The sequence below is a fragment of the Carya illinoinensis genome, chromosome 7 (assembly GCF_018687715.1).
Source record: "Carya illinoinensis cultivar Pawnee chromosome 7, C.illinoinensisPawnee_v1, whole genome shotgun sequence".
NCBI classification, from domain to species: Eukaryota; Viridiplantae; Streptophyta; class Magnoliopsida; order Fagales; family Juglandaceae; genus Carya; species Carya illinoinensis.
Window position 1 is genome coordinate 38,143,437 of NC_056758.1, and position 123,780 is coordinate 38,267,216.

Consider the following 123,780-nt stretch of genomic DNA (forward strand, 5'->3'; position numbering starts at 1 on the left):
ATTACCAGTTATATTATATATATATTGCTGGTAGCTAAGAATAATAACGAATCCGATCAATGTGCTTAGTATTCTCCGACCCCACTAGCGCGACAATTATTTTGGTTGGAGGTATCATTTTAAATGTTTTTCAATCCAATTGCATATAATTATATAAATGACCAATCAATTGAATAAAAATTATAAAGGGTTGACACTGTGATTAAAAAGAAGAAGAAGAGGAATATAACTATTAGCCAATTAAGTCGACTCTTGGCCCTTGTTAACGATATCTCTTAAGCAACGTCAATTGCGCAGCAGATTCTTATCAAACTATGGCCTGCCCTTTCCCATTAATAGATCCGATAAAAAGTTTTCTTTTTATTTTTGTTCCTCTCTCAGTTATCTTATATTTTCAACATCTAGCGAGTAAAACTATTCGTTCGGGTTAGAGGTGTAAATTGGTTCGGTCTAATCTAGGGGGTAAGTGATCAAAATTTTCGGTTCATTGTTTTTTTCAGACCAAGTATTCATAGGGACTAGACCAGTAGTTATCAATCCAGTTGGTCCGTTTGGTCATGCCTAATTATTTTTTCTTTTAAAATAAATTTACTAAATTCAAATTAAGTAAATTACTAATATGGATTATGTAACTAATTAATTAAAAAATATTTTATATAGTCAATGATAATAAATTAAATAGAAATTATATCATTAACTTGTATAATTACTATATAAAAATAATATATTAAATTATTAAAAATATTTTTAAAATTTATAGGTCCCGAGGCCGGATAGAATTTTTTCTGTCCACAATATATGGGATTGAGACCTATTGGTCTGGAGTTCGATCTGATCAATTTTTCTAGTCCAGACCAACTCCTTACACACCTAATTTGGACTTCTTCTTTTTTCCCGATTTGGAGCCCATATGAGATTTTCGGCCTAGGTCAAACCTTAGCCAAAACCCGTATTTTAAAATCCAGACCTATCTAGTCTGAGCTAGGTACGAAATTCAGTACACGGATATATATATTTATATAAATCTTCAACCCTTAATAAACAAAAATATTCGGTTTTTAAAAAAAAAAAAAATTTACATGCATTTGATTAAAAAGGTAACTAGTTGTTTATAGTTTTCTTTATTTTTTACATAAAATTTAGTGTTTCATTTTAATATATTTTTATTATACATGATTTAAAAAAAAAAACTTTAATAAAATAAAGGCCTTTATATAAAAAATATAATAATAATAATAATACATGTCAACATGGTTTTTTTCTTAAAAAAAAATTAATTACATATACGACTTTGTTAAAGAAAATATAGTCTAGAACTCGAATTTTTGAAATTTGAAATCCGATTTCATCCAGGACCGGAACGGGCCCAAATTTAAAATCTAGTTTTCAATTTATGTATATTTGAATACTCAAATCGAAACCAAATGAACAATCCTATTACTCGCCAAACCATTTCATCTTGAATTGTATTTGGTTGTGCTACAACTCAAAATGAAATACTAATAAAATTAGTAATACTTCAAAACCATGTAATCAAATTTAAAACTCTTTTTTTTATTTTATTAGCGTTAAAAACTCTCTTACCAATATGAAATTTTCCAGGCAGTCGGGACATGGAGTGGTACGAGTTTCTCACCCTTATATCTAATGGATCAACTGATTTCTCGATAACCGGGGGGGACCAGAAGAAAGTGTGGTCGTCAGATGCACGTGTGAATACCTCGACAGTACGAATGCTTCCTGTAAATTTCTAGAGAACAGCAGCCGGAGAAGAAATCTAACTAGAAACTTGGGGCCGAAGGAAAGGGGGAAGAAGCGCATAAAAAAACAGAGGTGTTCCAGAATCCAGCCAGCCGCCTTTCTTGAAGCGTCTTATTGGTGTCAAGGGTTACTGAGCTCCTAGAAGGCATCCAAGTCACTGCCACTTGTCATGTAAGTATTCTTCCCCCGTCTTCTTTGGTTTGAGCAGTGATGTCATCCTGTATAGATCTGGAGGGAGATGCTGTTTTTTGTCTTTTTGGAGAAATTTTTTTTGATATGGGTCTAAAATCCTCAATTAATAACGTGAAGAATATGTAGCAATGCAAAAGATATTTCTCTGTCTGGTTACTTTGAACTGTCAAATGAAATGCACTAATTCAAAGACGAAAAACGTTCAACTATTTATGATATATTATATGATTTAATTTTACGTGACTACAATTTAAACAGTGAATATTCGCAACTATTTAAAATGTAATATATTAATAAATAAATAAAATTAGATATAAGATAAAAGTTACCATTAATCTTAGAAAAATCTTATTTATAAACTTGTGTGGGTAATTGATATAGTAAAATATTTATATGACATAATTTGATTTGAAAGATAAATTTTACAAATTAAATTTTATTTTTTAATACAAAAATATACAATATCGACTTGAGAATAAAATAATTTAAAATTTAAATAAAGAATTCTTCTACTCAACAGACTTGTACACATATTTGTTAAGAAAAAAAAAATGAAAATAAATACGTGATGAAGGGCTGTTGAATATAATTTTTCTAAAATAAATATCATCGACCTCGTAACTAACAGATTATCCACCACGCCAAGAAAATAAAATAAAAAAATCCACCAACAATGTCGTTAGGCATTTGATCACCTAACTTAAAAGTAATGCGGTGCTCTAATACATTGCACCGCTACCATCCAATGTATCAAAGAAACATATTACTTGGGTGTGAAGGTCGCCCAAAACTGAAAAGTCGCTGTGCCATTACCCCATGGCTGCCGGTGGCTACTTGGAAAGTTTAGACCGCGTTTTATATGAGAATAAAGTGTTTTGTCATATGTTTTTGACTTTTGAATTTGGAAGCAGTCCTCGGCCTTCAGTCTTTCACACTCCACAGTTTGGAGTACTCGCGATCCACTTGACTCTCACTCGCTTGGAACACTTCTTTCCCTTTTATCTTTGACCGACTTCAGTCGTCCTTAGCCACCAAGAAAACTCTTGCACTAAACGTGTTCCACTCTCTTTACACTCTTATTATGATATTATATTAATTTTATAATAATAATAAAAAATGAAATGCGCACCCAGCATAATTTCCCACCACTTGTCACGCAACTTCCTTCTCTCTCTCATTCGCCTTCCTTTATAAGTCCAGCGCATCTTCCTTACTCTCTACTCATAAGCCATTCTTCCAAAAAAAAAAAAGGGTTCTCTCTTCTCCTCTGGATCTCAAGAGTGTTTTGGCTCTTAGTTCAGACTTCAGAGTTTCAGTTCCTCTAGTTCTTAGTGCTCAGTTCATTTGGTTTCAATTTAGATCAGAAGCAAACGGTGAAAGAGATGGCTCTGGAAGCTCTCAACTCTCCGACCACAGCCACCCCTTCGTTCAACTTCGAGGACGCTGCCAGCCTCCAGTGGCTTGAGCCATGGGCCAAGAGGAAGCGTTCGAAGCGTGGACGGTTTGATCACCCACCCACCGAGGAAGAGTACCTCGCTCTCTGCCTCATCATGCTCGCTCGTGGCGGTGGCGGCGCAACTTCCAGAAACATTAACTCCACCGCCACCGCCACCTCACAGAGCCACCAATCTCCCAGTCCTGCAGCACCAGAGGTGGCGACGGCACCTGCACCGAAGCTTGTGTACAAGTGTTCTGTTTGCAACAAGGCCTTCTCCTCTTACCAGGCCCTCGGTGGACACAAGGCCAGCCACAGAAAACTCGCCGCTGGACTCGAAGACCAATCCACCTCCTCCACCACCTCTGCCACCGTCACCGCCAGCACCGTCACGGCCTCCAACAACAGCAGTGGTAGGGCCCACGTGTGCACCATCTGCCACAAGTCCTTCCCCACAGGACAGGCCTTGGGTGGACACAAGCGTTGTCACTACGAAGGCGGTGGCGGCAGCGGAAGCAGCGCCGTCACCACTTCGGAAGGTGTAGGATCTACACACAGCCACAGCCACAGCCACAACAACCTTCACCCCCGTAACTTCGACCTCAACCTCCCCGCTTTGCCGGAGTTCTCACCTAATTTCTTCATGTCAGGGGAAGACGAGGTGGAAAGCCCTCATCCAGCGAAGAAGCTCCGCATCTTGATGCCACCAAAGATTGAAATTTCTCATTAGTTAAAGTTAGGATTTCTAGTAAAATTAGGACTTCAGGGATTTTTTAATCAGACTAATTTTATTTTTTTTCTTGGAATTTGTATCAGACTAATTACTTTTCGTTTTTAATTTTTGTGTTTCTTAGTTGTGAGAGATTTTTTTTTTTTTTTCTCTGTAGATAGAACTTGGAAGTCTCCCTTGTGTTGCTCAGCCCAGTTTGTGATAGTGATAATTCAATTAATTCTTTCCCATTTCAAAGTTCGACTATTTTTCTCTATCTTCTATCGAATTATCATATAATCAGTCTAATTCTAAAATGGCCAGTATCAAAAGCTCTACACTCTGTCCTCCGCACAGAACCATGATCATTAGACTGCAATCATAGCATCATCAGCGGGACTGGTGCCAGACTCTGTTTTGTTCAGTTGATGCCTCTTGCGCATGTTAGACAGAGAGAGTACGCGACGGTTTTTAACTGTTAAAGAGTACAGTAGGCGGTGTCCCCTGTCCAGCTCCATGTCCAGGAGGTTCACGCGCAACAGCATGTTAGCCTAATAATTACTGCATAAAGAAGGTGATGGGGAATGCTGATGAGAACGAGAGGGGGATGTCTGGTATGTGGATAAGAAGGTGGCATTTTGGGTTTTCGGAACGCTGTTTCCATCTGCAAACTGATTAGGATGACAGGTGGGCTTTGTTTGAGCTGGTGTCTCTCTTAATTTTAAAATCTCCTTTTTTGAGATGTTGACTCTGCTTTCCAATTCGCAGTGTCAAAATCCTCTCTTGCCACGACACTGTTTACATGTCAAAATAAAGTTGGGCATGTTTTAAATGCAGTAAAAATTGATTTCCTTCGGCCCTGCCTGACTGTGTGTACCCACTAATGTGGCCGTGGTCCTGTGGGGATCTAAATGGACTCTGCTTTTTCAAGTATTCCCATCAGGGTCCAAATTGGCTTCCGAAATGTATAGGTGTGGCTTGAATCAGAACCACCGCCCAAGAAAATGCACAGCCTAAAGTAATATTTTAAGCAAAGCCTACTCCACCAAACTTGGCGACATTTCTCCCCAATGCGAAATTAATGCTCCTTCCAATAAGGGGGATCTGGCGCACTCACTAAGATTTGGTTGATCTACGCACACTGTTCTTTCAATGAAAACCCAGATGTAAGGCAGACTGTATTAGGCATATTGGTGGCTTAGATTTGAGCAAGAAAAAATTCATTAGAGAGGCTTGAAATCACTGATTTCAATAACTTGTCTTTTCCTATGGTGTGGGAGTACTTGCTCTCTCACTTTGCCCATTGGTTTTTTTCCCTCTCCAAGCGAGAGTTTCTTTAATAAAAAGGGATCAAGATTGGTAAAAAGGATGAAGTTCCTCAACAAACACTCAACGCAACTAATACAATACTTAGAATAGAAAAAAAGGAAAAAAAATGGGGGGTGTCCTGAGACTAAGCATTTGGCCTTTTGCATGACCATTTCAACAACCACCTTACGAATGTATAATGGTTTCATTGTAAGTGGTCATTGGAGGTTGTACAGAAAGTAATCTACTCCGATGGAGAGATTAAATTATCGTGTTAATAAGACTAAAAATGCCACTAACCTTCTACAAATTAACCAAGCTTTAATCATACTGCACCTAATCAAGTGGTTCACCCTCTACATTCCTCCAGCTACCAAATGAGGCTCTTGACAAAAATATCGATAAGGATGAAGTAGGCTTTGCGTGTCGAATAGAAATTTGAAAGTTGACATCACTCTAATTTGGAATTCACATAAACTATTACAAGTCATGAGAAGGTTAATGCGATATTTTAGACTAGTGGTTCGGGTTGGGTTATGGAGGCTCGATCTCGAGGCATCCTTTATCAGAGAAAATATATCTTATCAAAGAAAACAATTTTTATCTAAAGTGGTTTAATCAATATATAAGTTGCTATTTTTATTCTTTTATTTAAACACACATTTAAGCGTTAAGATAGAATGATAAAAGTGACAAGTCACGTTATTAAATGTATATATATAATAGTATAAGACTTCTGTGTAGAATTTTTCGTCCACTTATAATATTGTGTCACGCTCACGTTAGCAAGTATGTAAATCTAGGATGAAGAATAGCACTCTATTCTATCTATCAACTACCTCAACCAGCTCTATCTTAAATAGCTCTACTTATAATTTGTTCTCCCCATCGACTGTTGGTTCAGCTAATATTAACTCGAAAATTATTGCACGTTTGATTTCCAGTCATGGTCTGCTCAATACGGGAAAACTATTTCAATTAATTAAGCTCTCCATGTGTATGATTTAATAGTTGGTCGGCTAACCAACTTGAGGAAAAAAAGATAATACGGGTTGCAATTGGATGGCCTACATCAACGTCATGGCTTCCTTGATCTGGATAAACACTGAAAGAATACCCATATATACAATGAAGACAACAACTATATTTGAAGAGCCTATATTTAAATTTTTAGCAAATTAAAGGGGAAAAACACTGAATTTAAGTATATATGTTGCTTTAAAACTATAAAATTTAGATAGGGAAATATGCAATAATTTCTAGAGTACTAATATTTTAAGGTCTTACACTATATACGGTTTACGTGGTATAATTTGATTTAAAAGATAAATTTTAATTATCTTATAAATCAAATCTTATCATTAAAGTGATGAAAATTTAATAAAAATTAGATGTGCAATTATTTTTACATGCTCCTTGCGCACTCAACTCAAAACCTCTTTATTTATGAGATCCACGTACAATCTTTTTCAATTAAATACTTCTTTACACGGAAGACTCACAACTTTTTTTTTAACTTTTCATAAATGCATTTAAACTCATCTTAATATTCAAATATATTTAAACTCATTTTACTTAGACTATACAAAACTTATTCTATCATATGAACTTATTACTATTCATAAAAAATTAAACTTAATTCAGCTCAACTCAACATCTAAAATCTAATCCTAATATTCTTGCGTTGTTTAACTGTAATTAGAAAGTGCCTGGAAGTTTGCTAGCAAGAAATTTCTTACGAATCTGAAAGCATGATTCTGGCGAACATCAACACGAGTTCTAGACGCGTAAGAAATATCAACGTATATTGTTAATTAAAGCTTGTACTTCATCGAAATTTCTCCATTTCCCGAGCTAATTCTGGTTCGCACGTACAGTCTCCAGCTTCCGGTGGATTCTTCCAAGAAGCTTCTAGTTTTTGTCCAAGTTCTTTGTACCATTTGAGAGTACGGTTAAGACTTTAGGTAATAGGGCGACGGCGTTCTTGTTTGGTAGGCATGCAGGTTGAAAAATATCACGAAGGAAATTCAACAGGAAAAGTAAAAGGGAGAATTAATACAATTAAATAAGGAGGAAGCCCAATTCAATTTCAAAGCATTCACCTCTTTTTTCTTTTTTTAAATGTTAGAGTTTATCCGTCCACCTCATTTTACGTTCGTTAAATAAAAAAGCACATGAATACCTTATCTGTATATTTGTTTGCGTTTGTAAGTACATATACATGAAAGTCAAGGACCATAAATTTGTGGTCCTCTTCGCCCTTACGTAACCATTGTCTCTTGCAATTTGAATTTTAGCAAAACCCCGCAAATCTGCACAGCCTTACGTCTTGCCAACCCCTATGCACATCATATGCAAATCAGCACAGCCTTACGTCTTGCCGACCCCTATGCACAGCAGCATTTTCCTATATATATATATATATATAAAAACAGTATAAAGTGGCAAATCAAGTGCATTCAAAGTGGGTTTTTTGGTCTGCATCATGAGCAAGTTCGAAGTACAATACATAGGATTTACTGAATGCCAATCTCTTCGACCCATGATTGGTTGCTCTTTTTCACAGTGGAAGAACCACTTAATGCTATATCTTTTTAGTGCACACGATGGGCAAATACTACGTAGACTATTTTTCAGTACGTGGATGGTCCACAGCCAGTACTGGGAAATGATGAACCCAGCAGCCGTTAAATGTATAGATGGACGATCGAGGACTTTTGTTTTGGCCATATTGGATGGGATGGGTTGGTCGAGATGTAGACTCCACAATCACCGCCAAATCTGCCACACCACACGCGAAGTTCCAATGGATTTCATTCCTCGTAAAAGGAGGGGTTGAGATCAGAGCTAGACCGAGTTGGAAACAGTTTAAACACATAAGTCTACCGAATATATTATTCTGTAGATCGAAAAAACTGATTTGATTCTGAACTAATTTAACCTAAACTAACTATGTGCTAAATCTAGAAATATTAATTTTCTGAGAGTATATAATAATTATTAAATTATTGTTGGATCTTGAACTGTCAATTCATTTATGAAATTAATTGGCAGGAAAGACACTCAAATTTTTTATGAAATTGAACGAATTGACATCGAATATTGCGGGCCTGCAATAGAGTGTGAACCAAAAAAACTCACTCCCCAAAAACAAAGTTGTTGGTGGCCGGCCCAAGAATACGAAGCCCGTTAAAAGAGTGGGCCCTCCCATCTACAGGGCCCAGAATACTGGCCTTGTGGCCAGCCCAATTGATGTCCCACATTCTCAAACAATAACAAATCCAGTGCTCCGGATTATAGGAACAACCGCACTGAACATTTTGTTTGCTATCTATCAAGAGTTTTGTTATATCAATCTGAGATCATATTTAAAATTTAAATTGATATTATTTTTTAATAAAATTTATTTTATAACTACTCACACTAGATAAATGCACGTATTGATGCACAAATCACTTACAATTAAATTTTTCCATCTTTCAAAGTAGAAACTGCTCTGCCACTGCCAGTCCATCTTAAACTGTTGCATAAGGCGAATAAAATATTCAGTAAATGAAAAAAAAAGTAAAATGGGTATCCACGGCGATCTCTTGTAGATTTTCATCGGATCATCATCCATAATGATAGTGATCAATCTCGTCGTCATGATGAGAGTTTTAAGTCTGTCCTTTTTATCTTTCAGTTTAAAGCTCTCTCGATTTTTCTTAATGGAAATTATGTCATCTTAATTCTTACCGTAGAGTTATGTTCTTTAACCTCTCTCGTTTTTTTTTTTCTTTTTTTGGCATAAATAATAAAATTAAAAAATATACGATATTTTTGTGTCGACAAGTGACGCTAGTGGTAACAAAGAACCAGATTCACACTGAAAAATTATTTCTTCAAGGGGACTCGAGCAGCACTATCCAAGCAATTAATAATTCTAATCATATTTTGGATTAGTTTCTGTATCCAGTCATTAACGATATCAATTATCATCTTCACTTTTTTACAGAATAAAAAATAAAAGATGAGAAAAAATTTTTGATTAAAAAATAGATGCGCACACAATTTAGTACAATAGACAGCGGCGATGCAAGCAATTGGAAACATTTCCTTAATCCAAATTCCACCTTCTTTATTGAATTTTCGGTGGGAAAGACCCGCCCTCTCCATATTATAATCATATTTTCCCAACTTTGTAAGTAAATTTTTTCGTCTTTCAATATCTTATGCAGAACTTGCTAAAAAAAAAAAACCATATTCACACAAAGCAACACGTGTTGTTGGCCGTGAGAAACGAGGAAGGTTTGGTGAAATTGTTTAATTTTGCAAGGATAGAGGGTTAAAAATAAATATAAATTTTTTTTTTTTTAAATTTTTCAAAGAAAGTTTTTAGATTTGCATATCTTAAAATTTTAACTTGGAATACAACACAAAACTTACTGGCATCATCCTTTAAAAAAAAAAAAAAAAAACCATCGTGTACCCCGCAGGGGGATATTGTCGGGTGACCAAGAGATGCACACCAAGTGTTCGAAACAAGACGTTACTGTCCATGCACACCATATGTTTGGATAATGGCCAGTTCCTCATGATATGTGCAAAGAGTGCATGTGGCTTCGTCGATGGCGCAACACAGTCACCGGGCTGCCGAGAGCAACCCAACCAAACCAGGTTAGTGTCGCTGAAAAGGAACCACCGGCAAGTAGTTCTGGCTGCGACCGGGAAGACGCTGATGGGACATGGACAAAGAGCGGGTCCCGGTTCTCTATAAATTTTAGGAAAATCCGAGATTGTGCGGTGCACGTCGGTCAGTTTTTTTTTTTTTTTTTTTTCTCGAGACAGTACAGTCTATATACACTGCCCTCTTTCCGTGGAAGTAGGTTCCACGGCATCCTCCACCCATTTTATTTAAGCAAAGCTTAAAGGCATGATAATAAAATATGAAATAAAGTAAGTTAGCAGGACGATTTGGGGGACAAAGGACTCGCAAGTTCGCAACAAACAAAAACGGCAGCGGGGGTTACAATCCATTCGTTTCGGTTTCGCCGCATCTCTCACTTGTGCATTCAACAGAACCTTCGTTCAATTGATAAAACCAGAAAAGTCCGTCTAAAAAATTAAAAAAAACAGTAATATTTTTTTGTCAATTTTTTTTTTTTATAATTTTTAATCACACTAACTAAAATAACATTGTGAAAAAGTATTTTAACCATATCAAAACACATAAAAGGATTCCTCTTTTTGGACAATAAAATTATAAACCCACGTTTAGGAAGTACAAGTTCGATGGCCACCAAACATGTAAAATTAGAAAGAAAGGAAAAAATGATTCCGCTGTGTACTGAGATAAGGTGGGATATCTCTACGGAGTGGTACAACTGCGCTAGAACCATGATGTTGTTTTACCCCCCCCCCCCCCCCCCCAAAAAAAAAAAGTCTTTTTTTTTAATCTGCTCGTTGGACGGTGGAAAACAAGTAGTTCAAAGTCCACTTTCAAGGCACTTACGAATCCTCACACTCTGCTTCATATCCCCCGCACCAAGTACACTGAATCACGAATGGAGAGCATAGTAAATTAAGAAACAACATCAGATGGTGGGAATTGTTTTAAAAATCCAAACCAAATAGAAAGAGAGATCCAACGATCGACACAATCCTCAGAAAGGAATCTCAAGAACAGAGGGTTTGCGGCAACACGGGGACGCTCGTGCCCAGAGTTTGGAATTGGAAGATAATGTTATGTGTGTTATATGATGTTATTCCAACTCAACCTCGACCTCGACAACCCCACCCCCAGAGTGGGTCCCTCACAGCACACCCCAAAAAAAAACAAAAAGTCCATCCTCTAACAACTACCTTTTAACTCGACCATAGTTATTTTTTAACTCCGTCGACCTCAACCCATTGTGTAATTTCTTTCTACCTTTAGCCTAATTTCTTCACTCTGTTTTGCTTATTTATTTCATGGTTGCTTTAGTTCTTTTACTCTCACAGTCTCACTCTCTTCCCTCGCTTTGCTTCGTCCGCACGATAAAGCGATCCGAGGTAGAAAGGAAGAAAAAATGAGCTGCAACGGTTGCCGGGTGCTGCGAAAGGGCTGCAGCGAGACATGCGTTCTGAGATCGTGCCTGCAGTGGATTGAGTCTCCCACTGCCCAAGGTAACGCTGTTCTTTTGCTCGCCAAGTTCTTTGGCCGCAGCGACCTCCTTTCCTTCGTCTCCGCCGTTCCTGAATCGGACCGACCCGGTACGTTTTCCGATTTACTGTTCCACTTTATCTATCTTTTCTTTCTTTTCTTGGGAAGAAAAAAAGAATTTATTTGAAATGGTAAGCTTGATATTTTGTTTTCCTTTTATCTTCAGCTTTGTTCCAGTCCTTGCTATACGAAGCATGCGGGCGCACAGTGAATCCGGTCGACGGTGCTGTTGGACTTATGTCTCGCGGCATGTGGCACGTGTGCCAGTTGGCCGTGGAGACGGCCCTTGCTGGTGGTACTCTTACGCCAATAACGGATATCACAAGCGCCGGAATTTCCCCTGACGCATTTGGCACCGACGAATCTTCCGTGCAAAGCCTGTTCCGTCCATCGGTACAGCGCATGCAAGAAAATCAGCCGTCCAATCCTCTCACTCTCTCACTGCAACCTAGGTTCTCCAGATCAGAGATAAGTACCGACCCGAGATTGCCCTCCCCATGGAGAATCAAGCGGTCGATGGACATGATGATTTCGTTCAAGTCCGAGGACTCCGAGATGACTAGCCTTGCAAGTTCTGGCAATGATCGGAAGCTTCTAAACTTATTCGACTGAATGGGAGAGGGAGAGAGATCGAGAGAGAGTTTTAATCTTAGTGTGTAGAAGTCACTGTGCAGTGTAAGAGAGACAACAGTACTGATAATATATAAGAACCTTTTAGTTTCATTTGCCGGAGTTATCTCCGGCGAGCTTTTGGACAAAGTTTCCGAGAAAGTATTTGGCGTTATAATGAAGTGGTGGTGTTGTCGTTTTGCAAAGTAAATATAAACGTTGTCTGCTTGCATGGAATTGTGAGGACCGTACATGTCCACTTGGGGGCCATTGGGCAACCTGATGATCAGATGAGATAAGCCGCTGGCTTCTGGCTAAGATTAATGCAATATAAGTGATTCCATTAATTTTAGCCGTGGGATAATTTCCACGCACCTGCTTCGATCGTTAACGTTCATAAATTGGGATTATGAAAAAGAAAGAGAATATATTATCTGCAAACATAGAAAGGAATTCTAATTTAAATTAATTATCGTAGCAAATTATAGCAAATATTCCGCATGATCACGTGTTAATGTTGGTTGAAATCTTGTGCATGTTTGGTTAAGAGATGCAAATCAGACAAGTTTTCTAGGAATTGTAGGTGCAGCTTTATTATCTTGAGCTGGATTGTTGTCTAGATTAGAGATTATTATATCTCTACAACCATGCAGGAATCCTTTTATCTTTAACCATTTATAAGGGATGGCGATATCTGTCAAGATTGTGTAAATAGACTGGGTATATTGAAGGGCTACTCTTGGACCAAAGTCCTAATCCCTTGACCAATTGTGATTTTGGAATAAAATCACTAAGATCAGGTGGGTCCAAAATTATATACAGTAGAAATGTTTTGATCATAAATAGATCTTATAAATATAAATTTATAACTTATTGTGATTTTATATAATATATTATATTTATTTTATAATTAAATTATTTAAATTTATAAATTTATTTTTGTAAATAAAATTTTTTTATACAGTTATTTTTATATATTATCTGTGGCTTTTATTAATATGATTAATTTTGTTATTTTTTAATATAAAATAATTGTTATGACAAATTATATCAGCTAAGTTAAGTGCGTAAAAAGATATATAAATATATATATATATATAACATAGTTCTTTTATAAAACAAGAGTTGACAAAAATATTTATCGACATTTTTTTTTTTTTTAGAAAAAAAAAAGTGAGAAAAGTAGGTGCGTTGAAAAAGATGCAGTACGTACGCTTCCAGTCCACTGGAAGTGGGTTACACGGCATGCACCACCCATTTATGTTTCTGACGAAAGCTAGCATACGATGGATCGAAAACGACACCCATTTAATCCCGGCAAAAGGTCTGTACATTTTTTCGGCTTTCCAATCCCTTCCGAATCGCCGCGTACACTTGGGTTAGAAGTACTTCCGAATCACTCACGATAGAGCATCTTCAAATCTCCTGTCAATAATCTTGGTCGATGGACTCTCAAATAGTGTCGGTACTGTATTTTTTTTCAGCAAATACCGTATGATTTCAAATATTATCGAATTTAATTTTAATAATCCAACATTGGTAAGTGATAAAAGATGCAATATTAGGTGAAACTACTTAAAAAATCTTAATTATAAGTCCTAAATATATAAATATTTTATAAAAGATAAATTATACATTCACTCACCTATAGAGTAAACATTGCGTAAGTGACTGCTGATGTAGATTCACTTAATCGAAACACACCGTTTGAATTTCAAAAATTCTCCTAATCAAAACACACCGTTCTGTTTCAATTCCATAGCCTTCTCTCGAAATTTTTTTCTTTCCTCATTCTCTTCGTCTGCATTTCCTCTCCTCAGTTTAGAACTCCCTCTCTCAATCCTTCAATGATTACCCTTCTGTAAAAAACGGCACCGCCCTCCCTCCCTTAGTGTCGTGATGGTTTTCTATATAGGTACTGTGGGTGTTTATATTTTTTCCTTCGTCGGGTCTAAAGTGTTTTGTGTTTTTTGTAATTTCACTCAATTTCAAGATTAAGCCAATCAAACCTATGGACTTGGGAGTTTATTGTTGTTGTTGTTGGGTTTGGGAATTAATCATTGGTGGAAAAGAAAGGAGTTGAAGTAGTTCAAAAGACCTAGCCCACCGGATCGTGAAGGATTTGAGTGCTAATGTTTGCTTCTTGATCCATAAATGCGAGTATGGGGAAATAGTTAGAGCCAAAGTCAGCAACTTATTTGGAAAAGTAGAACATTTTGCTCTCCTGTGATCAGAACTGATGTTTCAACTCTAAATACAAGTTCTAAGAGCATAGAAGCAAACATTGTTGCAAGAACTCTTTCTAGTGACATCCATCCTCAGTCTGGTTTGAATGAAGGCAACATGGTAATGTGCCGAATATTGAATTCTATGGATCAATATGTCTGCTCTCTGTTGCTTTCTTAACAATAAAGAGTAGAACAAAAAATTACATATCTCAGACAAACCTATTTTGTACATATAAAAAGAATGATATGGGCATAGAAGAATGAACTATAAGAAATTTCTTAGCCAAACCGATTAAGAGAAAAGAAAAAGGAAAAAAAGTGGAGTTTTTCTAGATTATTCTCGGATGCTTGAAAGCAGACTATATTTTCCTTTTAACGACAGAGGGAGTGAGTCTCTTCTACTAGTTATGCTGTAGTTACCGAACGGACATGAAACTAAAGACCAAAGAGAAAGAGAGAGAAAGGAGCGAGCAGTAATGGTGTTCTACTGTTGATGAAGACGAGACCCATGAAGATCACCAAAATGCTCTCTTGAAGTTCATCTACCCACTTCAAGAGACCCCTCCCCTTGAAAACAAAGAGCTCGTGCACTTGTCGTTTGTAACTTGTTTTCTTTTATATGCCTAGCTTTTTTCTTCTGTTTCTCGTTTTCTTTCTTTCTTTCTTTCTTTTTTTTAAGTGGTAGGCTGATGTAGCAAGTAACTCCCTAGCCATTGCAACTCCCAACTGTACGTAGAAGAACTATTTATAAAAATATGAATTTCATAAAAAAAAAAAGAGTGAATTTTTAATACTTATGTATCATATTTATGCATTTAAAACTTCTATATATCATTTTTCTTAATACAAACGGTGTGCGCACAAATCAAATTGATCACCTGTTTTTTTATTCCTTTCTTCCTTTTAATACGAGTTGGGTCGGATATGTAAGTAATTTACAGAATTCTCAAAAACTAAAATCAACAAAAAACGTTTGACATTTATTGATATCAAAAATTATTTTTGAGGCAAATGAAGTTAACACTTGTCCGTCATCGGCCCAGGTGGCACCAATCCCAGTATCTCAAGATCCCGGAATCGAATGCGACAACACATTTGTATGAACAAACTGAAACTACTGTTTTTCGGAATGAAGTGTCAAGGCCACTGCAAAATTAAGAAACCTATATTCATGCATGACTTTACATTGGAAATTATTCTTTTTTTAGGAACACATTTAAAATGGCTTTCAAAGCCCAAACAAGTAAATAAACAATGATCAAAATATATACTGCAACGTCTATTTTATGTGAAAAAGTTATTTATACCCATCTAAAAGATAATAAGACTTGAACGTTTCATTTGAAATAAATAAATAAATCTTAAAACTCAGATTAAAAAAAAAATTAATATTGGGCCTACTTTCTTAAAAAAAATAAAAAATTAAAACAAATAGGTAAATCTTGAACCAACGTAAAAAATAAAAAAAATCATTTTTTAATATTGAACTCTATTTTTTTTTTAAATTAAACGATTTATATATCCTAAAATTATATATAATATTACTTATTTTACGTATCTTTCTCTTTTATCTTATCGTATTAAATATTATCGGTAAGTTAATTAATCAATCCGTGTAGCATTCCTAACACGGTAACACATACGACATTGGCCAACAAATTTGTCATCGAGAATACACTAATATGAGTAATAAAAATTCCATACGCAATCGCTTTTACGTCAGAATTTACCTGGAAATTAATGAACTTTACATCTCCGAAAGCTAATTCAGCTTCGTTTTCCACATGCTAGTGGACGAACAAGCAATTATACACAAATAAATTAATTTTGGGACAGTTGTCCCATATAAAGTAGAGTGCAAACGAACGTTTTCAGGTACATATCGTTTGTTTAAAACGACTTTCATCGGCCACAGAAGGAGAGGCTTTCAACTTCATTCTCCTCAAAGTCTAAAGCCTAAAGCATTAATTAATCCCTTTTGACCCATTGTTTCAAGTTGTTTGAGATGATATGGTTTCAATTTGAATAAAATATTATTTTTTAATAATATTATTGTTTTAATATTTGAAAAAGTTGAATTGTTTATTATATTTTATATAAAATTTTAAAAAAATTGTAATGATGAGATGAAATGGTTTTTGAATTCAAACAGCCCAAAACGCATGTTCATGAATAAACTATATACAAAGGAGACTCACATCAATGTAAGAATAGAAGGGGAAACAAATTTAGCCAAAAACTATTGAATTGAAGAAAACTTAAACCAATCGTTACACATATTTACATACACATTCCTCAGGCCTATAAGAAAATAATACTTTGTATACAATCTAAGAACTTTAATTTCCTGCCATATATCTATTGACAGGGATACAGCTAAGTTTTACCCATCCCAATTGAAGACCAAAATGAGCACTCTTCTTATGACACAACCAAACATAACTCTATTATTACCTTTGGTTTCGAAGATCCAATGAAAAATGGTGTAATGTGATGTTAGCTATTCGGGGTAAGGCAGTCAACTGATATGGAGCTTTACACTTTCATTGTGTCAGATTTGAAGGTTGGCGCTTTAGTTGTTGTACAGCATGTGTTCTCAGGCTACACTCAGTCACCTGGCCATAATTACCATTTTTGCAGATAATGGTTATTCAAAGAAGGGGGAAAAAAAAACAGAAGAAAAAACACGGATACCCACAGCTAATGGACTCCTAATTAGAAATCTATTTCCACTTTGTTTCTTGGTAATGATTACTCGCCCCACCATAATGGCTGGACGTGCCACCTCTCTCACAGCCATTATGGGAATAGCCATCCTAGTCTCAAAACAAACATTGCTTGTAACACCCTTGCAATTTCTGCCAAATACCATTTAGACTTTTTTTATTTATTTGATGAGTTAACTACCACCTAGAAAAATTACCTGCATGGCTGCAATTGTTGACAGGAGATCATTGCCCTGATGAAGTAAAGCACGCTCTTTTACACTTATCTTTGCAAGTTCAGCGACCAAAGAGTTCACATCCCCAACCTATTGATAACAAATTGCTTTTAGGCATAAGGATAAAACACGCTGAGTTTGGACCAAATGATTTCAAACAACGAGATACAGACTTTGTTGTGTAGGTTAATATGTAGCGGGCATCAAAGTGAGAAAAAACCATACTGCATAGACTAGCCGGCAAAAGAAGGAAAAATCCTCGATCGTGAATTAATTAAAAGTACACATGGATTGACATGAAATGAAATCCGCTCCTAACAAATTAAAAGTGAACAAAGATGAGCTTGATAGAATTTTAGATTCTCATTGATTTAAGCTTCAGTTGAGCTGGTATTGAGTAGAAGTAGGATTATATTGCAAGGATGGTTTGTTGTGCACAAAAAAGAGTCCCATGAATGCAGGAAACCTAAATGAGATTGTTACAGACAAAATCTTTTGCCTCCTACAGTAGATAAGATGAATGATAAAAAGAGAAACAACTTCTACAGCAAAATTACATAGCCTACCGAGAGTTAGATAAGGCTAGTTAGAATTGAGCATCGTTGTAGTAGCAGAACAGATTGCCAGATGAGGTAAAAATTCAATTATCGGAAGTCTATGAACGTGGAAAAGAATTTGAAGACTTTACAAGCGTAAAAAACTATTAAGGGAGAGAAAAAGTAAGTCAGTGGAAGTCATTTGCAGTGCCAATGATTCTAGTGAGTGACTCAGGAATGCCAAATGATACAGGGGGCCATTGACAGAGATACAGTGATAAATTTGGACATTAATACCGGGTATCAGGCACACTTCATGCCAAGGCCAAGGGTCAAAACAAGAGATCAATCCACGACCAAAAGACGATAACAAATCAATAATCCCCAACAAATGAGTGCATATCCATGGCCATTGATATCTCACCAATGTCATTACGTGGGAAAGCAACAAATTGTTTTACTACATCTATTTCAAGTAGCAATAAAATATTCTATAGTAATATAGATTTTCATCATGTTGTATATTTTACTTTTTTGTTACGGAACTTCAAACCGTGTACCTACCACAACCACACCCACCACCCATGCAAAACAGGTTATGTTCAATTTATAAATAAACAAGATTCCTATATTTGAAATTCCTGCATTTAAATTTCTCTTGCCTTTTTAAGAAAAAGTTAGATACAACAACCATAGAGAAACTTGGGGGTTAAAAAAGGAAATCACCTTTGATAGCAGTAAACAGATGGAGGATGCCATTGCCTGCATAACATCAACAGCTGAACAAATAGCATCCTTCACATTTTGGACATCAGCCTGCAGCAACAAAAGAACCATATAAAATTTTGTTCAGGCACAGACAAGCCAATTTTGGGCAGGAAGATATTTTGGAGCTTACTTTTGCCCCACCAACAACTGGAAGGCGGAGAGTGCTAGCCTTCAAAGCTTCAGTAGCTCCAGACAAAGAACTGGAGTAATCCCAGTCCATAAGAGCCCACTCTTCCAAATATGTCATCTGCACATAAAGAACAAGTTACAAGTAGAATAAAACGCAACATTCAGGCAAAAAAGCTGTACCAACCAAGTTCCAACCATCCTATTACACAAGCATGCATCTCAAGATGTCAAAAACCCTGAACAGTTATCAGGTGTTACCGGTTTTTTTTTTTTGTCTGTATTTACCAGGTGTTACCAGTTTTAATTCTACAAAAATTATGAATTGGTGTCCAAGCCAATGACCCCCAGGAGAAATTTAGTTGTATCATAGACCATTTGTAATAAGTTGCTTCTCTAGCTCATCTAGCTATTATTCAAATCCAATCCAAGAGTTCAGTTCCCCTCATGGTCCTTTTCGAGAAAACAGTTGAGGAAAAGGGGCGGAGAAGGGGGAGGGGGCATATTCTCGAGTATTAACAATAGAAATAAAATGGAGAAAAATAGTAACATTAAAAAAAAAAACAACTTTCAACTTTCAAGACCATCTGAATATCCATTCACCAACAAAGATGAAAAGCATGAATAAAAGTCAAATTAAAACCTAGAATTGTAACAATTCTCTCAAACAGTGAATGGCCCTTATTAACAAAATGCAGAGTCCACCATAATAAGAAAGGAGTAATCCCAAATCTTACATGCCCTTTTAGGATGGAAGTTAGCTTCAAATTTTTCTTCAACAGTTGTAACTCAGTTCTCTTGGCTCTAACTGATTCACGTAGTTTTGAAGTAGTTATCCATGCATTATAAAGGCTTCTCTGATACCCAAAGAAAAAAACAGTTTATATAAGAAAGTTACTCTTCATAACATGGTAAGTTAAACTGAAGATAGCTGAATAGGTAGAAGTTAAAAATCTGAAACACAAAAAGGTGGCAAGCAAAACACAAAAATAATCATAATGCTGTGTGTGTGAATGCGTGTGCATGCATATTTGCAATAATGTATTGACAAAGGAAGAGCACTCATGAAACCCAGTTTTTAACTTCTCACCAACATAAAATGAAACCCCCCAATACCAGCCTGGAACATGACAAAGGAAGAACGCTCATCAAAGAGCTCACAGCCAAAAGGTGAGCATGAAAAGTCTTCCCATGAGATCTCAAATGAAACCTCAGAGTGACAAACAAAGAGATCTGACACTACTCTGAGGTCCTGCCACACTAACAAATCCACCCTCTTTCTTAACTTTATGTCCGACTCAGGCCGGTTTGGATGCCCAAATGAGATACAAAATATCTCATCTGAGCTGTACAGCATGTTTCATCTGCCTATCCAAATGGCATAATACAAAATTTTATCTCATTTATGATTTTTCAACCACCGCTACAGTAATACTACAGTAATGCTAACGACCACATTTTTAATATATATAATTATTTATTAAAATTTTTTATTTCATTGTAATATATAATTAGAAAAACATATGTCAAATTTTATAAAATATAGAATAATAAATAGGTCATGATTAGAATAATTTTGTTTAATAAATAAATGCTTTCATATTTGGGAATATTGAAATAATCACTGCCGACTACAAAAAATATATTACGGGAAAGTCAAAATATTTATGGGTTTTTAAATTAATAATAGATATTACTTATTTTTAATAAATCCATAATATTTTCCAGTCAATAATTAAATATAATTTTCAATAATTAGTGGGACACCACTTTATCGAATCTCCAAAAAGTTAAAACCATCTCATCTCATCTCATTATCCAAACAAACTATTTTTTACAAAATATCTCATCTCATCTAATCTACATAACCAAACGAGGCCTCAGATACTATAAAACAGAGCAGCATGAAAAACCCAGCTTCTGATGACTATGACAATTTCCATGAAAAAGATGCATTTAAAGCCTCTAAGCAACTAAGAAAATGTTCATAGAAAATGCAAACACGACAGAAACTAACCACAGATCAACAGTTCAAGACAATCAATATTGTGTGAACCATCCACGAACTGAACTGGCTGTTAATATCTTCCCCTCTACATGTGCAGCCTATAATCTCTTCCCTTTTAAGTGTGCAGCTATAAGATTTTGAGGAGAGCTAAAAATATATGTTCAGATCCTTCTTTAACTTGCACTTATACACATTACAAACACCCTAAAATATCTGACGTACTTACCCTAAAAAGGTCTGAAATGGTAAGAGACAAAACAAGCACTTCAAGATTAATATATCAACGAGTTGCTTTTCCGTAGAAGTATATCTCCTCTCAAAACAGACCCCTCCATACACACAAAAAAAATAAAAATACTAAAAAAAACCCACTCCTTTTATACAAGCTCTTAAAACTTCCTTTAAAAGTTTGCTTTTGATATACCAATATCAACTTTTAACCTTTTACTTATTAAAAAAATATCAGCTTTTAACAGAAATGCACAACGATATCTTTATTCACCTTGATACTCTTTTTCTATAAGTAATTCACTTTGACAGTCTTGATTAAAAGCAATAACTATCCAAACTGTAAGACATTCCTCTCCTTTCTGTTATGCATTTCGGCCATTTCCTCCACAGCCATTTGAGTTGGATTTTATTTCTTTTAAGTAATCATGAATACTAGTAATACTTGAGTAGGATATTATAGAATCATTCTCTAATTTCCATCAAATGAAAATCCATACGATCTCCAATTATATTGAATAATTTCATTCTTACTGGTCATTCCCGCATTTACCACCAAACTACCAATGTGATCAACCATTCAACAAACCATAGCAAGTTGTACACAAAATCTTAGGGTCCAGAAATTTCCACTAACTGCATCAATTGAAATCGCCTTTAAAATTCTTCTTCAGAGCATGTTATCCTCATAAATTGTATACACCCTCCTAAACATTCAGGCCCTGTTTGGATACAAGAAATATTTCATTTCATCTTATCTCATCATTACCACTTTTCAAGATTCCAACACAAAATATAATAAACAATTTAACTTTTTCAAACTGCACCTCAACCTTTTGGACCTTTGGCCTTACTGAACTCTGTATTCCCTTTTCTTAGTCGGATGGGTAAACCAACTTTATTGATAATACTGAACTCTTTATTCTACCATGCTCATTACTCTAGTTCAACGAAAAATAATGCATGAGAACACATTCTTGTCTCTCGACACATTTAATTCATCTACTTTCCTGTCACAATCTTTTTATGACATAAACTAGAATCCAAAACATATAGTTAGCATTTGACCTCTTCAAGGAACACACACACATGTACAAGGGAAGAAAGGTTTGTGATGTGACCAACGTCACGCCATCATCTGTTCCATCCATCTTCCATAAGATAATACATATACTATCTATTTCTTTCTTGCCTACATCACACTTGATCCTTTCTCCCCTTCATCATGAGTTTTTGTTTTTAAGTGAGATGGTACCGTGCATAAACACTGCATACTTTCGAGGGTGCCAGAACATAAAAACAATACCAAATTACTCATGAGTGAACTGTAACTTGAATCACCTAAAATAAATATTGCCAGAAAAAGAAATTTAATGATGGACCATACTATAAGAAATCAATTTAGACGAAAAGCATAGCATACAATAGAATAATTATAACATGAATCGACTGATGATGATCACTACAAGAATACGCTATTGCGTGAACAAAGTAGCAAGAAAATAGCAGTAATCAATATAATCGACACCAAGTCAGAATTAAGTACAGGACCTATACCTCTGCGTTCAACCTCTGCACAGAGAGGGCAGCACCTGCCCTAGCATTCACGAAACGCCATTGCAGGAACCGGTTATGCAAGAGCCTCAACAGATGCGCATCAACTATCCGGTTGTCCCCAATCTTCCCGCTCCTAATATCAGCGGCAAAACTCAAAATCGATGGCGTGTTGCTCAAATAGCTATTCGGCGTACCAGCCATGGCATTTCTTATTCGACACGGGCTTGATCCTCTCAATGGGGATGATATCGCTGATGTCCCAAGCTTACTCGGTGACGCAGGCCGAACGGCACCTCGAACAGGAGACAACTGTCCCCGGCTATTCACAACTCCGCGGGGGGACAATACTGGACAATCAATCGATAGCTTCTTTGGTGCAATAAGTTTAGGAGGGGCCATAGTTTTTGTCCCAACATTCTTAGCAGATGGTGAGCAGGGCTCGGGTTGCCGCCGCAACCGGTTATGAGCGTCTTGCAGAAATCTCGCCGGGACCATTATACCACGAGGTACACGCGGCCCTTGTCCGCCATCACCACCACCATTGTCTTGTGCTCCAGAAGTACTACCAGAAGACACGCTTTCAGTATCAGAAGCAACAACTGGATCAGACCACCGTGCCTCCGCCGATCCAATACCCGAATCGCCCACAACAGCAAACTCGACCGTCTTCTCCGATTCTGAACCCAATCTCCCGTCAAACGAAGAGACCCTAACATCCGCCATTGAACTTTGTAACGCCCTCACGACACTGCCGGGTCCACCAACCTTTTTCCTTTCGTCTGTGCAATCCAAGCTCCTACTCATACAATTCGCTTGCCTTAATCGCGCAGGCCATCGCTGCTGATCCGTCCCCAGCCTCGAGTTTTCAGTCTTATCGACAGCTCTGGCCGGCGTCGTCGCCTTCCTCCTCTCCGGAGTACCCTTCCTCACACTCGGCGATGGAGACGGCGCAGGCTTCGCCTTGCTGACTTGGAGCGAGAACGATTCACCCTGAAAAGACACCGACAAGCTCCTCGCCGAAGTGAACAATAGCTTCTGAGCCGCGGACACTTCACCATTGCCGCTCCCAGCTCTCGAGTCCAGAGAACTGGGCCGAGGAGTGGCCGTCCTCCTCCTCTCCACTGACTGTGAACGTTTAGCCAGAGACGATACCGAAGGCATTGGCGTCATCGTAGTAGTCCGAGAAACCAACGGCGATGGACATCGTCGGGAATTGGAAGTCGAAGAAGGCGTAGAAATAGAAGAAGAGGAGGAGGACATGTAGCGAGAGGTGACTTGTCGAGATTTCGACCGGCGGTGGGGAGAGACGGCATTGTCGGGGTCGGAGGGTAGGAGGGGTGGCCTTGTAGGGTTTTGAGGAGGCCCACTTCGAGTCGTAGCTTTGGGGTTTAATGTCGTTGACACAGCAGCTACCATTTTGTAATTTCCAGAATCAATTCGAGTCTCATTCTGGGAAGTTACCACCTGCAAGACCTTAAATCTCCATTTGCCAGCACAGCCAAAACCCGTACGAGCTTTAAGTCGGAAACTGGAGAAAAAAGAGAGACCGATAAAGAGTTACAGAGAGAGAGACAGAGAGAACTCTAGGCTCAAGCTGCCTTTAAGAGGGTGAGCAACTTCCGGATGATGGCTTGAGCACTTTTTATTCTGTTGATGTTTTTCAGAGAGAGAAATTGGACGGATATATGACCGTTACGGATCTCCGGCCGTAAAGAGAGAGGCGTGGGAAGTGTATTAGGCGAGAATTGAGAGCATAACTGTCGTCTACAAAAGGCTCCGCGTTTGGGTTGGAAATTTTAACGAAATTTTATTATTATTTAATTTTAGAAAAGCAAAATATGTATTGTCTACTCGCAAGTTTAATAAACATGGGAGAACTCGCGTGGGCAAAAGGCAACGTGTGCAGGTGAAGGGTGTATTGGTAAACTCGAAACTGGAGTGAGGCGCATTCTTGTAATTTCACCAAGAGGATTTTAAGCATGGAAGCGAGTATGAGGGGCTTTGTTTGCACGCCACACGAGTAATCCCGCAGGAAAAGGTGTTGAGGTGAGGAATGAATCTTCGGAGAGACGTTAGGCAAAACGACACTCGATTTTTAAAATACAAGACTTCATTGTTTGAAAAAAATACACCCTTCAAATATAAAATCTTTTTTTTTCCTTTTTCCACTACAATAAAGTTTAAAATAAATAATAACATCCGTATTATATGTAATAAAATGAATAAATATATATAAAAGACTTTATTTATAAGTTGGTGTAAATTACACATCTAGTATAGTTTTTATATGTTCTATTCTATATAGTTATTTTTACGTATTTTTTGTGTACTCTACTGATATGATTGATCAAAATAATTATTTTATATTAAAAAATTATGATATAACCAATCAGAATAATGGAATACGTAAAAATGACTGTACATAAAACTTTTAAACTTTTATATGATACAATTTTATTTGAAAGAGAAAACTTAAATTTTAAATTTTACAAATCAAATCTTATCTTGTAAGTAATGTGAATAATGTGTTATACATATAAATCATATAAATTTACGAGTTTTGCTAAAAAAAAAAAAAAAAAAAAGGTGTGTTAAATGGGCCCTATTATAACTTAAAAAAAAAATAAAACATCAATTATTTTTTAAGTACAAAGTGCGTAAAAAATAAACTTATATTTTATGTGGGGTAATTACTCCAAAGACAGACATGGTGGAGAAAACTTGGGAACACTGTTGGCATTCGAATTACTTGTATCTACGGCTAATGCCGTTTGTTTACGTACGTAAACAAAAGTGTGAATGATTAAATCTGAAGATAGTCATCATCGTTGGTGTCGTTAACAAACATATATGTGTGTGAAAGAAAGAGATTAATGGTAAAAATCATAATTATATGATAGTTGTCGTCATTAAATCATCAACTTAATAAAGTCACCGACACCGATAACCAATGATCTTCCAAAAGCAAAAAAAGACGAACATCCTCCAAACTTTTGAGTTTCAGTACTAACTCCAATGTCTTTAAAGTTAATCCTAAGTCACACTAATTACTTTTTCTAGCCGTTGGATATCGAACCCAACCCAACAAACTCTTTCCAAACCCCAAACGTCTCAATTCATTATCTTCTCTAGTTTCATTAATAATTGGGTCAAGTTGGAAAGAGAATTTGGGTGTCACCAATAGGAATTAAGTGCATGGTTATATCCATAATATTTATTAACTTAGCCTTCAAATATCATGCATCGTCTAGTTGAAGGGTCTACAAGCACAAATGCCCCAACTTTCCTGCACCAACTATAGTCTTCAAGAGGTCATATATAGAAGTTGTACCTATAAACCTACTTTTTTTCCAGTCCATCCATCAACAAGATTCCGTTTCTTTCAAGATATAACTTTCATAAAACTCTTAATTTTATGATTTGTTGGTTATACAATTCATACGAGATGTTTTATTAAAAATTAAATAAAATATTATTATAATAATATTTTAATAATATTTTATTTTAAAATTTAAAAAAATTGAATTATTTATTATATTTTATATAAAAATTTTAAAAAATTATAATGATTATATAAAATAAGATGAGATAGTTTGATTTTGTGTAACGTTAACAAATATCATTTAACCCTTAATTCTAGCCCTTAATGTCACTTAATTTCTAATCGCATCAAATGATTGAGTGAAAAATAAAAAATAATTTACTAGTTGTTTGATGTAACGTTAACAAATGATAAAATGATGATCCTTCATAAAGATGATGAATGATGTTACTTTGTCTAGAATTGGGTCTTTAAAATTAACTAAAAGACACAAAGAATTTGTAATAAGAAAACTGTAAGCTCAACATGGGCAGTGAGATGATGATGGGAAGCAAAACTTTAGTGCCCATGACAATGAAAATTAATGATATCAGCCAGCCCATTTTGATATTAATATTTTCCTCCATAATTCGGTGTTCCCCCTTCCCTTTGATTTCCAGTTCATGATCCGATAGATTTTGCAGGAAATTATCCCTAATTAATAGAAATTGCTCAACTCTTGTGTACATCTTGAGAGTACTTGAATGCACGAGTGAGGACTCCAAATGGGAAGTCTTTTATATTGTGGACAATAACACATGCATGAGTGCAGGTTTTAACGCGCAAAAGGACCACTCCCCAACCCAAAGTGCTTTGCTTCTTTGGCACTGAATTGTAAAAAAGTTCCTTCTTTTTCCCTTGCGCCCATCTGCAAAAAACGAACCCCATATTCCACATCTAGAAAAAAAGGCATGGTTTTCTCCTCTCTAGCTTTTGTATGTTCGTGTATTATCAAACATTAACGCCCGCTTAGTTCCCATCAACTTTGATGCCGAATAATACTAATCATCAGATCCTGAAAGTTTTAGTTACGGCCATGGCGATATGTATATATATAGATATTAATTATGGTCATTTATTTATTAGTATCATTTAGGAACATACTTTAGTCACATTGAGATTATACAAAAGTAATCTCACAAACTGATATGATTTGTAGTGATTTGTCAGATTGTAAAGTTACATTTATTATAAAGTAGATCTAATAGATCAGATGAAGTCGCGTCAATTTGTAAGATTATTTTGTATAATTCTTTCATGGATGTAGCAATACTTTTAAGGTGTGCAAGTCTTATGCATATCCATTTTTAAAGAAATTGGCAAATTGTGAATGCACATGTAAAAAAAAATTCATATTTTCAAAATGAATGTACGAAACTTGCAAACCTTAAGAATTAAGACTGTATCTAGCATTACTTAAATATGAATCTTTTTATACGAAATAAAATAAATTTTAATGGGATAATGTTTAAAGTATTTATTTTTAAAGATTGTAATATAAATATATGTCAATTATATATGATAATATCCGATAAGAAAAATCAAGCTTGAGTTAGTTAAGAACTTAAGAGTGCATCTATAAGTGGGATAAGACCAAAATGAATAAACAAATAAGGAGCGGGCACGATTCATAATGATGAACAAATAGCTTTCTCCAACTTTCACCAAAAATACTCATGACATGCAATCATATTTTTCAATACTGATAGAAATATTTTATAGGGAATTGAGATATGATTACCTGCCAAAATGGATGCACCTAAGCAAGTTTCCCTTCAATTTTGGCCGCTGAATACAGTACTCGATTAATATTGTTTTATTGCAAAAGCCGCAAGCCTAATTGAGTAGTACCTTAAAGAGCGCCCTGAATTACTGTTATATTGCCAATGCATGAGCCTCCAAAGTCCAGAGCCCCACATAAGCAGGGTGGCTGGACAGCACTATATGGCTATGATTTTGCAAGCTAAACCGAAAGTAATGAAAGCTTTCTAGGATGCCCAGTCCCCTTCCTGTCTATTTCTGTCTAAGCCTCCTCTTCGTTTCCCCTTCCCCTTGCCTAGGAAATGGTCCTTGCTCTCACGTACGGGTCCTACATTCCTCTGTTTTCATAGGCACTGCAGTACTCACCAGATTATTAAACTTTGTACGGTCCAATTTAAGGGTGGTGAACAGAATTTGGACTGTCATAGGTCCTTTATCAGGTCTTTCTTTTTTAGGGAAAAAATAAGAGGGGAAAAGTTGGTGGAATCATTTAGTATTATTGGTGCATTTTTTCCCTTTTTTTTCTGCCAATATTACAATCAGATTAATCAATTTTATAGAAGCATGGAAACTGGTTGATTACCCCTCAGCCTGTTCATTAATAGAAGGAGCAGAGAATGAATGTTTCTTTAAACGAATGAAAAATCATGCACGTACAGCCGGCATCAGTTAAGCCTGATATTATGAACTGTGTCTAGATAGAAAAATGAAAACCATGTTCTTGAATGAATGCTCTCTCATGAGTTCTCTTGGGATAAATTAGTACTGATGCTAATCAATAAGCGTTTTGATTACTATCTTAAGAACCATTCTCTACCAAGATTTGGTCACACACGAACAATCTACAGGGTATGGTCAAATGGTCAAGCAAATCTTGCTGCGCCACTTACCTTGATTGTGGAACGTATATTTCTTGCTTTAATAATGGAAGTCTATAATGCAAAAGTTGACCAAGACAGCACCTGGGCAGGAGTTAAGTTGGCATCTGCTATCAATCAAAAGGCCAATTCGTCATCGGTTAGTTAAAAGATGACATTTAGTTAAACCAAACCTAAACTGAAACATAATGATTTTCAAGGAGTTGGATCGAGAGCATCATCCCTTGAGAAACACTTCATATTGTGATTAGTTGGTTACTTCAAAAGTAAAATGATCTCAAATGATGTGTTTTCTGAACTTTAAGCATGGTACCCACACGGTGAAAATGACAATGGGCTTGGGAGAAATTATTTCCTTGGTCCCATTGCTTTAGTGACTATTTCACTTTTGGGAAGAGTTGTGACGGTAGGGACTATTCCATCTAGCAATTCTTATCGTGGACCTCTTATGTTCTATACAGGAATTGAAGGCTAATGAATCGAGAAAAGCTCTGGGGTGGGAAGTGGATTGATGAGGTTTTCAACTCCCAAAAAAGTCTTCATTTTTGTTGATGATATTTGAGGAAGAACCGAAGTGCGTGGTCATGGCTTTAGCTTGAGGAATAAGATATTTCCTCATATTCTGGGTCCGGTCGGAGGGGTTGGTGCTGTGTTGTTGATCGTATTGAGCTTTCCCTGTCTTTCTATGCACTTAGTTTGGGTTTTGGTCAACCTCTAGAAATATTATAACAGGAATAACTTTTCCTAGTTAGTATTTGTACATAGGAGTCGACAGAGACACCTTAGTTAATTATTATTCTTCCCGAGAATAATCAATAGATTCAGAATGAGACACAATCAATAGATTCAATTTGAATAGCCAACATTGTCAATTTGTCACAAAAGAAGCATTTGTAACGCCCATACGTCACATGTACAAAAGAGTACTGATACATAGGTGATTCAGGACATTTTGGAAGTTGTGATGATGTTAGATGATATGTGAATAGTAATAAAAATGTAATAAACAATAGTGAATAATTTATGAATAATAGTAAATTGTTTGCTAATAATACCAGACACACAGAAATTGCATTTTGGGTTCAGTTGCATATGCGACTAGTGGCGATTCCTTTGTACTGGGGAAGAAGAGCTATGGCCTAAATCGAAATGGAGCTTGACTTGGGGAGACTGTTTGGGAGTTTCCCAAATGGTTACTGTTGTGTTCACGAGGTTGCATTACCAATTAGTACGTATTTATTGAGAAAATATTCTCATTGACGACTGATGTCAAGTTTCTGACAGAAGGAAACAACCTTAATGCTTAAGAAAAAAATATATTTATCTGTATATTAGATTATAAATTTATAAGTTAAATATAATAAATAATTTCTAATAATTTAATACAACATCATAAAATAATAAAAAGATAATAAGAATTGAGATAATGACAAACATTACTCATTATTTTTTATTTTTTCTTAAGAGTTGAGGAAGACTATTAGTGAAGTGTTGTATTTTTTTATTTTTAAAAAAAATATATTTAAAAGAAATAAAAAATACCATTTGCACTAATGGTAAGTTTGAAGGGAAATACTATGGGGTTGGAACCTAATGGTAAGTTTGAAGGGAAATACTATGGGGCTGAGTTCCAACGCCTTAAGTCTCATTTGATTACACAGTTCATCTTTTAGATAAGATAAGATAAAATATTTTATTAAAAATAAAATAAAATATTGTTATAATATAATTAATTAATATTAGTTTTGTTTTGAAATTAAAAAAAAGTTAAATTATTTATTATATTTTGTGTGAAAATTTGTAAAAGTTACAATGATTATATGAGATCAGATAATTTCACATATCACAATTAACAATTTCCATCAACAATGATTTTTAAGGTTAGTCCGAGAGACTTATAAAAAAAAAAATGAGATAGATAAGATGAGATAGCTTGAATTTGGGTATCCAAACCAACCTATTTTACACTTTGGCTGTCAAGCTCTAAAACAATTTGTAAATAATTTCAAACAATGCTACTTTTCATTTTAAATTTTATCCTCTAGTCACACGGGCAAACACGATACATTTTAAGTAACTTCGTATATTTACTACTTAAATTGACGTCTACCAGAAAGGTGTCGTCTCAACGGGTGTAATTGAGGATGAAAATACCTTGGACGAAGAACAGATTGCATCAAAATCCAAGTTTTTCTTAAACCAGCTATGGCTCGGTCAGAAGACAAGAAGTGAAGAGCTTCGGCAGCCAAGACCGGATGAGTACGTTTTTAAAATTGTGTAGTTCTGATTCATAGTAAACCCAACCTGATCCCACAGCGTATCAAGATAAGAAGATATAAAACAGTATATCTGTTTTATAAAAAAATAGTATAAAAACAGTATAAAACAGTATAAAAACAACCTGATCCCAACCTCTCAAGAATTAAAACAGTATAAAAAATAATGATCCAACAACACCGGTCCAAGAGAACAGATATACTCAACATACAAACAAATCTACCAGCCATTCAGAGACTTTATAAGAAATTAATCATAATAAAAGTAAAAATAAGGTAACAGTCATATCTTGAGAGGATGACAGAGACACCCACATTAATAAACATAAAACACATAGAAACTAGGACACCACAAACATAAGTTGGCAGAAAAAGCATAATACAATTTACAAGCTGGTTTGAACAACAAGTACATAGTAAGTTGCAAGTATTTTCATTCTGCTAATACCTTTCCAGCATATTGAAGAACAAATCTTGGGGAGGCTAAGTAGAGCCTCCATTTTTGGGATGATCAGGAGGCGAAGGTCTTGGAATATATGGGTTAAGAGGAGTTCCGTGTTGAATAGGTCCCGGTTTTATGGAAGCCTTTGAACTTGGTACCGGATCAATGGGGTGGTAATCATCCAGATTTACATTACCTGTATGGCGCTTCCTGTTTGAGTGCGAAGTATAGCCATTTTCCTGCATTTGAAAATAACATATTCCAAGAAAAAAAATTTAATATTTGGGTCAAATATTTTTTTGATGTGTAATCTTTGTGTATAAATTGATTTAAGTACATCCAAGTTGATAAATTGTTGAGTTGTGGCCTCTTAACTGCTTAAGTTAAGACAAGTTGCCGAATGGGTCAAACTAATTTCTGAGCCCCCGAGCCCTTGGATTACAGAGAATGTACCTTCAACCTCCTGCTTGTTTTGGTCATTATCATACCATCCTCGCCATGGTGAGCGAAGACCTTACCTGGAATAAAATCCAAGTATACTGTCGGTACCTAAAATAAATCTTGCTTATGCAAAAGAGGTAAATGGTATGAGAGGAGAAAAGGATAAGAGATTCACGTCACGACATAGATGCACTACATTGCCACTTTATAATTGTTTGGATTTTGCCGTTTCGCCCATAAGAATCGGTGCAATACTTAGATGAAGGGTGCAACTCTCATAACCGCTAACATAAATTCATCAGCTCGGCTAACATTCAATGACATCAGTATCCTGTTAAAGATTCGAAGTACAACTCTAAATTTGTAACCATTTACCACAGAGTTCGCATAACGACACAAATCTCAGAGGTCAATTGCACCCAATACAAGTAATGCAGAGGGTGATCCATCCGACTCATTCACTGGCAAATACGAATCATGAAAGTCCTTATATGGGTTTAGAAGCTTAAAGACCAATTAGTTTCCCATCATGCAAAATCCGACATGCAACCATGCAGGATGAAACGGGAGTCTTGCTAGATGTAGCGAAACGCATCAAATTGGTAGGCTGTGAGATGGGAAAAAAGACAATCACATCCGAGATAGTTTTTACCAGCTATGAGAAAATCGTAAAGCATTATGAGTACTGAAGAAATTAACGACGAGAATACAATTGCATTGCATTAAATAGAGGGAATCAAAAAATATATACACGAGAAATAAAAGGCAAGCAAATGCAGAAGCATGAAACAAATGATAAAATTCACCATAATTTCCCACCGAATCCATATATTGCAAACGAGGATCCTTCACTGAAAAAAACAGGACAATGTAGATAGTGTGTACCGGCAATAAAGGAGCCCGTTATGCTGCACGAGAAGTTAATGAACAAGAAAACAGTTCCGACCACCAGGAATAAGACGCATGATCCAGAAGCCTTCATGATGTCTAAATACCAGCAATCCCACCACAACAGAAACTCCCAAATGGGATGAGCTCCGAGAAGTGCGTGTTTGTGCCCCTACGCTTGGAAGGACAGGTAAAAGCACCCCCTTTTAAGCAACTACCAATCAGAGAATAGAATAGTTACTATCAGAGACACAGGCCTTTCGTCAACCCAAAGATTGAGAGAGAACGCCAAAGTACGAAAGAAAGTCCGTGGATATAAGGAGGAAAAGAACCGCCTAAGGACTAAAAACCCATACTTTGAAAATGAAATGCGGTAACATATGATTGTTTTTAAAATAAAATAGGAGGAGAATGGGAGTGGAGGGAAGTGAGAAATAAAGGAGATCACGTGGGTTTCGCTGTCTTTCATTGCCGAGAAGATACGCAGAGGAGTTATTGCCTTTGTTCAGTGTTCGCAGACCAGCAGTGGGGAATGTAGCGGCTTTAATTGCGCAGAGCTGCGGTGGAATGCGAGCCGTTCGGCGCGTCTCTGAGCCCTGAGGTGCTTTTGCTGACATTGAAATAAATTGACACCTCTTCCAGTGATTCGTTACAAATAATTTCCTTACCGATACTACGTCCAAGGCGTGGGGGGTGTAGCTCATATGGTAGAGCGCTCGCTTCGCATGCGAGAGGCACGGGGTTCGATTCCCCGCACCTCCATCTATTTTGCTTGTTTGAGTTTTTCTTGGCTAGAGGGGACAAAACAGGACTTTCTAGTTTTTTCTTGGCTCCATCTATTCTGCTGCTAAGCAAGCGGTATACAATAAACGTTTATCTAAAGCGCACCGCTGTTCAAATGATAGCTGGTTTGAGCATGGACGATCGCATTGATTGATGGGCAACTACCCTCTTTACTTCAGGCCTTTATTGATTCTCACCAAATATGGAAGTGTAGAAGGTATGTGAGGACGAGAACCATGTTCTCGTGTTTGTGTGAGAGAGGCCGCGACAGACTTGGAGTGATTCGGCCATTCAATTATTTGAGCCAAATACCCATTGCTGGCGACCATTTCCCTATAGATTTCCCTTTTTTTTTTTTTTTTAATACAACTCCTCTGTCAAAACAATGTCATCGCGTGACGTAGGAGAAAATGTTGGAATCGAAATTGAACGTCCAGTAATCATTTTTAGATTAGACCAAAACCATAAATATGGATACCGTCAATATTTCAAACTTAAGATAAAAGGCTTCCTAACATAATTGTTATTCATCAAGTTTGAGGCATCCGTGTCATTTTAGGTTGAGGAATCAAGTTTTCAAGACAGGCAGTGCATCATAGTTAATCAAAATCATATGGTTGTTAAGCAGGGAAAGGACCAACAACTCTCAATTTGTTGGCGGCAGAGGAGCCGATACAAACAAATGGCCAAACTACAACCGTTTGCATCGGCATTGGGTTCCACTGCACAACTGGTCATCCTAACCAAGTTGTTGCAGCCTTGTTGCAGACACTGAGGATTATCGTTGCTAAAGCTTTTAATAATAAGAGTCTAAAAAGAATACACCTCAAAGCTAAGAAATTTGGGATTCAACACATATTATCACCATTAAACAAGACTGGTAAGCGAACAAACTAAAGGAAAAACACCACTACTAGTTCAAGCAAATAAGAGTACATTTTTTCATTTTAAAAGAAAAAAAAAAGCAGGGAAGGTTTGGGGGAAGAAGCAGATGCAGACTTCTTCAGACATAAACTTTCTCGGCGTAGCCAGTCTTCAGCGGTACTGTAAATCATAGAAAACAAACATGAATTTCCACTTGCCATTTCTATGGGGCACAGAAAGAGTTAAAGGTGTAATTTTAAAGTAATTACAAGGTAAGTTAGGAGTATAACACGAGGTCTCTCATCCTATTAGAGAATTTCATGTCATTAAAAATTTGTATCTACACGAGTACTTTCAATGGCATGTCATTATATAAATAATTTGAGTTAACCCATCATTCATTCTTCGAAATTATCTAATAATTTTCCATAATCTCAAATACGATGATTGATGATGGTTAATGATAGTGAAGCCAAAAGGGTAGATTTCAAGATATCATATCCGGAATAAATGCAGTACTAAAAATAGATCTATCCATATAAGATAAGAAGAAAAAAGATCAAATAAAATAAAATTGCACCTTGATAAAGCCAATCTCCTTGGCATTGCTGCGGAAGCACTGCCGGCAGCACATCAGCCCATACTTCCGAATTAAACCATGAGGGTTACCGCAGACTCGGCTGCCAAAGTAACAAGAGCACCCACAAATCAATATCACCATTACCGGATCCAGCACACCACCTTAAACATATATAATTTCTCGATATGCTCGAATCAAAACATTTTTCAAACAGAATAGAAGCAATTCAGAATAAAGAACTAAATATCTGCTCTAACATACATGGAGAGAAACAAAAATAAAAGACCGAGTATGCCGCACTCAGCACTCCACGTGTTATCAAAATAACAAGACCACATAATGAATAAAGAGTGGCTCTGCAGCCAGACATGAGGGATCCTGCCAAGTGCAAAAAAGTTTTTTTTTTTCATGTATTTTTTTAATACTTTTAAATTTTTTTATAAAATTAAAAAAATTCACATCATTATTAAAAAACACTACCTTAATCACTTAAGTTAAAAAAATAAAAATAATTTTTTTTTGCAGTCGTTGGGATCCCCAGTTGGGATTCCCGTTTGTGGGACTAGCATTTCTATGAATAAAACCAATGGGAGTTCTGCATAGAATGAGAACAAACTCGCCCCTTCCAAATAAAACTGTCTGCTATATAAACACAAAATCCACACAAACAACTTGAACTTGAGGGTCTTTGATAATTGAGAACAATATGATATATTAACACTATTCCTAAATCTTAACTTACAGTGTGGATGAATGAGGATAATGTTACGTGCCACTAAATTACGTAAATAATATCTGGTACTTCAAGGGACTGGTGCCTCCACAAATACAATGGAGCCAAAATGATTTGATACTTTATTAATCGGATAACTGGACAATAAATACAACCCAATAAATACCTAACTGATGATCATGCTTAACCACGATCTGACCCACTACATCATAACTGAACACCACTAAACCATTACATAACCGAAAATAACAACTGGCCCAATATGGCCCACTAAGCTAAGGACTCGGTAAAAATGAGGAGTTGTTTGGATAGTGAGATGAGATGAGATGGATTTAGATAAAAGTTAAATAAAATGTTATTAGAATATTTTTTTTTTAATGTTTTGAGATTTAAAAATATCAAATTGTTTATTATATTTTGTGTGATAATTTGTAAAAATTATAATGATGAGATGTGATAGTTTCTCAATCCAAACGCCCCTAAGACTAGAAGCAACATGAACATTCTGGAATACTTGGACGTCTGAGGTGAACACGTGATGATACTTGTTGGCCATTGGATCAAGTGGACGGCTCAGATGAGGCAATATGAGAGGGTAACGTGACAGATAAAGCGTGCTATCAGGTCAAGACCTATATATACCATGTTAAATTACCAGGATATAATCATCTTATTTCTGTTCGTATAACATAAACAAAGAATCACTAATCAGGAAACTGAACAGGAAGTCAAAAATAATGGATCGGAGCGATAAACAATGTAAAGATCAGAAAGCGAAGACAAATTGATAAAAGAGAATTTGGAGATCGAATGGATACCAAGCACGAGAACCAGGACCGTAGTTTTTCGGATGCGAATTCCAGACGTTGGAATGACCCATTTCTCTCCGTACAAGCTCCCTGAACGCAATAGCCGCTTCGCTAGCTTCCAACAGAACCAAGGGATCTGCAAAACCCTAACCTCATGGAATCACTTTATAAGGAAGTCTGAGGTCAAAGATTCGAAGTGGCGTGGTAAACTGCACCGTTTTGATTTTTGTCCGCTTAATAAAACGCAACCTCGTGACAAGACGGGTTTTACAGGCCGGGGCTAGGCCTGACTCAAAAAGTTGGGCCTACTCTTTAAACTTGAATAAATATGGGCGTATTACCAAGCCCATGTATAGGAAAGACACCTTAACGATGTCTATGAAGATCATATAAATTTGGGGATGATTTTTAGGATGTTACTCGGAATATTAGGTCATTTTGATTGATAAATACTTTCAACTCAGTTTATTTTATTATTATAATTTTTTAAAATTTTTATATAAAATATAATAAAACATTTAACTTTTTAGAATTACAATTCAACATTTTCAAATCTAAAAATAATATTATTATTAAAAAATAATATTCTAACAATATTTTATTCAACTTTTAACTTTTATATAAAATCATCTCATATCATCTCACTATCCAAACATACTCAAGTAATAAAACAAAAGGCAATATCAATTTTATAATTTATAAATTTAATCATTTAATTTATATTCTATTTTTTTGCTAAACATATTCTGATTCTTTCACTTGTGAGTTATGTGTGGATTGGACTCTTAAGTAAATTTAATGTGTAGGATATTTAATTAAACTAAGAAAAATATTGAGGAAGATTTAAATTCAGTATTTCCCTATCAAAATACGTTACATTATAAATTATTCAAAAATTTTAATTAATTAGTCAAGAAGATTTGAAGATCCTCATCCACGTACACATTAATAATTTTTTTAGTAGTTTAATTTATACAAATGGAAGAATTTTCTTGTTTGATCACACGATTTAAATAAGATAAGATATTTGGTTAAAAATTATTATAAAATATTAGTAAAATATAATTTTTTAATATTTATTTTATTTTAAAAATTTTAAAAATGAATTATTTATTATATTTTATAAAAATTTAAAAATATCTGAACAATTATATAAAATAGTTTAATTATAAGTAACCAAACAATTTGCAGTCGTTCACAGGGTTATCTCTCGCCATCAATCATGCGTAACAGACAGATGATTCATAGGAGTCCTAAGAGCAGTTGACTTGTGATGTCCCACAAATGAAATGATTGCCATTTTTAACTGGAAATTACCGCCGCTATCCAAGTAATAAATTCATCATAACGTTTTATTATATTCACATCACAAACCGCAATTTTAGATTTTTATGGTTAATCTTAATTCGTCGTGTAAATTGAAAAATAAAGGTAATCTGACCTCTCTGGAGAAAATAATGTAAAACTGCCTGAACGGGAGGGGTATGGGCGGCCCTCAGTTTTTAATGTCCGCCAAACTTTTCAGTTTGCAGAAAGCCCCACTGCCATGAATTAGGTGTCAGATTAAAATTTGAGAGGGAGACTTTGTCAAATTATTCATTGACAGCTCTGTTTCCCCTTTTTCACTGGCCATGTGATGTTTTTTATGTTCTTCAAGCTTCCAAACCACTTGATTTCAAGATATATTGTAGAAAACGTTGGCATAATATGATTTCCAACTCAATTATGGGAGATCCACAATGAAATGAAAACTCATTAGTTTAGGAGGTATTGAGGAATCAGGACTCCTATTAGCACAAATAAAAGGCATATCAAAGTGAGATTACGGGCAACAAGAAGCATTATTCTCCCATTCAAGCAGCTTCAAGGAAATCCTTTACCGAATTGAAGTTTTGATGTAATCTTCTCTCTAAAAGAAACACTATTTTTGCACGCAGTCCGTCGTCCCCATAGCTGGGAAACAAAGGAGGATATTCAAAGAAGTGAGGCACAATCCTTAATATCCAGGCACAGCATGAGGCATGGCAAAGAAAATATGAAATATTATTCAAAGAAGCAAAAGGCACATGCATAAGCATGCAGGCCTAACAGGTGGCATCACATAGAAAAATATGAATTCACCATCTCATCTAACACATACTAGTTAATTCCACAGGATAAAAGCATGGATCATGCTGAATTGGTGGGCAGTTTGTATCTACAGATGGCTGACTTGATAAGGAGAAGAGACTACGTCATACATGACTGCATCCACTCTCTTTTATTTTTTCATGGAGTAAAACTACATCATCCATACTTTTCAGACTGAGCAACTGGATCCAGCTTGTGAATTGAGAAGATTTCATTAATGACATGATCAAAAGCTGCGGCAAAGATATGGAGAACACCTAGCCCACTCAAGGAAGTTCCAAAATCCTCTCTTTTTGATCTTTTCAGGGCACTGCTCTGTTTCATTTCTCTTCAGCATCTCCCACATCACACGCACATCCTCATATTCACAAGTCCTCACATCATGCCGTAGCTTCAATAGCCCTGTTCAATTTCCAGACATGATCAGTGAAATTCAGTTTATAAGTTTTAAAGCTAATTTTGGTGGGATAAGTAAACGGCTTACGTATTACAACAACAACATCAAAACATTTAAAAGTAAAATGACAACTCATTAAGAATTCGTTGCCAAAGATCTGTGTTGTTCATGTCTAAGTGAACTGAACTGTCAATTGCTTCCTAAAAGCAGCCACCTAAAAAGAAAGATCCTAACTGGTTGCATGGCATCAATCAATTAAGGAAAACAAACCACTGTTTCATAAAGGGTCAAATTCAAAAGCTCCACAGGTACACCGACTTTGATTTAAGACTGATATACCATAGTTGCATGGTGCCAAGCCAAAGCAACTAGCTATTACTGTTCTGAAAGTCTGTTTAACACGCAGGGACCGGAACAAGAAAAGTTTCCCAATAATTATGAGAACATTTTTCCCCATCTCTCACCGGAACAGCACTCTCACTACATGTGATAAATAATCCGTTAATACGTCTCCGGTGATCTACGGCCGCAAACGTAATAATCTAGCCAATCGATAAAAAAGCAGGATGATCCGACCGCAGCCGTGACTTACCGCTTTTGCGAATACCGAGACGCACGGCGACGCCGTCCCAGACAAGTCGTACGGGAAACGTCACTGTATCCCACAACTCCATTCCGCCAACAATTTTCCGACGCTTCTCAACCGGAACCGAGGAGGTAACTCGGAAGGAGGAAGGCGATATCTCAAATTGCAGCAAAATATCTCAAATCACTGCATTCCAAAATTGCAGCGGAAAATGTGTACGGAATATTAATCAGAATGAAAAGGCGAACGAAGTAATATCAACAAGAAGAAGAGGCCTAAAAAAAAAAAAAATCAACAAGAAGAGGAGGCGTGAGATGATAACACACAGAGCATCTAACCATCTAGGCCGCGGTTCGCTGCTCTCTCTCTCTCATCTCTGTGTCTTAATAAATCGTTGGCTCGTGTTTCTATGATGACGGAATCACATCGACCACATTGCCACGTGTCGGTTCCACACACCGTGACCACCACGTTCGGATCCAACGGCGATGTTCTGTAGCGAAAGGAAGGGCTTCGTCGCCTCTCACGTGGGGCATACCAATTGGAGGTGACCTTCCGAAGTCGTACGTCCATGTGAAGATATTATGCGTAGGGGGCCACGTGTTAATGAAAGAGGTAGTTGATAGTAGGCTAGTAGCGGGCGGAATAGGGATAGTCTCGTGAAACGCAGAAAAAGCAGAGTAAAGTAGAAACTGCTGGGTGGGCCGAGTCAGTGACCGTTTGTGTCATCAAAGCAGACACGCTTCAATCAAAGAGGGGATGGTCGGGATTAAATATATAACCGACGGTTGGATGAGAGCACGCGTGTTCTTGTTGATAGCTACGTCTACGTTGTGGGGCCATCCACTAAAGATGAGGGTCACCCACCCACGTACCGGACCATGCTATTCAAATTCAAAACTTTTTTTGAAATTCAAAATTTACACTGAGATCGAAACGTTAAAATGAGAATAAATGATAATTTAAAAATAAAAATTTTACTCATCATCTTTATATCACATCACAATATAATTTTTTAATTTTTAATTTTTTTCTTATTAAATATGTAATTTATAAATAATAAATAAAAAAACTTAATTAATTTAAGAAAAATAAAACTAAAAATAAAATTTTTAAAAAAATTAAAAAATAATAAAAATAAGTGTGTTTTATAGGATAATAAATAGCAAAATTCTTTGTAAAGCCTACTGTATACTTTTTTCAAAAATATAATTTTTATATAAAATTTTTTTTAATAATAATTTAAATATTAACATTAGAGCAGCGCTACATCTACCCATGTTATAGAACGAGATGGCTTCTTACAAGAATAAAAAATTTATATATATATCTTTTTTATGTTTTTATTTTTTTGATATTTTAAACATTTTTTAAAAAAATTTATAATATCATTAAAAAATATTTTTTTAAACAGTAAATACAAAAAAAAAAAAAAAAATTGTCAGAATCAGATCAGGACTCAGCTTTTAAGTGAGAGTAGCATTTCCGATAACATTACTTTCAATTTAGGTATAAATTTAAATCTTTAAAAGTTACAAACTAACCTCACTTAGTACAATTCGCTAGATTTATATTATAATAAATTTATAATTTTATAGATATATTTTTTTTAGTTATATAATTTAAATGAGATGAGATATATTGTTAAAAATTAAATAAAATATTATTATAATATATTTTTTTATATTAATTTTTTTAATTAAAAAAATTAAATTATTTATTATATTTAATATAAAAATTTAAAAAAATTATAAAAATTATATAAAATAGTTTAATTTATCCTAGATTATAAACTTTCCTAAAAATAAGATTCAAAACTGCTAGACTAGTACCGTTTCTCAGGAAGGCTAGCATAACTGTTTCCCCATTTTCTTTAGATGTGCAGAACTGCTAGACTAGTACCGTTTCTCATGAAGGCTAGCATAACTGTTTCCCCATTTTCTTTAGATGTGCAGAACAGAAGTCAGTAAATATCTTCTAATCCACTGTTGCTCTAATCAAAATAAATGTTATTAAAATTAAGAGTAATATTATATACAGTTATAAAATTATAAATATTACACAATCGTTTTGAAAAAAAGTAAAATTTATAATTAAAAAGTTAATTTTTTTTTATGTGAATCCTATATTAATTTATTTTTTTCAAAGTAACTACATACCATTTGCACAACTATAATTATAAATATCATTTCTCTAAAATTAAAGATTTCCCAATCAACGAAGCCTGAGTAATATGAATTGCAAGTGCTGTTAGAAACTCTGTATAGAAAAGTCTGAACAAGTTACACGTATCAAATGCGATTGTGTACAAGTTTAGAAGTAAGAGCGGTTGAAGATGAAAGCAGGGATGCAATGTTTGTGAATTTTAACCTGAAGAGAGTGTGGTCAACAAGACTTCCTTTGTTTCCTTGGAAGCAGAGAATGGGTGTAACTCTGCATGAGGAGCATTCCAATACTAATTGGTGCCCACCTTTTTTAAGCTCGCCATGTATGTCAAATAAACGGTCCATACATATGAACAAGAACTGTTCATCAGTGGCTACAACATACACGAAACAATTTCTAGTCAAATAGCTTTGAGGTAAGTCTAATCTAATAGCAAAGCTATTTTTGCTATTAATTCAAACACAATAAAGAAAGAATAACTGACACATTATTTCCCTTAAAAGCACTCTTATTGAATTATCCATATCCAAAACTAAAGTTCATTTTTATCTATTAGACATAAAAACCACTTGCAATAGATTATCTATAATCAAATTTATTAACTTTTAGTTACAGTACATGTAAATATAAAATCAAATTTGATAGTTAATGTTCTACAAGCAAATTTTCATTTTATTATTTTTTAAGTCTCTCTCCTTTAATAGTTACTGTTTTTTAAATCTTCATTATTTTTTAATCCATAATTTAATTAGAATATGATTACTAATTAATATATAATAGGTAAAATAGTAAAATATGATAAAATAAAATAAAAAAATAATTAAAAAAATTAAATATTTTTTAATTATTTATTATTGTATAATAAATAAATAGATAATCTAATGTAAAATTTTGATATAAATAATTAAAATCAAATTTATCTTATATTATTTTATTATTATATAATAAAAAATGAATATTTTAATGTGAAGATTTATATAAATATAATAATTAATATCTAAATTTATTTTATATTTATAAAAATATCTTTTACGTATGGATAATTTGATAAGGGTGCTCTAATTAGATCTTAGAAAAAGGCCATTAAACCCCTTTGTCAAAAGTGTGGGATAAGAGAGAGAGAGGGGGGTGAGTTTGGTACCTGTAAATGAACAGGTACAAATTTGAATGTAAAAAAATCACAGATCGGCCAGAATAAAACTCCATTTTTAAATGTTGGCAGCAAATCACGCTTCAATCTTGCAACGATCTCTTGACCGCTTTCACCTAAGTTTGGCACCAAGATGGTAACTCAGTACAAGAACATAACTGTAACCAACATATTTACCACAGAAAAAGCTAAAAACTAGATATTTTGTGTCACGTGGACACAAACACGGAGACCCAGCCATCATTTACAGTTGTCACAAGGCGAGGCTAAAACCTGTGGGCCCCAATGTTGCGAGCTCTGTTATTTCAAAGGTGAGGCTCAATGCGTCCCATTGATTGGCAAGCCATGCCAACGCACAAATTTGCTAACGTTAGGTACAACTCTCAAACCCATAAGCCTCACACAAGTTTTTGTAAAAAATATATTCTATCAATAAAGAATAATTTTATTTACAGTTTTTCTAGATAAAATTTATTATTCCGTATTTACTGGTGTGTTTGAGTGACTTTTCAACATATTTTATTACTATTTATTATTATTATTTATTTATTTTTATTACTATTTAATATTTAATTATTATTTTTATCTATTTTTTTATTACTGTTTATAATATATCTTAATACTTCTTAACACCTAAACTTAATAATGATATGATCCAGGACCATCACGTGGATAAAGTTTCTAGGACAAGGGCGAGCCCAGATGAAACCTATCAGTAGGGGTTTCATGCACTACTAATACATGGTCCAAAAGCCACGTGCAATTGATGAAAAATATCTGATTACCTTGTAGCCCAGCATTATGGGAGAAGAAAATAGTGGTGATAGCGGGTCCATAAATAGTCTGTCCCATAATGATTTTCTTCAGGGTTGTCAGCAGATCCCTCTGGGGTAAAATCTTTGACAAAAAGTTAAGGGAAATGTCTTCTGCAAGCGCAAGGTATAAACGGCGCGCAGTCGACTTATTTAATAATAATTTTTTTAATTTTCTTTCCTCTCTCTTTCATTATCTTTTTATTAACAATAATTTTAGGTACAGTCGGGACATAAAGTCGCCGCATAATCGTACAGTAATTAAAGCCACGTCATCCGGATTAAAAATAAAAATAAAAAGACGGAAATAGAAAGAGAAATGGGGGGAACACCATTTTAGGTCTACGCTATTCCCGCTCGTGGTTGTCATCACTGCTCCTGGCCGTCGAGTGGAAGGAAAATGTGCATTGCCGTCGTAGTAGGCTGAACCGAACGGAGAATAGCTTCTCAAAAGCCGTCAGCTTCCATTGTATGCTGAGAATTCAACAAGTAAAGTGGAAAGGTGGAAGGACGCCGGAATCTTTGACGGAGGTGTAGAGAGTCTTCGTTAAAGGCTGGGCCAACCTGGTGGAGTTGTTATTCGGTGAGTTGTTGCACATTGAGGGGAAAAAACTGTAACGAGCAGATCTGCTGCTCTTCCTCTGTCTGCGTTGGGTAAATACTTACTCATTTGCTTTGCTTTGACGTGGATGTGCGTTGAAGAGTTTAGTTATAATAATGCATTGGTTTCAGATGAGTTTGTTGGTAGATCTGTTGAAGTGATACAGCTATATATGACCCGTTAACAAAATAATCGTAGCTTGATTTGTTCCTCTGCTTTAATCTATCCTTTACATGGTTATTAGTTGAAGACTATAAAAGCAGGCATCTATGACCTGTGAAATGAAAGGAAAATGTGTTCGTGCGGGTTATTGTAACCAGGAAAAAAAATCAGCTTTAACAAATCACAGATACTATAAAACTAGCCATATATGACCTGTTAAAGGAAAGGAAAATGTGTGTAGGATTATTGTAACAAAAAAAAAAAAAAAAACACAAGCTTTAATGGTACAAAGATCTGATGAAAGCTTGTAAGAAAAAAAAAGTCAGCTTTAGAAATATTGTAAAAAAAAAAAAAGAACACAGCTTTAGAACTATTGTAACAAAAAAAAAACACAGCTTTGGAAATATTGTAACAAAAAAGAACTGAGCTTTAAGGGTACAAAGATGAGATGAAATATTGTAACAAAAAAAAAACACAGCTTTAATCTATGAGAACAATTTAGCATGACATACCAAATTACTAGCTTTGTAAGTTGCATTTCTTAGCAGTCTAAAAACATGTGGTTGTTGTGCAACTTCTGTGTGAAGATAAGAGCTTGAAAGTCGATATGCAAGTGTATATAAGTATCCCTACATAGTTTTTTTTTTTAGATCTAGCAAAGCTGAGATATATGTTAATAAATCTTGGTAAAGTTGCAAAACTGATTTTTCATGAAATAATCACTGATGTACTACTCCATTTGAATCCACCTAATTATTAATGGACTTCCTTCCTACACCCCATAAGATAGCAAAACCCACCTAAATATGAACATGTTAATTTCTCATTATTAAATAGGTTATATATGGTGCAATTTAATGACTAGATATATACATAAATTATTTGTTTAATGATTTTGGACAATCTACAAATCTATAATCGAAGTGAAACAAGGCCATAACAATTTAATTCATTACCAGCTGGGAGCTAACCCAATTTGGTGCATTTCTAAAGCTGCAAAATCTACAATTCTGAAACAGAACCACTTGCTTCGATTAGTAGCTTAGAAGCATTTTTATCTTCCTCGAATTTTTCCATGTTAACTTCTTAATGACTAAGTTAGACTTTTTTGAATTATTTTCTGTATCATCGGGGAAGAACACTCCCTTCCATTAACACCATCTACCTCAAATACACCAACCCCGATATGTTATATCGTTTAAAAAACACAATATTTGAGTTCTTAAATATTTTATCAATGAGCTTGTATGCTAAATATCATTGTTGTTTTTATTTTAGGACATACCAATAACTTGTTCGAGCTTTGGAAATTACATGCCTGGTTATTATGGAGCAGTGCCTACATGGTCACCTACTTTTTTGCCATATCCAGATGGCAACCAATATCCATTTCAATATGGGATGAGACCTCCCTTACCTGTCATCAATACCTGTTCCGCTACAAGCACAACAGTTGATAAAGATAAAGAGGATGGAGTAAATTGTGTAGAAACTGAATCTCCATGTACCTCCTCTAGAATTGTTGAAACGAGTAAAGAGGTTAGACCAGCTTCTATGGAAATTGATGACAAAAGTGCTGGGACACCTCAGATAATGCAAATAGATAGTGATGATTTAATTGAGGAGCCAAAGTCGGGTATGCAGTTTAATTCTTTTGAAGAATTAATTGAGTATTATAAAGAATATGCTAAGAAATGTGGATTTGGAGTGATGACACAAAGGAGTGAGAGGGGAGAGGATGGCAGTGTCAGATATGTCACCCTTGGTTGTGCCCGTGGTGGGAAAGCTCGGAATAGGACGTTAAATGTCGCCAAACCCCGTCCGACAGGAAAGACGGATTGTAAGGCAAAGATAAATGCATTAAAAGTAGAGGGAAAGTTGCAGTTGACAACTGTTCAAAATGGCCATAATCACGGCCTCAGTCTGCAGAAATCCCGATTCTTTCGATGTAACCGAGAGGTGAGTGAGTCCGTAAAAAGAGTCCTAGATACAAATGACTTGGCTGGCATTCGAATGAACAAGAGCTTTGGATCTCTTGTTGTTGGCGCCGGTGGATTCGAGAACCTCCCATTTTTAGAGAAAGATTGTCGCAATTATATTGACAAAGCACGGCATCTACGACTTGGGAAAGGTGGTGCCGGAGCACTTCGAGAGTACTTTTGTAGAATGCAGTACAAGAATGACGGGTTTTTTGCTTTGATGGATTTAGATGATGACGGGAGGTTGAAAAATGTATTCTGGGCAGACCCACGTAGTAGGGCAGCTTATCAGTATTTTGGTGATGTGGTAACATTTGACACCACATACCTAACGAATAGATATGGGATGCCCTTTGCACCCTTTGTTGGTGTAAATCACCATGGGCAATCAATTCTTCTGGGGGCATGGTTGATTTCTAGTGAGGATACGGAGACCTTTATATGGTTATTTGAGACTTGGTTGCAATGTATGAATGGTATAGTTCCGAAAGCTATTATCACAGATCAAGACAGGGCAATGAAAAATTCAATTGCTACTGTCTTTCCAGAAACACGACATAGATTTTGCCTATGGCATATTCTGAAAAAAGTTCCCGAGAAGCTTGGGTCTCATAGTGCCTACAAAACTGGTCTGAAAAATCAGTTGATGAAATGTGTATATGACACGCAAAGTATTGAAGAGTTTGAGAGTTGTTGGAAGGGGTTCATTAACACTTTCAACTTGCATGAGAACGCCTGGTTGCAAAGTTTATATGCTGAGCGTGGCCATTGGGTGCCGATTTTTCTAAGAGAATTTTTTTGGACTGGAATGAGTACAACCCAGTGAAGCGAGAGCATGAATGCATTTTTTGATGGTTATGTTCATGCGAAGTCCAACTTGAAGGAGTTTGTTGACCAGTTTGACAATGCATTGAAAAAGAAATTTGAGAATGAAAATAACTTAGACTTCCACTCATTTAATGTCAGTATTCCCTGCATATCTAGATCTCCAATTGAAAAAGAATTCCAAGAGCTGTACACCAATGCGAAGTTTAGGGAAGTTCAACAGCAAGTCATGGGTGTGCTCGATATGGATCCATCAATACTTAAAAGGGATGGTGGAATTAAAACTTATCTGGTTGATGATGAGGTTCATGTTGAAGAGTTCAGTAAGTGCGTTACATATTCTGTGGAATTTAATGAGGAAGATTGTGATGCAAAGTGTTCATGCAGGTTATTTCAGATGAGGAGGATACTGTGTAGGCATATTCTGGCTATATTCAAATGTAATCAGATAAAATCATTGCCGGCTAATTACATTTTAGATCGATGGAGAAAAGATATCAAACGGAGATACACTTTAATCCGCAATAGCTATGACGTAGGGGATCACATTCCAGATGCTAATAGATATTCCCGTCTGTTGAATATCTGTTATCAGATGATAACTTATGTAGCGGGTTCCAATGAGCACACTGAGGATGCAGAGAGAAAGTTATATGGGATGATTGACTTATATCGTCATAATCAACAAGCACCATCTATGACGCGAACAGGTTCCAATGTGCATTGTCCGCAACTGGAGCCAACTACAATTGATAGTTCAAAGGTGGTGATGAGTCCACTAGTTGTGAGAGGGAAGGGCAGGCCCCCATATTTGAGGAGAGCTTCCATGATGGAGAAACGGGTGCTGAAGGTTAAAGCGAAGAAACAAAAACCACCTGTAAAGGCACATGTAAAAGGGAAACGTAAACAGGTGCACCATTTTAAAAATTCAGCATGCTTAATAATAGTTTTTGTAACTTACTTCGGGTTTATTTTTTTCCATTATAAAATATTAATACATACACATTTTGTAATTTATGTGATTATTAGGGAGACGGGGGAGATGCACCAATCCGAGAGACATGCAGGAATTTATTTGGCCCATCACATATAGATAACCCCACTGTTGGAAACTTGCATGAAGAAGTATATTCCCGTATTTTTGTTTACTGAAAGTTGTATATTCCCATCTTGTTATATGCTGAATTGTTATATACTGATTTGAATTGCTACTTATGGGGTTATATTTTTGTGATTTATCACCAGACTGTTCTAGACAGCTCAACTGTTGACATTAGTGGAACGCAGCTACGAGAAGCATTCATGGGGACTCAAGAAAGTGTAATAAAAAATAAATAATTACTATTTAATTTAGCTTTTATGAACTTAACTTGAAAATTGAGAAACTTATCTTAAGTTCATTACAGATGAAACTTGGGTTGTATGGATCACAGCCGGGGGAAGAGAATCAGTAGATCGATGAAAATGTTCTGTTGGAGCTGTTGAAGAGTTCGGTTGATTGAGAAGGAACATTTTCAGACCATAACATGAAAGTTTCAGATTTTATATATTTTTGGTGGAGAAGTGGGAATAATTGACTTGGTTGTGTTCTTTTGATGGAGTTGTAGATTTTTGGATCCTATTGCAATTGTATTGGTTGTGATTAATGGGATGGGTTATGTTATTTCAATATGGTTATGTTACATTTTTATGTGTATGAGAAATCATGGGTGATTTGTGATGATTTCTTGTGGGTTCTGTGGGTTATATGAAGTCTTGCCTGGAATTTAATTGGATAACTCATTTCCGTTTGTATTAACAGTTGATAGTGAAGCCACCTGGTTATATGAACTGCACTTTACGGTTGCCTTTTTTTACATCTTAGATTTGAGTTGGGTTGTTGGACTTAGGTTACCTGGACAATAATTCATTACTAGGAACTTTACCATGGAAGAACTTAAGCAACTGTTGAATGAGAAAGTTTTGTTACCTGAAATGGCAGAATCCCAATATGGAACACCAATTTATTATGAAGATAATGTATAGGTATTAATCCTGATTCAGATAATAGATTTTTCCTCTTGCATTAACAATCAGGTTAGAATATAACATTACAAAATCAGACCAGAATAGCTTTGCAAAGTACAATTCCTCTTGTATTAAACACCAATCCAGAATTCTAAAAACCTTTTCACAATTCCCACAAGAGTTCAAAAGCTATGGCAATTCCGTATCACATAGGTTCAAATTGGTGTCATACAATTACACCAATATCCTGTTCAAATTGACCAAAATACAATTTATGCCATTCTACCATCTACTTCTGACTTACTTAACAGTAAATGCAATTACACATTTTTCTCAATAACCTTAGTACAATCCAACATACAATCCAACATCACTTACATACTAGTATGTAACAAATCAAAAAAATGACTACAGCCCAAAACAACCTGAATAGTGTGCGGGAGCGCCTGATTTCTGCTTGTTGCTGAAGAAGCATCCACTCTTTTTTCATAATCTCCTCATTTAGGCTAGCCAGCAAAATCTCCTTCTTCTCGATCTCATCCGCTTTCTTTCGGAGCTGAATCTCCCTTTTCTCAATATCCTCGAGCATCTTGACCAGGTCTGCCTCTTTCCTTAGCAAATCATTTTTCCTTTTCAGAAGGTCTTGTTCTATGTCTTCACTATCTGCCCACTTGAAAAATTTGCAGTACGGTAGTCCCTAACCATTTTAATGCAAAAGATTAGATATGCAACAATATTGAGTAGTTCTAAAATGAAAAATAAATAACGTAACCAAAAGCAGTGCTGTAATTACCTCAGTGTTGTACTTTCAACATCCTAAAAAAGGCCGGCCAGGATTTCTTCTAGTATTTGAGTATTTCAGTGTGGCTTCCACCTCACAGAAGCACACTGGTGTACTCAAAGTACGATTATCAACAGATGCAGAAGACATTGATGATGATGACATTCTAACCAAAACCAGATTCACAATACAATAATCTAAACAGCAGAAAAAAATAAAAACATTTTACAATAGCTAACATCAACCAATAAGGCAAAGATAAAGTTATATGCTTCATTAAATGAATACACAATAATGTACCTCTTCCAAATCAAAAAACAGAATTGATTTACTTCAATTCGAACAGCATAGAGTAACAATAGCAACCATCAACCAGTTTCACAAAGCCACCATTATATGCTTCATTAAATGAATACACAATAATGTACCTCTTCCAAATTAAAAAACAGAATTGATTTACTTCAATTCTAACAGCATGGAGTAACAATAGCAACCATCAACCAGTTTCACAAAGCCACCATTATATGCTTCGTTAAATGAATACACAATAATGTACCTCTTCCAAATTAAAAAACAGAATTAATTTAAGAGAATTCTAACAGCATGGAGTAACAATAGCAACCATCAACCAGTTTCACAAAGCCACCATTAGATGCTTCATTAAATGAATACACAATAATGTACATCTTCTACACTAGAAAACAGAACCACTTTTCCTCAATATAAATAGCATGGAGTAACAATAGCCACCGTCAACCAACTTGATAAAGCTACCATTAAAGCACCTCGATATTAATACACAATAATGCAAATAAAAAAATAGAACTGATTTAATTAAATTAAAACTGATTTACTTAAATTAATACACAATAATGTATCAATCCAAACCAACACACAAACTGATTTACGTAAATTAAAACACAATAATGTAGCAATCCAAACCAAAAAACATACCTGATTTACTTAAGTTAAAATACATTACTTAACTTGAACCACAATAACGTAGCAATCCAAACAAAATAACATAACTGATTTACTTAAACTAAATCACAATAATGTAGCAATCCAAAACAAATATTAGAACTGATTTCCTCAAATTCAAACACAATAATGTAACAAATATTAGAACTGATTTCCTCAAATTCAAACACAATAATGTAACAAATATTAGAACTGATTTTCTCAAATTCAAACACAATAATGTAGCAATCCAAACCAGACAGAACTGATTGGAGTCAGGGTTCTTGCACACTCAATCAAACCTACAAATGCATTAACAAATCATCAGATGCCAAATATTAGAGAACCTATTGTATTACAAATAGTTACTTTTCAAATACAAGGGTTAGAGAGCTTACCAAACTTTAGGCGAATCAGTCAGTCATCTCGAGAATAAGACCATGTCGGGATATTTTAGGGTTAGGTTTTAGGAAAAAGGGGAAATTTTAGGGTTAGGGTTTCCAGTTAAAAAATGGAGAAATTTTAGAGCCTTCGGGAAAATGGAAAATTTTAGGGTTAGGGTTTCGGAAAAACATTGGGGAAATGTTAGGGTTAGGGTTTTGGGGTATTAATTGGGCAAATTTTAGGCATTTCGGAAAGGGAAAATTTTAGGGTTAGGGTTTTGGGGATAAAATTGGGGAAATTTTAGGCATTTCGGAAAGGGAAAATTTTAGGGTTAGGGTTTTGGGGATAAAATTGGAGAAATTTTAGGCATTTCGGGTAAAGGGAAAATTAGGGTTAGGGTTTTTGCGTAAAAAAATTGGGGAAACTTGAGGGTTAGGGTTTTCGGGAAAAAATTGGGGAAATTTTAGGGCTTAGATTTTCTCAGATGAAGAGGACGACAGAAGGAGATGGCCCGTGTTGAACGAAAAGAACAGAAATCCCAACCCAAAATAACCTCAAAAACAGACTTGGATTTTCTTAGATGAAGAGAATGACGGAAGGAGATGGCCCGTGTCGAACGAAGACAACAGAAATATACACCCACGATAACCTCAAAAACAGACTTGGATTTTATCAGATGAAGAGTACGACGAAAGGAGATGGTGAAATCAATCGAAGAGAATAGAAATATACACCCAAAATAACCTCAGAAACAGACATTGGGGAAATTTTTTGATGAAGAGTACCACGGTTCGAGATGGTGAAATCAAACCAAGAGAACTATTTCTCTCAAATTCTCTCAGAAATATACACCACAAATAACCTCAAAAACAGAGAAATATACACTAAAAATAACCTCAGAAATGGAATGGTCGAATCGAAGCTGGAGAACGAGATGGAATCGAAGCAGTCGCATTCGAAGAGAAGGGGAAAGGGGAAATGGGGGATGGTGATTCTGGTGAAAATGAGGGAGGGAAGAAATGAAAGAGCACGAGACGAAACATGAGGGAGGGAACGCTTGGTTAACCCTACCCGACGAAACGCACCGTTTCAATAAAACTGGTGCCACGTCGGACACGACTCCGCAGCGTCTCCCCAGCCCGACTGTAAAAAGCATTTCTCTTTTATTAATCTTGTCAGTTGCTATTTAATAAGTGCTGAGAAGCAAAAGTCATGGCTGACTCCATGAAAAAGTTGAGAGAGAGACGATTTCTTTGCCGTCGACAACTTTTCTCCATCCTTGAACAGCTTTTTTGGTTGAATTGATGCAAGAAACCGATTTTCTTTCTTGACAGGCCCTTTAGACCCAACTGTGGTTGCGGCCTGCTTTGGAGCTTGAAACTTCGATAAAGTTTTCCGCGATTTTGGGCTAACACTCAGACTCTTACCCCTTTCTTTTGCCACTTTCAACTCGTCAATGTCTTGAAGCTTCCAAAAGCATGATTTCCGACGACTTTGAATTGGTTGGACCGGCGTGATTTCAGGCTTATCTGGCTGTCGAGGTCTGGCTTCGGCGAATATCTCCGCGGGACACAAACTTAAACCCCTACGGTTAATCTTTGGCTTCGCGCTAGAGATTAAAGGTTCTTCAATCTTTCTGTTCAAATCAGAATTATCCACACCTTGTTTCGGCTCCATAAACTTGGCCGGAACAATCCTTCCCCGCCTTTCGACTGTACTCATGGCATTCCGCTCGGCCTTTTCGAATAGAAGGTGCATTTATAGTTGAATCTATTTGCCTTCAGATCCATTTCAGACGGCCAACCGCTTGTGCTTATCCATAGAGATCCCGGTTTTAAGACAAAAAAAAAAAAAAAAAAAAAAAAAAAAAAAGATGAAAAAACCTTTGATTGAATGCTATGGGATGGTGGAACATTTTAAAACCAACCTGAAATTTTTCTATTGAGAAGAAAATCTAACCAGCAGCGATTGGATAGGACTGAAAAAAAAATCTAAGAAGACCAAAATATGTGTGTGAGAGAGAGAGAGAGAGAGAGAGAGAGAGAGAGAGAGAGAGAGAGAGAGCGGGAGGAATAGATCAAAAAGAGTTTGTCGGTATTGGGTAGTTTTGGCAAAATGAATACGATATAGGGTTGGTGAAGGATAGCGGAGAAAAGTTTGAGAGAAATAAAATAGGAGAAGAAGATGGCGAGAAAGAATAACTAGAGGCGAGAAAGAGATTAGAAAAAAAACAGAGAGGAGAAAGAAGAAAAAAAATGAGAAGTATTCGTTTCTATTTTTTTTCACTTTTTTCGTACAGTCGTTTACACGCCGCTTATATATTATGACTGTATCCAACAGTTCTGAAAAGTTAAACCACAAATGCTGGCTTGGCCCTAGAAATTAGCAAGCCGTATGCTGCCATGCGCAATGTCCCTACAGTGTCAAAAGAACCTAAAGGTGGCAGTGTACTCATCTATAAATTAAGTTTATAAGAATTAGTAGACCATTTCAAGTTGAAGAAAAAAATAGGCCACAGAAACTCATAATAGCAGAAAGCGTAGTGACTCAAAGCCGAAATCAGAACCGAATATGTTAAAAGGCCAACCAGTCGAAACGAGGACTAAATAAATTGATCAGAGAAAGTTTAAAAAGGAATACTCGAACAAAATAATCGACTAGGTTTCCCCCTGCCATCTCACATACTAACACCAGTGAAGCATCAATATTAGTAAACAAAAGGAACACAAAAGGGGAAGAACGATTGTCCTGGAGATCCAAAGCAACATGGTTTGACCAAATCTTCCTCAGTCACATTTCCAAGAATGAAACTTGCGTATGACTAGGTTTTGACGCTTCAAGATTGCTAACTATTTGATCACAAAAGGTAGGAGACCTCCAAATAACTTAACCCTGGAAACATTTCAAGTAAGAGGAGCCAACTGTTAAGGATATCATTTAAATAATTAAATTTACTTCATCTTGCCAGTTTAAGAAACATGAGTTTCTTAACAATTCATTTCCATTAATTGTGCCATATTTGGGACATACTTACCATTGAATTCTATAATTAATTGTTTAGCTTGTCACGTTAATTTCAACGATTATTCGGTTTAAATTAAGACTCCTTTTCGTAACCCATAGAAGGCAGAACCTCGGTTGAGTAATATGATCGCCATAGTATCAGTTATATTCCATGTTAGAGAGGACAATAGAGCAATACATATAAAATATTTATCATGGATTATGATAAGCAATTTGCTATACAACTTTCTAAGATAGCTGTGTGTGAGAGTGCAGGTTTCTAGGGGCTTTTTTTTACCTGGGAAGTCAAGTCTGCAGCTGTATAAATAAGAGAAGATGATATACTTTTTGTGATTAAGTGGGCGAGATTCGAGCTTGCTCAAATACTATCCCACAAAACCAGCTTTTGAATAAGAAGGAGACGACGACGACGACGTTGACGATGAAAATGACCACGGATGAGATGATGAAGTTCTGGGACCTTTGATTTTTCTAAATTGACTCGGAAATCGAGCATAGGCTCGCCAGTGTTGATGTTTCGTAAGGGATGGAGCTTCCGCGGTGATTTGACCGACATAGGCAACGCAAAGTCTAGTCTCGTACCGGCAGACGTTCCTTATGAAGTTGCTGCCCATTTCTGCACTAGGAAGCGTTGCTAGCCGGAAGTGATCGGGGTTTTCTTCGGTTATTTGGTTTTTTCGTCCCCTGCAAATTGCAAACTCTGAAGAAATTGTCAAATGGACCAAATGGTAACTCTACCTTACGAATCTTATGCAGTTTTTTCATATTTTTATTTTTAAATTTAAATAATGGGCTTTATTATTTAAAAATAAAATGGGCCATATTATTTAAATTTATTGAATATAAATTACCTAAAATTAAAAATAATCATATATGTTTCAAAAATTATATAAAAATTATAAATCAGTTGTATCTATATTATTTTTAAAAAATAAAAAAGGCTATACGCTTGACTAGATGATTTCAAGATGATGATTACTCTTTCCTGCTATATCTCTCTTTGTCCAAATTTGTTAATTAATCAAACGCCGCATAATTAAAAATATAAAAAGAAATATAAATAAGGAAATTTTATTTTTAGTTTCTACAAATAACATAAGAAACACATTAAAAATCAAAGTTCAAAATGAGATTTCGAAATCTCATAAATAGTGAAAGAAATAATAATAATAATAATAAATTAATAATTAAGATCAAGGACCAACCTGGACCTAAAGTTTGGTTATATTCTCAATAATGGGCCTAACGAATGCTCGATCAACTGGATCAGGAAAATAGATCTTGGAGCCCAAAAGCCGGATCAAGGATAGGATTCACCCTTAACTAGGACCGGTGTGATAGTTAAAAAAATAATAGTAATAATAATAAAAATAATAAATAAATAAATATTTATAATTGTGAATTATACCACCGCCGTATAGTCATTTTAAAATAATAAATAAAACATGAGACTTACATAAAAAATTAAAAAAATTAATTTTTTAATAGCAAATCTCATTTTTTTTAAAATAATTATACAGCATTTACGCACTTTACAATTATATGTAGAATTATTAAAAAAATAATTTAATTACGTTATTTAGATATCGTTTGAATAATGAGTTCAGATGAGATGAGTTGAGATCAAAGTTAAATAAAATATTATTAGAATACTATTTTTTATATTTTTACTATTATTTTAAGATTTGAAAATGTTAAATTGTTTATTATATTTTATATAAAAATTTAGAAAAATAATAATGAAATGAGATGAAATAAAATACTTATTGTATTTAAATGAAGCCTAAAAATTTGATATATCTTTATTTTTTAGAAAAATTTAAGATATGATGCGTCAATACTCAATGATTTTAGTATAAATAACATTCGTCTATTTTTATTTTTTTTTTAAAAGAAGAATGTATGAGAATTTAGTCTCATCTCACCATATTTTTAAAAATACATAATTTTTCAAATATTAGAACACCCAAATTTACGTAATTTTTATTTTCAAGATGATTTTTGGATTATTTATCATTTATTCGGTTATTCAAGAATATTCTTAAATATAATATTAAAGTGTACAAGTCTCATATATTTCCTTTAAAAAAATAGAGTTTACCATTAAAAAAGTTAATTATACTCATAATTCCTATCCCACACACATAATTTTATTTTTTATCTTTTATTTTTTTCTTTTAACAAATATATAATGTAAAAATAACGAATAGAAGAACTTAATTAATTTAATAAAAATATAAATAAATAAATAAAACACAGTAACATCGGTGTAGGTAGCTGGATAGCATTTCTTTTTAAAAATTTATTTTTTCATATAGATCATATATTTATCTATACTTTTAAAAGAAAAATATTCTAACCATAAAAGAATTACATAAAATTAATTTTATAAATTAATATGATTAGATATGATTTATCAAATTATATATTTATTTTTATTATAAAATAAATTTAACAGATGAGATAAACTCATGTTATTTTAAGAGATTATTTTGTATAATTCATTCCTAAGATTACTAGATTAGTAATCTTTCTAAAATAAAACGGGCCGTAAAAACCTAAATCAATATAAAATTGGATAATAAAATGAAAGTAAAAACAAAAACCAGAAACCAGAAAGAGCCCTCTCGGGTTCAGCAATTTTCCTCCCTCAGTAGCACACTTCGCATCTTGCCCACATTCCCAGCACTGAACTTCGTGGAAGCCTGGAAGGTAATCACCTCTCTCTCTCGCTTTCTCTCTCTCTCTCTCTCTTCTCCCTCTCGAATCTGCGCACGCCAAATCACAGACCAAAAAATTGGTCATCAACGACAAAAAAATTTCATGATCTCATCACAGTTTCGAAGCTACAAACGATCTCAATAATATTCTCATTTCACTATTCTTCATCGCGATCTCATCACAGTTGTCACAGACCAAAAATCAAAGCTACAAAAAATCACAAATACGATTTCATCAATGGGCAAAAAAATCGCAGACCAATGTATCATCCTAACTGTCCACAAATGTTGACGGGAAACAGGGAGGGCAAAAAGTGTAACCTCTTGCCAAGGAAAAATTGAAGGATAAAAGTGTAACCCGCGATTCCCGCATCCAATGGCTTCTGGAGATGGGAGAAAGGATCTGAATCCGTCGTGGGCACTTCTACTGGAAAAAGAAGATGGGAGAAAGAGGGAAAGGTAATCCGCCGTGGGTGAGCAGCCATTTGCAAGGGAGAGGAAGGTCTTGATTTAAATAGGGGTAAAATAGATATTTCACAAGCGGTGTGCTTCATTAAAAGGGCTTCTGTCTAGCATTTTTCGGATCCCTATTTATACACAGACGCTCGCATTTACCACGATAAGCTCTTCTTCTTCTTCTTCTTCTTCTTCTGTTGTTATCCTTCCCACAGGCAGTCCAGAATGACATTCATTTATTCCTTACAGAGAGAAATTATTAAGAAAATTGTTCTTTCCAATCTCCTTCAATCTGTCGTGAATAAATATTAATTTATATTCCAGAGGCCGGATTAGCCCGATCACCCGCTGGTAAGATTAAAATTCCCCAAGGCAGTGCGCGGATACACGATATCATGGACCCTTCCATAATGAAGCTTCTCGAGGAAGACGAGGTACTCTCTGTCTCCGTCTCTCCCTCTCTCTTTCTGTGTGTGCGTGGGATTTTGGAAAATTGGGATTAGATTTTTATCTTTTGTTGAGTTTTGGTTACGCGCAGGACGAGAGTATGCATTCGGGGGCGGACGTGGAGGCGTTCCAGGCTGCCCTAAACAGAGACATAGGTGGAGATGCCTCCACTTCACAGAACTCTGATTCAGATAAAGGTGCGTCCTTTTCTTTTTTTTCAATTTTCCACGTTCTTAGTAGTAGGGCAATTAATAGAATTTTCAGATTAGGATGCGCCATAGACACGAACATATCCACACCCGTTTTAAAAAAATGATAAATTATTTGAAGTTGCTCAAATGTTACCAGCAGCTATTATCTAAGGAATTAAATATGTTGAATGTTTGCTTAGAATTATTTCCGAATTAAATCCACACAATAAAGTAGTAGCCGAAAAAACAAAAATAAAACGCGGATTACAGAGATAAATTGAAGCTCGTAGTTGGCTTCGCGTATGGTGGAGTATCAAATGAATACCATGTTAATTTTGCAGCTGATTCTGATAACAGATGAAGTTTGGAATTTTTTGTGTTGCAGATGAAAAGCGTTCTAACCATTGTTTAGATTTCTGGTTTTGGTAGAAGTCATGTTCAAGAATCTTCTAGCATTTTTGTTTCATCCACTGTTTGCTTTTGAAGAGAAATGGAGCCTAAATAATTAAATGATAAGTTATCAATAGAAGCCAAGAGTGCACCTTTTACAATTGTTTGTTGTGTGGGTCTTATGGATGAATGTTCTATAGTTCCATTCAGCGTGAACTTGGAACTTAATTATTGGAGCTAAATCGCTGTTATTGCACTTTATTTTGAGCCCAATGTATTGATTATGATTGCAGTCAGTGAGCTTTTGGACTGGATTAATAAATCATTTGCAAAGTGCAAGATCGTTTGCTTAATATATAATCGTTATATTGTTTTCTGCATAAGTAGATGACAGACTGTTCCAAGCCAGCTGGATGTTCAGTAATAATCTCTAACGTTAAGTTGGAAGTGTTGAAGTATTTAATATTTTATCCTCATTCCCGTATTCTAATTGTATGTCTCATATTTTTTACTTATTCCCCTTTATTATCACAAAAAGGGTTTCAAATTTTGTGAAAACTTGTTACTTGGAGGGGAATTTTTTTTGCAAGTGTTTGCAACTGGGCATCTGAGTGCTGTATTTCCTGTAACATGATTTTCCTACAATCATGAGTTTATTTCTGCTAATTTATGATTGTGCTTTTGAAAAATCTTTTTAGTTTACCTATTAGCAAATAATCTATGGTCTAGATTGACGATATTGAGCTCAAGCATTCCAATTAAACGACTTTGGCCTTCTCTAATACTCAATCGATGGGTTTAAATTTTCTGCCCAACTAGCTCAAGTAGAGGGAAGTCTAAAGGGTGGGCAATGTGAAGACGTGAAACACAAGAGGTTGGGGTTGGGGTTTGGCTTGGGTATCAGTTCTATGGGAAACAAGGGGTTGAGGTTCAATGTAATTTTTTTGGGTATTTTGGGTAGTTTTGGGATTTGTGTATTTTGGGTTGTTTTTCACGGGCTTTTTTGGGTCATTAGGGGCGCTTTATTATGGGCTAGGTGTTTTCTTGTATACGTTCAGTGTACTTGGTTACTCCTTTTGATATATAAAATATTTTTACTTATCAAAACAAAAAAATCCTGCCCAACAATTTGTTAACCCTTTCAATGAATTTGTGGCAGTTTTGTCTCAAGGAAGCAATCATACTCCCAGTCAGTTACCACAGTGGGAAGCTGCTAACCAAGATCAAAGTATGGAATGTCAAATTCAACCAGACCAAAAAGGTGCCCAGCCGCTAGAACAACCTTTATCTGGAATGGAGCTAAAGCAACATTCATCTGTTATTGAAAATCAGCAACAACAGAGTGATGCCCCAGATGTTCTCAATAATGTCCAAATGCCAGAGAAAAGATCCCAAGATGATAGTCAACAGGGTCAGACACAAAATAATTCCCTACAGAATCCCCAAACAAGTGGGATGCAGATTTCTGAAAAACCTTCCATCTCAATACATGAGTCAGATAGAAGACCTGGTCTAGAAGGTGAATCTCAATATGCAAAATTACAGAAAATGAGTAATCAACAGGCGACAATCACTGAACAGGCAAGCAACCCAATAAATCGTTCTAGACCTGGGCAAGTACCATTTGGAGTGTTGCTGCCTGTTTTACAAGCCCAACTTGATAAAGACAGAGCCATGCAACTTCAAACAATATTTGCTAAGCTAAAGGTGTACCCTTGATTCCAGTTTCATTATTGATTAATATGACTTGTACATTTTTTTGTGTGATTGAAATGTGTGTATCCTTAATTTTCCTGTTGAAACTAATTTATCAACTACCATTGCTTTTCCAGAAAAACGAGATCCCCAAAGAAGGGTTCGTCCGGCACATGAGAGGTATTGTAGGAGACCATATGCTCAAATTGGCAGTAATGAAAATACAATCACAGGTAAGAAGTATCAATTACACCACGGCGTGATTATAAAGATCTTGGTATTGTTTTAGTCAGTTTTGTGGTGCTCTTTATTCTAATCAAGCTAAAACCAGCCTGATTTATGGTTGCAGCCAAGTTCCAACCAATTACAGTTGCAATCTCAAGCTTCAGCACGGCAACACCCTCCGCGGATGCCATCTGTCAGTGCTAGTTCTACATAATTCAATGATCTCCATTCATTAGCAAATCTTCATCAGAAGGGCTTAAACTCTTCTGCAGACCCTTCTCATATAACCTCTTCAGTTGTTAAAATGCAGGCTGATTCAAGCTATCCAGGTATAGAAAACAACGCTCAGAAATCTCGAGAGGGGAATCGACAGTCAGATTCTCATGGAGGGCAAGGAAGTCAAGTGCCTTCTTCCAGTGTGAGTGGCATTAATCCAGAAAGGGAACGATCCTCAATTCCTACACAAGGACTTAACAAGCAGCAGCAACAACATTTGCACTTTCCTTCCATTTATGGAAGTACCAGTGGTAATTATAACCCATATTCTGGGACAAATGTCAATACGTTGACATCATCTGTCAAAACACACACACATGAAGCACAAACAAGGCAAATCCCACAACATCAGAACATAAATTCAACTCAATTAAGTGGGACAACACAGGCGATGAGCATTCCTAAGTTTGAGAGGCTAAATTCTACCAATGATCCAAAGAGACTTCAGGGTGGATCTGTTTCTCACCTGCCAAACAATTCAACATCACAACAGATACCGGTCCCTTGGCAGTCATCAACAAATAAAGAACAAAGTTCTGCCCTTTCCCCATCAATGGCTGGTGTGAAACAGGAAGCAATTGATCAGGTTACAGAGCCGCATCACAAACCCCCTTTTCCTCATCCACATGGATTGTCTTCTCATTCTGCTGCACAGCTTGAGCATGGAAATGCAACCCCTGGAACTGTAAACGATGAGGCTTTGGAGAAGCAGTCTTCGAGGATGGGCCTTTCGACATCAATGAGCATGATGCCTTCCAACTCAGTTTCTCCTTCCATGGCAGCACAGTTGGATCCTACAGTCCCAGTAATCTCTAGTTTTTTTTTCTTTTTTTCTTTTTCTCTGTGGTGCCTTTAGTTATTCTTATCAAGAAAATTATGTTATTTCAATAGATTATCTAAGAAGGTAAGGACCCTCTGCGATTTGTGTCAAGTTGCATGAGGAAATTTTGAAGCCAGAGGAGAGTTAAAGTCACTGAGGATTACTATTTACCTGCCATATTCAAATACAGTGCTCATACAAGGATACTGAAGATCTGTTTATTGGCCATCATATAATATAACCATAAGCTATTAGTGATTGCACATGATATGAATTTTGTCAGATATCTAGCTGAGAAATAGCTATTTAAGTTGGACTCGGGACTGATGAAGATTGAGATTATTCTAATTTATTATATCTTTTCACTTCTGTTTTATGTGCTCCATAATCATACTGATAATACAATAGGCTTGTTATTTTGTGCCTTCTTAGATAAGAATATACCCATTAGTACCTCTTATTACTTCATTTTAAAGTTCATTGCATCCAGCCTTTTTTTTTTTTTTGTTAGATTTACGTTCTCCCCGGTTTATTTTGTGCTGCTAAATATATTTATGCAAAGTACATGCCTTTGTCTGGTAAATCACTTTTCTTTTTTATGGATGGCTAATTTGCTAATTTCCTTCTTGCTTCTACACTTTCTTAGTTGGGCCCTCGGATCCCATCCGCATCCTCTTCTGCTGGGACTAACTCAAGAACACCTTCCAAAAAGCCTTCTATTGGCCAGAAGAAACCACTTGAAGCACTTGGTTCATCACAACCTCTGCCAAGGTGAAAGTTTTTTTCTGTTGTATTATGGCCTGGGGATGATATCTATGATTTCAAAGTGATTTCGTTCATCCTCCATGTTAACCTTTTATTGAGGCATAATTTATCTGACACCCCACAGTAAGAAGCAAAAAGTATCTGGGGCGTTTTCTGATCAAAGCATTGAACAACTAAATGATGTTACTGCTGTCAGTGGAGTCAATCTGAGGGTATGCTATCATGTCATTTGGACCTCTGCCTGTTGTGAAGTATAAGCTAATTAAGTAAACAATTCCCATTAAAGTAGACAAGCTGAAAACCCATCTGACATTCTGCTACTAAATAGGAAGAGGAAGAGCAGCTATTTTCTGGGCCCAAGGAAGACAGTCGAGTTTCAGAAGCATCTCGAAGAGCAGTGCAAGAAGAGGAAGAAAAACTGATTTTGCAGAAAACTCCACTTCAGAAAAAACTGGCAGAGATCAGTTAAATATTTCTTCGTTAATTCTGTACACGTTGCACTCAGTGATATGACTGCTTGGCAACTAAAATCAGCAAGCTGATATTTTCTGTGTTATCTGTGTGGCAGTGGCCAAATGTGGCTTGAAGAGTACGAGCAATGATGTGGAGCGATGCTTGTCATTGGTGAGATGCTAGCTACTTGGTCCTTTTCTTTATTGAGGCTTACATGTGTTCTTATGGAAAACTAAATCTTCAGTGTGTGGAGGAAAGAATGCGTGGACTGATAAGTAATCTAATAAGACTATCAAAACAGGTAAGTGCTTCCTCTTTTCTTTCTTTCTTCTGACTCATATTATCTGTAATTAAATTGCTCTGAATATTGCATCTGTGTAGCGAGTTGATATTGAGAAACCAAGACACCGTACTCTTATCACCTCAGATGTTCAACATCAAATCATGACAATGAACAAGAAGGCTAGGGAGGAATGGGATAAAAAACAGGCTGAAGCAGAGAGGCTCCGGAGACTTAATGAAGTGAGTGCCTCTGCATTTTATGAGATGTAAACTGAGCTCCTTGAGTACTGCTTTATATAAACACACATATTATCAAATACACAATATTTCTACTTTATATCAATTTTATTATACCTATGATGATATTTACTATATAACCTCCCAATACAGCCCGAGGGTAGTAATGGAGTGGATGGAGAGAAAGATAAAGATGAAGGTCGTGCCAAGTCCATTAAGGTATCAAGGATAATTCATTAGGCAAACCACTTTAAATTAACTCAAACCAATTTCTCAACTTTTATGTTGCTATGTGCTTTGGTGCAGGCAAACAAAGAGGAGGATGACAAAATGAGGACAACAGCTGCCAATGTTGCTGCCCGTGCTGCTGTTGGAGGAGATGACATGCTGTCAAAATGGCAACTTATGGCTGAGCAAGCCCGGCAGAAACGTGAAGGAGTGACAGATGCATCTGGCTCTCAGCCAGGTAAAGATGCAAGTCGCAAGCCTCTATCGACATCTGGAAGAAAAGAGAATCAGGATGCAGAGAAAAGGGGAAACACAGCTTCTATTGCTGCTTTTGGTAAGTGTGCTTTAAACTGATGACAGTTTTGATATTTATGTAGCTGGCAATAATCTAGTTAATATTGGATATCACTGCAAATCCGCTACTGGAAACACCATTGAATCATTGATGAGTAACTTTGACTTATTTGCTTTCCTTTCCAGTTTAGCCAAGCTTTTTTATTGACAAAATACCCTTCATACATTCTCACTCTGTAAGATGTGTTCCTTAATTTGTTCCTTCTACTCAAAAAAACAGGGCCTCTTAGAAAATCTGGAAGGAATATTGCGGCTCAAACCCGGGTGGCTCGTAGCATCTCCGTTAAGGATGTTATTGCAGTCCTGGAAAGGGAACCCCAGATGTCTAGGTCTAATCTGATATATCGCCTGTATGAGAAAATTCGTTCTGATGGCACTGCTGAATGAGTGAAGCACGGTGCATCTTTTTCAGCTTGTATTGCCAAGTGTTTACTCTTTTGAATGCAAATTCTGCTGGTGTTGAAGTATTGTGCTCTGTCTTTTCTTAAGCTATTGTGATATTCGCCAAATGCCTTGTGATATTTATTCTTGCAGAAAGCAGAATGGCTTACCCTAGAAACAGCAGTTAGCTTGAACGAGTCATGACTTGTAAAGGATCCATTTCACAACATAATTGTTTTTAAGTATTCTCATATATTCTCATATACTCCCAAACGTTACTTAAACACAAAATACTTTTGAATTGCAAAATTTTCATTTTTTTATTTAATAGTTACTTAATTATTATAATTTTTCAAATTCTCAAACGAAACACAATAAATAATACCATTGTTTCAAATTTTAAAAAAATTATGTTCAGATTATATTTAAATAATTTTTTTTATTCAATTATTTTTCACTCTTTTTAGAATTCAATAAAATATTTTAATTTAAATTATTTTAATCATATTCACACGGTTCAGAATAGAGGATGACCGTTGACCGGAGAAAACCGGGGTTGATTGTGATCACCTCAATAAAAGAGAGTTAGGTTTTTTTCCATGGTACATCCACCTCCACGTAAACCGGTCAGATTTTGCAATTTTAGTGACATCGCTATCCAATTTTAGCCTCCACTTATAGGTAAACGGAATGATAAGTGTATTATTTTTAGGGAAAAATTATCATTAGGCATTTGGGATTTGCCTATGTTGAAAATGGTCCCTGGTTAAAAATTTTAAAAAAAAAATTTAGATAAAATTTTAGAATATTTAAGTCTTATACACTTTTTCTTTTTTAAGAATTTCTCGAATTTTTTAAAAATAAATGTGTAAAGCATGCGCATTCTAAATATCTGACATTATCCAATGGAAAAGAGCAATGTTACATACAATCGTAGAATTGCAAACACCGCGCAATGACTTTGAAAAAGAGTAAGGTTCACGATTAAAAAGTTAAATTTTTTTTCATATAAGTTCTATATTAATTCATTTTTTTCAAAGTGACTGCACGCCATTTGCACAACCACGACTGCAAATATCATTTCTCAATAGAAAATCACAACCAAAAGTAAAGGGGTAGCACATATTCTAGCTAAAGAGGCTGTTTCTCTTGAAAAATATCTGATAGATATTGTTTCCACCCCAAACTGTATTTCTCCTCATGTGTTGGCTGAAAGCCATAACTGTAATTGGTGTTATTTATTTATTTATTTTTTATTTTACTGTAATTGGTGTTATGAATGAATGTGTTTCCACTTAAAAAGAATATTTATATATATTACCAGAATTGATCGGTTTTTATTAATTATTGGTAAAAAAATAATGGTGTAACATTTATTTATTTGTATGTTAGAATCAGTCGTATGAAAACATGGGAGACAAAGTACATATATTTTTAAAAAATTAAAATTATTCAATGAACATGGCTCATCAATGAAAAGATAATAAATTTTAAGTTTTAAAATAAAATTCAAAACTAAAACCAAAATAAACTGATTATAAAACTAAAATGGTTGAAAAAACAGAGAATATAAAACTAACAAAAATAAGTAAATTTTATAATCAAAATTTTTTGTTTTAAAAAAATATTAGACTTAGGTCTCCTTCCTAACATTATGTAAATATAAACATGTCTCAATTTCAAATTTTTGAACCTTTTCATTTAATTATTATTTAATCGTTACGATTATTTTAAAATTTTAAATAAAGTAGGAAAAATAATTTAACTTTTTTAAATTACAAAAAAAAATTATATTAAAATATATTTTATAATAATATTTTAACTTTATAACATTTGTATTCAATGTTTTCTCTCTATTTTTTAAAATTTAATAAAACAATATAATTCAAACGATTTTATTAGTATTTATAAATTATTTTATTAATATTTAATAGTTTTTCATACCATCTCATAGGACTAGCATTTGATTAGCCAAATACCCGTATTTTTTATATTTTATAAAATACTGATGAAATTGAGTCTACATTGAATTAGTTAAATATTTTTTATGTAAAATATTAGTTACAGTAAATCTATTCCACATTCTATATATGAAAAGAATAATAGTTTATTCAAATTAGTATTTTATTATTTATTGTCCCACATTCATCTCACATTTAAGATTATTATATTACATATACATGATTTTTATAGATTGTACATATGATATTATTATATGATAGATTGTTGGATTGTAAAAATAAAAATGAATATGATTGTTGGAAGATTATGAAAATAAAATAAAAATTTAATTAAAAAATGAAAATTAATTAAAGAATCGTAAATAATAAAAAATAATATTTTATTATTATAAAAAATATAATAGTTAATTTAATGTAGATTTTAAATATTAAATAATTATCTAAAAGTTAAAAAATTAGGTATTCTTTGAAGATCGAGACAATGAATCCAATGTTCCATAGCTAGACGAACTTACGAGCAGGCTGTAACTGTAAGGTGAATGATCAAAATAGTTTGCAACGCTGAATGTTTTCGTCCGAGTGTTCGGGGCAAGCCATGTCCAGGGCTCGGGTCTACGCCGACGTCAATGTTCATCGCCCGAAAGATTACTGGGACTACGAGTCTCTCACCGTTCAATGGGGTTACTGATATATACAATTGTGTCTTAGAATTTTTCTTTCATATTATTCTTCTTGTATTAGTCATCCTTGAATTTCGAAATTACTAGTATTATCTTGGGGTACAAGGCAGATGTAAGTAGGTTGTGGAATACCTGCCAAATAGAACTCACAGGGAATTGTGCTCCCCGAAGCCCTGGATCGTTTCTCCTCTATAAGTAATATTAAATTATTGAGTTCTGTTTTTTCTGCGTTCAAGTGTGCGTTGCATAATTATTTTTCTTTTCTCGTTTGTACTCAGTGACCAAGATGAATATGAGGTTGTTCGAAAAGTGGGAAGGGGAAAATACAAGGAGGTATTTGAAGGTATAAATGTTCCGAGCAATGAGAAATGCATTATCAAGATCCTTAAACCTGTTAAGAAAAAGAAGGTGTGTGATCTTTTGGCATTTTAACGTGTCTTCTCTTGATATGGCTGTGGCTGGGGTGTCCTTTTGGCCCTCAAATTCCAATAGCTGTCACCCAAAGATTAATGAGCGCTCAACCATGTGGCATTGACCATTGAGTTTCGAGTGGAGTCCCCATTGAGTTTCCAATAGCTGTCATCCAAAGATTATTAGCGCTCAACCATGTATGTCTTGTTTTTCCAATAAAAGAACCATGACAGGAAGCAGATCATACTAATTCAGTCTTCTTTTTTTCAGCAATAAAGAAGCTCGACTCTACTTATATTCCGAATTAAGGGGTCAATAAAATATTTTTACAGAACGTGTAGCTGTTCCCCCAGATTGGTGTTTTAACTTAAAATCTTACCTTGCTAATACTTGGTGATTCTTTTTTATGCACATTAATGTGATATGACATTCGTGCAGATAAAGAGAGAGGTTAAAATACTACAGAATCTCTGTGGAGGCCCAAATGTTGTGAAGCTGCTTGATATTGTTAGAGATCAGCACTCGAAGACTCCTAGCTTGGTCTTTGAATAGGTGAACAGTTCATATTCCAAAGTTTTGTACCCGACGCTGACTGATTATGATATACGCAACTATATATTTGAGCTTCTCAAGGTTTTCATCTGATCATGTTGCAACTTAGTGGCCACCAAGACTGTGTTTAAACTCTTTGGATAACACTGCTTGATTCTGGTATCATGCATAGTGAACTATTTAATTGTTGAAATTGAGTATTTAATTCACAACAGAAAAGAATGTATGGCAATAACTTCTTAAAAGAAGTAGCAGACTTCTCTCTACCGGAGCGGTTACATGCCTTTTTGTCACATGCACCTTTTGGGTCATATAATTTATAACCAAAAATTCTTCAACTGAATATTATGCTAGATGGCCAAATGGTGTATTATGGTCGAAACTTTAAAAAAATAAAGAAAAAAAATCACTTGCCTTTCATCATAGTGCTTCTCATTTTCATATATTGATAACAGTTTTTTGGTTATTTTTTCAAAGACATTAAGGCCTCATTTGGATGGTCATATGAGATGAGAAATCTGTGAATAGTAGTAAAATAGTTTGACTAAGATTTTTATTGGGTTTTGGGAAAGGAGAAATAAAAAGTTGAATAAAAATATTATAAAGTTAAAATATTTTTATAATATTATTTTTGTTTTGTGATTTGAAAATGTTGAGTTGTTTTTTGTATTTTATACAAAAGATTGGAAAAGTTGTAATGATCTGTAATGAGTAGATGAAAAAGCATGAAAGAGAAATTAAAAAGTATTTATGTTTGAGTAGTGTTTGGACGTTGAGATGAGATGAGATTAACTGCATATCCAAACGAGGCCTAAATTTCAGATGTGTACTTGATGTAGCAATGTGTACTTAACTAATTCATGCCATTTGTGAGTGCAAGCGTTGGAATACTGCCATTCACAGGGCATTATGCATAGAGATGTCAAGCCTCACAATGTTATGATTGACCATGAGATGTGAAAACTTCGCTTGATTGATTGGGGTCTAGCTGAGTTCTACCATCCTGGTAAAGAATATAATGTTCGTGTAGCTTCGAGGTGAGCCTACTTGGATTTAACTAACTCTTTAATTGAGCCATGTAATTTTCTATATCCTCATGTTAAGATTCAATTATGGGTTCAACAAGATGCTAATCTTCTGAACATTTGTCCTGATTAGTGTATATCTATATTACATTTTTTATAGTAATTGAATATTTTATTAAAAAATGTTAAAGGCATAATCCAAGTATACATGTAGTCCACAAAAGGAACACCTAATTAGAAATAGCATAAAGGACAAGAAAATCATGGAAACTCAGCCCATTATAATATATAGAAGCTACTAGAGGAACAAAGTATTAAAAACTGCCGAACCTGTCATTTAATAATGTTCATGTACATTGTGCCATTCATTGTTTAATGAGCATGTTACATGTGTAACAACTAATACTCTACCTACATTTCCCTTTATAGTGACAAGATTGGAAAAAATTGTAAGGCATAATAATTCTGTTAGTGGATCCCCTTAAATTCAATACAATTTGTGGAAGTTCTTATTATCTTGGTTTTTGCCTGCTTTTGCATATGTTGATCAATATTTCGTAAAAAATTTGCTGATCTCTAATATATAAGCTAATTAGAGTTTCATATTGTTCAGCAAGAAAAGAGTTTGAGAGGTTGGCCCATAGTTTAGATCTTGTAAAGTCGTGATCTGCGAATCATGCGCACTCTATATCTATTTTACAGAAATTATATAATTTTATCTTATTAAGGTATTTTAAGGGGCCTGAGCTACTTGTCGACTTACAAGACTATGACTATTCATTGGACATGTGGAGCCTGGGCTGCATGTTTGCAGGAATGGTAAGATTTATGTTGGAACTGTGCATTCCTTTCATCATGTAAAAGTTGCTTGGAAGTGCCATGACATTTTTCTTGTTTTCCATGGTGATGTTTCTAAATAGGGTGTTTCTTCCCCCTGCAGATTTTCTGAAAGGAGCCATTCTTTTATGGGCATGAAAATCATGACCAGCTTTTCAAAATTGCCAAGGTCGTTTTGTTATGTTCCTTAGATCTTTAGAATTATAGTCAATCCTTTGCTTATAGGTGCTTTTAAAATTTTAAAATCTGCTGAAAGTTTTGGTTTGTCTGTCATTGTGTTTTAAGAGGCGTCCGAAAAGTTTTTAGTTTTACACATAGTGATGATGAATACTTTGGGCTTTGGATTGACCATGCAGCATGCTTGCCTTGCTGTTAAAGGGCTCTAGTTTTTTCTAGAGTTGCTGCTACGCTAGGTGCATATTTTGACTGCTATGCTTATGTGATACCTAAACTCTGGCTCAACCCAAGCTGCTGCAATATGTGCAACCAAAAAGAATAACCAAAGTTGATGGTTGTGGCACTAAATGAGTTGGAGTCCATGTTGAGGATCGTGGTCCAACATGCCAAATGCTTTTAATTTGTACAAACCTAGAAAGGCAGGCAAATGCATGCACAGCCCGAAATTCCCATTGTAGTTAGTGCAACTAATGTAGCCCTTAAATATACCCACAAGAAGTTAGTTGGTAAAACATGATGCTGTCCAAATGTCCACATCTTCGAGTGCTTGATTAGAAGCAAGCACTTATTGAAAAGAAGAATAATTTTACTTTACTTGGAATAAAGTTAAAAAAAAAAAACAAAAAAGAAGGAATAATTTTACTTTACTGCAATGTTGAGGTTTCATAGACAGCTAAGAAAGTTAGAAACTGACATTTGTTCATTTAACAATTGTACATTCTCAATGCTCATATATTTCTTAGTGATGGATTGTGATTGCTGGAAAGCTTTGTCATTTAAAATTGGTCATTTTTCTTTAGGTTCTTGGGGGACAGATGAGTTAAATGCATATTTGAACAAATATAATCTAGTGCTTGATCCTCGGCTTGATGCTCTTGTTGGAAGGTACACCTAACAACTCCCTTATGGCGTATCAAAAAAACTCCCTTATGGTTACTTTGCCTCACAAGCATGCCAAGTAATATCTAACTTAACGTTGATTGCAATTTACGAGCAACCATTCTCAATTTTGCCATGGTGGCGCAAAGACATCTATGGGGTTGTGATGGGTTTGGGGTTTAAATCTTATCCCTAGAAAAAGCCAAGTCTTCAGCCTCTCCGTGGCATAAGGATGCCATTTTACTGCATCATTTTCCTGTTATAAACAAAACTTCTTGAATGAATAAGATGATATTTCTTTGGCCTTGGTACTCTTCTTTTTTTATAAGTAAGCCTTTGTACTCATTTATGGTATACCATCTTATTTTGCCCTACTGCAGACACATCAGGAAGCCATGGCCCAGATTTATTAATGCAGACAATCAGCATCTAGTTTCCCCCGAGGTCGTTTCGTTAAAATTTCGAAAAACATAAGATTGTCCAAGTTTCGTTTATCTTTTTCCACACTAGTCTTGATTCTTTTGTCTTTATTTGTGACATGCAGGCCATTGATCTCCTAGATAAGCTCCTTCGATATGATCATCAGGATAGGCTTACAGCAAGAGAAGCAGTGGTATACTCTCTCTCTCTCTCAGGTGCTGTTTCCTCCCCAATTTTTTTTGTTCAATTAATAACATCCTTATTCCTATGCTGGTTGGACTAGTTTGATCATCAGCGGGCTTATAGTTGGGACATTGTTTGGAGATTTTTTTTTAAACAAATTTTCTCCATTTTCTATTCAGCCTAAGGAGTAAATTTCTGCACCGAGGATAAGAAATATTGATTTCTATCATTCCTACGGAATGCTGGTTTCGTATGAGGTGTTTTACTGGGTGTAGAGCTGGAGCATGTCTTCTCAGGGTTACCTTTTTTGAGAAAGAACTTCAAAGCTTTACCCTCTCTTTTCCCTGCCTCTGCCTACTACCACTTCTGAGCTTGCAAAAGCATAAGCATAAGCATATGCTTTGTAATTGTTTTTCCAGGTTAAGATGTGCAGAGTTCACACCCTAGGGATGGGATCTAGTTTCAATTAATGCTCTTTGACATAATTTCATTCTTGGTTTATGCGGTCTCTGCTAATTAAGATACTTGGACCTCAAGTTGTCGTAGCTCCTAGATTGTTATGGGATTTTAAACCCATTAATGATGCTTATAACTCAAGAATATAGTTTTTTTATTACAATTGTCCTAAAACTGAGATGGATATTGGTTTCTTCAGTTTTTACTTTTTAAATCTCATGTTCCAATTCTTGATGAACCCAGCCTTCACTCTTCTTGATTACAGTTGTATAGCAAGCGCTTTGTTGTGCTATAATCTGGTTTTCTAAATTCTAATTCATTTATTTGTACTTCAGGTTCATCCATATTTCCACCAGGTGAGAAGTGCAGAGAAGAGCAGGACAAGGTAATCCTAGCCACATGAGAGTTCCTTTTTTAAGCAGGTTCATATTCCATCCAGGCCATTTATACGTGTTGTAGATTGTTTGACGACTACCTGACAAATTGATACATAGATTAGGTGGTTGATCTGGCACAGAAGTTCCGTTTGCTCTTTTCTTTTTTTTGTCAGCTTGCACTTCCACTGTGTATTGTTTGGTTAGCTCCTAATTTTTACGTGAAGTTTCCTGGGCTCTGGATACCGCTGTTGTTCGTAATAGGAACACTATTAAATGCTGGTTTTTTCTCCCCTTTCTTCCCTTCTGCGAGCTGCAATTCTGATCTTAACATGATACATATTAGCATGTCTTCAACGGCTATGGATAAGTCCCCAATGGCGTTGGCCCAATAGTTTATTTATAATGGGTTTTTTGGGGCGACCGGAGGTCAGGGACTGGGAATTTGGGAGTCCGTAAACATGGTACTAACTTAAGATGTTATGCTTATTTTTATGTGTCATCCCGCAAGAAAAATGATAAAATTTTAATCGAAAGTTGTGAAATAATTGTCCCTATAACTCTCAATGGAGAGATTTTGCCTCAAGAATTTTGTAGCAGCACAGCCCCTGAAGCGCATTCTGTGGCTATGATTCACTTGATCAATTGGTGACATCTTAATGAATGATGAATGATGGGTCTTTTTTATTTTCTTTCAAACCCGTAAGCGAGCCACTTCCAGTCATCTTTTCTGCGGGGCGTAACAATTAACAAGATGCAGTGATATTTGGACCAATATTAATTATTAGCCAATTAGAATCCCAAAAAGAGCCCATTCCGGATCATGCTTGAGCTATGCCCACAGTTAGACGCATTTACCAGTGGATCAGTTTCAAGCTGGCAATTGCCTTGATTACAACACAAGACAATCAACAGACACGTTTCAATTCAACGGCCACAAAACATCAGATTTGGGTTGTTTTGCTTCTGCACTTCACCTCTCTCGTGGTGCAGATGAACGTCTGCATGCATGACCTTGCACTGCAAATCAAGACCAACCATACATCAGAAAGGAAAAAATGAAAATGGAAAAGGATGCAAATGTGTTCTCTCTGAATGTAGATCACCTCTGAAAGCTTCTCGGTCATCAATGTTACATCAATGTATTCAATACGGTTGAATCAAGATCTTCATGTTGTTTAAGAGATAGCAATCTGCTGATTCGTTGAACAGAAAATATAAAAAATTAGAATTCTATTTATAATTACATGATTTATAATTACCACGATACATGTAATTAAAATCTATGGAGCAAAAGTTTTAACTGCCAATTTTTTTTTTTAAACTATAAACCTAAGAGCAATGTTTCTCTATATCATAGATACTCCGATCATATTTATTAATGTGACACATTTTAATGAGCTTTATATATCAATGACTTAAATTATACACAGAAGATGTGCTCGATAAAATCTAAAAGTGAAAACAACATTTCCTTAGACCTTGAACTGATGGAATTAGAATCAGAAATTAATGTCCCTAAAATAAAGCAAATTCATTCCCATTAAAAATAAGAGTAGAGGTTGTTGGATGGTTGCATATATGGTAGGTTTAGAGGAACGAAAATATGTCCTAAATTAGAACATACTTTCATTCCCATCGTGAAGTACAAGTCCTCATGTGTATGAAACAAGGAACTTATTAATGCATATAATGTTATAAGATGGAATCTCTACGGACCACAATTTAGATAGTCATGGGGAATATTTGGATTTGGATAGATACTCTCGAATTATTGATCAAACTCTATAAATTATAAAATAATAAAGAGACAAACACACGAAGTGGATTGTATAAAATTTATTGAGTATTTGATGTTATCACAAAAAATTGTTCAAACAACTATAAATATTGTAGAGTCCACCTCACGCATCTATTTCTCTCGCTTTAGAATCTTGGTCAAAAACTTGAAGAGATCTAAATCATAACCAATTACCATTAAGCATGCCATATCTGTGCCTGAGTGAGTTATTTGACTCAATCAAGCCCCCAGTGAGAATAAGTCTAAGTATCAGGCCCGTTTGGATAATAAAAATATTTCATCTAATCTCATTATTATAATTTTTTTAAATTATCACACAAAATATAATAAAAAATTTAACTTTTTTAAATCTTAAAATAATAATAATATTAAAAAATAATATTTTAACGATATTTTATTTAACTTTTAACTTTCATTTTAACTCACTATCCGCATCTTAATTTCAAAATTTCGCTTACATGAAATTTCTCCATGTTTATTCATAAGAACTTAAGAAGTAGCGTTGATGGGTTGCATATGAGACTACATGTGCCCGAAGAAACCTCGTTGGAACAAAAAAAATAAGGTAAGGATTTATATTTTGATGTGTTTTCGTTCTTGCTCGAGGAAAAAATTATTAACTTTTTTATATGACATCACATATATTCTCGTTCTATTTTGGATGAAATGTCAGGACTATCAAAAGTACACACAAGAAATAGCGCATATGTAAATGAGGCCCAGATAAAGTTGGAATACAATCGTCGGGCCCAAATGGAATGGAAAACGACTGTGTGTGTGGAGTAAATGGACATACTCTCTCCTATGAGTCCAAACTTAAACCAACACCTACGAAATTAGATAACTTATTTATGCCAAATATCTTGATAGAGTAGTGATAGAAACAACTATCATTTTTTATATGACTCTTTTTTAAATATAGATCATTTTTATAAAATAATAATACTTTTAAAGCTTTTTTTTAAAAAAAAAAACTCTAAATTTAAAATAAAGTTATAAAATAATTGTAAAAAAGTTTATTTTTTATTTTTTAATCACAAGATCAATCCAACTTTCTTCAAGTGGGTTGCACCATGAATTCTCAAGGATTAAAATCCATTCTTTTAGCAATGCAACCTATTATTATACACGAAGATTTTCCTCCAAACCAGCATAATCCATTAAATTGACACCTAACGGCTAACAGGAAAATGTGAAAGGCATATATTTTTTTCATAGGATTGACTATGCTGATAAAATGTTCTTATTTTCTTTTTAACATGTAAAAACTGTTAACTATGTTTATCAGTATCTAACACCGATAATCTTAGTAAATAACGTCTCTCATATTGTCAAAATATACACGAAAATTTAATAGATTGGATTGAAGGAAATTATAACTTTTTCCATAGGAATAAATGAGGAGTAGAGCACTAGTAGTGAGCTAGCCATAAATAAAATTTAGCCAAAGTTTACCTAGTTAGCTCAAAATACACCCAAAGCAAATTCCCTGAATCTATAGTAAATTTAACTTCGGAACTTTTGACTGATCAAATGTAGCGAGCCAAAACGGCTGGCCCTATATTTTTTTTCTCATTAATATATTCTTCCTGCTTTCTACAAGTGGGTACAACCAACACGTCGTGTAGTAGAGTTTTTACTTTACGATAATCTAGCTGTATAATTTTTGAGCTACAGGTTGTGGAGTTAAGTATACACATTTTTATGCATATTCAAGTTAACATTTAAAAAAAAAAAAAAAAAAAATCAATTAGAAGCCCAAAGTCATCTTTTATAGTTTAGGTGAATAGACAGAAGACCAAGTGTTTTCTTAATAAGGAAGAAATATTTTAATTACCATTAGAAATAAAATAAATGAAAACTAAAAATAAATATTTAAATAAAACAGTAAAAGATTTATAGAGTTTATTATTTAGTATTATTGAAAAGTATCTAACTAAATTTTTTTAAAAAAATTGAATTTTCTAACTAAATTTTGATTTAAAAAAGTTAAGTATGAAAGGGATCTTGTTAGGTACGATTATTTGTGTAGCTGTGAGAAGCGTAGGGTTGATTAAATAGAAGGAGCATAAGTTGGATATTGCATTAATTATTGCTCCTAACATGAGTCCCATTTAAGGCGGTAAATGAAGTGAAAGAAACCAACCCGTAATGAATTGTGAGTCGCAATCACTAAACGTTCTTAGATTCTTCCTTTACTATATTGGGTTACCTTCCAAGGGGTGATTGGAATAAATATTTAGTCATTAAGAGAGAGAGAGAGAATATGGGGGAGGAAAAGTATTTTCTTTCTTGATAACTTTTTCCAAGAAAAGGAATAGCTTTTCAAAAAATTAAGGCAGCAATAGGTACGAGATTAAGGAATCAGAAGTATGTTGACTTTACCTTGGTTATTAAAACTTGGAGAATGATATTCTTTCTGGTAGTAGCTGCTATGGGGTCTACCGTTGATTTATTTTTAAACTTAATGGTTAATGGTTAAGTAAATATTTTTCTAATTTTTTTAAAAAAATATTTATTTAAAAGTATTAAAAAATATTTATAAAATAAAAGATAAAAAAAAACACACACACACACACACACACAAAATGAACCAGCTAGCGGGGCTCTCCCCTTAAAACCTTTAGCTAATTTATTTATTTTATATGTTTTGCACTTCTTTTTATATAAGACAGATTTTATTTAAAATCTTTTACACCATACATCAACATGAGATTTAAATTTTCTCTTTTACTAGAAAAAATATTATTAAATTAAAAATATAAATACTAAAGGAGGGATAGAGAATCCCTACGATAAATACAATGCATAAAAGTACACGTAACAAGTTGAAAATGGTATAAAAATATGGTCCGGGTCCAAATTATTTGGTGAAGCTCAGGAAATGACAGTCATGGAAGGCAGATTTTAATGCATCCCATTGGAGGATCTAATCACTACGATGAAAAGTTGCAGTAGGTAATGCATATTTTAAAGATTTTGGAAGAATTTTCCACACTCTCATCCTCCATATTCTTGAGAAAAAATTAAAAACAAAAAAAAAATTAAAAGAACGAATTTTGATCCTGGCAAAATATGAAACAAAATTTTGTCTCTTGGAAGAGGTTTCCTCTATCTAATTAATATGTTATAATTTATCATTTTTATCTTAATTCTTAAATATTTATGTTTAAATAAAATAATAAAAATAACAAATCACATGTTAATTACATGGAATTGTGTGGTATATATAATGAAACCTTACATTGTGGCTATGGTGGACAGGAGACGGTAAAGGCAGACAGAAAGAAGTCGATTGTAGGAAGTCTAGAAACCACAACATCGAAACAGTGTATTGGTGAATTTGGGTGACAAATGGCTAGACATGGTGGAGAAAAAAAAAATGTTATCTTAATGATAGAGGCCGAGGGTATGTGATATTTTGATGGATGGAGAGCCGTAAATCTAACTTCGAAGTAGTTAAGAAAAATGAAGAAAAAGTTTAAAAATGGAGGAAAAAAAAAGGAGGAATGAGCACTAGGAGGATGGAATAAGAGAATGGTGGAGTAGACTCTCTCCCTTTCTTTGGCGTTGACTCTTGGTGTTTGCTTTGGAGGGGGAGGGTATTTCTAGGTGGGAAAACGGGATTATTTTCTATTTAAATTAACAGAAATGCTAAAGCTTCCGAAGGAGCTGAAAAATGTACCAAGTTTTCTTTTTTATTTTTTTTTACTTAATGATTAATTAAATTTTTTTAGTGATGTTGTGAATATTTTTATTTTTAAAAAATATTTAAGAATATTAAAAATGAATAAAAAAATAATTAAAAAAAAATAACTTGATTCGATGAGAATTTGGGCACCGCCCTTGAATTAATTGTTCAATCTCTATTTTCTAGGCGAGAGATTTCATTATCATGCTCGATTAAACGTTGATTAGTTTTAAAAAATAGAAGCTTAAATAAATAAATAAAAACTCTAAAACGATGAAGAATTAAAAATATGAAAAAATGGCTGAGGAGCCGAGGGTAGTAGTCTATTGTATACTAGACTCTTTTTTTGGTTATACAAATAATCTTATTTCATTACTCATTATAATTTTTATAAAAGATTATAATAAATAATTTAATTTTTTTAATTTTTAAAATAAAATTTTTAACTCATATAATTTTTAACTCATTATTTTTTAATAATTTTTAAAATAATATTTTATTAAACTTTCGATTATCTTTTTTATCTTTGTAATTAAACGAGGCCTGGAGCATCCTTCTCGCATTAATGGACCATTATACAAGAAGATCTTTCTCGCAAAACGCTTTGACCATTTACGAAAACTTTTATTATTTAGGTATTTTTTTTTTATACACAAATAGAAGCAAATAATTAATGGTTAAAAACTATTTCGACATTTAAAAATGTTTGGATCGAATACGAATTATTTGAAAATTCTCAACAAAACATTGGACCTTAACCTTTAAACACCCAGTATATTGAGTATAAATAACAAATGATGTAATAAAAAGAAAAATCTAATTGCAGACACAAGTGTGTACTAATATGTACATTAATTAAATATGATTGGTTAAAAAATAGATTTTATTAAAAATAATACAAATTTAAATTTTAAATATAAAAAAATCAGTATTGATACATAAATTAATACCCGATTTTATTTGTACATAACAAAACTCATTATAAAATGTCAAAACGTCGTACAGTTATTTTAAAAAATAATAAGATTTATTATTAAAAAATTAATTTTTTTTTATAAATTTTATATCTATTTATTTATTTAAAATAATTACACGAAAATAAATGAGAAAAACTTAGCGTGGTTGAGCATAGAGTGGTGCCCTTCATAAAGACTAGTAGCTGCCACAGCCACAAACACAAAGGCCGCCGCCACAACAACCACCACACTTCTTCTCTCACCTACCGCAAAAAAAAAAAAAAAAAAAATAGAGAATTGATTAAAAAAAATTAAAAATAAGCTGTTAAAAGATTCTGACAGTTTTAAAATTATTAGGTATTAATTTAGTTAAGCTTTTTATCAATACTAAATTGAGAGTAGTCATTTTTCTTTTAACGGCTTTATTTATATAGTAATATTCAATAATTTAACACAATGTTTATATATAGAATCAAGATTTCAAGACATTTTAATCTAATCTAAAAGAGGTTAATTCTATAATTTAAACTTGTGACATGGTCTCTAATTTGAGATTAAGTATTAAAAATTTAATTATAGATTTAAAAATTTTAAGATATTAGATGCTAATTTAGTCAAGTTTTGTAATCATCGGGATCATCACAAAAGCAGAAAATCGATTGCTTTGGCGTTCACCGCCGGCACAATATCACACAGATCGGATACGCACGCCGATTGTTTTGCTTTTCATACCTCCGGAAGGAGAAAAAAAAACGATTTAGCACTATTTTACCAATCGTTTCCGGACAGATGCCCAGAAAATCCTGATGCAGACGCGCGCGATCGTGACAGTTATCTAAACAGGATAAACGTAAACCATCGCATGTGTTCCTAGTTGGAATCTATGCCTTCTTTGGCTCTTTGTCCGACTACAACTAACGACAGCCAACAGGTTACAGTCAACAAGCTAACGATTCACTCTACCGACTATAATTAAGGGGTAACGTTAGGTATATGGAAAAAGGATTTTATTATACACGAACAAAGTCACATATTAATCTATCAATTAATATTAATTTATTTATATTTAAAATTTAAATTAATAATATTTTTAATAAAATTTATTTTTTGACCAATCATATTAAATTAGTACACATATTAGTACATAATTATGATTGTGATTAAATTTTTTTATCAAATAAAATTTTACTACGTATAAGTAAAATCACGTATTAAATTATATAAAAATAATTTTATAAATTATCATAATTTAACGTAATTCATCATATTATAAATTTATTTTTATTATAAAATATATTCAATAAAATAGATAAAATTACGTTAATTTATAAAATTATTTTTATGTAATTGATTTGTAGAGTTATAATTATAAGTCTTTATACTTCCAAGTATTATGCAGAGATTTTATAAAAAATAAATTTACTAAAAAGAATAAATTTTTCTTTCATATTTTTTTCATTTTGGATTTACATTTTTTGAAAAAACCTACAGATTGTTGTATACTAAAAATTTATACAAATCTCGATATATATGATCATAAAATACTTTAAAATAAACATATAAATATAAAAACAAAATATAAAAACCAAGAAAAAACTCAAAAAAGAGAGATATTTATAGACTGACATAAAAAATAAATAATAAAACAATTACAAAGTTAACGAAAATTTAGTAACTATTTGAATTCCAAATCAGAAAGTGAAGTGTAAAATCATAAAATTAAAAGCTCAAAAATAAAAAGATAATAATATAAAAATATTAAACTGTTATAATTTATTACATCCTAAAAAAATAAACTTACAAATTTATATTTACATTTACTTCAAAATAATAATTTTATATCATATCCAATCATGTTATTCATTATTTTATATCACACATATTATATATTTAAAATTATTAATTATTATTATTAAACTAATTCAGTTATTATACTTATTATTTATAAATATATATTTTTTATAAAAAAATAAAAATAAATATAATGTATAAAGTATAAGGATAATAACTAAAATTATTTTTATATAAATGACCTTCAAAATTAACGGTCCGGCGAATTGCGGGACCCACAACCGGCCAGTATATTGTGTAAAAGGCTAAAAGCGAATATGCTTTGCTCTTCCTCTGCAAAAAGCCCAAATATCCCTTGCTCTCTCCGAGTCTCCTCCGCTTTGCTCTCTTTTAGGCCCTCTTACTCATCCTCGCCACATTATTTCCTTTCTTTTTCAAACGATTTGAGCTGCGAGCTTTCGGTTCTTTGAATTTGAAAGCCCATATGGAGCTTATGCAGGAGCTCTTTCTGACCGTCTCTCTTGCTGTTATTCTCTCTCTCCTGGTCGCTAAGCTGGTTTCCATGGCTATGGCTGCCGAGGCTGGCCTCCGCGACTCGCAGTTGAAATCGAGCCGCGATCATGGTGAAGAGATTGTTATGGAGGAGATACGATTCGGAGAAGGATTGGCGGTTCCGGTTTCCGAAAGCGAGACGAAGGTCCATGAATTATTCGAAGAAGAAGCTCCGGAAAAGGTCTATGAATTCGAAGGAGAATCGGGTGAGGCCGAGGATAGTGTGAGAACCATGTATCGCGGGGGCTTGGCGGAAATGTTACCAGAGGGTGGTTTGCATGAAGAAACCGAGGTCGAGAAGTTCCCGGAGGAGTTATCGGAGGAAAATATGGACGATTCTGAGACTCCAGAAAAGAATTTAGAGAACAGAGTAGGCTTGGCATCGGCAGCAGAGAATGAGGCTGTTGCAGACTCTGAGGAAATTAGAAGGGTTGTGCTTGCCCAAAGTGAAGACAAGGAGGTGAGTTTTGATAGTGACGAAGATGATTGGGAGGGGATTGAAAGGAGTGAATTGGAGAAGGCTTTCGCGGCGGCTGCCAAGTTCGTTCTTGAGTCGTCATCAGCGGGTAACGAGGACCGTTTGGCAATGGCAGGTGTTGGGAGTGATTTGCAGATGGAGCTGTACGGGCTTCACAAGATTGCTACGGAAGGTCCTTGCCGCGACTCTCAGCCTATGGCTCTCAAGCTCTCTGCCCGCGCCAAGTGGTTCTAAACTTTCCTCTGCTTTCTGTTCTTTCTTTTCTTAATTGAATATAGTTGCTATGATGTGGATTTGTATCTATGCTTGCCGAATCGTCTCAATCAATTGAAAATGCTTGACTGAGGTCTAGAATTAGTTGAATTCTAGTCGGCATTGTATTATATCCCTGGTCGTTAAAACAATAGACATTGATTGGGTAGATGGAACGGAGACAGATAAGATTTATCAATGGACTCTTTATCCGTTTTCTTTTTCTCAAGAGGTGATTTTGAGAATCAACCAAAGAATGATATAAACTAGTCATCGTGCCAGGCAGCGTGTAGGTCAATTTTATTAGGGAGATGAACCGAGCGAATCACCTATTGGAGGTTTTAAAACACTTTATCAACTCGCAAAACAAGGATGAAGTGGAATACAGAAGAAAACACCTATTAATCTGCAATTAGCATGGTTGTTGAGGTTAAAATAACTTTTTGCTCAGTGCACATTCTTTTCCTCTCTTTGAACTTCTTAGTAGTTATGTTCTTGAAAAGTTAGCACAAGATCAGTTAGATCCTCTAGTGATCAAACATAATCTGACACATTAGTACTTGTAAAATATTTTACTAGAAAACTTTTTAAAACTTAAACAAAAACTTGAATGCAAAAACCACTCTAGGGATTGCCATAAACCAAATTGCACTGTATAGTTTGATTGCTAGTAATAATAACAGGGTTGAAAGCTGCTATCTGTGAGTGATCGGGGGCACTGGTTACGTTGTGCAAGGAATTCTTGGCAAAGGCTGGGGCAAATGAGTCCAGAGGTGGCAATGGAACAGTATATCAAACTTCTCTCAGATAGAGTTCCTGGCTGGATGGAAAGCAAATTTGCCGTAAGTCTTTAGCTGTTGGTTGCTTTGTCTTTACGAATTTCTCAATAATTCTCCCATGGAGAATCTTTGGCTCAAGTTAATTGGATATCATTCTTTGTACAGGGGGACATCAAACCTGAATCCACGGAAGCAGGAATATCCAGTTCCGTTGCTTTTGACTTGAGCACATCTTCACATCATCAACCTAATGATTTTGATGAAAGGTAGACTACTAGATTTGATGCCCCCATCTGTTTAAATGTCTTATCTTTGTTTATTGCATCCGAGTTTTCTGCACATTCTTTCCCCCCTTGCAGGAAACCAGAACAGAAGACGGGAACTGAGGGAGGTGATAGTACTGCAGGCTCAAATTCTGAGTACAAGGTATAATTTGAAAGTTCAGCCCATTTTATTTACTTATCGCTCATTTTAAGTATCTCTGGTACCATTAGGGATGTGAGGTTTTGCGGAAAAGTATACATTTAATCAATTTTACAATACAAGCAATTGAGATTTGAATTTTTATGCTTTAATTACTAGAGCAGGAGTTACAAAAAAGAACCAGTTTAGGAGCTAACTATGTCAATATTGGATTGGAATGTACATGGAGATTTCTAAGCTGAACTTTAAAGAAAACAAAGCAATATTTTAGGAATGTCTTAAAATAGGTAGCTGTCGCCCTTTGTTTGCATTAATGAACTCAACAAACCCTGCGACAATATCACTGAAATTTGTTCAAGTTAAGGTCCATTTAAAAATTTGTCATGATTTGAACTTGTTGGTGATGCTATCTGGTCTTCAGTTATTTTGTAACATGAATAGTATAAGGCATCTTTGTTTTTTTGTTTTAAATCTTAAATTGGCATTGTCTGAGTAAATAACCCCAATATCAAAAGCAACAGGGCCTTTTACCTTTCTTGTGCTTCCTATAGCAACTTGGGCCCAATGTACATTCTTGGTTAGTACTTAGATGAACAACTGAACGACAACCAGCCATTTACTTGGTGAATTAATGATTCATTAATCAGAATGTTGATTTCGGCTGAATTCTTGCAAGTAGCTAGGATATGAAGGTTTGCCCATACACTGAGCCTATAAGTCGTCTTCAACTTGACTTGTCTGGTTGTTCTGGCCTTGCAGTTCTCAGTTCATAATTCATGCCTCCTACTTCCAAGTTTGCTTTGATTTGCCCTATAGGTTGCCCCTAAGTGCTCCCACCTTATGTCCCTAACTAATCTCCCAGTTTCTGATCTTTATTGATGTGTGATGTAGAGTTATTTATATAAATAAATCGTATATAGAACTATACATAATGTAGTCTAGTGTGAACATTTCAGGCCAAAGAATAGCAGAATGGGTCTGTTTATTGCTCACCCCAACCAAAGGGGCCATTATCCTGGATTTGCTTGACTAGGTACAGGACCGATTCTAATCTCCAAGTCTAGAATAAGCTCCAAGTCTGAGAGGCTCTTATGCTGTTTAGACTATTATATGTGTGTCCTGATATCATGATGTTGTTATAGTGTTATAAAAACTATTTATGTATGTATTGTGCATATGGGTGTGAATATATATAATTATCTGGGGATCCCCTAAATTCTAATTCATTATTTGGCTGGTCGAGTGATTTTTAGTAGAATTTATTGCTCTTTTGATCTTTCATGGAAGTTTTTCTCTGCTGATTTTCCCTGCAATGTTTGCCCGTTTCTTTTCTTTGCGATTGCTGCTCTTCAAAGTTTTTGTCCTTGACTCTGGCATTAATTAAATGGATGTTGGAATTACGCAAAGCAATGTCAAAGAGAAGTTTGACAAAAATGTCTAGGAGAGTTGCACCCCAGAGAGAATTGTGTTTGTCGTAACTGATTGTTTAATATTCATTCCCATGCAATTAAAAGTTCCCCTCACGTTTTAGATTGTGGAAACGGTGAGCTAGTTGGCTTAGGGTTTCCAAATAACTAATGAGCTCTGAAAGGGTAGCTTGCCGTGTTTCTCCTTCTCAAACCTCGCAGTTTAAGGAGCTAGGGCCATCCTTGGCGGAAATAACTTGCATAGCTGGTTGGAAGTTTGACTGGCAAGACGTTTTTGACTTTTCCTGGAAAGTGGTGGGAAAAAAAAGAAAAAAAAAGAAAAGGAAAGCAAAAAGTATAGCTTAGCTCTGCAAAATCAGATTTCCCATTGATAAAGGATAAAGGCACATGACAATTGAGATTCCGTTACTTGGTTTATTACACAATACACCTCAAGTTCCATGCTTGGACGGGGAGCTTAAACGAAAGAGAATTGGAACATTTTCGGTTTTCTTCTCTAAAGATGCTTTTATATACTGGAGAAAAAGTCGTCCTTATTATCCCTTCCATAAAAGAGACTAGTTTCGGACCTTCGGTTAGTTTGTTCCAGGAGGATTAACATACGACCCCCCACCGTCCCCTGAACCTGAGCCAAATCCACTTTCTCCACCATTACCACCCCCAGACCCAAATCCAAAGCCACCACCCCCTTCCCCTCCCGAACCAGACCCACCATTGCCACCATTACCACCACCTGAACCATAACCTCCACCTTGGCCGACACCATTGCCATTGCCTGAGCCCCCGTCACTACTACCAATGCCTAACCCATAACCACTGCCACCATTTCCAAAACCTCCATCAGTGGACCCAGGGCTACTCCCACTGGCATGTCCTCATTCATAACTAACGGCTGTAAGCCCTAGATGGCCAGCCTCCTCCCTAAAACTGCTGCGTAGCCCATTTCCCAAGCCATATGTCTCAGTACCGCTCCAGAACCTCCCTTCTTTAGAAGCCTCAACCAGGGCATGGCTAAAGAGTCCCACAACTAAGAAAATGAGGCTCCATGGAAACACATTACTTTTTCTTCCCATTGCTCCTCTCTTTCGAAACGCAACTGCAATCCTACAAACAACACTAGAATCTCTTAGGTAAAAGACATCAAAAAGTGCAGCAAATTAATTTAATTAAGAAGTTTATGTTTCTTGGATGGTTAAGCAAAGATAGAATCAGAGGTCAGTGCTTACCACAATGTTCCCCGCTGCCTTGAGCCTTCCACTTCGTGTGGCAAGGGAGTTGAAAGTTCAGTTAAGGAGAACAAAAAAAAGTATCGGAGCTGCTATGGTCACGTTGTTTGTGGATCATGCAGGCGAAGCAGTACATAGAAAACGTTTGGTGATCGGACTGCTATAAAAGGAATATCTACATTACATATAGGAAAAATCTAGTTGTAATACTAGTTTAAGGATCCGTTGCGGCCAGATGAAATAGAGAGGTGGGCATGCCCATGAAAAGTGTGCGTGATGAGCCGAAGAGTGTGAGCTGGTTCTGGTGGTGAGAGCGATTTACGTGATCACCAGGGCGCAAATTGAATTGGTGTACGAGCGTTCTAGATTTTTGGACCAAGTTTGTTTATTAACACTAAATATTTTAGAAGTTGGTACATCCTCAAGGATAACAAAAATTAAACTTCACTCAATATTGGGATTAAATTGCGTAGCGCACTGAGTGGAAGTCAAATGACTCAATTCAGTGAAGTCGGCAACTCAGTAGACTAACGGTGAAAAGCTGAGCTTTGTGCCTTCGTAATAGCATTTTTTATACGATCCAGGAGCAATCTCAACGGATTCTTTATCTTATTTTTTAAAATATATTAACAAAATTCACTTTTTTTATTTACTTTTATAATATATCATATATCAACTTATCTATTTTTTTCATATTTAAACATTATACTTTTTAATATTTTTTATTCATTTCAAATATTTTCTCTAACTATTAATAATATCTTCATATCTTTTAATATTTATAATATCTCCCTATATACAATCTCATATCATTATGTTCTATTTTAAATCAAACTATAATTGACATTGATTCAAAATATAACAAAAAAAAAAAAGATAAAAAATTATGTCCTATTTTAAATTACTTATAAAAAAAAATACAAAAAATTTTCAATACACTTTGGTGGATTCTCTAACAGAAAAATACAAATAGATAAGCAAATATAACCAAGGCCAATGCTACATGGGCTGAAATGAAATTAGGATAAAGGGCAAAAAAAAAATAAGAGGAGACATGAATAATTAAAAATATTTTACATGTATGAACGGTAGTCTATAAATGTAACAGGATTATTGTATCTATTTGGAAAATAAGGATGATTTACAACATCCATTGGATCTTTATTTTAATCAACATTCTTTATATTTTAAAGAAAACTGTATTTTAAACCATCCACTAGGAGTGCTCTAAACAACTTAACATGGAACAAAAGTTTTACAAGCTGGCTTTTCCCAGCCACCAAAGGCTAGTTTGGATACTGTTATCTGTTCATCTCATTTCTTACCTAAATATCATTTTAATATAAATATTTTAAAATTTTAAATATTTAACTTTTTTATTTAATCATTATAATTTTTTCAAATTTTTAGAAAAGAAACAAAAAATATTTAATTTTTTTAAATTCTAAAATAAAAATTATATTATAATAATATTTTAACTTTATAATATTTTTATTCATTTTTATCTTTTTAAGTTTCTAAAACTCAATAAAGTATCTTAATTCAAATCATTTTATTACTATTTACAAATGATTTAACTACTATTTACAGATTTTTAATTTCTTTTAGCATATAGACGAGGCCTAATGATTAAGGAAGCACTTATCCCACCGAGAAAATTTACCGATGGTGGGTTTTTTTTTTTTTTCTTTTTTAACTTAATGGTTAGGGATATGTATTTTTTAATAAATTTGTATTTTTTTAAGTGTTTAAAGGGATTTTAAAATACTCAAAAAAATACAAAAAATAAAAATATATATATTTTACACTTCTCGGTAGAAATTCTCAAGACCACCTCTTGGTAGACCTAACAAGCCCCTTCTCTAATTTATTTATTTATTATTTCTTTCTATTGTGCAGCTAAAATTAGGTTGAATTGAATTGAAATTATTGAATTATCAATTGAAAAACTTGGATATCTGTTTGAGGAAAGGAAAAATATAGTTGCAAGCACAATTGTGTACTAATTTGTGCACTAATATGATGTGATTGGTCAAAAAGTAGATTTTATTAAAAATAGTGTTAATTTAAATTTTAAATATAAATAAATCAATATTGATATACAGATTAGTGCGTGACTGCGCTTATACGTAGCAAAACTCTTGAGAAAAAGGAAGTGATCAAATCCTTTGTAATGCACATGTTCTTTGAAGGACAATGTTAGGGTGACTATAAAATATGCTTATTGAATGTGTACACTAGTATAAATGAATTTTTTTATTTTTTTTAATCATTTTAAACGTCTTTAACTATTATAAAAAAAATAAAAATATATAAATTCACTAATAGTTATTTATTTAATTATTAAAAAATAAAATATATAAATAAATATATTTAATAGATATATTTAACAGTTATATCATCATTTTTTTTAATGAACACAGTACTACTTGATAGGACACTTGAGATCCTTTTTCCATTGGTATGAACCCCTATCAGCAATTTTTTTTTGAAAAATATATATTTTGATTTTTTTTAAATCTATGGTACAATTTTTAAAAAGATAAATAAAACGAAATTGTTCCAGCCAACTGATGGGACTGTTGAACTGGCCGACCAAAATGCTTGGTACTTAATAGCAATAAAGGGTAAATTAGTTGGCCACGTTTTATTCCATATCCATCATAAACATTGGCGATCAACTTGACAGTGATGACCACGTTCCTATACAGGGATGGAATGAGCAGTTTTTTTAAAAGAGTTAATTTTTGTTTAACGTGTGACATATTAAAATTTAAAATTTATAAAAAAAATTAGATTTCGATAATTTACATGTGGAAATAAAATTATAAAAATATAACATCTTAATATATATTTCAAGTTTTTGACGATAATGTTTTAAGAAATATTACTCATCTATTATTATTTTTATAATAAAATATTTAGAATTTATTTATTTCATATAAATTATCAAGTGATTTTTTAGAATATCATCTTTCATTCTAGTATGTTAGTTAGTTTATTAACTTTCATATAAATTCTAGATATTTTTGTATCACATTAAATATATAATACTATAATACAGACCTTAAATAAGTTTTTTCTTGTTCTATGAAGTCTAGAAAATAAAATCTCTCAATTATTTTTCATATCGATCACAAACCTTGAATGATTTTTATTGTATTTTTATTTTTGATTCTATATTAAGAAGTCTAATATTGTAGAATAAAAAATTTTGAGATCTATATTAATAAGTTTATTATTTTTTCTAAATTTAGTTTTGATTTAATTTTGGTTACACCACACTCTTAAAAATAAAAAATATATAAAAATTATATAAAATTATGAGATTATAGAAAAAAAAATTGGAGAGATATTTATAAATATATTGAAATTTTATAAAATTTTGTAAAATATATGGAGATTATAAATTTTTTTTGAAGATCATTTTCTATATTTATAAAATTATAATTAAAAATTATGTATATTTTGATTTTTCAAAAAATCATAATCCCCTTCTATACATGCAGGTCCGCCACTCTTCCTGCAAAGATGTAAATGAGAAAGTGTTAGAGACAAGATTATATAAAATTAAATTTATAAAATAAGATGATTTTATGTGATTTATTAGATCTATTTCGTAAATAAAATAATTTTATAATTTAATTTATCACATCAAATTATATTATTTTATGAATTTATTTATATATTGTTTTTTTATAATTAAAATATTTCTGTAACTTAGTGCGAATACCGCTTGCCTGCCCCGCTGCCTTTCACTGTTATAATAAGGGTCCAACTCCAAAGTGATTCAATAATTGAGGCAAAGGAAAACTCATGCCTATTGGTTGTTGCAAGTTCCAGTCAGTCGGACTGTACAGCATTCACAAGATTCAGTTAGGCAATCAGACGAGAGCCGACTCAGATTAAATTATTTGCGACCATCTTCAGCTCTACGAACGATATTTTTTTTATTAATTTTTTTTTTTTTTTCCAAATAATAGGAACGGGAAAAGGACGTATCAGCAACTCCCAATAATTCCATTCAGTTTTGTCGGTTACGAAGGTGGTTTGTGACTGTCTTGAAATGTGTAAGGAAAATGCTAACTTCCATACTGTTTTATTCACCCATTTTGGACGTTTGTATATTTTATTTTTTTAATTAATAATTAAGAAAATAATTATTAGTGAATTTATATTTATTTTTAATTTTTTTTAAAAAAATATTACACTAATGGTACGCCCAACTATAAAACCTGAACGGCGGCCGAGAACACTGTCCAAAAGTCAAATGGGTTACAAAATGGGGCATTGCTTTGCAGTTTCAAGGCACGTTTGTACATGTACCAGTATAATTTTTAAAATTATCAAAAAAAATTATAATTTTATTTAGAAACATCGCAAAAACATAAAATATTATTTAATCAAATTTTCAACTCTTTCGTTCAGTTATTATCTAATTATTATTTAAACACCAAACTTCAATACAAATTTTAAAACTTTGAGTGTAAAATATAAAAATCAATACAAATTTTATAAATTTTAATTCATTACTATTTACATAATTATGAAATATTTCAAACATCCATAGGAATCCTTAGCATTTTGAGAGTAACATGTAATGGGATCATGAAGTTCACGGCTTCTCGTTTTTACGGGGGCATTATTAATTATAAAAGTGTCCTGTAAATGTTTCTGTAACGTTTCAATGAAGATACAAAACTTATTCAATAGAAAAATAATATTTACAACAAGTTTTGTTCACTCTCTTAGAAAAGATAGATAAATTTGAGACTCAAATAAAAAAAATTATCTTTTTTAACAATGGATCTACTTTATTTTAAAGAGAGTACGTGAAATTTACACTTTATATCTAGCATTACTATGCTAAATATGTTCTTCCTTATTATTTATTTTAATTGCTTTTAAAACCATTTGAAGATTATTTAAAATCAAATTCACCAAAGTACTACGTGTTAGAGTTTTAGTAGTAGCCTCAATAAACTTTAATCAAAATTTAACTAGAAAATTCATTTTTATAAATTTTAGTTAGTCACTTTTCACAATATCAAATAATAGACTCAACAAATTTATCATTATTCTATTAAAATATTAATTTTTGATCTTTTTATTTATTTTAATTTTAATTATAATTTAAATATTTATTTATTATTAAAAAAGTACACATTAATTTTCAAACTTTTTCCAAATCAACGTGTTTTCTAAATCACAAAATTTTTTGAAGTTTTTCCTAATTACAATTTACACAACCTATTAAAACCCAAAGTATTCGAATCAGCCAACACGCGCTACCTCCAAGGTTGTAACTTTCACGTGGTATTAGAACTAGCATTTTTTTCTTGCGCTGAGACTAAAATAGTGAAAAAATGAATTATTTCATTTTAGAATAATATTTAGGGGCTGGCCAACTTTAACCAATGAAATAGTTTTGGGCTATAATTACCCTTCATTTGTTAAATTTATTGCAATCACTTATTATGTACCTTAACTAAATTTTGGCTATATGTTAGTTTTATTGAGCCTACTATTAACACTTTTAATGGACAGGTGGTTGATTGTGACAAATAGAAGACAATATGCTATTATTAAATGCGGAGGGACCATATACGTAGTAAGTACAGTACACGCTTGTATTGTTGGGCACCTGCACAAAATCTAAGTTCTTGGTTCTAAATATATAATTAAGATTACAAAATTTAAATTTTTATTTAGTTGAAAAATGGAAGAGCATTGAAACGAGATTGTAGATTTTGCATGAAAGAGAGTCTAACAATCAGAAAGAAGTCTTTGAAAAATGTTTTAATTTTGAACAATTCTATTCATTATTTTCTCATCATTTCATGACGTGATATTTGGTGATTAGAGACTATTTATTATATTTTATTTATGAATTAATTATCTAATACCATATCATAAAATGATACGAGGATGGTGAATATATTTTTTTCTTAATACTCGGATCACAAGTCAAAAACTGTCTAGACCCAATAATGTATTCAATCCTAAAATTCATCTGATTGGTCGATTTCATGAATCGTGATCACAAAAAAGGGTTCGATATTCTCTAATATCTTTTAATAATTGAAGATGTTGTAATATTTCAATATTTATCACAATATTTTTAAAAAGAATTATTATGTTTTATTGCTAAATATAAAGAGATCCGATGTAGATGAGACAAAGTATCTGATCAATCTTCAATACAATATTGGTAGGCGAGCAAGGCAACAGCTATCACAGAGAGCACAATCTCATGATAGTCGTCTCGTAATCACTGACTAATAGTGGCGGACCCACACCGGAAGATGGCCAAAATCGTGAGAGAAACATGTATTCCCTTTAATGACAACTTACCTTTGGGAAGCATCAACATTAGTTGTCTAACTAAAGTTAAATTTTAATTTTAGCTAAACTATAATTAAACTGTTTAAAAATGTCATACACCAGACTCAACAAACATACAATAAATTTAACATTTCCCCTTTTCACTAGCCAAATAATTTGTCTTCATAAAAAATTACTAAGTTTGCTTGTAATAATGAATCATGTCATAACAATTGACTGATTTTGCTTCTAATAAATAGATCTGTTGCCCAGATGACTAACACAAGAGGGGGGGTGAATTGAGTTGTATTAAAAAAATAACAATTATAAATCAAATATATAATATAAAATATAAACAAAATATGAAATAACAATAAATATAAGGAGTAAGGGTAAGAGAGAAGCAAACTCAGTATGTTAACGAGGTTCGGCCCCACTGCCTACGTCCTCGCCTCAAGCTACCCCTTGAGGATTCCCAAATTCACTATTCAACCTCCTTCAGGTGGAGATAGAAACCTATTACACCTTTGAACAACACCGCTACAAAGGATCCGTGTAGAACACCCTCTACACTTGCAATCACCTTACACGTGGTGATTCAACTATTCCCTGTGTAGAATACTTTCTACACACACAAGGGTTATACACACCCTTTTTCTGATACAAAAGCTGATAGTGGGTAGGTTATCAGAAAACACTCCTCAACGAGTGAAATAAGAACAATACAGCGCAAGCTATATCTCTCAAAATGAACAAGGATTAAGGCTCAATGTTTAGAGAAGAGAGAATGAAAGCTTTGAATGAATGTTGTATGCTCTTGGTGTTGTAAATGTGAAGCTCTCAAATGATCTATTTATAGGCATATGAGACTTCATATTCAAATTTAAAAAAGATTCACATGTCAAAGACAACATCATTCACTTTTTCAAAAAATTCAAATAAAAGGTTCTTCTTTTTCAATTGTCAAAGACAACATCATTCACTTTTTCAAAGAATTCAAATAAAAGGTTCTTCTTTCTCAATTGTCAAAGACAACATCATTCACTTTTTCAAAAAAATCAAACCTAATCTTTTACTTTTGGCATATGACAAAATGAGCACACTTTCATTTTCAAAAAATTCAAACCTAATCTTTTACTTTTTGTATAAGTCTAAAAAAGCATCAATCACTTTTGAAAAAATTCAAATAAAACATGCACATGTGAAAGATGACAATCAATCATCTTTAATATTTTCAAAGTTCAACCCTTTAATCAAGGCATGCACATGCAAAAGATGACAATCAATCATCTTTCAAAATTTTCAAATTTAATTTTCAAAAATATTCATGCACATGTGGAAAATGTATTTTAATGCTTTATGATAAAATATTAATTTTGAGCATTAATCCTAATTTCGAATTTTGAAGAGATTTACAACATTACTCTATAATTTTAATGTGAACTTGTTCCCTTCTTGCTCATGCTTGTTTCCTTGATGTGCTTGACTCCATTGTGTAGACAACTTGAGCTTGAGACTTCTTTATTCTTTGAATTCATTTGTTATCATCAAAATCCATGTGTAGATTTATAATCACATGAAACTTGAAATCTTGAGTTCAACAATCTCCCCCTTTTTGATGATGACAAATATTTGATAGAACTTGAAACCTATATTAATACTTAAGCTCCCCCTGAAAATATGCGTTAGTTTTTCAAGCAAAAGTATAAATATAATTCCAAGCATATATAACAAGTTTAGCAATTTAAACAATGTTAATGTTCTAGTCTAACACTTCTCCCCCTTTTGGCATCATTAAAAAGGATCCGCAACAAGAAAATGGACTGAAGAAAACGATGCGTTTAATAGTCACTGTAGATAGTTGAAAAATGGAGCCGTCCGTGACCCGACAAGTGCTGCAAAGCCTCGAGGCCTAACTCTATGAATTTAATACGGCTGAAGATTTAAACAATCGCCTGATGTTGTTGACAAACGGGATTGAAGGCTCCGAGTTTCTATAAAAAAATGATCATTTTCATCTATCGGATGCCAAAAAAATAATCACTTCTTGACCTGAGTTCTGTTTTTCCACAACGATAGAATGGCTGAGCAATTCTCTTCCACTAATGTTCCAGACTTGAATCAGGAACCCTTGACGCATCAATCATCAATCTTCTCTCCTGAGGCCGTCAATACCATGATAGGAGCAGTGAACCGTTTTTCTAGTAAGGCTGATTCTGAGATTATTGCAGAATCAAGAATGCTCAGTAATCAATATGCTGCCTCTGTTACGATCATGTCTCGAAGGTTAATGGCGAGGGTGAGTGAGATTGATCATCTTAACATGCAAATATCTAAGTTACGACAGAAGCTTGCTAATAAGGATAGTGAGAATAAAAGGCTAAAGCAAGAAAACCAAGAGTTGAAAAAATTTGCAGATTGGTATGCTCATGATCTGCAACCACGAATAGAAGAGCTGGAACGAGAAAGGGTTCAGATACAAGGTCAACATCGGCAGATAACAGCAGAGGTTCATCGTTTACTAGAAAAATAGGGACAATCTACTGTTAATCTCGCTGGCTTAGTAAGAAAACTTTTGACAATGTGTGTCCAGCATATCTTGTATTTCTTTTGACTAAATAAGATTTGAAGAGAAAATAGTTTGTCTTATTCTTTATGCTATCTCTATAAAATCAGTCCTGAAGTTCATCTAATCCGCATCAAGTTTTCATCTCATCTCTATAACTCATCTGCATTCCTTCAGCATTCTCGTTTTAAGCCTTCTATTCTTTTCTCAATGGCTCATTCTTCTAACATTTCTCTAGATCCATCCATGAGGCATTCTGCATCTCAACCTCCTATTCTTTCTGCAGCTACCATTGGTGCCATGTTGCAGCAAGAAAATAATAATCTGACTAATAAGTCAGATTCTGATGCTATTTATGACTTGGTGAGTCTTGGGACTCGCTACTCTTCCTCTATTGTGGCTTTTTCTCAGCGGCTACAAGCCAAAAATCACGAAGTTGAAAAGCTCAAAGAACAAATTGTTGTACTTCAACAAATTGTTCAAGAGTCTCACACAAGGGAAGGAATCATTCGGCAGAAGAATAAACAGTTGAAATCTTTATTAGATTCTTCATTCCGCTTGCCGGTTCCCATGAATAAGAATGACATGATATTGTATGAAGAGAATGAGCGTCTCAAACATGAGGCTAAGAATCTCAAATTTATGTAAAAGTATTAAAAAAAAAAAAAAAAATCTATCTCTATTTTTATTGACTCTGGTCTATCTTTTAAGAGATATTCATAGCATGCATCATACCTATTTCTCTTCTGATCATACATAATCTATCTTCTGGTAAAGGTTTTGTGAAAATATCTGCTAACTGATCGTGTGTGTTTGTGAACTCTAACATTATATCACCTTTTTGCACATGATCTCGAAGAAAATGATACCTTATTTCAATATGCTTAGTTCTAGAATGTTGTATTGGGTTCTTTGAAAGATTTATAGCACTTGTATTATCACATTTGATTGGAATGTGATTATACATGAGTTTAAAATCTTCAAGTTGTTGCTTCATGTAGAGAACTTGAGCACAACAACTACCCGCAGCAACATATTCTGCCTCAGCAGTAGATAGTGCAACAGAATTTTGTTTTTTACTAAACCAGGAAACTAATGCATGACCTAAGAAATGGCATGCTCCACTAGTGCTTTTTCGATCTATTTTACAGCCAGCATAATCTGCATCTGTGTAGCTGATTAGATCGAAAGATGTATGCTTAGGGTACCATAACCCTAGGTTAATTGTACCACTAAGATATCTAAGAATGCGCTTAACTGCAATTAAATGTGATTCTTTTGGAGATGATTGAAAACGTGCACATAAGCACACACTAAACATAATATCTGGTCTACTGGCTGTTAAATATAATAAGCTACCAATCATACCTCGATATATCTTTGAGTCAACTGGCTTACCGGATTCATCTTTATCAAGTTTAGTTGATGGGCTCATTGGTGTTCCAATTTCCTTAGCATTTTCCATCCCAAACTTTTTCAGTAATTCCTTAATATATTTTGATTGATTGATGAATGTCCCACTTTTTGCTTGCTTAATTTGCAATCCGAGAAAGAATGTAAGTTCACCCATCATGCTCATCTCAAATTCTTCCTGCATAGTCTTAGCAAAAACTTGACACATATTTTCATTAGTAGCACCGAATATTATATCATCAACATAAATCTGAATCAAAAGAATATCATCATTTTCATATTTAATGAAAAGAGTTGTGTCGATTTTTCCTCTTGAAAAACCTTTTTCAATCAAGAAACCACTGAGTCTCTCGTACCAAGCTCTAGGAGCTTGTTTAAGTCCATATAGTGCTTTTGTGAGTTTGAAAACATGATTTGGGGAAATATGATTTTCAAAACCTGGAGGTTGCTCAACATATACCTCTTCATTTATAAAACCATTTAAGAAAGCACTTTTAACATCCATTTGAAAAAGTTTGAAATCTTTATAACAAGCATATGCAAGTAGCATTCGAATAGCTTCTAATCTTGCGACAGGTGCATATGTCTCATCATAATCGATTCCTTCTTCTTGATTAAAACCTTGGGCTACAAGTCGAGCCTTATTTCTAGTAATGACTCCAGACTCATCTTTCTTGTTTCTAAAAACCCATTTTGTTCCAATAATAGTATAATTTTTGGGTCTAGGAACAAGTGTCCAAACATCATTTCTTTCAAATTGATTCAACTCTTCTTGCATAGCTAGAATCCAAGATTCATCAAGAAGTGCGTCATCAATATTTTTGGGTTCAATTTGAGATAGAAAAGCAGTATGATTACAAATATTTCTAAGAGATGATCGAGTACTTACACCTTGTGAAGGTTCTCCCAAAATTTGTTCCACTGGATGATCTTTCACAAATTTCCACTGTTTGGTTGCATCTTGTATTAAATTTTGATGATCTTTCCTGATGGCTCCATGTTGAACTTCCTCTATTGCTTTCTCTTTGTTGAGATTGAGACTTTCTGTGTTATTTATACCTTCTATTTCTTCATCAATAGATTTCTTGGAGAGTGGAGAATTAGATTCATCAAATACTACATGCATAGATTCTTGTACAGTTAAAGTCTTTTTGTTGAATACTCTATAAGCTTTACTATTAGTAGAATACCCGAGAAAAATACCTTCATCAGATTTTGCATCAAACTTGCCTAAATTATCTCTGTCATTCAAAATAAAACATTTGCATCCAAATACATGAAAGTAACCAATGTTGGGCTTTTTCTCATTCCAAAGCTCATAGGGGGTTTTATCTAATTTAGACCTTAACATAACTCTATTTATAACATAACATGCAGTACTTACCGCTTCGGCCCAAAAATAACTAGGCAAGTTGTTCTCATTGAGCATTGTTCTTGCCATCTCTTGAAGAGATCTATTTTTCCTCTCTACTACCCCATTTTGTTGAGGAGTTCGAGGAGCAGAAAAATTATGAATAAAACCGTTTTCATCACAAAATGTTTCAATATTTTTATTAACAAATTCTTTTCCCCTATCACTTCGGATACTTGAAATAGTATAGCCCTTTTCATTTTGAATTCTCTTGCATAACTTGGTAAAGGCATTATGTGCCTCATCTTTATGAGCAAGAAAGATGACCCAAGTATATCTAGAGAAATCATCAACAATAACAAATGCATAATATTTTCCTCCTAGACTTGCAACTCTATTTGGTCCAAAAAGATCCATGTGTATCAGTTGCAATGGTCTAGTAGTGGAAATATGTTTCTTAGTTTTAAAAGAAGTTTTTGTTTGTTTACCAAATTGACATGCATCACAAATTTTGTCTTTAAGAAAATATGTTTTTGGTAAACCTCTGACAAGATCATTTTTTGAAAGTTTGGAAATAAGTTCCATGTTGGCATGACCTAATCTTCTATGCCATAACCAACTAGTTTCATTTTGAGCTGACAAGCAAATAGCATCTTGTGAGGTAATTTCTTCAAAATCAATTGTATAAACATTATTGTTTCTAAAAGCAATAAAACAAATATTACAATCATGATCATTCAAAATAATGCATTTATCCATTTTAAAAGTAACTGTAAATCCTTTATCACATAATTGACTTATGCTCAAAAGATTATGTTTTAAACCTTCAACAAGTAGAACATCTTCAATTATAAGAGAAGATTCATTACCAATTTTACCTATTCCCACGATCTTCCCTTTCGAGTTGTCTCCAAATGTCACGTGTCCTTCTTCTTTAGATCTAAGATCAAAGAACTTAGTCTTGTCTCCCGTCATGTGTCTTGAACATCCACTATCTAAAAACCACTTATTTTTGCTTGTGGATGACTTCATGCATACCTATAAAAACAATTAAAATGATTTTTCTTGGTACCCAAGTTCTTTGGGTCCTTTATTTATTAGTATTAGAAGAAACAAGATTTTTAGGTACCCATATGGCCCTAATAGTCATTGTATGATTTCTTCTAATAGGACAAGTATGATAATTATGACCATTTCTATTACAAAAATTACAAATAGCATGTGACATATATGAAAAACTTGAATGATTATAATAATATCCTTTTTTGACAAAATTATTTTTATGAAAAGAATTTTGAATATTAGTCTTTGAGGTAGAATGATTATCAAAGAAATTTTTATAAGGTTTGTATTTTTGTTTTGGCATATATCCCAAACCTGCCTTGTCAAAAACACATCTTTGACTACCAAGAAGTTTTTCAAAATTTCTTTTTCCATTCGTAAAGTTTTCAACAATATTTTCTAAATCGGTTTTCTTCTTATTCAATTCAAGATTTTCATCTTTCAAAATGATACTTTCTTTTCTTAAAATTTCAATTTCGTTTGTTAAAGAAGAATTTTTCTTTTTCAAAGCAGTATACTTTATACCCAATTTTTCAAATTCCTCATAAATCTCTTCTAAAACATTTTGCAATTCTTCATATGAAGGATTTTCAATATTATCAAGATTTGTTACCTCAATGTCATCTTTAGCCATAAGACAAAGATTTGCTGATTCTTCATTGCTTGCTTCACTATCTGAGCTATTTGAATCATCATCCCATGTAGCTTTCATTGCTTTCTTGCCCTTGTTTCGATCTTTCTTTAGCAGAGGACAATCTGGCTTGATATGACCAGGTTTATTGCATTTATAACAAATTAAAGTGTCGTTTTTACCTGAATCTTTCTTGGAAAACTTTTTGAAAGATTTCCTCGGAGGAGTTCTATTTTTCTTCAAGAACCTCTGAATTCTTCTTGTTATCATCGCAACTTCTTCATCTTTATCGTTATTTTCCTCATCTTCATCACTTTCACTTTCATGAGGAACAGCTTTAAGTGCTAAGCTCTTCTTTGGCTTTCCTTCTTCTTCTCCTCTTTTCAATGTGTACTCATGGGTGATAAGTGACCCGATGAGTTCATTGACTTCGAGCTTCTTAAGGTCTCTAGCTTCAAGAATCGCTGTAACTTTTGATTCCCAACGTTTTGGTAAAGAGTTGAGAATTTTTCTTACTATCTCCACCTTGGAATAAACTTTGCCAAGAGCTGTCAAGCTGTTTATGATGTTAGTAAAACGAGTGTGCATACTAGAAATAGATTCATCATCATTCATCTTAAACATTTCATATTCATGAGTAAGAATATAAATTTTTGATTCTTTGACTTGCGAAGTTCCTTCATAAGTTACTTCCAAGTTATCCCAAATTTCCTTTGCCGTAGCGCAATTCATTATTCTATTAAACTCATTTCCATTAAGAGCATTATATAATAAATTCATAGCAGTTAAATTTAAAGTATAAAGTCTATCGTCTTCACGATCAAACTCTTCTTCTTCCTTTTTGACCTTTACTCCACCAACCACTTTTGTTGGAATATAAGGTCCATTTACAATACATTTCCATATTTCTCTACCTTGAGCTTGAAGAAATATTCTCATTCTAACTTTCCAGAATGAGTAATTATCTCCACAAAAGAGTGGAGGCCGACTACTAGATTGACCTTCACCAAATGAAGCTGCAATGTTAGCCATAAGATCTTAACTCAAAAGATAGTTAATCTTATAATAGAGCTCTTAGCTCTGATACCAATTGTTGCCCAGATGACTAACACAAGAGGGGGGGTGAATTGAGTTGTATTAAAAAAATAACAATTATAAATCAAATATATAATATAAAATATAAACAAAATATGAAATAACAATAAATATAAGGAGTAAGGGTAAGAGAGAAGCAAACTCAGTATGTTAACGAGGTTCGGCCCCACTGCCTACGTCCTCGCCTCAAGCTACCCCTTGAGGATTCCCAAATTCACTATTCAACCTCCTTCAGGTGGAGATAGAAACCTATTACACCTTTGAACAACACCGCTACAAAGGATCCGTGTAGAACACCCTCTACACTTGCAATCACCTTACACGTGGTGATTCAACTATTCCCTGTGTAGAATACTTTCTACACACACAAGGGTTATACACACCCTTTTTCTGATACAAAAGCTGATAGTGGGTAGGTTATCAGAAAACACTCCTCAACGAGTGAAATAAGAACAATACAGCGCAAGCTATATCTCTCAAAATGAACAAGGATTAAGGCTCAATGTTTAGAGAAGAGAGAATGAAAGCTTTGAATGAATGTTGTATGCTCTTGGTGTTGTAAATGTGAAGCTCTCAAATGATCTATTTATAGGCATATGAGACTTCATATTCAAATTTAAAAAAGATTCACATGTCAAAGACAACATCATTCACTTTTTCAAAAAATTCAAATAAAAGGTTCTTCTTTTTCAATTGTCAAAGACAACATCATTCACTTTTTCAAAGAATTCAAATAAAAGGTTCTTCTTTCTCAATTGTCAAAGACAACATCATTCACTTTTTCAAAAAAATCAAACCTAATCTTTTACTTTTGGCATATGACAAAATGAGCACACTTTCATTTTCAAAAAATTCAAACCTAATCTTTTACTTTTTGTATAAGTCTAAAAAAGCATCAATCACTTTTGAAAAAATTCAAATAAAACATGCACATGTGAAAGATGACAATCAATCATCTTTAATATTTTCAAAGTTCAACCCTTTAATCAAGGCATGCACATGCAAAAGATGACAATCAATCATCTTTCAAAATTTTCAAATTTAATTTTCAAAAATATTCATGCACATGTGGAAAATGTATTTTAATGCTTTATGATAAAATATTAATTTTGAGCATTAATCCTAATTTCGAATTTTGAAGAGATTTACAACATTACTCTATAATTTTAATGTGAACTTGTTCCCTTCTTGCTCATGCTTGTTTCCTTGATGTGCTTGACTCCATTGTGTAGACAACTTGAGCTTGAGACTTCTTTATTCTTTGAATTCATTTGTTATCATCAAAATCCATGTGTAGATTTATAATCACATGAAACTTGAAATCTTGAGTTCAACAAGATCACTACATTTCAAAACGAGCTTATGCTTAACCTTGCTAGTTATCTAAAAAACAAAACTGTGTTATTTCAGAATAGGGTCCATTGATTAGCATTTTTAAAAAATAGTTTGCTAAGTACAAGTAAGTTTGTACACCAATTCGCGTATTGATGATTTTTTTATTTAAAAAAATATAAAAAAATTTGTAAAAGAAGAAAAAAATCTCATATCTCATGAAAATTATTTGCCTTCAATTCACATCGTTTTGTTTAACATATGGTTTCTATATCAATACCGGTGCGCGAATTAGTGCATGAACTATGCTTGTAAGAAGATTTTTTCATCAAATTAATGTGTACTTTTTATTAATGAATAAATATTTAAAATACAATTAGAATTAAAATAAATGAAAATGCCAAAAGAGAACTACTACAAATATTAAAAAAAAAATTCACAACATAAACTCATAAACTGATGTTGCTTTTAGATCTACTTTAAAATAAAAATAACTTTACAATTTGAAATAACATATCAAGTTATATTAATTTTTTATTTTACTGTTGTATAATTTATTTGCGACTAAGTATTTTCATTTTGCAATATATGCTAAACAACTCTAACATGGTATATATAGTGTTGCACTAATTTGTTGATGTCTGTCTATAAAAATATATTTAATATATTATATCAAATTACGTTAATTTATAAATAAAATAAGATTAATATTTCTCTTCTCATATGATTATTATATTTTAATTTGTTTATTATTAATAGGATGCCCAGTTGGTTTCGATGTTATTATATCATTAAAAAAATATGTAATTTACTAAATGTACAGATTATTTATATAATTATGGGATTGTCGTCCATTGGGTAGAAGGTAATTGTTGCAGGGAGGAAAAAGTGTAGTCTGAAGGGAGCTTTGAAAAGCTTCCCAGAATTCCTAAGTGGGCATCCCACTAAACTTTTAGCTAGGGATACAGCATCAGACTATATGGCATGGCATGCGTAAGTGGGTTTGTTGGCGAAAGGTAAAAGAGATAATCAACTTACCCACGAAGAAAACCCAACACTTTCCATGAATTACTCAAGTTGTTGTATATAACTTCAAGCTTGTTGTTCCAATTGAGTCAGTCATGACCTCCTTGTGAAACGTGATGATGGGAAGCAAGGAAAGATTGCCTTAAAAGTTTTTGCTTTCTTATTGAAGGAAGACACCTCCCAACTTTACAACCTAGTTTGCAGGGACAGGGACCAATCCATGATTTATGAGATATATAAAAGTTTATATATAATAAAAATCAACAGATTACTTAAACACATGTATAAATATATAAGTATTTTCAAATTTGAATGTAAAATAAAAATATTTAACTTGTCAATTAATTTCTATATTCTTTCAATAAATAAAGATTATTAATTATCGCATTCTTTCTTAAAATAGACTCGCAAATAATTTTATAAGAAAGTCGTTATTTATTTTGTTTCTAAACCTTATCCCAACAATATTAAAAACTGAAAATATTCGTTCAATTTATTTTTATTTCGAAGTAGTCTTAACAATATTTTTGAAATAAAAAGCAAAAAAAATGACCTATAGAAAGTCATATTATGATATTCAAAAATAATTAAAGTACATATAACATAATAAATCAAGTTAAAAAAATTGGATTTACATAATAAATCAACGAGGATATATATATAATTTATATAAAATAAAACATATTCGGAATTAAAAAGTTCATATCTAATACTCATTTTCCTTTTATTTTTACATAAATTTAGATTAAATTAATAAAAAAAATGTCAGATTTTTTTGTGCCCCCAAATTCTTCCTGCTAGCTTGGGTTCCTCAAGTAAGCTTCATCATAAATTAAAGTTATTGTTGGCCAGAAACTCAAAAGCAAGTGCTTTTTTCTGTCAATTTATTAAAAATATTACAGTTTTTTTATTTATTTAAAATTTACATAATCGCCTTTTATTTAAAATAAAGTTGTTAAAAAAAGATATTATAAATAATAAATATATCATTAACCGCCAGATAAATATATGGAGTAATCGAAATAAAGTATTGGCATATTTCATTTTCCTTTGAAAAAGGGTAATAATGTCTTTGGACAATTCACAAAGTACTGCTAGTCTGCTGTACTGCTCTAAATAACGTGGTTGGCTCAGAATTTTTTCGTTTCAGAGTAACTTTTGACAGCACCATGTGGATGATTTGAAGTCGGTTACCAGGCTATATAAGAAGTGATTGGAATTTTCGATTGTACATTTATGGCATTCGAATAGAAAGTAACAGGAAACCTACTAGATTCAAACATTTTTTGTCCGAGCTTCCCAACCCTCTGATAATTATTAGTCCATCCTTGTTTCGATTCACTGGTTTGAGATACCTAGCCGTACTAATTAATAGCTGGAAGTTAGAACAAGACGCCACACTATAAAACAGAAGGAAATCGTTAGGCATTTAATTTTGTAGTGTTCTTTAACTACATTTCGGCCCTCAATTATTTAACTTAGGAATCAATAATTTGCGTGCATTGCTATAGTTAGAAAGAGATTATATAAAATCAATTTTACAAACTAATTAATATAGTTTTATGTGATGTTTTAGATCTATTTTATAATAAAAATAATTTTATAATCTTATAAATTATATGAAGTCACGTCAATTTGTTAGATTATTTTTGTATAATTTATTTGTATCTATAGTATTTTTAAATGCTTAATAACACCAATTATTTGGCTTCCAAAATCTGTATCCAGACTTTGAGGGAGTGGGATTTACACATGGACCTAGAATACCGATTCAGCACTCAATTGAAACTATATTAAGTAGCAAGTAAGATTGAACAAAACACCTCCTCTAATGCCCATGTCATATTCACTTCCATATTGCATTTCTGGAACAGAGATAGCCAAACACTCGACCTCCAAAATTGCCTGAAACCCCTTTGTCTCACAAGATTATGGCTTTCAAGCTTCTACAGATGGTCCTACTTGTAATGTTCTTACGCTCATACGCTGTAGCAGCAGACCAAAACCAGAAAGCAAAACAGACTTTCATAGTTCGCATGGACAAGACCAGCATGCCGTCAAGTTTCAATGATCACTCTGAGTGGTATTCAGCATCTTTGAAATCAGTATCGGACGCGGCGGGTGTCCTATACACTTACAACAATTTAATCCATGGCTTCTCCACAAGACTTACCGCCAAGGAAGCTGAGTCACTCAGAAAGCAACCAGGAATCATCGCTCTCCAGCCTGAAGTTAGATATGAGCTTCACACAACTCGGACGCCAGCGTTCCTTGGATTAGATAAAAACGAGGCTCTCCTCCCTACGCCCAACCAAGTGAGTGACGTGATTGTCGGAGTATTCGACACGGGTGTATGGCCCGAGATAAGGAGCTTTGACGACACGGGGCTTGGGCCTGCACCGAGTGGCTGGAAAGGTGAATGTCAAGTGGGTACGAACTTTAATTTATCAAACTGTAACAACAAACTTATTGGCGCAAGGTTTTTCTCTAATGGATATGAAGAAGCGTACGGAAAGATTGACACAAGCACGGAATCAAAATCACCTAGGGACGATGATGGCCATGGAACTCACACCTCAACAACGGCGGCCGGATCACCAGTTGCAGGAGCTGACCTCTTTGGCTATGCTTTTGGGACCGCTCGTGGTATGGCCACACATGCCCGAATCGCCATGTACAAGATTTGCTGGTTTGGTGGATGTTTCAGCTCAGATATTTTGGCTGCAATGGAGAAGGCCATTGAAGATGGGGTCCATGTTATCTCCATGTCTATTGGGGGAGGAATATCCGACTACTCCGAAGACGTTATTGCCACAGCAGCTTTCAATGCAGTAGCCCAGGGTATACTTGTATCGTGCTCGGCGGGGAATAGTGGACCCAGTCCGGGAACTTTAACCAACGTAGCGCCTTGGCTAACTACCGTGGGTGCTGGAACCTTGGACCGTGATTTTCCCACCGATGTTAGCCTCGGAAACGGAATGAGTTACACCGGTATATCACTCTATGCCGGGAAACCGTTGCCTGTTTCTCAAGTACCGCTTGTTTACGCTCGGAGTGTAAGCAACGAGTCGTATGGTCGTATGTGCTTGATTGGCAGTCTGATTCCTGCAAAAGTTGCTGGGAAAATTGTGGTATGTGATAGAGGATCGAGTGCCCGGGTCGAAAAGGGTGTGGTGATTAAAAAAGCTGGAGGCGTAGGGATGATATTAGCTAATACAGGTTCTTATGGGGAGGAGCTAGTAGCCGATGCACATATTTTGCCTACAGCAGCTGTTGGGCAGAAAGCAGGCAATGCCATAAAGAACTATATTCTCTCAGTTCCCAATCCCACGGCTATAGTTGGAAACGCAGTGACAAAATTAGGAGTTCAACCATCACCGGTGATTGCAGCATTCAGTTCTAGAGGTCCAAATCCGCTCACTCCAGAAATACTCAAGCCGGATGTTATAGCACCAGGAGTCAATATCCTAGCTGGGTGGACAGGTGCGCATGGACCAACAGGGTTAGACAATGATGCCAGGCGCGTAAGCTTCAACGTCATTTCTGGTACATCCATGTCCTGTCCGCATGTCAGTGGCTTAGCCGCACTCCTCAAGGCTGCTCACCCGGAATGGAGCCCTGCAGCTATAAAGTCCGCCCTCATGACCACGGCTTACACTGTATACAAAAATGAGGAAACCATACAGGATGTTGCTTCTGGAAAAGCATCAACACCTTTTGATTACGGTGCCGGACATGTGAATCCAGTGGCTGCTCTTGATCCCGGCCTTGTATATGACACCACGGTAGCCGACTACCTGGACTTCCTGTGCGCCTTGAACTATAGCTCAAGTAAGATCAAGCAAGCCACAAACAGAGACTTCACTTGTGATTCCAGCAAGCGATACAGCAAAAGTGACTTGAATTACCCATCTTTTGTTGTTCCACTGGAGACAGCTTCAGGCAAAGGGGGCGGCATTGGGTTGTCAACCACCATTAAATACACTAGATCTCTGACTAATGTGGGCGCTCCAGCAACATATAAGGTCATCGTGTCTTCACAGGATCCCTCTGTGAAGATCGTGGTGGAGCCTGAATCGCTGGTTTTCGATAAACATGATGAGAGGAAGAGTTATACAGTGACATTCATTGCCACTTCCATGCCTTCTGGCTCAACCAGCTTCGCTCGTTTGGAATGGTCGGATGGGACTCATTTCGTTCGCAGCCCGGTCGCTTTCATCTGGACATAAATAATAACAGGCTCCGAGGCCCGAGCTCTTAAGTACCACCAAGGTCTAGCTGCTCCCTTCATGTTTTTTATAATGAATTTATTTGTCTTGTACATATTCCAGCAACCGAGCAATGGGGGCCGGATGCGGGTTAAATCCATGGAAAATAATTGCAAAGCAAATCATGTAAAATTGAATTACAACTAGTCTCTCATGTTGTCTGTAATGGCTCACATAATTAAAGAAAATAAAAAGGGATTGGTTTCGCAGCTTTTCTTTGATTTTTTCATGAAACGTCTTCCAGTACAAAGTTTGAACAGGGAAGCGGGAGCTGCTATTTCGCTCAAAGTCAATTATTTCTGAGTCGCAACAAAACCAATACTGGCAGTAGGATGCAATTGCATAGTCCTTGGGAATTAAATAGGGGCAACCGAACTGAAATTTTTTCATCTGGTTTTTAAGGCTAAAGAAGTTCTAGATTGGTGGTGGCTTGCTAGCTATTTGTAATACTTGTGTTCTCTTAACTGTATCACAACAAACTGATTGCATGCTTCGTTCCCCACAATGGAAACCATGGACCCTTCCATTCTGTGACTACAACTCTCAAGTATGTAAATTAAATATGAGCAAATGTCAGCAACTTGTAACATGATCTCATATGCTATATAACTTAATATTGCAATTTTGTAGTAGTCTCATTCTCAAATTCGAGCAGAAAACCAATGCCTATACGGTTCTTTCCCTGAGCACAACTGAATGAAAGAGGATCTTATATCATTCCGGGTCTTTTATAAATTATCACGATGGAATTCAACAGTTAATGACAAAACATATTCAAGAGTAGGGGGGCCGTCCTGATAATTGCAGTTGTCTATTTATGCCCTTTAAAGAAACCAAGGAATTATATGGACTTTCCTTTTCTTTCTTTTTTGGAATTAAAATCATCCTATCAATTCATACATTTAGATAAAAAGGAACTTTGGAAGAAACTTGCAGTTATCTAAGCAAATCATCGGCATTCATTACTATCAAGAATTTCTCCCATAGGTAAATTGCCCCATAAAGTTGATTGATATGCAAAGATGACTAGCCAACAAATTAAATTTCACACGAAATTTGGAGCTAGTCTCCAGTTCTATACAACTTTGAGCAATTGCATGGTCACAAAAAAAAAAAAATCCAAATGAATGTACCGATCACATTTCCACTACACTTTCACGTCCCTAATCCATTCTTGAACCCATAGTTTCAAGTTTTATTGCTAAGATAGGCTTAATTAAGTGAAAATATGATGCAACATATAATCCAAAATGAAGAATATTTTATAATGACTTTTGACAATTATGGATCCTAACTCTACAAGCTCATAAACCATTGGATAATGCAGAATTCCCTATTGACTGACAAATAGGAAAAGGTGATAGGTATCAAGCTGCCAATTTTATGTTTCACACTTTCCCAAACTTCTTCTCCCAAGCAATCCTTAACAGGCAATGGTATTAAGTGAGTGGAATAGCTCAAATTCTAAAGTTACAGAAGAAACTAAATGACAGTAGACAACATGTAATAATGCATTACCTCCGCAAAGGTCGTTGAAGAATGAGTAGATCCCCACCCCCCCCCCCCCCTTCTCTCTCTCTCCCTCCCTCCCTCCAGAACATGGATTTGGGCATAGATCAAAAAATGCCAACTGATACGGCAAAACAAATTAAAACTTAGTAATATGGATAGTGAAAAATTAAACAATTTAGCTGATGTTTTGAGGACCACTGAACTGGTTGGGAAAGAAAAATGGAAGCTAGAGATATACTTTTAAACTGGCTGTCAAGCTATAAGCAATAATACCATCCCAATCTTTCATGTAGATTTCACTTGTAGGAGCTACTAAAGTGAACATTCTGGTCATCACTCATATGATGCAATCATAGGTACTGTTAAAACACAAACTAAGTAGACATAGATACGAAAACACATAACTGTATGTTTAAATGAACCTGGATGTACACTAGTTGCATAAAACATAAATATGATTATTTGTTCGTAGGCAAAAGTGCAACTGAGATTCAGGAGTTACCATCATAAGATTCAATTTGATAAAGAACATGATCTTGCCAACGGCCACATATTATCTTCACATCATCCCGGTCACTCCAACCAGTGCGGAGCATTCATGCATGAACTTTCCAGGTGGGCTTCAACAATAGTGTGCGTGACAGGTACACATTTCTGAATGGCATTATCCACCAGACCCATTCCAAAATCCAATGTTCAGAATGTGACCACCGCCTGAGCAAACAGCTTTGGCATGAGCCTCCACCAAAGGTTTCTCCCAAGCCATCATGACAGCCTTGTTGTCAGCGTCCATCAGCTTATCCTCACGGAACTCACTAAAAGTAACCCTGTATTCCAAGTAATCTCCGTCGAGATTTCCATTAAAACGCAAGAGCTCATTAGCTCCATAAACAAACCGAATTAAAGAGACTGAACCCATTTTAAGCTAAACATAGGATATCCATTGTCCAAAGAAGTAAGAATATTAACTCCATGACGAGTTATTATCAACCCAATCAAATGTATTTGAATAATGACGTAATCCAGGCTTGTATAATAAAAATAAATACTACATCTTATAAAATGCATTTATTTCATAAAAATGTTCATGATCATCGGTTGGTAGTGGTTAACTGAAGGTCTCAGCCCCAAACTATTCTAATGCATCGTTTATCGACTCCTTGAGAAAACAGGAATTGGTACAGGGATACATGTATCCATATATATGGCATATGATTTTGTTCACGTTGTTTAGTTAATTGAAGTTGATTAGTGCAGAAGAGAGAGGAAAGGAGAGGGAGGGGCAGGTTCCGGTTAAGCAAAAAACAAAGCAAGAAAAGCGCGTTACCGTTACTTACCGGCGTTGAGGAGGATATCAGAAGCGCCCAAGTAGCCAGCTTCCACAGCGAGAACACCGGAGAGGATGTTCCCAGGGCGCGCCAGATGCTAGAAGGGTCTTGACCACAAGGGCATGGTCGTGCTTGGCCGCGTGCATGAGTGGAGTGAGGACTTGCCCGTCGAAATAGGACACGTCCACTCCGGACTCCATCAGAATTCTCAGTTTGTCCGAGTCGCCAGCCACTCCTCGCGGCCACGCATAGTAGCTCGTCTTCGAAAGGATGAAATTGAAACCCTTGCTTGCGCACCCTCTGAGGTTTCCTAAATTAGCTTAGCTAGTCTCAGAGTATAAATAATTCCGATTAATCGCTTGACATTATAGATCACATCTTAAATTGTGGCTATGGTCTAGGGATCCTCTTATCAATTTTGGATTTACTACGTCTGTTCTCCTATTGTTAGTTCGTTTCATTTTCTGTACGCCGAATGTAGGCTGATACGAGACAGTTGCAGGACGAGGCAGGAGAGAGCGCGCTGGGGTAGTATTCTGTTAGCTACTCTGTCATGTACGGATAGCAGGACAGTGGGGTCAAAGTGGGGACCATAGATTTTATTATTTTTGTTTAGTTTTATTTCTTATTTTACTAAGTGAATAATTTGAAATAGCAATTCTTTTTTCTCTTTTAGAAGAGAAGGATAGTAAGTCCCAAAAGAGGATGAGAGTGGAAGATCCCCCTCCTTCTTTGGAGGGTGGGGGTGGAAGGTGTTTGTGTTTTCATAGACAAGTCGAGATAGACACTTCTGTTTTTACAGAGTCTTCCATCTCAGAAGGGCTGTGTCGTTCGAGAGTTTTATAAGTTTTTTAGATAATGTCCGGCACAATGAAAATTGTGTACGGGGGGACTCATAACGGATGAATAGTTGACTAGTTAATCAGAATTTGTACTCAATTTTTTTGTCATAGTTGTAACTTCCTTCATTCATGAATTGAATTGAAGTCTATTTAAAAAAAAAAAAAAAAAAATTCGTTTCATTTTCTGCCTCTCATAAACTAGACCCAAATCCGAGCTTATGGAAGGCTAAGAAGATGCAGACTGGAGCAATGATTATGGGCTGCTTGAATCATTTTTTTTATTTTTACGATTTTTCACGGGCTTGAGAGGCGGTTGAAGTACTAAATTCCGATCAGTCCAGACTCCAAACTGATTAAATAGTTTTGAAAAAATAAAAATAAAAATCTCTTATCGGGGAGACACCTTATAATAGTGTTGCAGGCACTTGATAAAGTCCCGACCAATTATGAATTTATGAGAATACACAGTGACATAAAAAATAAGACTTTCTCTCAATCTGACCCATAAAAATTATTTACAGGTCTGTAAATAATTCAGCCCTTAAGAGTTGATGGATAAATACGATGATGAGTCTCGTGTATCATGTATGATTACTGACTGAATTTTTCGGACAATACTAAAATTTTAATTATTATAGTAAAGCTATAGAGACAAAGATCTAGATTTTAAATTCGGATAATAAATCTTAAAAATCCTAATCAGTACAACATGAGAGAGTGTCTATTAGTCTTGTTGGACAATAGCATTCATCTTCCTCTTCGCATATATTGTGGGCTCTCTGGCCCACTTACTTGGCTTGGGCTAGTCGGAGATGAGATGTGGGATATATCATATGGGTAGCATATTTGAATGGCGATCCATAATTTCTTTTCTATTTTAAGACACATAAAATTTAAACACATATTGCATTCATTACATGCTGCTTACATATATAAATGACTCACGGTTCTCCGATTCATGTAGGGCAGAAGGAGGGAGGACGAAATAGGAAAAAATATTATATAGTTCCGATTCATGGAACTTAGAAAATAATATATAGTTCCATATGAGGTAAAGAGCTCCATGTTGAGGGTTAAGTTATCGCATTTATTGGTTTTTCTTCTTTTTTTTTTGTTAAAGATGAAATTGACATTTAGTTTATATAATTTTAGAGCTTTTTAAACTGCCAACGTAGTAAAGCGATTTCTCGATCGAAACAAGGCCAAGGCTGCCTGCAAAAACGATCACCTCGCACTGAAATCTTAGCCCAATGAGTCGCAAGTGTCGAAACAAGACAGGGTCATCAATTTCAGTCTTCGCTGAAAAAAGCATGTTGACCACCCTCTTTAACGTTTCTTTTTTATTTTTTTTCCCCTCTCTGCAAAGTGCAAAGTAACCCACCATGAGATCTTCTTTTCCAAAATTATTTGTGCGAAGTAGGACAACGTTTCAAGCTTCAGCTGCCGTTACCATCCAAAATGCTATAATTTATGACTACAATATGATGACTGTTCTACTAAACAGTCACGTTTATTCGGCTTCAATCTTCGATTACAACCAACGGGATGCTTGTCCAAGATTCTCGAGACTTGCGGCTTAACTCACATGATAAATAGTATTTATCTTAAATTTTAATTATTTAGAACACTTCTGTCAATTCTCAATTCAATGTGTAGGGCACACCATTTAAGATTTGATTTATAAAATTTAAATTTTAAAATTTATTTTTTAAAATAAATTATATTACATAAGCAATATGTGTTATAGATACCTTAAAATACTAGTAATTAAATAATTTTATAAATTAATCACTTAAATTGCAAATTATTTAAAAGATAATGCATAAACTAATGTGATTAAAAATAATGAAATTTAATACCAACAATAATCTATCCATGTAAAAAATAACTGTTATTTATTGTTGTTGGTGCATGTCTCTCCCACCGCATTGTGGTTCAAGAGGCCCCATTTGCCTAATGATTGCCATGTCTACCACCCATGGCAATTAGAAAAAGACCGTCTAACTTCCCACCTCCAACCTTCCAATCCTTATCAACCAGTAAATCAACCGGTCAAAGTAGAATAAACATTACATCAATATACCATTCAAATTCAAAACATTACATCCTAACCTTATTTTTTAATTCTTTCGTCACGCTAAATTTATTATATTTTATTCAGAAAAATTATATCTCGTGATGAGTTTTATGTTTGCGACTTTTATAGTGAAAGTGGTTATGTCAATTTTCTGTGACGAGGCTAAAATATAATAAATTTGTAATAACAAGTTTAAATTAAAATTGTAAGGACTGGTTTTATTAAAACATAAATCACGAAAACTATCCTTTTTTATTATATTGTTAATTTATAAAATAAATAATAAAATATATTTTGTATATTTAATTTTTGTTAGATAAATAGTAATTTTACATAACATTAGAATAGAATGTATGAATTTGAACACTAATTTTATATTTTATTTTATTAAATATTTTACATATTAGACTCAGTTATTGAAGAGTTTGATATCTATCTTAAAAATAATATTAAGATATAAAAATAAATAATAGCAAGAAAAACAAAATGGCCGAATTAGATATGATTTCGCATATTAGTGGTGTCCCACTGATTATTCTTTAAAATCTGCCTCTTTTTTTTTTTTTTTTAGCCTTTTACTTTCTCGTACAAAATGCGTGATAGAATCTCGTGTGGTGTTATATAAAGGGCAAGATGACATCCACTTATATAGAGTAATATGGCCCCACGTAGGGGAAAAAAAGGAGTTTTGGCCCACGCAACTTGTTTGACTGGAATAGTATCTTTGAGACTCTTTTACTAGCCTTCCTTAACGTTCCTTTATATTACAATCATCATTTGATCAAATGGTAATATGCAGCACAATAACTGGATCAATAATTGTGGAAAGAATAATGATAGATTTATTACTTTTTTATTATTTATTTTATTTTATTTTTATTTAATAATTAAAGAAGTAATTATTAGTAAGGTTATATAATTTTAAAAAAATTTTAATAATTAAAGGTGTTAAAAAAATACTTTAAAAAGTAATAAAAGAGTAAAAATTTCAAACACGCTAAAAGCAGTAAATAGATAGTAAGTGAGTGGTAAACTTATCATTGTCTCTGTGGAAAAATATTTGATCCAAAAAACAACTCTATACAAAATAATCGAAAGGGTTCTCTTTCATCCAAAAATTCTTTAGATTTATCCACAATTAATACAAGAGTATTTATTACCATAATATATTTCTTTAGATTTATACACAATATAATAATATTTTTTTATCTTTATTTATCAATAAAACTGGACACGTAGTCCCATACTTAAGAATGTAAATAAAATTTTTCTTTTTATTTCTACAATCATAAGATTTATTCAGAATTTATAATCCATCACCTTTCTAATTAACTTGTTACTACAAATAGGGAAATATAAGATCATCATCTATGAATCTTCCGGCAACTGTTTAACATATTTTCTAAAATGACAAGTTCCATGTAGATCTTTGTAAAAAAATAGATTTTATTTTAAATAAATATAAAAAATATTATTATTTTTGATGAAATCCACATTTTTATAAAAAAAATAATACTATTCATTATTTTAATTATTATAATTCTCTCATCATGTGATATTAAATAATTAAAAATTATTTATTATATTTTATTTATAAAATTATTATTTAATATTTTATAATAAAATAATAAGGAAATGATAAATAAATAAATGTTGTATAATTTTTTCATTATAATTATATTAACAAGTTTGATTGAAGGGGATAAGATATATTATTTTAATTTATGTTCTTAGACTTGGTCAACAAAACTACAAAATCAAAAGAGTGCGAGACACGATCATCGGAGAGAAAAAGGGGTAGAGAGAGAGAGACTGGTTACCCTTTCTGGACTTTTGCAGCTTTTTTTCTACTTTGGCTTCCGAAGAGGGGGAAAACGGGACAGGAGCCACCCTGGGGTTATCGCTGGTAGCTTCCTTTAGGTAAAAAAATTAATTTTATTTTTTTATTTTTTATAATATTTTAAAAAAATATAAAAAATTTATAATAATAATAAATAATATTTTTTTTAAATACTAAGGGGAAAAAAAAAAAAAAAAAAAAAGAACTGAGAGCGGTAACTTATTCAACGGGACACGGACGCTGTAGCTAGTGCCAACCCCACCCCCAAGTTGGAATTTTGGGATAACGTTTACCATGGGACAATAAATGCAATTTGACCAGATCCTAACGAGTCCAAGCGCAGCGTAATTATTGCAGTGCTGTTTGGAAGTAGCTAACAACATTAATTACACAATTAAAAGGCCTTAAACTTGCAATGAATCTATGTAGGTGGATTTTGTTGCATCCTAGTCAAGCAAAGCATCTTGGATGTTAGGCTCGTTTAAATTATCTGGTTTTTCAGTCACAAACTGTTTGACATAATGCGCACATGAACACGAACGTTAAATAACTAATATGAGAAGGCACTGTTACTGTCAATGGAATTTGTATTTCCATTTGTAACGTGGCCACAAGATCCATTGAATCTGCGTGCACACAAATACAAAGGCATGCATATGATTCCAAAAATAATAGTGGGTCCTATATAAAAAAAGATAATGCTTAAAAGAAAAAATTCGGTTCTGAGCTTTGACCGGGACAGAAAAGACTCGCTCGTTTAATTTTGAAACTTTGGCCCGTGAGCCTCTACGCAAACTATACGGTTGACGGCTTGAAGCAACCGAACTGATGGCATTTCTAATAATTTTGGGATGGAGAATATTGTTTTTACAATTAAGAGATGTAAAGAGATAGTATGCTAGCATTTAAGACACGTATTTCTCTATGTCTAATATTCAGAAAATTTAGTTCAAATAAAACCCAGAATCAAGCCAAAATCCGAGATCCTTAAAGTGAGGCAATAATAAAGCATATTTGAATCGAGCAATTATTGAAGATGGTAAACTCTCGTAGAGGACAGTGGAGACAACATAAGATTCGGGAACAAGATTGAATTACAGAGCAGCCATACGTAGAGAAAAATGCGTGCCTTCTTTTACGGGTCATGTCCCTTCTCTTCTTTTAAGCCTCAAAGCACAATGAGAGAGAGAGAGAGAGAGATATATTCCTACTTTTTACATCTTTTTATATCGGTCTCTCCTTCTCTGAAGACAGATAAAGTCTCGGACCATATCTCTTTTAACCCCGGTATAAATTTTTCAACAGGGTCCTCTCTGTCCCTACGCGCAGATTGCCATAAGAAGAAGATTATCCCCCACCACAAACACACAAATCGCACGCAAACACAGAGAGGCATAAGCTGCTATACACAGTGATTCATACATATTTTTGATCTTAGAGAGAGAGAGAGAGAGAGAGAGAGAGAGAGGAGGGTGTCTCTGTGTGGTGGTATGATGGATAAAAGCTGTCAATCCTCTGCAGACTCTACCGCCACTACCACTACTGCTTCTGCTGTTACAACTACTAGCAGCAGCAATACCGCTACCAGTATTAATGCCAACAGAGACCAATACCTCAGACACCTCAACAAGCTCTCCCACAAGATCTCTAAGCCAATCATCAAAAAAACCCCTTTTGATCCCCCCAATCAAACGCAAAATCTCAATCATAATCACCCACCACCGCAACCACAATCGCAACCAGCATCTCAGCCGTTGGTCCAGCAGCAAGCGCAGCAACAGCAGCAGCAACATCAGCCGCCAGTGTACAATATCAACAAGAACGACTTCAGGGACGTGGTCCAGAAGCTCACCGGCTCACCGGCCCACGAGCGTTTCTCGACGCCGCCACCTATTCACCCACCCAAGCCTCCCAGCTCCCGACTCCAGCGTATTCGCCCTCCACCCCTGGCACACGTTTACAATCGCCCCCCTCCCCTACTAAACAGCGCCGTCCATCCTCCACAACAAGCCACTATAAACCCTAATATTCCCATTACCGGCCCCCTTTCCAACTTCGGCCCAATCGGACGGCCTATAACGCCGTTATCGCCTTTGCCGCCGTTCCCAACCGTTCACGCGGCTGCCGAGTCGCCCGTCTCGGCCTACATGCGGTACCTCCAGAACTCAGTGTCCACTGTTGATCCGAACCCTAAACATTTCTCCGGATTCTCACCGTTAGCCCCTCTAGTCTCGCCCCGCTGGAACAATTCAACTCCACCGCAGCCACATCAGCATCAGCTTCCACCGCCGCAGCAGGGAATATTTCCTCAGCCGACATCATCTACTACTCAGCCACAGCCACAGTTCCCGATGCCGAACTCACCGCTTCCATTCGGGTGTTTGAATTCACCGAGGTCACCATACCCTTTGCTCTCCCCAGGCCTGCTATTTTCGCCTTCTTCCGGTCAATTAGGGTTTCCGCAGCTTCCACTTTCTCCCACAGTGCCGGTGCACAGCCCTAGATGGAGAGCTCTCTGAGTTTCTTCTTCAGGTAATCCTTTTTCTGAAGACGATGTCGTATCAGGCTTAGTGTTTTGGTTTTTATGGCTTTGTAAATGATTGGGGGGGTTAGGGTTATTCAATCACTGGTGGTTGAATTGGAAACATTATCCACCACTGGTTAATTTTAGAGTTTCTTGTGTAAATTTCATAAGAAAGACGTGAAAAGGGAAAGCCCTAGATTTGTTTTTTGCCTGTTGTTGGATATTTGGGTGGGAAACTTAGAGAAGTTATAGAATTATGGTTGAACGTTGTTCTTATCAGTTAATTGTTTACTTGTGAAAATGTCTATGCACCTCATTTTTTTCCGTCTTTGTTGATTCAGTTCTACGTCTGTGCAGATCATTATTTTAATATGCTGATTATTATTATTAGTAGTATGGTAATTTGGCTAACTTTTGCCACATCACGCATACTTCATACATGTATGAGATATCTATGGTATCAAGATTTGCTTCTGGAGTTGGGTGCCAATCAAAATTAGCTACTTTCTTTCAGCTCCTTGTATTGCCATATATGACTTCTCTCGTCTTTTTTTTTTTGAACTTTGTGGGTGAATCCTAATACGTGCAATTTGATTTTTGTTGTTTGTGGCCCTGAGGGACACTTTTTCATGACATAACACGGCGCACTAGGGATTGCCATGCTATGTGGCTTCTTGTTCTGATATAGTGATGTGATGATTTTGCCTTTTGACTTGGATGCTTACACGACTGTGGGGGAGTTATAGTTATATGATGGAGTTACCAATAATTTTGAAAGGTCCAGAAATCCATGATATGACTGGACTAGGCTTAACTCTATGAATGCTGGATATAAGCTTTGTGGATCTTCTTACCCAATAAGGCATTTACTAATGTTGTTAGATTTATATGTATACTGATTTATTTATTATGTTTCTTATGAGTTATGAAAGTATCTAACACTTATGTCTCAAGTAAGAATAAACTCTCATTTATTCGGAATATGCACTTTTCTCGTGGGGCTTTTCACATGCTCAAAATATTTGACACCCTGTTGAGACATGTTTCTCTTCCCCCCCCCCCCCCCCCCCCCCAACAGTGTCCGAGCTGGATGATCAGGTTTATTGTAACTGATGCTCAGATTTAGTTATTCTTAAAGTTGGGTGAGAGCTAGACACTAATCTAACTAGCAATAATGTTAGTGATTGGCTGGGAGAGAAACCGTATGCTTTTTGAAAGTTCTCTGTTTCTGGCTATTTGTGATGCAAGTATGTTTGTGGATATATACTACATTCTGGAAACTTTCAACATACTACAAATATTCGTCCCTTCTAGAGGAGTATATTTTCCCATCTCCGTAGGTTTTTAATGCTAGGTCCAATTGGATGGCACTCATTGTAGGTCTTATGACCAATGATCAGGTTTAGTTAAGACGTGGTACAAGTAGGGGAGGAGTTCAAATTAATTGTACTTAGGTTGATGATTGTTTAGAGGGGTTCAAGTTTATTGGCGAATTAAACAAGATGAGCAGCAGCGGTTCGGGGGTGGGCATTCCAATCGTGAGAAAGGATGAACCACAAAGCAGCCTGTTTAATCTGGGTCTTTCTTAACTTCTGGGTCAAATTAATCTTTAGGATCTAACTGATATCATGATATGTAACTAAAAGAAGACAGGAAAATGAAATAGGCTATATACCAACAATAGAGAAATATTACAACTTGATTTTTTCAATATATATATATATATTAGAATATATATCATGCTTTTAGAAAGCTTTGAGGACCAATTTTTCTTGTAGAAACCTCAATTTGTATAAGATTTTGGATTAGGCTTGGATTTCAAGTAAACCAAAATATACGTGTATTTCTTTTTTCTTTTTAAGAAATATAGGGTAGTTAAGGGGGTTATTTTAATTTTTTTTATCTTGAAGATGTTTTTTATTATAATTTCTGAGAGGGGCCAATGCAGGAAGGGGCGATCCGCTCATCTTGAGAGGAACCAAATAGTTGGGTTCCCAACCATTGCAAATCTTTGGGTAACCACGCAGAAAAGAATGATCAATTCACGCCTCAATAGATTATTCACTTCCCATCCATCCTCTAGGTTCCAACAGTTGGTGGACGGGGGGACTCAAACTCTTTCTAGGGAGTTTAGAATTCAACATTGAAAAATCAGTTGGTTGGAATGGCTGGAATTTACCGAGTCAAACAGTAACCGGCACTGAGGATGTCTGCATTTTATACTGGGTCAAATACTGTCAATACCGGCTGGTATGTAAAATCCAGTGGCATGGCGATTAAATAAGCTTGTTGACAAGGGATTTTCCATAAAGGTGAACTCAAAATGGGGCGTTTTTTTAGTTTTTAATTTTTACAAAACCTTGACCACTCAGTCCATGTCTTCTTCGTTCTTCCTCAAGTCTCGATTTTTTTTTTTTTTCTAGCGCCGCCACCACCCCCACTTCTTTCTTCCTTCATTTAAATTTGCGTCTCCTTATGCGGCAGCACCCGACTGTCTTCAGTGAATCCAATGGTTCAGAACGAATGGTGAGCTCTCTCTCTCTCTCATTTCCATTAGGTACACGAAAGAGATCGAGATTATTTACTTTTGATTTTTTCAAATTATTTTCACATTTCAGAATGTTCATTAAAAATTAAAATGCTATATGGGTCATTAAATGCGCCGGATGGGTAGTTGTAACTTGGTAGTTGATTAAATTGATTCTATTGAGATGAACTGTCAGGCAAATTTTAACTTGGTAGTTGATTGAATTGATTCTATTAAAAATTATTGGTCACTTGTAATGAGTAGTATTATTGAGTTTCTCTTTATATTGTCGTTATTTTATAATATAATTTATATATAATTTCTTTATTCATATAAATTATTTCAAACCAGTAAGTATTGAAATATTCGGTTTCAGTGACCCGACCGAAATGGCGAAGGAAACAATATTCAAAACTTTAAATTTAATACTTTGCACCCCTACTTGGTTCGCCCCGTAAAATGCTTACCAATTTAAAGGGTAGAAAGTGTAATTCCTGCGGGAAAAGAGAGTGAAGTTCCGAGCCGGCATATGCATGCATCAAAATTATTTTCCCCTGTAATAGACGTTCACGAGGACCAAGTCTTGGCTATAACAAGTGAAATATTCAAATTTTGTTTAGTTATCAGATTGAGAGTAAATGAAATAAAAATTAAAAATTAAATAAAATATTACTAGAATTTAAATTTTTAATATTATTTTTATTTTGAAATTTAAAAGAATTAAAATTTTAATTATAATTTATTTGAGAGTTTAAAATATTGTAATGATTAAATGAGATAAAATAATTTGTATAATCAAACATAAAAGCAAATTTATATATTGAGATGATTTAATCTTGAATGTCAAATTGTAAGTTATTTTAATTATAAAATAAATCTAATGTATCATATAAAATCTTGACATTTAAGTTATTTTAATTATAAAATAAATCTAATGTATTGTATAAACTCATGTCACTGTAATATTTTTTATACAATAACTACAATTTCTTTTTTGTTATGAAACTATCGAAAAGTAAAGAAAGAGATAGATTTATTATAAAACTTTCTAAAATGAGAGAGAGATATAGAACTCAAAGAAGTTATGAAACTTATGAATTTCTTAAAAAATTCAACGATATATATAGTCGTACAAAGGGAATTATGCTAGCTTACTATGCAGTACTATGCTGGCACTATGCACTGTGCATATGTCGGCCATTCACTATGCTAGTTACTATGCAATACTATGCTGACACTATGCACTGTGCATTATGTCGGCCATTCACTATGCCAGTTACTATGCAGTACTATGCTGGCACTATGCTAGCACTATGCACTGTGCATATATCGGTCATTCACTATGACAGTACTATGCTGTCACTATGCTAGCACTATGCACTGTGCATTTGACGGCTAGCTAAAGGTGGTCATACAATTTATTTTACAACAATGTTATTTTACAATACTCCCCCTTTGGATGACCACATATAATGAATATACCTCGTTAAAACCTTGTCAAGGAAAAACCCTGTGGGAAAAAACCAATGGCGAAGGAAAAAGAGTACAATATTCATGTGTACCGTAAAATGCTTTAAGATTGCCTCATTAAAACCTTGCAAAGGAAAACCCAGTGGGATAAAACCTTAGCGAAGGAAAAAGAGTACAATCAGAATAAGTCTTCAAGACATTACTCCCCCTGAAAAGTGCATGATAAAAGGTCTTCAAGTCTCCGCATTCCAATGTTCTGCACAATCTTCTTAAATGTTGCAGTTGGTAATGCTTTTGTGAATAAATCTGCCAGATTATTACTTGATCGTATCTGCTTGATTTTAATTTCACCTTTCTCTTGAAGTTCATGAGTATAAAAGAATTTAGGTGAAATATGTTTGGTTCTATCACCTTTGATATATCCTCCTCTAATTTGAGCAATACAAGCAGCATTATCTTCGTATAAAGTTGTTGGACTATCATTAATCACTGGAAGACCACACTTTTCTTGAATATGTTGGATTATTGATCTTAGCCAAATGCATTCTCGACTTGCTTCATGAATTGCAATGATCTCTGAGTGATTTGAAGAGGTAGCAGATAGTGTTTGTTTGACAGATCTCCATGATATAGCAGAATTTCCATAAGTAAATACATATCCAGTTTGAGATCTACCTCTGTGTGGATCTGAAAGATAACCTGCATCTGCATATCCAACTAATTGTGGACTTGAACCATATTGATAAAATAATCCCATATTAACCGTACCTCGAAGGTATTGAAGGATATGTTTAATGCCATTCCAATGTCTTCGAGTTGGTGTGGAACTATATCTTGCAAGTAAATTAACTGAAAATGCAATATTAGGCCGAGTGCAATTTGCAAGATACATCAGGGCTCCAATTGTACTGAGATAAGGTATTTCAGAACCAAGAATTTCTTCATTGTCTTCACAAGGACGAAATGGATCCTTCTGCACATCAAGTGATCAAACAACCATTGGAGTACTCAGGGGATGAGATTTGTCCATGTAAAAGTGTTTCAAGACTTTCTCTGTATAATTTGACTGATGAATGAGAATTCCATTTGGCAAATGCTCGAGCTGCAGGCCGAGACAAAATTTCGTTTTGCCAAGATCCTTCATTTCAAATTCATTCTTTAAATATGTAGCGGTTCTTCTGATCTTTTCAGGAGTTCCAACAAGATTTAGATCATCAACATAAACCGTAATAATAACAAATCCGGAGTCTGATTTCTTAATAAAAACACATGGGCATATTGGATTATTCTCAAATCCTTCTTTCAATAGATATTCGCTAAGGCGTTTATACCACATGCGTCCGGATTGCTTTAACCCATATAAAGATATTTGAAGCTTAATAGAATACATACTTCTGGATGTATTCAGATTAGAAACTTCAGACATTTTATATCCTTCAGGGATTTTCATATATATGTCATGATCTAATGATCCATATAAATATGCAGTGACCACATCCATCAACTGCATATCCAATCTTTTTATAACTGCCAAACTGATCAAATATCTGAATGTGATTGCATCCATAACAGGAGAGTATGTTTCCTCATAATTAATCCCTGGTTTCTGCAGGAAACCTTGTGCAACAAGTCGTGTTTTATATCGCATAATTTCATTGCTTTCATTACGCTTACGTATAAATACCCATTTATATCCAACGGGCATTACACCCTTTGGTGTTTGTATAATTGGTCCAAAGACCTCTCGCTTTGCTAGCGAGTTTAATTCAGCTTCAATAGTTGATTTCCATTTTGGCCAGTCATTTCTACGTCGACATTCTTCGACAGTTCTTGGCTCAATTTCTTCATTACTTCTGGTAATGTCAAGAGCCATTTTATATGAAAATATGTTGTCGACAACAGTTTTATTTCTATTTAAAATTTCTCCTGTACTCATAAAATGTATCGAGATCTCGTTATTTTCAGGTACCTGTCTCTCTTCAAGGGAAGACTTTTCATGAAATACCTCTTCAGGAGGTTCTTTCTCAGGAGATTTACTCTCTTCAGGAGCATCAATTACTCTTATGCCCTGTGTTGGTATGGACTCTTCAGGAGTACCAAATTCATTTTATATTTTCCTCTTCCGAGGAATTTTGTCCTTAGCACCAATAGGCCGTCCACGCTTCAGGCGTATCTTAGACTCGCCTATTGCTATTTTGGCAACTTGTCCTTCAGGGACTGCAATCCTTGCTGGAACATTAACAGCAGGAATATATGATTTTACCACACCTTTAGTGTCAGTAAATACATCCGGTAATTGGTTTGCAACACTTTGCAAATGAATAATCTTTTGAACTTCTAGATTACATTCTTTTGTACGAGGATCAAATTGGGAAAGAGTTTTATTTTCCCAAGTAATTTCCTGTCGTGCTTCAGGCACCGACTTCTCATTACCCAATGTTGGAAAAATGGATTCGTCAAAATGACAATCCTCAAAACGTGCCTTAAACAGATCCCCTGTAAGAGGCTCAAGGTATCTAATAATAGATGGAGAATCAAACCCAACATATATCCCAAGTCTACGTTGAGGGCCCATCTTTGTACGTTGTGGAGGTGCAATTGGAACATATACAGTACATCCAAAAGTACGAAGATGAGAAATATTTGGTTGCTGACCAAATGCAAGCTGTAATGGTGAATATTTGTGATATGCTGATGGTCTAACTCGAATTAATGATGTTGCATGAATTATAGCATGTCCCCAAGCAGAAATAGGAAGATTTGATTTCATGAGTAAAGGTCTAGCGATTAGCTGAAGCCTTTTAATCAATGATTCAGCTAAACCATTTTGAGTGTGTGTGTGGGCAACTGGATGTTCAACATCTATTCCTATTGACATGCAATAATTATCAAAAGCTTGAGATGTAAATTCTCCTGCATTATCCAATCGAATAGTTTTAATTTGATAGTCAGGGAATTGTGCTCGTAGCTTAAT

At 34.5% G+C, this 123,780-nt stretch overlaps 10 protein-coding genes, 2 long non-coding RNA genes, 1 other non-coding gene and 2 pseudogenes across 15 annotated transcripts; 8 read left to right on the forward strand and 7 right to left on the reverse strand.

Annotated features, from left to right (window-relative positions):
* The first annotated feature begins 3,164 nt into the window (after window positions 1–3,164).
* Window positions 3,165–4,355, forward strand: LOC122317194 (zinc finger protein ZAT10-like). Its single transcript, XM_043134146.1, has one exon. It carries the CDS (start codon window positions 3,336–3,338, stop codon window positions 4,116–4,118), a length of 783 nt encoding a protein of 260 aa, XP_042990080.1. The 5' UTR covers window positions 3,165–3,335; the 3' UTR covers window positions 4,119–4,355.
* A 6,980-nt stretch (window positions 4,356–11,335) lies between these two features.
* On the forward strand, window positions 11,336–12,340 carry LOC122315105 (LOB domain-containing protein 37-like). Its single transcript, XM_043130870.1, has 2 exons — window positions 11,336–11,636; window positions 11,753–12,340. Exons 1-2 carry the CDS (start codon window positions 11,453–11,455, stop codon window positions 12,196–12,198), a joined length of 630 nt encoding a protein of 209 aa, XP_042986804.1. The 5' UTR covers window positions 11,336–11,452; the 3' UTR covers window positions 12,199–12,340.
* Window positions 12,341–16,650: 4,310 nt separating this feature from the next.
* Window positions 16,651–24,360, reverse strand: LOC122316662 (QWRF motif-containing protein 2-like). 2 transcript variants are annotated; one of them, XM_043133359.1, is made up of 6 exons: window positions 22,588–24,359; window positions 19,532–19,651; window positions 18,799–18,915; window positions 18,627–18,716; window positions 17,347–17,454; window positions 16,651–17,038 (listed from the first exon to the last, which is right to left on the reverse strand). In XM_043133359.1, the coding sequence occupies exons 1-6, from the start codon at window positions 24,001–24,003 to the stop codon at window positions 16,967–16,969; spliced, it is 1,923 nt and encodes a 640-aa protein (XP_042989293.1). In that variant the 5' UTR covers window positions 24,004–24,359; the 3' UTR covers window positions 16,651–16,966. The 2 variants fall into 2 exon arrangements, with proteins under 2 accessions (XP_042989293.1, XP_042989294.1); XM_043133360.1 differs by lacking the exon at window positions 19,532–19,651 and having other exon boundaries at window positions 22,588–24,360.
* Window positions 24,361–30,561: 6,201 nt separating this feature from the next.
* On the reverse strand, window positions 30,562–33,721 carry LOC122317313. Of its 2 annotated transcripts, XM_043134323.1 has the most exons (4): window positions 32,632–33,721; window positions 31,759–31,823; window positions 31,312–31,544; window positions 30,562–30,891 (listed from the first exon to the last, which is right to left on the reverse strand). In XM_043134323.1, exons 1-3 carry the CDS (start codon window positions 32,726–32,728, stop codon window positions 31,347–31,349), a joined length of 360 nt encoding a protein of 119 aa, XP_042990257.1. In that variant the 5' UTR covers window positions 32,729–33,721; the 3' UTR covers window positions 30,562–30,891; window positions 31,312–31,346. The 2 variants fall into 2 exon arrangements, with proteins under 2 accessions (XP_042990257.1, XP_042990256.1); XM_043134322.1 differs by lacking the exon at window positions 30,562–30,891 and having other exon boundaries at window positions 31,103–31,544; window positions 32,632–33,703.
* Window positions 33,324–33,396, forward strand: TRNAA-CGC. Its single transcript has one exon. It is a non-coding gene; the product is annotated as a tRNA-Ala (tRNA).
* A 474-nt stretch (window positions 33,722–34,195) lies between the features above and the next one.
* Window positions 34,196–36,579, reverse strand: LOC122317314 (40S ribosomal protein S29). The gene is made up of 3 exons (XM_043134324.1): window positions 36,413–36,579; window positions 34,862–34,961; window positions 34,196–34,461 (listed from the first exon to the last, which is right to left on the reverse strand). The coding sequence occupies exons 1-3, from the start codon at window positions 36,472–36,474 to the stop codon at window positions 34,453–34,455; spliced, it is 171 nt and encodes a 56-aa protein (XP_042990258.1). The 5' UTR covers window positions 36,475–36,579; the 3' UTR covers window positions 34,196–34,452.
* Window positions 36,580–38,425: 1,846 nt separating this feature from the next.
* LOC122317395 lies at window positions 38,426–39,884 on the reverse strand. The gene is made up of 2 exons (XM_043134471.1): window positions 39,523–39,884; window positions 38,426–38,935 (listed from the first exon to the last, which is right to left on the reverse strand). The coding sequence occupies exons 1-2, from the start codon at window positions 39,602–39,604 to the stop codon at window positions 38,760–38,762; spliced, it is 258 nt and encodes an 85-aa protein (XP_042990405.1). The 5' UTR covers window positions 39,605–39,884; the 3' UTR covers window positions 38,426–38,759.
* A 2,019-nt stretch (window positions 39,885–41,903) lies between these two features.
* LOC122315283 lies at window positions 41,904–55,122 on the reverse strand (annotated as a pseudogene).
* Window positions 49,416–53,199, reverse strand: LOC122315284. The gene is made up of 3 exons (XR_006243989.1): window positions 51,358–53,199; window positions 50,012–51,261; window positions 49,416–49,915 (listed from the first exon to the last, which is right to left on the reverse strand). It is a non-coding gene; the product is annotated as an uncharacterized LOC122315284 (long non-coding RNA).
* Window positions 55,123–57,873: 2,751 nt separating the features above from the next.
* On the forward strand, window positions 57,874–64,550 carry LOC122314984 (transcription initiation factor TFIID subunit 4b). The gene is made up of 15 exons (XM_043130649.1): window positions 57,874–57,977; window positions 58,082–58,187; window positions 59,731–60,278; window positions 60,404–60,499; window positions 60,616–60,684; window positions 60,802–61,572; window positions 62,234–62,358; window positions 62,477–62,564; window positions 62,681–62,816; window positions 62,921–62,976; window positions 63,050–63,106; window positions 63,187–63,327; window positions 63,478–63,543; window positions 63,631–63,886; window positions 64,127–64,550. Exons 1-15 carry the CDS (start codon window positions 57,939–57,941, stop codon window positions 64,291–64,293), a joined length of 2,721 nt encoding a protein of 906 aa, XP_042986583.1. The 5' UTR covers window positions 57,874–57,938; the 3' UTR covers window positions 64,294–64,550.
* Window positions 64,551–66,703: 2,153 nt separating this feature from the next.
* Window positions 66,704–72,535, forward strand: LOC122314985 (annotated as a pseudogene).
* An 8,265-nt stretch (window positions 72,536–80,800) lies between these two features.
* On the forward strand, window positions 80,801–84,223 carry LOC122317036 (acyl-CoA-binding domain-containing protein 3-like). The gene is made up of 5 exons (XM_043133927.1): window positions 80,801–81,738; window positions 82,500–82,605; window positions 82,708–82,808; window positions 82,902–82,968; window positions 83,922–84,223. Exons 1-5 carry the CDS (start codon window positions 80,966–80,968, stop codon window positions 83,931–83,933), a joined length of 1,059 nt encoding a protein of 352 aa, XP_042989861.1. The 5' UTR covers window positions 80,801–80,965; the 3' UTR covers window positions 83,934–84,223.
* A 19,957-nt stretch (window positions 84,224–104,180) lies between these two features.
* Window positions 104,181–106,898, forward strand: LOC122316675 (subtilisin-like protease SBT1.7). The gene has a single exon (XM_043133386.1). The coding sequence runs from the start codon at window positions 104,350–104,352 to the stop codon at window positions 106,645–106,647; it is 2,298 nt and encodes a 765-aa protein (XP_042989320.1). The 5' UTR covers window positions 104,181–104,349; the 3' UTR covers window positions 106,648–106,898.
* Window positions 106,899–108,431: 1,533 nt separating this feature from the next.
* Window positions 108,432–110,057, reverse strand: LOC122316676. The gene is made up of 2 exons (XR_006244292.1): window positions 109,536–110,057; window positions 108,432–109,025 (listed from the first exon to the last, which is right to left on the reverse strand). It is a non-coding gene; the product is annotated as an uncharacterized LOC122316676 (long non-coding RNA).
* A 5,373-nt stretch (window positions 110,058–115,430) lies between these two features.
* Window positions 115,431–117,137, forward strand: LOC122316843 (VQ motif-containing protein 9). Its single transcript, XM_043133661.1, has one exon. The coding sequence runs from the start codon at window positions 115,776–115,778 to the stop codon at window positions 116,802–116,804; it is 1,029 nt and encodes a 342-aa protein (XP_042989595.1). The 5' UTR covers window positions 115,431–115,775; the 3' UTR covers window positions 116,805–117,137.
* Window positions 117,138–123,780: the final 6,643 nt, after the last annotated feature.

Excerpts from the sequence above, each read along its gene's own strand:
- LOC122317194 (XM_043134146.1), top strand. The coding sequence starts at position 3,336 with ATGGCTCTGGAAGCTCTCAACTCTCCGACCACAGCCACCCCTTCGTTC.
- LOC122315105 (XM_043130870.1), top strand. The coding sequence starts at position 11,453 with ATGAGCTGCAACGGTTGCCGGGTGCTGCGAAAGGGCTGCAGCGAGACA. Across the intron at positions 11,637-11,752 it reads TCCTGAATCGGACCGACCCG|CTTTGTTCCAGTCCTTGCTA; the intron begins GTACGTTTTCCG and ends TTTTATCTTCAG.
- LOC122316662 (XM_043133359.1), bottom strand. The coding sequence starts at position 24,003 with ATGGTAGCTGCTGTGTCAACGACATTAAACCCCAAAGCTACGACTCGA. Across the intron at positions 19,652-22,587 it reads TGCAGAGGTTGAACGCAGAG|AGAAGCCTTTATAATGCATG; the intron begins GTATAGGTCCTG and ends TTTGGGTATCAG. Across the intron at positions 17,039-17,346 it reads CAACAATTGCAGCCATGCAG|GTGACTGAGTGTAGCCTGAG; the intron begins GTAATTTTTCTA and ends AATTATGGCCAG.
- LOC122317313 (XM_043134323.1), bottom strand. The coding sequence starts at position 32,728 with ATGAAGGCTTCTGGATCATGCGTCTTATTCCTGGTGGTCGGAACTGTT. Across the intron at positions 31,824-32,631 it reads AACGGGCTCCTTTATTGCCG|GTAAGGTCTTCGCTCACCAT; the intron begins GTACACACTATC and ends ATTTTATTCCAG. Across the intron at positions 31,545-31,758 it reads AAACAAGCAGGAGGTTGAAG|GAAAATGGCTATACTTCGCA; the intron begins GTACATTCTCTG and ends TTTCAAATGCAG.
- LOC122317314 (XM_043134324.1), bottom strand. The coding sequence starts at position 36,474 with ATGGGTCATTCCAACGTCTGGAATTCGCATCCGAAAAACTACGGTCCT. Across the intron at positions 34,962-36,412 it reads GGTCCTGGTTCTCGTGCTTG|CCGAGTCTGCGGTAACCCTC; the intron begins GTATCCATTCGA and ends TTACTTTGGCAG.
- LOC122317395 (XM_043134471.1), bottom strand. The coding sequence starts at position 39,604 with ATGGAGTTGTGGGATACAGTGACGTTTCCCGTACGACTTGTCTGGGAC. Across the intron at positions 38,936-39,522 it reads TCTCGGTATTCGCAAAAGCG|GGCTATTGAAGCTACGGCAT; the intron begins GTAAGTCACGGC and ends GAAATTGAACAG.
- LOC122314984 (XM_043130649.1), top strand. The coding sequence starts at position 57,939 with ATGGACCCTTCCATAATGAAGCTTCTCGAGGAAGACGAG. Across the intron at positions 57,978-58,081 it reads AGCTTCTCGAGGAAGACGAG|GACGAGAGTATGCATTCGGG; the intron begins GTACTCTCTGTC and ends GGTTACGCGCAG. Across the intron at positions 60,685-60,801 it reads ACCCTCCGCGGATGCCATCT|GCTGATTCAAGCTATCCAGG; the intron begins GTCAGTGCTAGT and ends GTTAAAATGCAG.
- LOC122317036 (XM_043133927.1), top strand. The coding sequence starts at position 80,966 with ATGGAGCTTATGCAGGAGCTCTTTCTGACCGTCTCTCTTGCTGTTATT. Across the intron at positions 81,739-82,499 it reads CTCTCTGCCCGCGCCAAGTG|GAATTCTTGGCAAAGGCTGG; the intron begins GTTCTAAACTTT and ends ACGTTGTGCAAG. Across the intron at positions 82,606-82,707 it reads GGATGGAAAGCAAATTTGCC|GGGGACATCAAACCTGAATC; the intron begins GTAAGTCTTTAG and ends TTCTTTGTACAG.
- LOC122316675 (XM_043133386.1), top strand. The coding sequence starts at position 104,350 with ATGGCTTTCAAGCTTCTACAGATGGTCCTACTTGTAATGTTCTTACGC.
- LOC122316843 (XM_043133661.1), top strand. The coding sequence starts at position 115,776 with ATGATGGATAAAAGCTGTCAATCCTCTGCAGACTCTACCGCCACTACC.